Here is a 124,343-nt window from a genome sequence, read left to right on the forward strand (position 1 = left end):
ATTCTGCCACTCCTGCCGCTGACGCCTGTGCCAGTCAACAGCTCTGGGGTCAGATGGACGCCACCTGGAGCCCCGGCTCGGCCCTCACGAGCTGCTGTGATGCTGTCCCGCCAACGGACATGCCTCATGCCCGGAGCTCCGGCCCCCAGGGAGGCCACCGGTGGGCCAGAGCCGGCCCCCAAAGCCCCGGCCCTCAGGAGGAGCGCTGCCCGCACAGCAAGGACAGGGCCTGGCCTCCGCCCAGAGGGAGGTCCCTGGGGAGCCACTGTCCAGGAGGGGCCCTGGCGCCCCGGACGCCACTGCAGTGAGCACAGAACTCAGGGTCTGACGTGTGTCTCTGCGGGGTCAGCTTCCACAGGTTTGCACCGTGGAAGCAGCTCCACACAGAGGCAGCGCCCCAGGAGGGAAACCGAGTCAGAGCTGCGGCTATCCACAAAGAGCACGCAGGGCTCCGGCCACCCTGGCCCAGGCCTCTGGGCGGCTGCCCCACATGGGCACCAGCTCCAGGTGGGCACGGAGTCCACGCCTCTTGTGAGTACCCACACCCATGCCCCTGCACCCAGCACTGTGTGAGGTCTGGCCTTCCGCTGCCGTCCACTTTGATTTGGGGCACAGGCTGGGTAGTTGGAGGGGCAGGGGGCCCAGATGTACCTCCTGTGAGAAGCAGGGCCTGGGTGGAGGCCCCGGCCTCAGGCCCAGGAGTTTGGAGATGCCCTTGTGGCCATTTGCTCCCCAGCATAGGGAGGGCCGGCAGGAGGGAGGGCCAGCTGTGACCGCCCTGCGGGAGTGGGAAGACGGGGTGTGAGCTGAGGGCCCCGCCCACCTGCCCTGCCTGGATTCCAGGCGTTCCGAGGATTCCCCGGCCTCCTTATCACTGGCTGTGGGGCCTCCAGGCCTCCTCGGCTCCATGTGGAAGTCCGGTGGTCCCTGCCTTTCTCCCATGGGGAGGGCATCCCTGGGCCTCTGGTGATGGCCAGATAAGAGGGGACAGGGCTTAGGCTCTATGGCACCCCCTGCCCTCCCCTGCCCAGCCGGCCGGGTAAATGCAGACTCCCAGGTCCCGTGCGGGCGTGAACTATGTCTCCAGCACGAGGCAGACACTCGCCCCTCACAGCCAGTGCAGCCCCAGCGCGGCCTCCAGCCGGGCCTGAGCAGGGACCCCCAACATGCGCCCCTGCCTGAGGCCATGTCCCGAGGGTGCGTGGCAGGGGCACCCAGAGCCGAGCCCTCAGCCGGGCCGGCGTCACCGGGTGGCCCAGCTGAACCCCAGCCTGCGCGGCTGCCCCACGGGCTGTCGGCAAGGCAGCACCGCAGCGTTCCCAAAAGGTCACGTCAAACCGCATTTCTCGCTTCTCATTTAAGAAAACAAACAGCAGGTGGGGGTGCTCTGGCCAGGCCCCCCTTCCTGCCCTGGGGCCAGTGAGTCCAGCCCCAGAGCCCTCCCCACCCGCGGTTGCACCGTGGTGCCCAGGCCCCAGACCTCCTGGACTGTGGGGGTCCCCGCTGGGCCTCAGCAAAAAGCAGCAGCCGGAGTCCTGGGAGCGGCCCTTGCCTTCCCCGGGGGACCTGGCGCAGTCGCGAGAGTGGGCGGCTGAGCCCCAGAGGGGCTGAGCGGACTGGACGCCTCTCCCACTGCACAGCCCAGGGGCCCGGTGAGGGCGCCATTCCCGCCTGCAGGAGGAGGCCCGCGGCAGCAGCCGGACGCGCACCTGCACCTGCTCTGGGCACCTGCCCGGCGTCCCTCCGCCCTCGGGATGGAGCTGTCTCTAGGCAGCGGGTCCAGCGGGCAGCAGCAGCCAGAGGCGGCGGCGCAGGCCCAGCCCCGCCGAGAGCACAGCTGTGTCATGCCGCGTCCCGTCTGGAACATTTTAATGACGGGTTTCACGAGTCCGTGCGCTGCGGCTCTCCAGGGAAGAGCAGCCCTTTTAAGACAGCGTCCATGTGGGGGAAGGACGCCGCTGGCCACGCTCACCCCCACCCGCGGGGGCCCCCGCCCCCCAGCAGGCCCAAGGGCCCAGGAGAGGGGCTCGCCCACAGAGCCCTCCCCCACGGGCCGCACGAGGAGGTGGCCGTGGACACCGGGCCGCCCGCGGCGGGACAGCCAGGGTCCGGCTCGGGTGGGGAGGCTGCCATCCTCGGGGCTCTGGGGGGGGCGTGGCCTGGGCAGTGCCGCTCCCCACATGGCGCTCTATTGACGGGGCAGCTTGTGAATTTTTAAACAAAATAAATGATGCATTTGGAGCGGGGTCGGCCGCGTGTGCCAGCTGGTGGCTCACCGTGCCCCCCGCGGGGCTCTCTGGAGACATGCGTTTCAGGGGTTCAGTGAGTGCTGCGTGTGGGAGCTCTGGCTGTGACGATGGGTGTCACCACACGGCGTGGGGGTGCGCTGGGCATGGGGCCGCAGGGGGTGACAGGAGCACATGGGGCACTGGGGGGGGGCGTGCAGAGGGGAGGGGGCTGTGGGCTGCGAGGGGCGTGGCGGCACCAGAGTGTCTCACACTGAGCCCACTGCCCGCTGCTGTGGAGCACTTGTCCCAACCCGGGGTGCCCAGGGCCAGCTCTAGGGGCTCCAGCCTGGCTCTGAAGCTGGGGTTTCAATGGGAAGGGGATGCCCCAGGGACATCTGCCTCCCCTCTCCCTGCAGCATGGGGCCTGCTGGCCTTGAGTCCCAGCCCAGCTGCAGATCTGGGCCACACAGCGCCTGGGCTGCACCCCGCTTGCCTGCGCCCCCTGCAGCCTGGCCTGTGGAGCCGGAGCACAGCCGGCCTGGCCGACCCCCTGCACGCCGCAGGCCGGAGCAAGGCCCCTGGGCAGCCTGCACCCAGCAAGGGCAGCACTGCCTCCAGGTCTGAGCCCGTGGGGCCAGGCGGACACTGGGCAGCAGCACCAGCCGCACCCCAGCCTGTCCTCCCTCTCTCAGGTCAGAGGGGAGCACCCCACTCAGGTGAGGCCTGAGGCCAAGCTGGCGGCCCCAGGGCGGGTGAGGGAGGTGCAGGCAATGGGGGATCCAGGAGGATTTAGAGGCATCTGCAAACCCCTGAAACGCACAAGAAGTTCGTTTCCTATTTTGCAGTTTATGAGCAGTCGGGGCCTCCTGGGGGCGCAGGGTTAAGACGTAATCTATGAAGCTGTCCGCAGCCTCTGCAGCGCGAGTTTGATCCCTGTCTCCCCGCTGCTCCCCTCAGCAGTGGATTCCGTCTGCCTGTTCTGCTCCCCACTCTGTCTCTGGGGCGTCCTCTCACCCCCCACACCTCTGGCCTTACCCCAGTTGTTTTACGCAAAAATAAATCAGTCTTTAAAGAAAAAGTCTGTTGCCTACAGACTTGTCAGAGTTTGCTGTCCCGCGCGAGGCAGCGGCTGTGGGCGTTCCCGCGGGAGGGGGCGGGGCGGCGGGGGGAGCCCCATCTCAGTCTGAGCCATGGCAGCGTCTCCGTCTGGCTGTGGGCGCGACCTCCTGAGACCCGCGCCCGTCCCTGTCCTGGCTCCTGGTGTGGCCGCAGGGCGGGGCTCGGCGCCCAGGGTGGCCCAGCCCGGCACCAGCGAGGAGGCGACAGCCTGTCCTGCGCTCCACCGGGGCGCCCCTGGGTGCCGACCAGCCGGCTTTTCCGGAAATGCGCTGGCAGAAGCCGGGCAGTGGCCGGTCCTGGGTCTGCTCTCCTGGGCGGGGGCTGTCGAGTTAGTCACGGCAGAGGCAGCCTCAGCTTATCAGGCGCCAGGCAGGTCCACGCTGGGCGCACGGCCGCCATCTCCAAAGGAGGCGAGAGAGACGCCCTCGGAAGCCGGGCGTGTCCCCAGGGCGCGCGCAGCCGCAGCCACAGAGAGGCCCGCTTGGGACAGGACGCCCTCGCCCCAGCTCCTGGGTGGAGGTGGCGCAGCTGCCCTTGTCGCTCCCGCCTGCCCCTGGCCTGGCCGCCAGCCCCTCCACCAGGGGCTCAGGGGGCCCTGTGCTGCTAGGGGCCCCCCATGGGGGTGCGAACCAGAGCAGATCTGAACTGGCCTCTCTGCTCCTGCCCACTGGGCCGGGGCTGGGAGGGGCATCTGGCCACTGGGTCTTCCCAGGCCTCCTGTGCTCCCTGAGTTCTCGGCCTCGCTCCCTGGAGGGCCACCGATTTGCAGAAGTAGCCTGCAGTTTCCAGAGGCCTCTGAGGCTGGGCCTGTGATTCTAGATGCCCTCTCCGTGGATGGAGAGGTCAGGGCACAGCGGCCAGCAGCAGGCGGGCAGCGGACAGGGCCAGGGCCCTCTGACCCAGCTGATTGTCTTCAGCCTATGGGTCCCCAGGCCTGGCCTTATCTGCAAAAGGGCAGTGTCCACTCCAGGTGGGACCCTCCAGGGTGGCCCAGGGCGGGAGCCAGCCTGTGGCCGGCGGAGGCGTGGCTCGCAGGTGTGCTGGGCACGTTGCTGTGCTCAGCACACGTGGCGGGGCCAGCGGTCACAGCAGCAGCCAGGACACGCTCTGCCCAGCGAGAAGGGCACCACGTCCAGGAGCTGCCAGCTCCTCAAGCCTTGTGGGCGAAGCTCAGGCGTGAGGGCAGCACTGACCAGCACCCCGACAGCCAGGTGTGCCGGTGCTGAGGGCCTCTGAGGGAAGAGACCAGACAAGCTCCGTGCACCAACTTGACAGCCCCAGGCGCTCGCCCATGAGCAGCACGTGCAGACACACGCACATGCACACACACATATACACACGTCACACTTGCCTGCAGGTGCACACGGCCCAGTAGGGCCTGCGCCCCAGGACCAGTGCTCCGGCTTTTCTTCCTGGTTGGACTGTTCTTGCCATGGCGACGCCGGTGGCAGCGCCATCCAGGGCGCTCGCCCACCCCCCATGTCCTGCAGCCGCGACGGGGTCAGCCTCTGCCCCGCCCCCGAGCCCGAGCTCTAGGAGGGGATGCGCCAGTCACAGCAGCCTCTGCCCTGGGGGCGCGGCAGCCAGCCAGTGAGGCGACCTCCTGCTCAGCCTGTTCTGGCCTGGGAGGGACCTGCTCAGGCCACCGCCTGTCTGGCTCCGCCCAGGAGATGGCAAGAACCAGGTGGGTCCGGTGGGACTGGACGTCCAGGCCTGGCCGTGGGGAGCATCAGAGCCAGGGTCAGTGGGCCACCGGCCGGCATCAGGACACAGGCCATGGTTTCCTCACTGGCCTCCCCCACCTGGACAAGTCCGGGGGCTCCAGGGACACGAGTGTGGGCCTGTGTCTGGGGCAGAGAGCCGTCCCTTGGCACTCAGGAACATTCTGGAAGATGCAGCTATGTCCTTGGGCCTCCCTTTCCTGGCCCGACAGGTTGGGCCTGCTGCACCGGCCCTGTCCTCCCTCCCAGGCGTCCACCCTGATCACTACATTAAGCCGGGCGGCCCAGCAGTCCAGGAGGCCAGCCACAGACACTCCGTGACCCTCCGTGACCCTCTGGTGACCTCCGTGACCCAGGCTGACCTGGCCCCACCCAGGCGGGTCGCGCAGGCCCGTGTCGGCTCCAGGGCCCCACGAGCTCCTCTGCTGTACAAGCAGCCGTGTCCCCCTCAAGCAGCCGTTAGGGCAACCTAGGAACACGGCCAGCCCCGGTGTCCCGAGCAGCCCTGGTGTCCGGGGAAAGCCATGGCTGGCCAGTGCTCGGGCTGGGCCAGCCGCCAGAGGAGACCCGGACTTGGCAGGGACGCCCCGTCACCCCCAGCTTGGCGCCGGCACCCCAGTCACCAGCATGAGTCAGGAGGTGCTGGGAGAGCCCCGGGCAGGGCCTGGAATGCAGCTGGCCGAGTGTTGGGCGCCTCCTGAGTCTGTGATGGGTGGGCCTGGGTCCCCGGCCAGTGCCCCAGAAGAAGGCCAAGGCAGCAGGCCAGGCGGGGGGTGTCAGGGCGGCGGGGTGTGGGGACCCTGATGCGTGTCTCAGAGGAGGGCCCTGCCTGGCCAGGTGCGGGGTGCCCAGCCCGTGCTCGGGCCTGAGGCCAGCATCTCGCCTGTTTGACAGAGACTCTGGGGTCTTGGTCACTGCTGGCCTGTTCGCGGCTCAGGCAGCTCAGGCCGTGAAGGTGCCACCGTCGCGCCGGGTCTGACGGCGCATGGGCGGGAGCTGGGGCCCACCTGGGTGTGGCCCTCTGGTCCTGACCGAGCGGGGTGGCCCCGGGCCGCTGCACAGGCGCCGGCGCCCACACGCAGGATGCATCCGGCCCCGGAAGGGGTGTCACGGCCGCTCCTGAGCCACTCCGGTTTCCCGGGCCCTGCAGGGGACCCGGCGCTGGGCCACGGGCCTGTGCGCTCCCCCGGCCGCCCGGGAGGCTTCGGCACGCGCGGCCAGGAGAGATCCGCGCAGAGGCCAGGCGGCTCCCAGGGGACGGGCCCAGAGCGCAGGCGGCCGGGGCGGCCTCCTCCGCCCACAGGGCCCAGGCTCTGCGCAGTGACCTGGGCGCACCGGGGCCTGGCGAGGCGGCCCCGGAGCCGCTGAGGGTGCTCTGTCCCCCTCCAGGCCGGCCCAGACCCGGCCCTCCTCCGCGCCCGGCAAGACCCAGCGCGGACCCGGGGCCTGCGTCGCGCTGTCCTTCCTGCTGCTTACGCTCAGTCAGGAAAATTACATTTTTTAAGAATCTGGACGGAATCTCCAGAGTTTTGGGCCGTGGAGACACGTGGTGTAGACGGCAAGTGAGATGCGAAGGCCTTTGTCCTCGAGGGGACAGGAGCGTTTCCCGGGGACACTGCCCAAGGGCCTGGCCCCTCCCGGCCCCCACCTGCTCACAGTCGCACCAGGCGCGGGCGTGGCCCCGGGGCCCTCACACCACTCTCAGGCGGCAGGGGGTCCCGTCGCCCACTCAGGCACACTGAGGCCGGGAGGCGCGTCCCTCGCGGGGCGGCCTGCTCAGGGCCACCGCCAGGCTGTGACGCAGACGGAGCCGCGGGGGCGGGGGGCGGGGGCTGTGAGCTGCCCCGAGCCGAGGACACCAGCGGGGAGCGCGGAGGCACCGTGGGGTCTGCCCTGCCCCTCCCCCCAGCCCCGGTTGCCCCCGCTCTGCCCCCCGCTCTGCCCCCCCCGCTCTGCCCCCCGCTCTGCCCCCGCTCTGCCCCCCGCTCTGTCCCCCCGCTCTGTCCCCCGCTCTGCCCCCTGCTCTGCCCCTGCTCTGCCCCCGCTAGGCCCCCGCTCTGCCCCTGCTCTGCCCCCGCTCTGTCCCCGCTAGGCCCCCGCTCTGCCCCCGCTCTGTCCCCCTGCTCTGCCCCCCGCTCTGTCCCCGCTCTGCCCCCGCTCTGCCCCCCGCTCTGGCCCCGCTCTGCCCCCCGCTCTGGCCCCGCTAGGCCCCCGCTCTGCCCCCCGCTCTGCCCCCGCTCTGCCCCCCGCTCTGGCCCCGCTCTGCCCCCCGCTCTGGCCCCGCTCTGCCCCCGCTCTGCCCCCCGCTCTGCCCCCCGCTCTGCCCCCGCTCTGCCCCCGCTCTGCCCCCTGCTCTGCCCCCGCTCTGCCCCCGCTCTGCCCCCCGCTCTGGCCCCGCTCTGCCCCCTGCTCTGGCCCCGCTCTGCCCCTGCTCTGCCCCCCGCTCTGTCCCCACTCTGCCCCCGCTCTGTCCCCTGCTCTGCCCCCCGCTCTGCCCCCGCTCTGCCCCCGCTCTGCCCCCCGCTCTGCCCCCGCTCTGCCCCCGCTGGGGCGACCTCGAGGTCGGGGCGAGCGGGGCTTGTGGGCGTCACTGGGCCCCGCCCGCCCCACAGCCACCGCGACCACAGCAGAAGGGGCCTGGGCGGGCGCTGGAGCCACACCTCGCGCGCCCCTGTGCCCACGCGGCCTGCGCAGGGCAGCGCTCACGCCGGTCCCGAGCGTCCAGCGGCTGCTGCGTCATGCACGTCCTTGGCTCCTGCCTGTCCGAAGTTCTGGTTTTACTCCATGGCCGGTGTAGTAATAAATGATCTTGAAACTAGAATCCTGAATTCTTTACTTAATGACGCTCTGGGAAGTTAATGATGTAAAATGGCTCCTTGAGAAAAACCTCATCACGGAGGCAACGAGGCTGGTGCTCGGAGTTCCAGCGCAAACGGAAGCACACTCGGAGGGGCCCGAGCGCTGCAGACGCGCCTGCAGGGCACGGACGACGGCCGCACCGTCTCACGGCAGTCACAGCCCCAAAGCACTGAACCCACACGGTTCCTCGCACGTCTTTGCTGATGATGCGCTTCTAGCCGCACGGGCTCCGTGGCCGACGGGGGGCCTGGGCTCGGCGCGCAGTGCTTTGGGGTTAGGCCCAGGGAGCAAGTCTCCAAACCAGAAGCTGCTTTCGTCTAGCTTAAAAAATGTTATTCTGCCATGGAGGCATATTTGTGCATTTTGTCCTTGATACTTTCAAATAAATAAATCTATTTTAAAAACTGACCAAGGGCCTCCCTGGTGGCGCAGGGGTTAGGTGTCAGCTCTGTGAAGCTGTCCCCAGCCTCTGCAGCACGAGTTCGAGCCCCGGCCAGGGGGCTACCCACAGGGCGCAGCAGACCTCTCCTGACTCGCCCGCTGCTCCCCTCAGCAGTGGATTTCAGGGGATCCGCCTGTTCTGCTCCCCGCCCTGTCTCTGGGGAGTCCTCTCACCCCCCCGCGCCTCTGGCCTGCACCCCAGCTCTTACATGCATAAATAAATCTTTAAAAAATACTAACCAAACAAAACACTCTTAAATGCAAAAATTTTCATGTATTTCAAGAGTTAAGGTGCTCAAGCCAAGGGCAATTAGAGGTCACGCAAATCAAACCTATGATTTTCAACTTTTCTGGCAACTGGTTTTTAAATTGATTTTTTAAATAAAATTCAATCTAATATTTATTTTAAAAACCAAGGCTATTGCTATGCATAATTTAATCAAATCATATAGGTGTTTTTCCTTAACTGTATTTTATAATAATGTAACTTCTTACGAAGCTGTGTATTTTACCGGCCATGTAACAGTTACCACACAGTCACCATCATGTATAAAGTTGTATCACACTTACCGTCTTAACTATAGCGGTAAAGACATGTCTCGGACACATGTACTTCATGCGTGCACTAGGCAGTGCCCACGCCCTGCCCTGGCCCCTGGGGCACCCGCAGGCCACGCTGTGCGGAAGGGCCACGTGTCGCTCGGTTTCCCGGATCGCGGTCGCCGTCGGGAGAGCCAGGCCCGGCGCTGGCCGAGCCGTGGGGAAGGGGAGCGGCGGAGCGAGCGGCGGGAAACCACCAGGAGGAAAAATCACAAATGCAGCCGCCACCGGGCCCGGCCGGCTCTCCCGGGCCTGCCTTGCAGCACCGTTCCCGCGGACACGCGGCCCCGCCCCACAGCGGGAAGGGTCCTCCCTGAGCCCGGCTGGGCTGCTTCTCCGCCGAGGAGGGGGCACGGCGGCGCGGGCGCTCTGTCCCGTGCCCCCCTGGCCGGGGGTCCGGGTGCGACGTCTCCTGGCGTGGTCACTGGCCAGCTAAGGCCAGAGGACTCGGGACCAGGAGACCTCTTGCTTTGCATTTGCTTGTTAAAGCGAGTGACCTGTGTCCGCGCGGCGAGCGGCCACCCAGTTTCCAGGCCAGGCTGGCTTCCGGGCGAGGGAAGAGGGTTTTCCATGACCTCAAAGCTTCCACACCCCTCCGTGCCGAGGGGGCGCTGCTCTGAGACCGAGCGGAAACGCGTGCAGCTGCTTCTCCCCAGGCCGGCGAGGGCTGTCCCCACAGAGGGAAGGCCAGCGTCCTTTCCGCCCCGCAGTGTCCACGCACCAGTGTCCAGGGCACTGCCAAGACATCCTGGCGGGCGCCACTCCCTCCCCACTACTGTGGCAAGGGGTGGGCTCACGTGACGGGGCCTGGTCGCCGCCAGCCAGAGTGCTTGGCGCAGTCGGGCGTGTGGCTGAGCCGGCGGGGTGGGTGCAGCGTGGACACGAGCTGAGGGCAGGTGCCCTCCTGCTCCGCGGGGACAGCCCACCGGCGCAGAGGCCCTGGCCTGGCAGCTGCTGGCATCTGAGCCAAGAGAGTCTGCACTGCCCCTGGTGTCAGGCACCCCGCCCCCAGCAGTCCTCCAGGGGTCGCTGAGACCCAGGGGGTCTGGGGACCGATCGGACCTTCAGGGCTGCAGCGGAGAAGCGGCTGGGTCACCTTCCTCAGGCCCACCCAGAAGTGGCCTCCGCCTCATGCCGCGTCCCTGCCCAGCAGCCCTGCGCGGAGGGTCAGTCAGTCACTATGTGCGCAGAGGCGGGAACGGCAAGGGCAACTCCCAGCCTGTGCGGATCGGGGTGTCAGCGGCGGGTGAGGGGCCCGGGAGCAGGGAGAGGGGAGAGGCTGGGGGGCTGGGGCCGCGGGTGCGCAGAGAGGACTTGCCTGGGCTTCACGAACCTCTCACGTGGACTGTCGGAAGCCGGTGGGCGCAGGCGCGGGGCAGGGCAGGGAGGGCCGGCGGGGAGGCGGCGGGCGCGGGGCTGCGCCAGAGACCATCTCCAGGGCCAAGCCTGTGGGGCGGCGGGGAAGGGCCCGGGCTGGGCACACAGACGGCTCCGCGGGTCAAGAAGGGCGGGAGGCCGGCGGCCCCAGGAGGCCTGGCGCTGGGAACAGCCTTGGGATTGGGGCGCGGACAGGGAGCGCGCCCTTCCCCAGCGGGGCTGAGGACGTGACAGGAGCACGTGGCTGCCGAGGGGGGACGGCCACGTGGCCTGGAGGGCGCAGGCAGCCCGCTGCAGGCTGAGCCCACACGAGGGCTGGCGCAGAGCGTTTCAATAATAAAATACTCATAAAACCTTCAGATTCGGGGTTTCCTCTCCCGCCCGTGAGCCGCCCGGCCTTCGCGCCCTTTGTCTGTCCAGGGCCTCCTGCGCCCTGCGCCCACCGCGGCCCCTGGCATCTCGGGGAGTCCTACCCGGAGGCGCTGCTTGGCCTGAAGACCCCACGTTCAGATGTCCGGGGAGTTCAGCTCTGCCGCTCTGCTGGCCGCGGCCTCGGGCGGTCTCCCGCCCCACACGCTCTCCGGGGCTCGCTCTGCTGCTGTTTTGTTGTTGTTGTTTTTAAAGATTTATTTATTTTTATAAGCACTGGGTACAGTCAGGAGCGCGGGAGGGTGAGAGAATCCACCAGAGCCAGAGCGGGGAGCAAAGCAGGCAGAAGGACCGAAGGACACTGCTGAGGGGAGCAGCGGGCGGCAGGAGAGGTCTGCGCGCCATGCGGGACCCTCCGGCGCTGCAGAGGCTGCGGGCGGCTTCGCCACCCAGCGCTCACCCTCTGCGCCCCGGGGCGGCCCACTGCTGCTATTTTGGGCGTCAGCACTGACCACGTCTGGGGTTTCCAGCTCATTCTCTCAACGTTTTCTTGCTGTATTTCGTGTTGCGAAGGCTCCGCTGCAGCGATGAGGAGAGGAGCAGGCGTCGTGGGGCGGCCGCAGGAAGCGGGGTGCTCCAGGGCCAGATCCCGGCTCGGGGCTGGGAGAGGCAGGGGGCTCGCTGAACGGGGGGCTGGGCTGCAGGGAGCCGGTCCCCACCGCACCCCGCTCTCACCCTCCCAGCAGGCGCCACTGGCGAGTCCTGGCCGCAAGCGCATCCGTCCTGCCCAGGGCGGTCAGTGCCCCGCGGTGGGCACACCCACGATTCCTGCCCAGTCCCATTTCACGGCCTGTCGCCCCGCCGTGGGCGTCACTCTCGCGCGCGCCTCTAGGACTCTAAACATGTCCGCGGATTCTGTCCGGAACGTTCCAGGGCCCACCTTTCGTCCGGAGGGGTCCTCTGGCTGGTGTTCATGGTCTCGGCCCTCAGTGACCCCGCCCGGCCTCCCGCCCCCCAGTGAGGGCCGTGGCCAGTCCCAGGCTCTCGACGGCTACCCCGGCCTCGGTCCACGCCCAGCAGGAGCCGCTCCAACCGCACCACAGGCCCAGCCCCGCCCACGCCCAGCCCGGGGCGCCGGGACCCCCAGCGTGCTGAGAAGTGCTGGTGTCAGCAAGGCCTGTCGCTCCCGCTGCGAACACACACAACACCCCGCACCCCCCACGCACAGCCCCCCACACCGACAAACCACACACACAACACACCACACCCCCACACCAACAAACCACACACACAACACACCACCCCCCCCACAGGCACACCCCCCCACCTCACACACACCCCACACACCACACATACCACACACACCCCACACGCCACACCCACCCCACACCCTACACACAAACACACCCCCCACACGCATACCCACACCTCCACACCACACACACACACCACACACACACACCATAAACACACTGCACACACCCCACATACCACACACACCCACACGACACACACCCCACACCACACACACCACACCATACACCACACACACCACACACACCCCACACCACACACACCCCACACACACATACCCACACACCCCACACCACATACACCCCACCATACACCACACCACACCACATACCACACAACCACACACACCACACACACACACCACACCACACACCCACCCACACCACACAAACACACCCCACACACCACACACAGCCCACATACCACACACACCCACACAACACACACCCCACACCACACACACCATACACCACACACACACCACACGCACCCCACACACCCCACACCCCCACACACCCTACACACCACACACCCACACACCCTACACACCACACCCACACCACACAAACACACCCCACACACCACACACACCCACAACACACCATACACCACACACACACCACACACACCCCACACCCACCCACACCACACACACCCACCCCACACACACCCACCCCAAACACACCACACCATACACCACACACATACCCCATATACCCCACACACCCATACCACATATATATACCCCATATACCCCATATACCCCACACCCACCCCACACACCCACCCCCCACACACACCACACACACCACACCACATACCACACCCCCCACACACACCAACACACCACACCACACACACCACACATACTCCACACCACACACACACCACATACCACACACACCACACATGCATTACACATATATCACATACAGCCACACAGACCACCTACACACCACACACACGTTTACTGGAAATTCTACTCGTAGCCTAAAATTTCACTAAATATCAGGTACGTGGAAACACAGTTTTACCGCATTTAATAAATTCAATAAACGTATTTCCTCCTCACTCAGGGGCCGCGGCCTACTCCTGAGCGCTCCACCTGCCGGCACCCGCCTGCCGGGCACTGAATCAGCAAGCGGGCCGCCGGCCTCGGGCAAGGAGAGGGGCCCCTGGCCCTTCACTCTCTGCCCGGCCCCTCCCGCGCCCTGCCTGGCCTCGGGGCTGCCACCGGCTCCCAAGGCTCGTCCCAAGGGCGTCCTCTGAGTCTCCTCTCCGGTGCCGGTCCCGGCCTGGGGGTCCCGCGGTGCGGCGGGTCACCCCTCCCGGCGGCCTCCCCCTCGCCTTTTCTCTGGCGCTCCCAGTTCTCCAGTCTGAGAAAAGGCGCGGGAATAAGTTCATTACGTTGGCTCCTCTTGGAACCTGGTTTTCATATTTCAGAGAAACACGAGCGCTCGGAGCGTGGCCAGAAAGCGCAGAGCAGGGCAAGCCGGCCGAGCGGGCCCTCAGGCCTCCGGGGCGACTCGGGCGGCGGGAAGCGAGGAACCTGCGGAGGGTGCTGGCCTCAAGGGCGTCTGCTGTTCTTAACAGTGAAATAAAACAGGGTTTTAAAGGGAAACCCTCCAGTGAGTGTAAAGCAGGAAACACCTAAAAACCACTCGAAGATGAAAAAAACCTAAATTCACAGTCAGATAAACATGATCTGCAAAACCGGCCTCCGCAGGCACGTCCAGAGCCAGAGCTGGGGGGTGGGGGGAAGCACCCTGGGCTGCGGGCACGGGAGAGTGGGGTGGGGTGCACGGCGGCGCAGACCCATGGGGCACCCCGACATGACCTCAGCTGAAAATAAACAACTGAGTGAAACTCTTGGCACCTCCGCTCGGCACAGCCGCGTCCTCTGCGTCCCCGCGGGTCCCGCGTCTGCTCCCGCCCGTGAAGCGGGGTGCCCGGGAGCCCCGGGTCTATCTTATCCAGCACTTCTGGGGTAACAGATTATTTTTCAAATACAGCGAGCGCAGGAGCGGAGCGCAGCGGCTGCGCGTCCACTCACGCCCCGGAACGCGGTGGGGCCCGCGCGCGGCTCGGGGGCGCGGCTCGGCTCGGGGGCGCTCGCCCGCACACGCTGCTTGGCCCCGTCTGACGCGGGAGGACCCCAGGATTGTGGGGGCGTCGGGCTGCCGCTAAGCCTCCGTCAGTGAGAAGGCGGCCCGCCGCTCCGCCAGGGGAGGGGGCGCGGGGGGGGGCCGCAGGGCCGGCCGGCCTCCCCGGGGCGGCGGGGCGCGCGGGGGGGGGGGGGGGAGCTGTGGGGGGGCCGGCGGAGCCCCCTCCTCTGCGCCCCCAAGGAGTGGGGTGCGGGGCTGCGCGGGGACCGGCCTGCGGGCAGATTTGCCCGCCGCGGTCCCGGGAGGTGGGGGGCGGGACTCCGGGAGCCTCCCGAGACCCCAGACTTCGCAGGGGCGTCCCGGGCGCTGAGGCGGGCGGGGCGCGTGGGGCCGCGGGGCCGGGGCCGCGCCGGCGGGCCAGGGGCCCGGGGGGGCGCAGGGACGCCCCGACAAGGGCGCGCCCGGGCGCAGGGACTCGTCGCCCTCGAGCCGCGCGCGGGGCGGCCAGCGGCCGGCGCCCCTCCGGGTCCCGGGCGCGGGGGGCTCTCCCGGGCGGGCCGCCCCGGCGCCACCTGAGCTCACCCCCGCCCCCCCCACCTCGGCCGGCCGGGCCAGAAACCGGCACAACCGGTTCGCGCCGGGCCTCGCCCCGCCCTCGGGCCCGGCCCCGCGTCGACCCGGGGTCACCGGCCCGGAGCCGGCGCGCGTACCGACCCGGCCGCCCGTCCCCGGCCCGGCGAGCCCGGACCGCGCGGACCCGACCCCCGGCCCGGCCCCGCGCGCCCCGCCCGCGCGCGCCCCCGCCCCGCGCGCGCCCCCGCCCCGCGCCGGCCCGGCCCCGCACGGCGGCCGGGGGAGGGGCGCGCGCACGGCGGCGGCGGCGGCGGCGCGGGGGCGCGCACGGCGGCGCGGGCGCGCGCACGCGGGGCGGGCCGGCCGAGGCGCGGCGCGGCGGGCACCGGCGGGCACCGGCGGGCGCTCGGGCGGCGGCGGGGGGCCCGCGGCGGGGGCGCGAGGATGTCGGCGGGCGGCCGCGACGAGGAGCGGCGGAAGCTGGGCGACATCATCCGGCACTGGAACGCCAACCGGCTGGACCTGTTCGAGATCAGCCAGCCCACGGCGGTGCGCACCTGCGGGGGGCCGGGCGGGCGGGGGCGCGGGCGGGCGGGGGGCGCGGGGCGCGGGCGGGGGGCGGGCCGGGGGGCGGGGGGGCGGGGGCCGGGCCGGGGGGCGCGGGGCGGGGCGGGGCGGGGGGCCGGGCGGGCCGGGCGGGGGCGCGGACCTTTGTCGCGGGAGCACGTGACGCGGGGGGCGCGGGGGGGGCGGGGGGGCGCGGGGGACGCGGGGGGCGCGGGGGGCGCGGGCTCCGGCGGCTGGCGGCGCGCCGGGCCGGGCGCGCGGCCTGGGGGGGCGGGGCGGGGGCGGGGGCGGGCGCGCGGGGTCGGGGCGCGGGGTCGGGGCGCGGGGTCGGGGGGCGCGGGGCGCGGCGGCCGGGCGGGACGGGACGGGGCGGGGCGGGGGCGGGGAGGGGCGCCCGGCGCGGCGCGCGCTGCTCGGCCGGCGGCCTCCGTCCCGCGGTCACCTGCGGCCTCCGCGGCCTCCTGGCGGGCGCGCCCGGCGCTGCGGAAGTGGCGGCCCGGCCCGGCCCGGCCGTGGGGGGCAGCGCGTGTCCGGCAGCGCGTGTCCGGCCAGCCCCGTGGAGGGCAGCGCGTGTCCGGCCAGCCCCGTGGAGGGCAGCGCCGTGTCCGCCGGCAGAGCCAGCGCGGTGACGGCCTGTGCTCGCTGACCCGGCCGCGCTCTGGAGGAAGGGCAGGAAGGTCCCCGTGCCCAGCCAGGCGCTGACCGCCGCCCGCCCGGCCTGCCCCTCTGCCCGCCCGCCGGCTGCCGTCGGGCCGGGGGTCTGTGGCCCCCGCGGCCGGCTGTCCTTGTTTCTCCAGGGACCCGGCGTCTGGCTGGGAAGAGGCCCCCAGCGCGGCCATCGGGGTTCACTCTGGGTCAAGCGCGCTGGGCTGAGGACAAGGGCCGCGGCCGTCGCGGGGATGTCACCTCCCCAAGCGCCCCTGGAGCCCACGTTCCGCTCAGGACCCCCCACGCCGGCGGTCACCACAGGCCGAGCCTCGCTGCCGGGCCTCTCTGGAAACCGTGGGAGTGCGGGCGGCGTCCACTCCCAAGGGCCTGCTCGGAGAAGCGGCTGTCGGGGTCGTGGAGGAGACCGTGTCCCGCGTTGCTCGCGCGTTCGGCAGCCTGCACTCGCCCTTTCCTTTCCGGGGCGCCTTTGCGCTCGGTGGGCTGTCCCGGGCGCCCGCCCTGTCCCCCAGTGGGCTGGAGCTGGCCGGCAGGCCGGGCAGAGGCTTCAGGTGTTTTGGGCCCCACATGAGGCCTCCTGTGTGCCGCTGGGCTCCACTGCGCGGCTAGTCAGGCCTCCTGCTTCCCTCCAGGCCACAGCACCCTGGCCTGGCCGTGCGTGGTGACCATCCCCGATGCCCGCAGAGCTTGGGTTCAGGAATGAAATGTCCAGCCTGACGCGGGGCGTCTCTGCACAGGGGTGGGGGCGCTTTGGGGCACAGTTGTGGGGGAACCCCGGACATCGATGCCCCATAGTGCGGGCCCGTTGGGGAGACGACAGCCAGCCTGGCCTCCGGGCACCCTGCGTCGAGGTCAGGAAGGTCAGGCCTGTTGTAAAGTCAGGCGGCGCCGGGCGCACCTCAGCAGCTCCCCGTGTGCACCCCAGGGCGCGCCTGCACCCTCACCCCGCGCTCTGGGGCCTCGCTCGAGGACGCTGGAGGCCGCGTCCGGGTGGGGGCTGCTGTCTGGGCGCCGGATGCCGTGAGCGGCTCTTGCTGGTGGAAATTACAGGCCGCGATCAAAGCCCTGAGGACCTCGCCGTCCTGTCCGTCCCCGCTGCTAATGACAGGCCCGCTCCTGGGGCTCCGCCGTCGCGGGGGGCGCCCTTGCTGGTCGCGCCCTGTGCCTTTCCCGCGGGCTGGTCTCCCTCCCCGCGGCGTGGAGGCGCGGACGGGCCGTTCCGTGAGCGCTGCCCGCGCCCCTCTGCCCTGCGTGCGGGCGCCCGTGCTCGGCTGCTGCCCTCGAGCGCGTCGCCTTTTCTTCAACTCCTGGGGAGGACGTGGCGGGATGTGTGTGTGTGGACGCCCACGCGCCCTTTCTTTTCCGGGGGGCTTCCGCTATGTTCAGCGCTGGGGTCACCGGCCACGGCGGCGGGATGCTCGCGGCGGGGCCGAGCCGCACGCCTTGGGGGCCGCCCTCGGCCTGGCGTGCTGGTGTCCCCGGCGGGCGGGCGGCCGGGTTCGTCTGCGGCTGAGCCTCCCCCGCTGCCGGGGTCTGCGCGCCTGCGGTGGGAAGTCGTTCCACTTGGTGCCATTTACAGGCTTACCGGGATGTAAATGTTGCGACGATGGGCTTTTCTGGAAGCGTCACATCTTGATCGTGGCTAATTGTGGGATGCGGCGGAGGCGGGTCTTTCCTGTTCCTGAAAACCCGAGGCACGGGAGGTCAGGCCGTTGCACCAAGCTGGTGGAAGACCCAGGGAGGGGGGGGGCGCGCCTTCAGGGACCGGCCAGCGCTGGCCTTGCGGGAGCCGCCTTCCCTGGCCGCGCAGGGAGTGCCCCGCGGGCAACGCCCGCCCCAGCTGTGGCGTGGCATCAGGAGGCGCCAGTGGACAGCAGAGCAGTTACTTGACGGGGCCTGCTCTCGGGTGAACGCCGGGCGGCTGCGTGAGCTCGGGCTGGTCTCTCGGTGGACGCTGTGTCGGGGCTGGGGCGGCCCCTGTGTCTTGGCTGAGGGCGCGCCGTCTTCACGGCCCCCGGCGGCTGGCGTCGGGGCTGCTCGTTCGCCGTGATGCCCGGGGCAGGGACGAGAGCCGGCTCGACCTGCGTCTGCCGCCACGTCCCACGGGCTCCTGACCTGCGCTGGCCGCGGCCCACCTGTCAGCCGCTCACCCGCAGCCCAGCGGGGCCTGGAAGCCTGCAGGCGGGTCCCCAGGGGGACGGCGGAGGTGGCCGAGCGGTCGGGGGGCCCCGCTCAGCGGTTTTCCCTCCAGTCTGGTCCAGATGGGCTGCCCCGGCAGGCTGGGCCAGGGGCCGTCTCAGGCCACCTTGCAGGGTTGTCCTGCAGCAATAGCAGCGCAAACCGCACTCGCTGGCGCGGCACGTGTGGCTGACCGGGACCCCGATCTCGTTGCGCTGGTGAGCGCGCTGGGCTCTGGGGGGCGGAGGCAGGCCCGTCCCTGCGCCGGGCGCTCCGGGCAGGCTGCTTCCCCGCCCGGCCCATCTGAGGAGCCGGCCTTGCAGCCTCGCAGGGCGCGTCCCGGGCGGAAGGACTTGGAGCGGCTGAGACGGGTGGCGTCCTGACCGAAGCAGAGCCGGCACTTCCGTCTTCTTGCTCGGGGCAGCGAAGCGCCAGAGGCGGCGGGGCTGACGGGACGCCGACGGGCTCCCGGTGCTGCGCTGCGTGGTCCTCTCTTCCTCGGAGGAGACCGGGGCGCTCAGGGCGGTCAGGGTGGCCGTGGCGAGCCCTCGGTGTCGATGCAGGAGAGCGGGAGCCGGGCCCCGCTGGCCGTCCCTGCCCGGGGAGGTTCTCTGTGTGGCGGCAGCCGCAGGCCGGCAGACCTGCTCCCCGGCCTCGGCCTGTTTCTCCTGGTGGCCGGGCGGACACCCAGGAGGACGGGCCCCTCGCCCTGGTCGAGGGTCGTGCCGGGAAGAGCGCCCGGGCTGCGGTGCTTCTCGCCCGCGCCTCTGGCTCCCCGTGGCTGGAGTTCTGTTGGGGGCTGGACTCGTGCTCCCCGCGTGCCTCCCGGAGCGGACGCTTCCCGCCGGGGGTGGTGTTTCCCTGGCGTCCTCATCTGCTGACCTTCACGGGAGGGCGAGCAGCATTTCTGTCTGATAAAACCCCCTGCGCCGCTGTCGCCAGCCTCTGGCCCTGAGCCGCGACCCGCAGCTCCTCTTCTGGCCTCGGGGCTGGTTACACACGTTTCGCGGAGAACGTGAAACGGAGCGGCAGCGCGGGTGTGGTGGGGCGCCCCGAGGCCGTGAGCCCACCGTGTCCCGCTGCCCGCGCCCCTCCCCATGCCCAGGTCTTCGGGGCGGCCCCTGGGCAAACAAGCTCTTGCTGCGGATCCCAGAGCAGCGCGTGTCGGACACCCTGAAAGCTCGGGTTCCCCTTCGTATCAGTGGCCAGACTTTGGGGTGCTGGGTGGCTGCTCCCAGGAGACACCGGTGGTAAAAGCGAGACGCGCGCCCTCAGCTGCCCGATGGGGCCCCAGGTCCCGGCCTCCGGCTTGTGTCTCGGCGCCTTCTGAAGCGACCCCCCCGCCCCGGCCCGGCTTGCTCGGAGTGGGGCTCCTGGCGGGTGTCCCTGCCAGCACCTGCTGGAAGGTTCCGGCTCACCGAGGAAACGTGGACCTTTTGAATTTCGTTTAGAAACCCTAAAACATCTCGTTTATTCATTGCACCGCCGCTGGGAAGGCGTGAGGCTGGAAGCGTCACGCGCAGGTGCCCGCAGGGCCAGCGTCTTTCCCGCTGGCAGCACCTGCAGGCAGGCGCGTGTCACTCTGAGATCGCAGCCCCTGATCTGAGATCGGGCCCGCCTGCTGCCCCAGGCCCTGTGTCCGGCGTGGCGTTCCCTGGGGTGAAAACAGATCCCACGGCACCTGGCGTGTTCGGGCCCCCGGCGCAGGTGCGCAGGGCTCTTCTCCGGCTTGGGGCTGGGTGCGGCCGCGGGCATCGCGACATGCAGGGCGAGGGGCCGGGCGGGGCTCAGGCGCGTCACCGTGGGGCTCATCGGGCTTGTTCTGGAGTGTCGGGGTCTGTGTTCCGCGCACGAGTAGCTGCGGCGAGGCCGGCTGCCCCGGGCAGAGGGTCTGTGCCCTGCTGGCCTGCTCGTGTGACCCGGCCTTTCCGCTAGGCCGTCAGGGTCTCCCTCAGACGCTCCGTTTCCACCGTGAGCGCGGGCTGCGTCGGGACAGAGGGCAGATGCCGCATGTGGTGATCCCCACGTGCAGCACGTGGCTGCTGCCCTCTGCGTTCACAAGTGGCCCTTAGTGACCGGGTGCCAGGTCAAGTCCTGTCGGTGAGGACTCACTCGCCTGGCAGAGCACGCTGGGCGGTGGCCCCTCGTTCCCCGGGGCCTGGGCCTCCTGTTCGTGGGTCAGCGTCCCGCGCGGAGGGACGGGCCCACTTGGCCTCTCGCCGTTCCTTCCCCACATCGAGCCCCAGGTGGTGCCAGTGTCGCCCTGCGGGTGTCCTTTTCCTGCTGCTTCTGCTGTGCGCGCTCCTCGCTTCTGTTAGGTTCAGAGCCCAGGAGGAGGAACGTGAACACGGGGAGCCCTGAATTCCGCGTGTGCACCTGGGCGATTCTGACTGCAAAGTAGCACGAGCCCTGACCGCTCTTCAGCCGCGGGCGGCGCTGAGGGGCGCGGGAGATGGGACACGCAGGCCGCCTTGCCTGCGCGGGGAGGCCGCTTCCCGGCAGAGAGGTCGCCGGGCCACCCGCGACGGGCACGGGCACCTCCTGCCAAGGGCCGTCGCGGCGGGGGTCCGGGAGCACGGGCCACGGCGCCGCAAGCACGGAGTCCAGCAGAGGCTGCCACAGCGCGGGCGGGAGTCAGGGCGGCCAAGTACCGAGTCCGAGTCCGGAGGCGCAGCACGGCCGGGCCTGCGGTACCATGGACAGTGCCCCCTCCTCACGCCCGCCTGGGACACGTGTTTTCAATTCCGGCTTGGCACAGGCGGCCCGTGGCGCTCGTGGCACGGTGACTGTTTTTATGCCAAATGTGCTGATTTTGGCTTTTAGAATTTATTTTTTAGTTTCTCTCGTGAACCTGCTGCCTTGAGAATGTTGAAGACGCTCGGGTTAAGAACGTGAAATCCGGAAAGGCAGTGAGAAGCACTGGCGAGAGCGTGGGGTTTTGGGGGTGTTTTCGGCGTGCGTCCGTGAAGGGGCAGCTGGACACGAGAGCGGAGCGGCTTCCCGCGCGGCGTGGCGAGGCCACAGGGCAGCGTCGGGCTCTGTTTCGGAAACGTGCTTACCGTGGGGTGTCGGGAAGCCGGAGAAGTACAAGGGGCCGGACTCCCCGAGTTAACCTTTCCCTGCCTTCCAGGCTCTTCTCGCCTGTCCCAGCGCGACGCTCCTGGGCGCGCGTCTCATTGCCCCGGTCGTCACCGTGCTGTGGGGGTGCGGGTCACGCTCTCCCGCAGCCCCGGGGCCCCAGAGGCCCCCGGCGCTTGGACCGCGCCTCGGGGCGCTTCCCAGCGTGGCGGGCAGGGCTTTCCGCGCACCTCTCGGGTCTCAGCAGCTGTGCTGGCGACGCGCGTCCGTCAGCCTCATTTCTGGATGAGGAAACTGAGGCCGGGGGAGACGGAAGGGCTTGCTCCAGAGTCCGCAGACCATGAGGCGAGGGGCCATGATCCACACAGGGAGTCCCTAGAACCTTCCCACAGCCAGTGTGTTGTGGAATTTGAAAACTCAAGACAGTGGAGTAAAAACCATGTTTGGACGTTTACAGGAAGGTAACGACAAGTGGAGTCGCCCAGAGTGTAAAGTTCAGGGGCCCCGGGCAGGAGAGACGAAGCCCATGTCCCTGACGCGCGCCGGCTCGAGCGCGGGCCCTGCAGAGCCCGGGCCGCTCCTGTCTTCGGGATGGGGGTTGTGCTGTGGCCGCAGGGCGCCCTCCACTGCTGTTTGCCCTGTCCAGGCCTCTCGAGGGGCAGCCCACGCCTTCCAGGCCTCCTGCCGGTAGCCGCTGCCCTGCGGTGCCGCCCGCCACGCCCTTCCGCCCCTTCCCCCGCCCTCCTCTGCCCCGCAGGGCCGCCTCCTGGACTTTGCTCTGTGGGCCCGGCCCTCCCTGTGCACAGTGGCCGCAGCGCACAGGCCTCTGCGTCCGCGTCCCGCTTACACATTAACCAGCGCCTCTCCGGGCGGCTTGGGTTCCAGCAGCCTCTGGACCGCGGGCCTGGGGTCTCTGGGCGGCCTCTCCCGCCTCACGTCTGCACCTGGCCAGAGGGCTGTGGGCAGTGCAGGCTGAGGACGCCTCCCAGAGCCGCAGCGCCCCGCTGGCTGTGAGCCGACTCCCCGGAGAGACTGGGGAGCGGGAGGCGTCTCTGCAGGGCCGCGGGCCCACGCGTGGCCTGGCCTAGGCTCCGCACAGAGCCGGGCCGAGGTCTGCGCACGCCGCTGTCGGCGGGCGGCTGCTGCGGCCCATGTCCCTGCCGGTGCCAGCTCTGCGCGGGGCCTGCCGCCGTCACCCAGCTGCAGCGTTTCCCGTCGCGCCCCCTGGTGGCGCCCAGACGCCTGTGCTTGCTGTCGCGGCTTGACTGCCACACGCGCTGCCTGCAGTGACACTCTGGGAGTCTGTCTGGGGAGCCGCTCCCTGCGTGCCTGGCGTGTTTTAGGGCCTTGCCCTGTGGGGTGCGGGCGGTGAAGCAGCGCTGGGTTGCCGTGGCGGCTCGCGCTGGGCCAGGCGGGGCTGCTCGTCAGCGCTGCACATGTTGCGTCCCCTGTGGCCGGCATGGACTCCCGGGCCCTGGCCTGCAGGGGAGGGAGCAAGCAGGTTCCTTTCAGGCACTGGCCGCGGCGTCCCGAAGCCCAGCTGGGGGAGAGCGGGAGGCGGGGACCGCGCAGGAGCATGGTGGCGGGAGCACGGCACCAGCCCCACCTCTGCCCCAGCCTTCCAGGCGCTGGGCGTGCGCTGCGGCTTGTGCTCTTTGCTCTCAGGCCATTCTGTCCCGATGTCAGGTTCCCGCTCCTAGAGCCCCCCAGCCAGAGTCGCCTTGCGCGCTCTCCTCTTGGCTGCTGGCCCCGTCTGGGGGTCCTGGCGCCGTTCAGCTGTGTCCAGGCGCCCCGGCCCTCGCTGTCACCATCCAGTGTCTCCTGCTGTGTTACGAGTTCCTCGAGAACAGACTATGGAGTTCTTCATTCTTTTCCTGTAGCCTGGAGTTAGGGGTGTAACAGGGTGGTCTCAAGGCAGAGGGGGGGCACCAGGTCCCTACCCCCCCCCAGAGAAGCTGGAGACGGGGAGGCGGCGGCGGGACGGGGCGGGAGGAGCCGGGGAGGACCCGAGCAGAGACTCGGGCAGAAGCTGCGCTGGCGCCCCGGTGCTGGCGGGTGGGAGCAGACAGACGGGGGAGCCCCGGGGGAGGGAACGCGGAGCTTTGATCCTGAGTCTGACTTTGCTCTTCTCCCCCAGGCTTGTCCGGCTGTTGCTGACCCCGTCCTGTGGGTCCCCACCAGGAGGGGCCTCAGACGGGGGCAGCTCTCGGGCCTCAGGCCCTGCGTGGGCAGCCCTGCCTGTCCGGGCGCTGGCCGCGAGGGGACGGGCGGCTCCGGGAGTTTGATTTGGAAACTTGACGCTGTCCCGCCTCTGCCGCGCGCCTGCTGCACTGACGCCCCTTCCCGCGAAGGGCTGACGCGCTGGGGTGTGATCCGCACTGGCGCGGCCGGCGGCACAACTATTTAGAGTGAGCAGGTTTGGGGTTCTGGGGTGCCCCTCCCCCTGCCATGTAATGGGGGAAGTGGGAAGCTGGTGATGACTTAGCTAGAAGTAATTTGGCAGCTAAATTAGTTTTTATTTCTTTGCAAAACAGTTATCCCAGGTTGCTGTTCTCTGTCGCTGAAGCTCGGGATTCCACGTGAACAGCATCTGCACGGAGCTGGTCGCCGGCCTCTGTGCTTGAGAGGGCTTGGCCCCGGCTCCGTCTGCGTGGGCCTGCTGCCCAGGGTGGGGTGGCCCTGGGGGCATAGGCGTGGGGGGGGGCGCCTGCCTGTGATGGGACCGTGAGGACGGTTACCTGGGTCCGTTGACTGCTGTGTCCAGTCTCTTCTACCATTTAGTGCCGAGTGCATGAAGACACGTCGTTACCTGTTTGCCACGTCTGCCTGAGGCCCAGAAAGCTCACTGTGGTCACGGCCACAGACGTGGCCCGGGCTGTCGCCGTGGCTCGCAGCGTCCTGACCCGGGCGGGCAGCTTGGACTCGCCTGCTGGACACACGTGGATTCAGGACCCCCACGTCCGGGTCTGCGTCTGCTCCAAGGGTGTGTCCGCTGGGCCCTGGGCGCAGGGCGCTTTGACCTGCGGTCTCCTTGGTGGTCGGGAGCTCCTGGCACCTGGCACGCCCTCCTGCCTGGTGTGCACTGTCCCCCCGAGCCAGCGGGGTTCCCAGCGCAGCCGTGGGCGCCCTGCCTGCTGGTGCCACCCCTTCCCTCGTGTGCCGCAGGCTCGCAGTCCGCTCCTCTGTGGCTTCCCCGGGCGCCGCCTGCGGCACAGAGCGCACCAGCCTTCGGAATGCAGCCCTCCACCTGTCCCTCCGTGCATTTGCTTCTGGTTCGGTGGCTTTTTCCTGCTGTAACCCCAGAGCTTCGTGGTCTTTTCACACAGGTGGGCGTTGGTCCAGATGGCTCTGCGCCCGCCCCGTCAGGCCAGGCCCGCCCACCCGGTGCCCGAGGCCCGCATGCACCTGTTGCTTGGCCTTCCCTCTGGATGGCTTCTTTTTACGATTCGGCGGTGTCGAGAGCCTGTTTCGTGTTGCATCTGGTACAGTTGCGTGGCCTCTCCTGGCCCGTCCACCCAGTGTTGCCGGAGCTGCAGAGGCTGCGTCCGGCGCTGAGCATGGCCTCAGGCTCCAGGTAGCTGCTTCCCTGCTGCCAAGGCCATTGCGGGGCGGCCGCCGAGCTTTGTGCCGCGTCACCGTTGCCCCCGCGGGCTGGGTTTCCCGCCCTTTGCTTGCGCGGTGCACCCCCTCGGCGCACTGTGGCAGAAGCCCCACCCGGTGGCGCTACCCGGCCGAGCGCTTTCCGGGCCCGCGTGGCGCTTGCCGGTGGCGGTGGAGGCGGGCTCTGCGGGCCCGTGTGTGCGGGAGATGTTCCCGGTGGTGGCTGTTTGCTTTCGGGGTGATCACATCTTCAGAAGTGTCCTTTAGTGAGCTGCCCTGGCAGCGTGACTGCGTCTGTGAGGCCTGGATCAGAGACTGAGGTTTTCATTTGACGAGCCCCAACACTTTGTTCACCTTCGTCTGTCTGAGTCCCTGCCGGGGACAGGCGCCACTGACTGTCCAAAGAACTGATCGCAGGATCCCTTTGGGGGTCTGTGTGAAGGTGTTAACTTGGCCCGTCGCTCACCTGGAAGTCACAGGTGAGCCCCGCAGCGAGCAGTGGGCCCCGGGGCGTGGCTTCCGTGGCGTGTGAGTGGCCGTGCCTGCCCCCAGTGTGCTATTCAGGCCCGCCGGGGCGAGGGGCTCCCGCCCCCCTCTTTCCCTCCCTCTTGACTGGTGCGGCCCTTTCCAGGGGCCTGCTGTGAGTGGGCAGCGAGGGCCTGGCTGGCCCCGCGTGCGCAGGGCTGTGGCTGGGCCCCCCGGGAAGGGCAGGCGCGGGCCCCCTGCAGGCCGTGAGGAGGGCCTGTTCTGCCGTCTGTCCCGGAGTTACTTTATTCTGACTTGTTCTTTCCTCCTTTGTCCCAGTCTCTCTTGATCTCCTGGGGCGCATCAGAAAGGCTACATCAGGAGGCTGCTGGGGACGCAGGGGTGCAGCGGGGCTAGAGCAGGGCGCAGGCAGCCGGGGCCGCTGCTGGGGGCTGGGGTGGGCAGGGCAGGCCTTGCCGCGCCCCCTGAGGCTGAGGCCTGCCCTGGGGGCCCTGACTGCGGGACGCGCACTTGAGTCCGGCCGGGGTTCACGTTCTTGGGTGTGGATGCCCGGGAGTACCAGCCGGCCTCAGTCCCCGGCGTGTGCGGTCTGTGTGCCCCTGCGGCAGCGTCGTCGTGCCCAGAGGCTCCCCTGTCACGCCCGCCCCGAGGGAGAGTCGTGCGCGTCTCAGAGGCTGCCCTGCTCTCTCCCACATTCCGCCGGGGCCGCTGCAGGAGGCCGGCCTGAGAGTTACGGCCTTGGCACGGGGAGACGCGGCCGAACTTTGCAGGGGCTGGTTCGACTCAGCTCGTGGGAAATGCTGGGAACCTCCCCCGTGTCCGGGAAGTGGCTCACAGGGGTGTGGTGTCTGCAGGGCGCGTGTCTGGAGCCTCCTCCGGGGCATCTGGGCTGGGATGACTTTGAGTTCATTTCCAGTGGGGGTTGGGCCCTGGCCTGACAGGTGGAGGAGACGCCCCGTGGGGCCGGCTGGGGCAGAGCAGGTGGCATGCACGGCCACACCCTCCCGGAACCTTCTAGCCTCTCAGCCGAGGGTTCATCTAGGCTTCCCCCGAATCCCAGGTTGCAAGGTCACCGGGCGCCCCATTTTCTGACTGTCCTTTTGTTCCCGTGTGCAGACTGGAACTCTGGGCCTGGCGGGAAGGAGTATTCCTCCTCGAGGTGACGGAGGCAGCGGATTCCTTTGCCGGAGCTGCTGACCTCTGAGGCCGGGGGTGCCCTCCTGTGCGCGGGGCGGGTGCCTGTCCCCCAGCTTCCGCCCCTGCCCCAGTGGCAGCCCTCGGTCCAGCTGCCGGTGCCCGGATTGGCTGCGGGGCGCCTCTCGGGTGAGCGGGCCAGCTTGGAGCTCCGTGTGTTCTGGCGTCAGGAGCCGGCCCAGCCGCTCGTCCTGAGCGGCCCCTCCGGGAGCCTGGCCCGCGCCCTCCCTCCCCGGCCCGCCCGCGTCTGCCCTGCGGGAGGACGAGGAGGCGCTTCTTTCTGTGTGGGGAGATGGCCGGGGCTTCTGCTCATGTTCCCAGGTCCGCGCTGGTCTTGCACATTAGTTTCTTTGTTTAAAAAACCTTCCCCTTAAAAGGAGAGCGCCTTGTCGCGGCGTCCGGGTGGTGCCCAGGGGCCGTGCCGGGCTCCTCCCAGGGCTCCTGGGCTGCGTGGCCCAGCCTCTGCCTCGTCCAGTGAACCGTCGGGGCCGTGACGGCACCAGGGCGTGCTCCCCTGTGGCCCGCTCCGCCTGGAGAGCCCCGGGAGACGCGTCCGCCGCCGTCGCTGTCACTGCATGAAGGCGCTTTGTGATGGTGCCGGCCCCCGGGAGCTGTGTCGGGGTGGCCTCCTGCCACTTTACAGCGGGTCCCGATCCTTTTCTCTCACCTGCGGCCCCGATGGGGCGGCGTCTCCCCGGGCCCTGCGTCTGGGCCCTGCCGCCCGTGTGCTTTGTTCCCCAGCCGCGTGCGTGCGGGTTTCTGCGGAGTCACACGTGCCGCCGTTTCCTTAGCTGCTTCGCCGTGGCGCGTGGTGTGGGCTTTTCATGTGTTTTTGTGACCCGTGGCTCAAGCCAGGAGACTGTCACGGGGGTGCCCCTGGAGGGGTGCTGCCCCAGGAGAGGCTGAAGGGGGGTGGAGCGACGGGGGAGTGATAGACGCAGCGGGAGGGCTCGGATCGATTCTGTCTGCGGAATTCAGCGTGTCAGGATTTGGCAGTGGGCTTGGGCCCCCGCCCTGGCAGGGCTGGGCCGGCGTTGTGCGGCGTCCCTGGCTCGGTGTGTGGCCCTGTGGGCGGCCAGACTCTGTGCACGCGCGCCATGGGGCTCCTCAGACCTGGCTCCAGTTCTGGGTCCGCCTGAAGCTGCTCCCGCAGGGAGTGTGGTGTGGTCACTTCGCAGGGCCTAGTCTGGGAGGCGGCTTCGAGGCAGCGCTTGCGGGCCTGGAGGTTCCAGGGCAGTGGTGGGGTGGGGCGGGGGACCTGTGTCTGCCAAAGGCGCCGCTGTCACCGCCCCCGATGCCGTCCAGTTCGGGGCCCGCCCTGTTGGCACTGAGGCGTTGGTGACAACGAAGGGTGGCGAGAAGGCGGAGCGGCCTTTGGTCTGCCGCCGTGACGGCTGGGACGCTGCCGCCTGCGGGTGTTCGGAAACAGGCATCGTTTTGTTCTTTCAGGATTTGGAGTTCCACGGGGTGATGAGATTCTATTTCCAAGATAAAGCTGCCGGCAACTTCGCGACGAAGTGCATCCGGGTCTCCAGCACCGCCACCACCCAGGATGTGATCGAGACGCTGGCGGAGAAGTTCCGCCCGGACATGCGGATGCTGTCGTCGCCCAAGTACTCCCTCTACGAGGTGCACGTCAGCGGAGGTCAGTGCGCTGCCCGCTGGGCCTTCCCCGGGCGTGGCTGGCATGTGGGTGTGGGGAGGCCCTGGCGGCCCTGGCGGCCCTGGGCGGGGCGCTGGGACCAGGTACTGACCCCCCAGTGCTTCTCCCAAGATGTGCAGGCCTGGCGTGGGGTCAGCCGCCCCCGCAGGCTGCCTGTGGCTGGACGGCGCCCACGTGATCCTGCCTGTCCTCGGTCACCGGCCGGGTATCTCCAGACGTGCTCCTGGCAGCTAGGCCTCCCCGTCGCACGTGTGATGCTCTGGGGGCAGGCCGCACGTCCACAGCGAACGGCAATTTACGTTGGCTCGGTTAGAAACTTATAAAACTTTTCGAGTGCTTGGAAATGAGTCACCTGTCAGGAAAGAGTTGTGTTCGTCGAGCAGAGCGAGGGTCGCCCCGTGCAGGCCGGCGTGGATGCCTGCGAGTGCCCCTGCGGGTTCTCCGCGTGCGGGACTCACGAGGCTGTGGGCCCGCAGGGTCGTCGCCCGCAGCAGCAGCAGCAGCAGCAGCGGACGCGCCGGTAGCGGCGGCTCAGGCTGGGTGTATTTTCTGAGGCTGAGCTTCCCTTCACCTCAGAGTCATTGTGAATAGAGGAAGAAAACGCCCCCAGCCCTGTCCTGTCCGCACGCTTGTTCCTGTGACTCCCAAGCGAAGGCTCTGGAGTGGTGGGGTTTCAGGGCGGGCTGGATCTGGAAAGGCACTCCGCTGGCGTTGAGAAGAACTTCTTGCCTTTACAATTTTTTTTTAAAGATTTATTTATTTATGCACACAAGAGCTGGGGTACAGGCCAGAGGTGTGGGGGTGAGAGGACTCCCCAGAGACAGAGTGGGGAGCAGAACAGGTGGATTGACTGAAACACACACCTGAGGGGAGCAGCGGGAGACAGGCGGGGTCTGCCGCGCCCTGTGGGCAGCTCCCTGGCCGGGGATGGAGCTCGCGCTGCAGAGGCTGCGGACAGCCTCATAGGTTGCGTCTCATTCCCTTGCACCCCCAGGGAGGCCCTTACCTTTACATTTTTGACTAGATTTGTCTCTAAGTAAAAAGTATTACTTGTGAGGGGAGAACATAATCATGGCTCTGACGACAGAGCAAGCGGCTCCCCATCAGCCGGCAGCGGACCTGCCCCTGCCCCACGCCTGCAGCCCCCACGCCTGCCCCTGCCCCACGCCTGCCCGCACGTCTGGTCCCAGGGAGGCCTCCTGTTCGCAGGCCGCATCCTTGTTGGGACACGGCCCTTACGTGTTAAGCATCTCTGAGGGCGCCCTGTGCCAAAGGCGGATGTCGCGGGGCAGTCGGGTTCGGGCGGGCCGGCGCTCCCAGGGCACGTCTGCAGACAGCCCCATACGGGGAGGAAAACGGGAGTTTCACCCCATTCTCTGGTTTCTCTTTTCTTTCCTAACCCCAGCCCTTTCCCCGAGACCGTCCCGGCCTGGCCACTGGCCCGGGTGCTGCTCCGGGCCTGTCTGCACCGCCCCCTGCAGGCGCAGCCCTCCCTGCTGGCCTGCGCCCGCCGCCTCTGGGCTGTGCTGCCTCCGTGGCCCTGGCCATCTGGCTGCGCCGTGCGAGGGGCGCGGGGCTGCCGGTGCTGCTGGTTCCCTCGCGACGTCAAAGGACTCCTGGGGACGAGCCTAGAGTCGAGCGTGAGTGCCGCTCGGCGCCGAGAGGCCCCGCGACCCTCGTTACTGGCTGGCCCCGGGTCCAGTGGTCAGCGGCTGGGCGAGGTGATAAGAAATAGCGAGGGGTTGCCAGCTGCCCCTGCCGGACTGGCACCGAACCTGAGGACGGGGTCTAGCCGTCTGAGCGGATACTGACACGCAGGGGCATGGCAGAGACTGCGAAATTGTAAAAATGCCCGACAAAAAGCAACTCGGGGCCACCGGCGCCGGCCTCGTCACGGCTTAGCGTTTCCAGTGTGCAGTCCGCTGGGGAGAGGCAAAATACCCGGCTCGTTTTTTGCAGATATGAGAGTCCCACAGAGCCAGTGTCCCAAGCGCCTCCGTAGCGGGCCCGGTGCCGCTTGCGGCGGGGCTGACTGTGCTCTGGCGGCTCCCAGGATGCGCTGCGCCTTGACCCCCACGCGCTCCGCGTGGCCGAGACTTTGTGGTTTTGGTTTGTGGCGGGAATGCCACACTTCTTGGCCCAGTCCCTAATTTTCCCTCTTGATTTTCATCTCTCGTGTGTTCAGTTGATGATGTTCAGTTGGTAGCTGGGAGGTGGCTGCTCCTGTGTTCCGATGGCTAACGGTGCCGCTCACGCAGCTTTCGAACTCACCCTTAACAACCACTCACTTTGCCAAGTCACCCCAGGTTGCTCCCCCTGCTGCCCTCCTGGCTGTGGGCGCCCCTCCGGGCACAGCCAGGCGTGTGGCCCACCTTCTGGAGACTCGCTGCTGAGACGGAAGTCGTGCGCTAAACTTAGCCTTTGTCCAAGCGCAGGGAAGGGGAAGGGCAGCCCGGGCCGAGGACGGTGCCCTCGGAGGCTGGGTCAGAAGGGCAGGGACAGGCAGGGGGCAGTGGCCACTTCCAGGACACTCGAAGGCCCTGCTGTTGCCGGTGCTGTCCCTGGCACGTTACCCTGAGAAGGAGTCTCGGCGCCTGGGAAACCCCGTGTCATATTCACGCCTCCCCCTCATGCCAGCGGCCCGTGAGATCACTGGGTCCAGACATGGGCTTGTGGCCTCAGTCCCTCGGCCCCGCCGCCCGGGCTGGCCACCCCGTGTTCCCCGTGGCTGTGCACTGTGGGGGGCTGGGCACGGCCTCTCTAGAGTCCAGCTGCATTTCTGCCCAGCTGTGCTGTGGGTGGGGCCCGCGCGTCTGAGGGAAGCGTGGGTGGCGTGTGTCCGCTGACGGCGTTAAATGATCAGACTTAACTTCTGTCGTTTCATGTTTTGAAGAAGAAAGAAGACTGGAGATAGATGAGAAGCCCTTAGTGGTGCAGCTGAACTGGAATAAAGATGACCGGGAGGGCAGATTCGTTCTGAAGAACGAGAATGACGCCCTTCCTGCCAAGGTGGGTGGCCCGGCTGCTGCCCCTCCAGGCCTGTGGACCAGATGGGGCCCCGGGGCAGCCGCTGGCATGGGCGGGCAGCAGAACAGCCCAGCTGCCCATAGGGAGACCGTCACAGGCGAGGTTTTCCTCAGGACACTCTTCACCTTTGTGTTTGCCATCGTGTGTCCTGGGGCCGCGTGCTCGGGCATCCTCGCCTTGTCTGCCGCCCGGCCCAGTGGCCCGGCACACGTGCAGAGAGTGGTCGCTCACGTCTGCTCTGCACGGTCACGCCCCCATTTCCGCACCACAGTGGGGGGGTGGCCTCCCTGGGCCGTCTTCCTCACTCTCCCTGCGCTCAGGCGGAGTCCAGAAGCCGCTGACCGGGGGGGGGGGTGCTGCCCACGGAGCGCATGCGCATCCCAGGGGGTGCCCTTCGGTTGGGTTGGCTCTTGGCCCCTTGTGGAGGGGCACGTGGCGCTCCGTGGGTCACTGCCAGTAGGCCAGGGCGCGGCCCGGGTGAGGAGGCAGACACGGCCAGGAAGCCGTGGTCTGTGCGCACACGCTGGTCGCTCGGTGTCGAGTGTCTGCTGTGCCACCGGCTGCATCTTCTGAAGATCAAGGACACGCGCGTCATGGGGCCGTGGCCTGAGCGCTGTGGCCTGAGCGCCGTGGCGCATCTGCACACGTTCCTTTGACTCGAGTCACTTGACATAAACCTTGTGGGTTTTCACTTATGCCAGTTCAGATCCCGACCCCCCCTTTTCTTTCTCACGGGCTATTTCTCTGTTTTCCTGCTTGTTGGACTTGAGTCGGGGTGAACTCCACCCCCGTGGAGTGCACGGCTCCGGGTGGTGGCATCCCTTGAGTGTGGATGAGAACACGCATCCAGCCCGGTCAGGCCCCCCCGCCTCTCCCTGTCCAGCCCCCTGTGTCCGGCTGTAGCGTCCATGGGTCAGCTGGTCTGGCCACAGCGAGGGCGTCCGGGGCGGTGGCCAACATGCTGATGGCATCATTCTCATAGAAGGCTCAGAGTAACGGGCCCGACAAGCAGGAGAAAGAAGGCGTCATCCAGAACTTCCGGAGGACGCTCTCCAAGAAGGAGAGGAAGGACAAGAAGAAGAGAGACAAGGAGGCACTGAGGCAGGTGCCCAGCAAGGACGAGGGGCCTCGGCCCGGGGACGACAGGTAGGCCCACTTGCAGGTGTCCCTGCTTCTCTGGGCTCTCAGCCGTGGTCTCAGTAGGTAAGCTGCCACCACATGGGGACGAGAAGGCGGTCTGGGTGGGCTCGGCCTCCGCGGGGGCAGGATGCACCTGTCCTGCTGCTCCCGGCCGGCACGGCTTCTTCCCAGGCTGTGGGTGGCTGCTGCTTTACGGGGTGTCGCTTTGTGGGGTGGCAGGTAACACGTAAGGAAGGCGAGCGCCTTCAACTGACTTCTGAGGCCGAGTGGCTTCATGATCCGATGACTGGGACGGGTCTGCTGCACCTGAGCGTGTGCAGCTCCTTCCCTCACGCCAGGGCGTCGCCTCCTGACGCGGGCGTGACCGACACATGGTTTATGCGCTGTCCTTCCAGCGCTCGGGCGAACCAAGCCGCAGGCGCTCTCGGAGTCACAGCAGGTTTCTCCCCAGGCCAGCCGTGTGGCAGCGCTGAGCGGCCTCCCTCGCCGCGCGGCCAGGACAGGAGGGGCGGGCGACCCTGCTGGCGGGGGCCGCCGTCACGCCTCCCCCTGGCTCCCCACGGCCCGAGGCCGCTGTCTCTAACTCCACACGTAAGTGTCTCTCTGGCCCCGCCCCTTGCAGCGAGAACTCTCACCTGGCTGCCGAGGTCTACAAGGACATGCCCGAGACCAGCTTCACCCGGACCATCTCCAACCCTGAGGTGGTGATGAAGCGGCGGCGGCAGCAGAAGCTGGAGAAGCGGATGCAGGAGTTCCGGAGCTCCGACGGGCGGCCCGACTCAGGTGCGGCTGCCGGGAGGGAGGCAGGGGGCAGCGGGGTGGGCCTGTGGGCGGCCCCTCCACACCCCGTCGTCTGAGGCCTAAGTGACCTCCCACGCATGCCGGAAAGGGGAAAGGAAAAGGAGCAGGGAGGGAAAATTGGGGGACAGCGAGTCAGTGCTGTGAGGAGCGGGCAACGATTGGAGGATCGCAGGGGTCCCCCGGCGCCCGGGCCACGGCTGCACGGTGTCGCCGGCCGGCAGGGCTGCTGCTGCGCGCCCCGTCCCAGGAGGTGGCCCCGGGGGCGCCACCCGCATCCCACTGTGCTGCCCGCCCCGGGGCCCGGCCGCCCTCCCAGCGACGTGACCTGGGCTCAGCGGATGCAAATGTTCTTGCAGGAGGAACGTTGAGAATTTACGCTGACAGTTTAAAGCCCAACATTCCCTACAAGACGATCCTGCTGTCGACCACAGACACCGCGGACTTCGCCGTGGCCGAGGCGCTGGAGAAGTATGGGCTGGAGAGGGAGGACCCCAGGGACTACTGCGTCGCCCGGGTGAGTGGGGGCGCCCGGCGGGGCTGGGCGGGCTGGCAGCGCGGCGCCCGGGCCCAGCTGAGCGGCGGGGAAGGCAGGCGAGGCGGGCGGGCAGCCACGCGTGGGCGTCATGGCGAGCGGGTCACCGCGCTCCGACTCCTCGTGCGGGGGTGATGCGAGTCGAATCTGCGTCTTTACTGCTCTCCCGCGGAGTTACAGAGACGGAGCTACTCGGGCCATCTCAGCTTGCGGCCAGAGGGCGTCTTGTGGCCGGGCCTGGCGGTCGCCCCTCGGGGGCAAAGGCTCATCTTGGAGCCGCGGGGCACCTGGGAAACGGGCGGGAGCCCCTGCCCCTGCCCCAGCCTCGCCCACCCGCCCCGCGCGCCCGGAGCGCCCCGGCCTTCTCGACACAGCTGCCTTTTCCGGAGCTTCCCCGTAGGAGCGCTGCTTCCCGGCTGCCTGCTGCGCGGGTGTCCTGCTCCGGGCCCTCAGGCTGAGGTGGTTGTGTCTGGGCTGCGCCAGGCCTGCGGGTGGACGGCTGCGTGGGTGTGTGCGCAGCCCCTCCCTCCGGTGCCGCCTGCCCCAGGGCGCGCCGGCCTCACTGCGCACGGTGGGCCTCGCATCGGCACGGCTGTTCCGGGGCCACGTGCCGCCCTCACGCCCACCACAGCCTTTGGGGGCTCCAGGGCGCCTGCCTCGTGCCCCCGGGGCGTTGACTGGCTCGGCAGCGGCTCTGGCTGGGCGCAGGCGCGTGGCAGTCGGCCCGGCCTGCAGAGCAGCCACGTGGCCCCCTGCGCGCCGCTTGTCTCAGCAGCCTGTGCTTGCTGTGCTCCGCGAGGGGGTTTGTCGCTCCAGGGTGGCAAGTGCCTTCCTATGTTTTTCTTTTTCTAGAAATTCGGTGTCAGGATGTAGAGTTAGGCCTGCACCCTCTGTGTGAAGCTCCTCTTTGGGCTCACTATGAGATTAGGGTCCTGTTCATTTTCCCACATGTGCCCGCTGGCTGGGCAGCGTTCGTGTGACACAAAACCAACCCCCGTGCCTTGTCCCCTCCATGGCGCTGCAGCGCCGCGGCCCTTTCCGGGAAACGCCGCCCGCCCCCAGGTCCCGCGCCTCGGGCCAGCACCTGCGGTGTCGCCTCCAGGCGGGCGGCAGTTCTCAGCACGTGCAGTGGGCCTGCTTTCAGTTTTTGTTTTAAAAAGTTGTTTTGGTTGTTCTGGGTGGTTTACATTTCCGAGTACGTCCCGTACGTGCCAGGGTCTCATGACAGCTGCTGCGGCGCGACGGCGCGTGCCCTCCTCCGAGCGCCCGCCGGGCTGGCGGGCCGATGCACGTCCCCTGTTGGCTGGCGCCCGAGGCCTGGGTGGCGTGGCGTGGCGGCGAGCATCGAGCTCCTCCACATGCAGGTCAGTCCAAGGCTGCCTCGATTTTATGGCTCTCCTGTGTCTGCTGAGGAGCTTGAGTTGCACCCGCCCAGAAGCTGTCTGGTCGGTCTGTACCGTTCAGGCTCTGGCCCAATTTTCAGTTGAAAGTAGGTGAGAAAAGAGCTGTTTTTCTCCCATAAAAGTGACAGCAGGGGAACTAAAAACCCCTGCAGGTGCACAAAACAGTCCTGAGAGGTGGCAGAAGCAGCGATCCTGAGGGTGAGCGAGGCCCTCTGGCTCCTGGGTCACGGCACTCCTGTAGGGAGGCAGCAGGCCTGTGTCCTGTCCCTGCCCGTGCCCTGTCCTGGGGCCTGGCCGGGTGCACCCCAGAGCACCAGCCTTGGAGGCGCAGAGTCCTCCAGAAAGCACTTCCTGGCTGGACGAAGGGTCTGTGAACTGACCTTTGCAAGCTCTGGTCCAAGAGCCTGCTGCTGAGGCCAGCCCGCTGTGCTCCTGACCCACGTGGATGGCCTCCTGGCCCTCTGGAGGGAGGCCGGGGCCAGCAGTCACGGCCAGAGAGAGACGGGCCTGCAGAGACTTGTGAAGGACCCAGGGCCAGAGCCGGCAGCAGCCCAGAAGCCCAGCGAGGGGTTGGGTGGGGGCCGTGCGGGGACCTGCTGGTGCGGCACGGGCGCGAGGGAGGACGGGACGCTGCCGTGGTGTGGAGTAGCAGGCCCTCGGTGGAGGAGGAGGGCAGAAGCGACGGGAGGTGGCGATGGCCTTCAGCGAGGAGACAGCGCTCGGAACCCCCGTGCCAAGGAGCTGCGCCGGCCGGAAGACCCACCGGAGAACGTCCAGTTGCTGAAAAAGACCCACGACGAGGCCTCTTGTGTGGGGTTTGCAGAAAACTGCAGCAAAGAGAGGATGGTGACTGCGAAAGACAGGATTCAAGTCCCCAGAGCGGAGGCGGGGTCGGTCCCTGCAGCCGCACAGTGCCGCCGGGACCTGGGTGCGGGCTGGAGCGCCCGATGCAGAGGTGGGGCGCCCCTGCGGGCTGGCCCCAGCGCTGGGGTGGGGCGGAACCCGACCAGGCCGCCTTCTCAGAAAGGGAGGGCAGCCAGCGGAGGGCAGGGCGGCATCCCGGGTGGGAAGAGGACTGTGGGACGGGGAGCCTGGGGGCTCATCCTGGGTCGTCCGGGCAGCCCCACCCAGGGAAGGGTCCGGCGGGAGCTCCTTCAGGGCAGCGGTGAACGTCCTTACCACAGCTGAACGGCCAGTCCACCCTGAGTGTCTCTTGGGGGCGTCCTCGGTGCGTGCGCGAGGGCAGTGGTGTGCGCTGGCACCTCCCCGGGGGTTGCACCCGGCTGCCTCGGCACCGGAAGCCGTGGGAGCTCCCCCGCCACCTCCGGGCGATGCGCGCGTCTACCGAGAAGTCCAGATTTTGGAAAAACACACGACGAAACAGCCGCGCAGCAGCCTGCCGAGTCCCTGCGCTGAGAGGCAGGTGGCAGCCGGTGCAGCCGGGCAGGCGCCCCGGTGCCGTGTGAGGCCAGGCTCTCAGGTGGGACGCGTGCGGATGCGTGGCGCGCGCCTGCGCTCGGCCGTCTCCCCTGCGCCGCCAGCCCTCGGCCGGCCAGCAGGGGCCGGGAAGTGGCCGTCGTGAGCTTGAAGGGAAACGGAGAACACCTTCTCTTGGGCTCTGCACGCCGGGGGCAGGTCCTGGCGGCAGCCGCGCGGGGGCTGAGCTTGCAGGGGTGCGGGTGGCCACCCTTCTCTCTGCAGAAGAAACGCCCGGGGGGCGGGACATTCCAGCGCACCCCGCTCCGGGCGGGGTGTGCAGAGGAGGCCCGGCTGTCGTGCGACGCTGGGCCGCTGCTGCTCTGTCCGGGAGCCCCCGGGCCAGCCTCACCGAGTGCTTGGGAAGTGCGGTCGGGGCCGTGGGCCGCCGGGGCCGTGGGTGGCACTGGGTAACTGCTGTGGGCTTCCCTGGCACGCGGGAACATGCGTCTGCGCCACTGACAGGGCCACCCCACCGCTAGGCTGGCGCGTGAGGGACAGCGGGGCGTGGCGTGGCATGGCTGTGTGACGGCGACTGGGCGACTCTTTCCTTTCGTGACTTCTTTTACTTTTACTGGTAAAAGCCAGGAAGCGGGAGAAACTTCTTGACCAGGGTCTCGGTCAGAGCTTGACCGTGGCCGCCTCCGGGCTTTTGTCCCTTTTGCGGTCACTGTTGGCTTTCTTGAGGGTCTCCTCACTTCGGTTTCCTGTTTGTCACGTCCTTGCGCGTTTCCTCTTGCGCGTCGCGGGGTGCGGGGAGCGTTGCTCTTTTGCCTCGAATTAGAAGCTTTTCTGGGCTCGGTCTCTTCAGCCACGTAACACGAAGCTCTTTCGCTTCCTTCCCTCGTCTGCCGTTTCATCACTCGGTTAAGCATTCAGTACGTATCTCGCTTCCTCCTGCCTGTCGGGTGCAGAAGGAAGAGCTGCCCTCACGTGCGCGGAGTGCAGGGCGGGGGCAAGACCGGGGAGGGAACGGGCCCGAGGGCAGCTGGGGCAGGCGCCTGGGGAGCCCGGCTGGAGCTGGCGGCGGGGGTGCCCGAGCCCGAGGGCCGGCCGGCTGTCCAGGTCAGGCCAGGCCAGGGAGCCGCCTCGAGGGATGGGTGGCGGAGGGCAGGGCTGGCGCGTGACGAGGGGGGCAGGTCCCCGAGTGTCCGGAGCCGCTGCCTGTGGGCCGGGGGCCTGGGCACAGGAGCGCGTGGCGGTGACGTGTCTGCTGCAGACCACTGGCAGCCGGGGGGACCAGCCGTTCGGCCTAGAGGGGCGCTGGCGGGTGGGAGGCCGTGCTCAGGACCGGGCCTCTCCCGGCTCTGCCCCCTGCTGTAGGGGTTGTTTTGGGCGACTAAGAAGATGGTGTGGCCACGTGACAGTCCGGAATGAGAGCCGGTGCCGTTGGGGGTCCTCAGAGCATCTGGACGGTGCTTAAAGCCCAACTGACTGACTCGCCCGTCGCATTTCTGAGTCGCCCAATTAAAGTCCAGTCGTAAAACGTGTTCCCTGCAGCGGGAAGACGGCTGCTTGCTGCTGCCCACAGCAAACCTCGCGGGGCCGTTTGGCTGCCGCTGCCTCCGGACTGGCCGGTTCCAGAGACGGTGGGCCAGGCGCAGCTGTGGGGGTCAGCGGCCCTCCCCAGGGCCCCGGCGCGGTGTCCTTCCCAGCAAGTGCTTCTGGCAGCACTCAGACTCGCTCTCTTCAGGGCCGGAGAGGCGGGTGGATCAAGGTGGCCAGCATCTGACCCGGCGTCTCCCCGGGGGGCTCTTCCTGGCTCCCCGGCCGGCCTGGGCGAGGCGCTCCCGCGTGTGAGGGCCTGACGCTGCCGCGGCTTCCGCACGCTCCAGTCGGTCATCGCCCCACGCGCCCGCGGAGGGCTAGCTGCCGCCTCTCTGTCCTTCAGGTCACGCTGCCTCCCGGGGCCCAGCACTCCGACGAGAAGGGCGCGAAGGAGACGGTCCTGGACGACGATGAGTGTCCCCTGCAGATCTTCCGGGAGTGGCCGAGCGACAGAGGTGAGTCGCCCGACGCCCTGTGTCGTCCCTTCCCAGAGCACGTGGGCCGGGGCGTCCCGCGGTGTTTGGGGTGCTCCCTGCCGTGCAGCAGTGTGCGTCCTCCCTGGGCCCGGGGGCTCCCAGGAGGGTCCACCTGAAGCCGTCAGCGGGGTCCCACCTCCCCGCGCAGCAGCCACGGTGCTCTTGGGCAGGGCGGCGCCGTGGCCTCAGCGAGGGGTGGACGCCCCCCGACCCCAGGGCTGTGGGGCGGCGCCCTGCTTGCTAGCCCTGAATCAAGTTTCACTCGTTACAGTTTCCCGGTTCTCCTGCTCACCCGCCTGCGCCGGGAGAGGCCCCGCCCTCCGCACGGCATGGGGCGGGCGCCTGTGAGCGCTTCTCCTGGTCAGGCTGAAGTGAACCCGCTGCTCTGGTTCTGACTTCTTTTTTTTTTTTTTTTAAGATTTATTTATTTATTTATTTACACAAGCACTGGGTACAGTCAGAAGCGCGGGAGGGTGAGAGAATCCACCAGAGCCAGAGCGGGGAGCAGAGCAGGCAGAAGGACCGAAGGACACTGCTGAGGGGAGCAGCGGGCGGCAGGAGGGGTCTGCGCGCCATGCGGGACCCTCACCCTGTGGCCGGGGATCAAACGGGCGCTGGAGAGGCTGCGGGCAGCTCCGCAGCGCGGTGCTCAACCGCTGCGCCCCCGGGGAGGCCCTCACTCTGACTTGTTAAGTAGCTCAGTTGAACGCCATCAGAGCGCATCCTGCAGAAACTAAGTCTTGGTGCGCACCCGCTCCGCGCGCCGGCCTTGTGCGAGTCGCCGCGCCCGTGGGTCGCACCGGTGCACGCGCCCCCTCTCTCCGCTGCTGCGTCTTTCCCCACGTCGTGTGCTTGGGTGGTGATCGTGTAACCTGACCTTGGAGGTCGCCTGCCTGAGTTCTCAGGCCACACCGGGAGTCCGGGGAAGCCGGCGCGTCAAGGATGGAAGCTCCCGTTGGCTCTCCCGCGGCTGGCCGCGCGGCTCGGCTGCTGATCGTGCGCGCTGTTCCTGTTCCAGGGGTCTTGGTCTTCCAGCTGAAGAGGCGGCCTCCGGACTACGTCCCCAGGAAGGGCAAGAAACACCCCGACGGGCGGGCTTCGAAGGGGAAGGAGCGCGGCGAGGGGGCCGGCTACGGCGTGACGCTCCCGCCCGAGAAGCTGCCCTACCTCGTGGAGCTGAGCCCAGGTGAGCGCCCGGGCGCGTGAGCAGGGGCACCGCGGCCCTCCGGTCCTTGCTGCTGGCAGGCGGCATTTCTTCAGCCTTTTATTTAAAAGAAACGAGCTGACTTCCGCGAGCGGGACCCAGGACCTGGGGGGCGCAGCCGTGCGCGTGGCCGGAGTGGTGTCGGAGGCCCAGCTGCAGGAGCCCCGAGCAGAGCTGCGGGAGACTGCGGGACGCTCCGCGCACGGGTCTTCGCAGTCACCTCGCGAAGCGCTTGCCTTGCGGGGGCGGCTGACCGAGCCGGGGTCTGGGGTGGCGTCCCAGGGTTGATGGTGCTGCTGCTGCCCAGGGTGTGCCAGGGTTGGACAGCGCGCCTCTCGTGTCCACACACCCACGCCCTCTGTGGAGAAAGGGCCGCTTGGCGTCAGCCCTCTAATAGGCTGCGCTTGCTTCGACGTCCAGCCCCGCACGCTCTGCTTGTCAGACTGTGAACCTGGACTGCCGGGAGTCAGCCGTGGCGTGGCGGCCTCGTGCGCTCCGCGTCCTGTGGCGTGGCGTGGCGTGGCGTGGCATGTGTGAGTGCCTCCATCCGGCTCCCGCCACGTGTGCGTGTGTGAGAGGCAGTGGTGTTGGCCGAGCTAGGACGCCAGGGGAGCCGGGCTGCTTCCCCCAGCGGGCGGCTCCCAGCGGGGCTCGGCGGGGAAGGACACGGGTGCGGGGGAGCTGGCCGGGCCACAGAGCCTCGCGCTTCTGTGCACGGGACTCTCAGGTGTTCCTGTTTCGGACTGAGTTTTGTAGATGGGTACCCCGGGGGGGCTGGCTCCCATCCGCCGGCCCGGCCAGTGCAGGAAGGCAGCCTGGCAGTGGTGGCGGTCTGACTGGCCACGGGGTCGGAAGCCCGGCTCACCCCTGGGGGGGCGCAGCATGGCCTGGGCCTCTGCTGGGGTGGCTGGCGAGGTCAGTTCTCCTGCGGCCGGGGCCCCAGGCGGGGTGCGGGGCCGTCCCCGAGCAAGTGGGGGTGGCCGTCTGTGTCGGGCCTCGGCCTCTGCATTGTGTTTGCACGTGGGGCCTGCGTGTACGTGCTGGGAGTGAGCGATTGTTTCCCCACATCACCCTTTTCAAGAATGGAGGACGTGAGCCTGGAGAGAACTGGCTGTTGGTAGCAGCTGGCATGGCGGGTCTCTGGCCGGGCTGGGCATCTGGTTCAGCGCGACAGGACCCGGACTCTTCACCGTGGACTCTGGCAATCAGACCCCTGGCTGGCCTGGGGGCCCCCACAGGCTCCACCCTGGCCGGGGACTGCGGCTCGACCGCTGCCTTCGCCGGGTGTCCGGGTGAGGCGGGCAGCGCTCTGGCGCGGGGCTTCGGCACGGGACATGGGTCCTGCTTCCTCCCCCGGCCTGCCCGAGCTCTCCGGGCTCAGCCTGTGGGCGGCGGTGAGTAGGGGAGCCCCAGGGCTCGCCCAGAGCTGCTCGCGGCCCACACGCCCGCCCGGGACCTGCTTCCCCTCCCTGGGGGCTACCAGCAAGGCCCGGGGCCACTCCAGGTCTTCACGCAGGTGGCCGCGGGCTCGGGCTGGCTGGCGGTGTACAAACGTTGCCTTTTGCCAGGGCTCTGTGTCCTGCCCCCAGCCTGTCCCTCGGGGCCTGTCCGGGGGCGCTTGGGGGCTGTGGCTGTCCGGGGGGAGCCTGCTCTGTCGGAGGAGGGCGGGGCCGTCGCGGGGCGCTGACTGTCCTCTGCTGCCTCCGGCGACTCACCTGCCGTCTTGGTGTTTCCTCAGCCGGCCCGCTGCTCTCTCGGCGCACGGCCTCGCAGCCCGACAGCTGCTGGCTGGACGCCCTTCTCCTCCCCTGACCGTTGTCTCACTCGGCTCTCCCTCTCCTGTCTCTCCGGCTCCTTCTGCTTGGCCTCTGTCCTGCGGACGCCGCCTCACCTGGGTCCTGTGCGTGCGCTCGCCGCAGGGAGAAGGGGTCACGTGGCCTACCTCAGCGGCCACGCTCTCGAAGGTAATGCCCCGCCCGCGCCCGCCTCCCGCGGGGGAGCTCGCGCCTCGGTGGACGGTGAGGGCGGCCGGGCCCTCCGCGGCGGCGGCCGGGAGGTGCTGCTGTGCGCGCGCCCCTGCCCGTCGGCGTCACGCGAGTCGGCGGCCGATGGTGCCGCGCCAGCGCCCCTCCCTCCTCGGCCCGGGCTGCCGCGGACGTCTGGACGGGGGCGGGCGGCAGCTTTTCCCGCCTCCTCCTTCCCCTTCGCCCCAAAAGAACAGGTGGCGGCGGCGGAGCGAGGAGGACAGAGGTGCGGAGGGACGGGGGCTCCCGGGGCAGCCCAGGTGGCCACAGCGGGGCGTCCGGCCAAGAGGAAGGCCAGCCACACCCTGGGCCTTCACTGCCGCATCCACACAGTGCGGCCGCTCGTGGGTCTCGGGGAGATACGTTTCTTCAAGAGCCGGGGCGCGGGCCAGAGGTGGGGGTGAGAGGACCCCCAGAGACAGAGCAGGGAGCGGAACAGGCGGATCCACCGAAACCCCTGCCGCGGGGAGCAGCGGGAGACAGGAGGGGTCTGCTGCGCCTGTGGGCAGCTCCCTGGCCGGCCGGGGATGGGACGCGTGCTGCAGAGGCCGCGGGCGGCTTCCGAGCGCCGTGCTTCAGCCCTGAGCCGCCGGGGAGGGAAGCCCCTTCCTGTGTTGCACATGGTTTTCACGTGTCAGGCGTGACGACAGGCCTGCTGTGCCCCGCGAAGTCTAGTTGCCTCTCAGCGTTTCGCGTTGGTGCGGCTTTCTCTGCACTTGGGATTTTCGGGGGATTTTGGCCAAACTAGAGCTCTGGTCTTAAAACTATAAACACGTGACGCTGCTGTTCGCTCTGCCCTTTCTACCCGCAGAGCCCGAGGCGCGTGTGTGTTGTTGTTTTCCCGGGGGGACGCTCACGGTGCGCCCACGCGTTGGCTAATTGCGGGTGTGAGTGAGGGGGCAGGCGCGTCCGCTCCCCGGCCTGCAGAGACGGCCCCCGGCAGCCACCCGCTGCTGCCCATGTCCTCGGCCCCCGGGCAGCCGACGCCCCGTCCTTCCCGCGCCGCAGCGGCGACGCCGTGCAGATTGGCCTCCGTGAGCTCTGGGAACGTTGGCGAGTCGCCTTCACGGGGCTCCCTGGACGGGCGGCCTGGGGGTGCTCTGACCGCAAGCCTGCTCCCCCTCCTCAGGCGTGGGGCCAAAAGGGGCCCTGGGCACCACGGTCAGGCTGACCTCGGGGGCACCTGGGGGATGGCCCAGGGAGGGCACAGGCGGGCTTGGCCGCGCAGATGCCGGCAGAGGCCAGACGGGCCGGGAGTGTCTGCAGAGAGGAGGAGAACGCGCTTCACCCCAACCAGAGCAGGACGGCAGACAGGCGAGGTGCGCGTGCCAGGAGGTCGCGCTCTGTGCCCTGAGCGTGTGTGCGCTGGCCAACACGCACCTCACGGGCACGGGCATCCCCTCGGCACCAGGACGGCCCCCGACGCCGGTGTGGAGAGGAAGACGGTGTGGGCACAGCCGAGGGCTCGGCTCTGGGGGTGGCAGAGCCAGGCAGGCGCGAGGAACGGGCAGCTGCTGTGCCCACCTTGTGCCCGCCGAGTCTGCAACGCAAGAAGAGATCGTGTGTTTTTGAGGCAAAATGATAAAATCCAAGGATGAGCGAACCTGCTGGCTCCGTGTGCCCGTGCAGGCGGGTTCTGGAAGCTGCGCCCGCTGCCTGGGGCCGGCCCCGAGAGAGCGTGCGGGCCCTCGTGCAGCGCTGCCCTGGAGGGTGCCCGTCGGGCACGGGGGGAGAGTGGGGACGCTTCAGGGGCCAGTTGTGTCTGCCGTTGCTGCCCGCAAGGACCCTCAGCCGGTAGCGAGGCCCGGGGGTGGGCCTGGAGGGCTGGCGGCAGGTGGAGCGTCCCCGCACCGCCTCTGCCTCCCTCCAGCCCGAGGCGGCGCTCACCGCGGTCCTGCCGGCCCGTGCCGCCGCCGGCCCCGAGCCTGTCTCCCGCCGCCCTCGCGGTCGTGGACAGGACGGTCACGGTGCCACGTCCCCCGGAGAGCGCCTTCCGGAGCAGTCGCAGCGGAGCGCGCCGGTGTGGCTCCCCCGTCCCCATGATCGCGGCCTGTGCTCTCCCGGCCGCCGCGGGGACTCGTCCTGACCACCAGTCGCTGCTGCTGCTTCCTTGCGGCTCGCTCACGTGGCTGTTGTGGGTGCGTCCGTGTGGCCAGATGGCCCTTCATGCTGTTGCCTTGATTTTCCGCCGACAGTCGCTTCTGCCAACACGCGGCCTCTGTGGGCAGCAGCTGCGGGCCGGCGCCGCCTGAGGCCAGGGGGCTCTGAAAGCCTGGCCGCCGAGTGGCTCGAGCCGGGGGCCAGGAGTGGAAACGCTGCCGAGTGGCTCGTGGAGACGGGAGGCGCACGCCGAGCCGTGCGGGCCGCCTCAGGTCCACGCCCTCGCAGGCCTCCTCGAGGCTGGGCTCGTAGCCTGGAAAGCGGCTGCCCGTGTCCAGGGAAAGCCCAGGCCCTTCCGGCACTCATTTTAGGTCAGGCCGTGGCGTGGGCGCTCAGCAGGCTTCTGCTGCCACCGCACAGGGAGGGACGGTCCTGGCAGACGGGAGCAGCACAGGCAAGAGGACGTCCGCCTCCTCTTGCCTCCACCCGTGTGGAAATTCTCCAGGGCAGACCGAGGCGTGGCTCCGGCTGTCACTCCGAAGTCGGCTGCAGCGGCTCGGCGCGCGCCTGTCGCCGGGCCTCTCCTGAGGGAGGCGGAGGCAGCAGCCTCGCACCCTGCGCGCCAGACGCCAGCTTGGGCCCCGGCTTATGCTCCTGGTCCTGGGGACTGGAGCCTCCAACTGGCAGGCGCTGAAGCTTGTCATGGTGCCGGCGAGGTAGGTCAGGGCGTCCGCTGGACCCTGGGAAGAGGCTTTGGCCCAGGCCGGGCCAGCCTGGGGCGTCCTGCCGGGGAGGCCGTTCCTGTGTGCCCGCAGCGCTGGGGCCAGCGGGAGGCGCCGACCCCGCACGTCCCCACCTCGGAGCGTGCGCAGGGAAGCCGCGGTGTCCCCGTTCAGAGAGGCGTGGCCCGACCCCAAGGCAGCTTCCCCGCTGCCCTCGCCCCAGCTCCCTGCCCCAGCGGGGCCCTTGTGCCGGCGTCTCCGTCTCCCGGCGACAGCGGACACGAGGCTCACGTGGGCCTCAGCTGGTGTCTGGCCCAGGAGACGTGGGGTGAGCGGCAGGGCTGTGCGCCCCCCGTGCCAGGCTGTCCGCGGCCCTGCGTGCCCCGCGGTCTTTGCTGGCAGGACTGTGCCGCGGAGGGCGTCGGCGATGGGGGATGTCGGGAGGGAGGGTGGTCCCCGCCTCTGAGGGCATTAAGTGAAGGCCGGCGTGTTCGTTTCCCACTGAATTTTCTCTGCCCAGCGGAGTTGTGTGACGGAAACTCGGGAAGTTGTGCGGAAACGCGGAGAACGGGGAACGGCGCGTCCTTTCCGAGGCCGCTCCCTGTTCTGCGCGGCAGCCGCGTGACGGGGCCTGCGCTCTCCCCACAGACGGCTCCGACTCCAGGGACAGGCCGAAGCTGTACCGCCTGCAGCGCAGCGTCACCGAGGTGGGGACGGAGAAGCTGGACGACAGCTCCATCCAGGTGCGGCCCGCCTGCCCGGGAGCTCGCGGGGGCGGCTCCTCCGGGCCTGGGCTCCGGGGCCTGGGCCGCGCTCTCCCTGGGCGGGGGGTGTCTGTGCCTACCCCAGACGTGTGGGCTCTGGCGACGTCTTCCTGGGACCAGGCGCTTTCCCTGGAGGTGGGCACTGCCGGGGGCCTGGCCCAGGAGCAGGGCTGGCACGTCTCCGGGTGCAGATGGCCGGCGCGCCCCTCGTGCCCGTGGGCGCAGCGGCCCCTCCCTCTGCAGTGACGGGGCAGCTTCTGCGCGTCCTCCCCCTGCCTCCCTCCTCCCCCGCTGAGGCAGAGAGTGGGCGCCTGTCGGCACGGCTGGGCCACGCTGGGCGAGAGCCGCGTCCGGATCGCGGCGCTGGCTCGTCTGCAGGGTGTCAGGGGGCCCCTGGAGGGAGGCGCCCGGGGGCAGGCTTCCCCTCGTCACGGGGCTTGCAGGCTCCCTAAGTCTGCGTGGGTTGTGACGGAGGCTCCTTCTCAGCTGTTCGGAGCAGGGATTCAGCCCCATCACTGCGACCTCACCAACATGGACGGCGTCGTCACCGTCACGCCGCGCAGCGTGGAGGCGGAGACCTACGTGGCCGGGCAGCGCATCTCCGAGACCAGCATGCTGCAGAGCGGGGTCACCGTGCAGTTCGGGGCCACCCACGTGTTCAAGTTCGTGGACCCTGGCCAGGACCACGCGCTGGCCAAGCGGCCCGGGGAGACGGACCTGCCACCGAGGGGCTCCCGGCCCCAGCCTGGGTAGCTGCCCGCGCCGCGCTGGGGCCTGGCGGGGATGCCTAGTGTAGCCTGGTTTGGGGGGGCCGGGGCTGGGGGCTAAGTTTAGCTTTGTTTGAAGTTTTAAAATTTCAAAGTGGGGCTTGCGGTTCTGGTTCTTGTTGACTTGGGCGGGTCAGGGGGTCGAAGAGACAGAAGCTCTTGACGTCGGCCCAGTCCCCAGCTACCTCTACCCTGGCTTACGGCCGGCGCTTTCGTGGCTCCTGCGAAGGCCCACGCGCCGTGGGGCCAGTGAGGGGCCTGCTCGGGCGCCAGCCCCGCTGGAAAGCGCTGCCTCCCTGCTCCTCCCTTCTGTCCGTCCTCCCAAAGCCACGGGACCCTGAGGACGCGGCGTCTCCCCCAGCGGGAGAAGCTCATGAACTTACGAGCGTGTCAGCCTCCAGCGCGCACGCTGCGGAGACGCCGCCTGGGGACCTCCCGGGGTCCTCGCCCGCTGCCCGGGCCCGCTCACGCCTGTGCTCTCTGCCCCGCAGGGCCCTTCAGGAGACGACCTTCGCCTTGGGCGGGGACGCTCACGGTGGGACGTCGCTGCCGACCAGCAAGGTGGGTGGGGTTCGCGGTGTGGACGGGCGGCCTCCGCCGTGGCGCATGGGCAGCCAGTCTCCTGGGCGGGGCCTGGGCTTGGACGCGCACCCGCCCTCGCCCTCCTCCCGGGGCCCGTGCTGGCGGCAGGCCTTGTGGCTGCACGGCCCCGTCCTCTGTCAGGCCATGTGGGCGGTCAGGCTCCGGGCAGCTGACTGGCCGCCCCGATGGTGGTCACCGGGGCTGTGTCCCACGGCTCCCTCCCTCACCTCCCTGCCGCCACCCGCTGCCCCTCGGAGAGCCCGGGGGCCCCTCAGCAACCGTGGACTTGGCGGGCTCCTCGCCTTGAGCATGGAGCGGGCACCACACCCGCCCTCCCGCCTCGGAGGGGCAGCACGGACTCGGCCTCAGAGGGCTCTCCCCTCTGCCTCCAGCCTGGGGCCCTGGCCGCCCCTGCCCTGAGGTCGTGCGGGCCTGCCGGCAGCCTGTGTGCCCGGGGCGGGGGCCGCCTGCGTTGTGGGCCTCTCCCGCCTTCCCTCCCCCGCAGCCTCCCTGATGCGTGCAGGCGGCGCGCTCTGCTCCGCTGGGGCCCGGCCTCCCGGCGTCCCCATCGTCCGCCTGCTGCACGGCTCCCGCGCGGGTCCCTCTCAGCCTGCCCTGTGCGGCCTCACTGGCCGTGCCCGTCCACGGGCTTCTGGTGCCCACGTGCAGGCCGGCCCTGGTCGGGCTCCAGCTCGGCGTCTCCCTAGCGCGCTCATGCCTCGGCTGTGACCCTGTGCACTTGGCGGCCGGTGGGCACCCACAGCCCCGCTGCGCTCCTGCGTGAGCCCTCCCGGCACTGGGCCGTGTGTTGAGGGAGGAGGCAGGTGCCTGCTGCCTCGGGGGCCTCGGAAGGGCCCCCACAGCTAAACACCACTGAGTCAGAGAGTTTAGTTTCTTGAGAAAACAGGTCGTTGACCTGGAATGCTCAGTACGCTGAGGAGAGAACCAACACGCTGGTCCGCGGTCTGTGTTTGCTGTTCGGGACGCGGCGGTGGGCCCTTCTGAAGCCCCGTGGGTGTCGGTCCACTGGCTCGCTGAGGCCATGCGTGTGTGGCAGTCTCCGCAGCGAGGACGCAGCCGCTGCGTGTGACTAGCCGGCCGGCCTGGGGGCTGCGCCTTGGGTGGAGGTGATGCTCATGGGGGCTATGGCCGCGCGGGGTCGGTGCCCCTCAGCCCTCGCTGTCCTGGGCCGGCCATGCACAGACTGGCAGTTGTGGCCTCTGTGCCAACGGGCACTTTAGGGCACACGCTGGCCCGGTGAGACCGGCAATGCCACACAAATGTCCCGCATCTGTAACGGGAGGACGATGGTAGGATGTTTAAGACACACAAAAGGCTCATTTTACAAGGGTGGCTCAGATACATTCACAGAAAATGTAAAAATCTGGACAGGTTCATGCAGCCCAGCGTGGCCTCTGGGGGGACACGGGTACACTGACCACACTCGGTGCCCAGGTGGAGCGAGACGCTGCTCTTGGTGCCCTCCTGGAGGCCTTCGCGTGCATCGGCGGGCACCGTCCAGGCTACTGCCTGCGCGAGTTGGCGGAGTGGGCGCCGTCACCGCCGTGCGCATCTGCCCGTGTCGGTGGAGGACACAGAGTGCTCCCCAGGTGTCGCGACGCCCTCGGCCAGGCCGGAGGAGAGCCCTGTGAGCCGCCTCTGCCCGCCTGGGGCCAGCGTCCAGCTGAGGGCGGGCGGGGTGTCGAGGGGGTCTCGGGTCCTCGCTGCACTGTGCACCGTCGCCCTGTATCCTGCTCCTCCGTGCGCACCGCCCCGCCTCTGTCACCTGACCTGCCTTCTCTCCGGTCAGAGCACCACGCGGCTGGATGGCGACCGCGCATCCTCCGCCTGCAGCACGGCCGAGCGGGGGATGGTGAAGCCCATGGTCCGCGTGGAGCAGCAGGAGCGCCGGCGGCAGGAGAGCAGGTGGGCCGTGGCGCTGGGTGGGGCTGGCCGCGCGTCTGGGGCGGCTGATGCTGCGGAATCTGGCGGTGCTTACGCGCACGTCCTGGTCGTGTTGGGGTTCGGGAGAGAGCTGCCCCCGCAGCTGTGCCTTGGCCTCCCTGTGCTCCCGGCGGGCCCCTTGGCCACCCGCCGCTGCCGCCCTGTGCAGACTCGAGGCGGCTCCTGCTGGGCCGGCACAGGGTCATTTCTCTGCTCAGGTGGCACTGCCCCTCTACCCGCTCTGGCGCAAACTCAGGTGCTTCAGCACCCGTGGTGTGGGGCCGAGGCCCGGCCAGAGAAACAGGGTCCAGTCGCGTCTCTGCGGCCTCACTCCAGGCCCCACAGGCGGGCTCAGGCCTGCATCGCAGCTTAGGTCTGCTGAGCAGCGCGTCCTAAATACGCCATCTTGCCCCCTGCCTTGCTGCCGGTGACCGGTGACCACAGATGCCGTGTCTGGTGGACGGTGAGGCGCCCTCTGCTGCTGGCCCAGAGGGGCCGGCTTCTTCCGAGGCCTATTGCAGACTGTCCATGAGGCCCACCTCACTGCCCCCGTCCAGATCTGGCCACTGAGGCAGGTGGCCAGCCAGGACAGGCCTCTCGGGCAGGCCCGGGAGGAGGGCATCGCTGCTCGACGTCCCGCAGAGGGCGTTCCACGCCGCGGCGTTTAGTAGGAGCCTTTCCACGGAGGTAGTTAGATTCATGTGGGAATCCTGGGCCTTTTTTGGGGGGGGTTATTTATTTATTGTTTGTGTGGGGCTCTTGGTTACATTCCAGGATTTGTGTTTGCTGTGTGAGTTTCATTAGATGCGGTAAGTGACCTTTCTGTGGCAGGTAGATAACGCCTGATTTTGGCATGACTTGGACCCTGACTACCGGGCATAGGTCAGCACGGTGCTGCTGCTTAGGCGCCCCCGATGGCAGCTGCTCTGTGTCCAGGCTGTGGGTGGTCGCTTGTTGAGGTCGTGTCGGGCAGCATGCTGGAAGGTGCGGGCCCACGTGGCTTTCGGGAGCCCTGAGCGTGGACAGGTGGCAGGAAGGCGTCATGCTGCCGGCCGGAGGGGACCACCGCGGCCAGCTCTTCCTCTGGCGAGAAAGGCGGGGTCTGGCTCTTTGCCGTCTCTCCGCTGTGCAGGCTGACATGTCCTGGTCCTCCTTGCTTCACTGCAATGTCCTCGCTGCTGCCCGAGCCCCGCGATGGCAGGTGTGCTGCGTCCTGGTCCCTGACGAGGCGCGTCGTCAGGTCTGCTCTCGGGGGAGCAGATACCGTCCGCCACGCCGGGCCTGGTCGGGCTCGAGGCGCTCTCCTGGGGTGTCCTGGCTGCAGCAGCGGCCGGCAGACAGGGTCGGGAAACCGCCCAGGAAGAAACTTGGGCACGAGCTGCGGCGCATCAGTGATGACCGGCTCACCTGCTTTTACGAGCTGGTCGTCTTGCTTCTTGCAGGACTCAGGATGCCCCTGGGCCGGAGCTGATTCTGCCTGCAAGCATTGAATTCAGGGAGAGTTGTAAGTAATTTCACTTTCCATCGTTAGTAAGTTATCTCTCGTTCCATTTTCCTCCATTTGACTTTCGTGATTGTTTCTGTTCTTTTTTGAAATCCTTCACAGCTGAAGATTCGTTTCTGTCTGCCATCATCAACTACACCAACAGCTCCACGGTCCACTTCAAGCTGTCGCCCACGTACGTGCTGTACATGGCCTGCCGGCACGTGCTGTCGAGCCAGTACAGGCCGGACGCCAGCCCCCCGGAGCGCACCCACAAGGTGGTCGCCATCGTCAACAAGATGGTGAGCATGATGGAAGGCGTCATCCAGGTAATTCGCTACTGTGAAGGTCGTGCTAACAGCGCCGACAGCTGTAAAGTTCAAAAGCTGGAAAGAAACTCCACGCTTTCGGGTGTTTTTCCTGTAACTTACAGCGTAAGGGAACGGACTGCACAAGCTGATGCGCTGGTCAGGACAGAGCCCTTAACGTTGTAGTAGTTCCGAGAAGGTGGTGAGATGGTGTGAAAAATAATGTGTGGGAATGAAGTGTGCCCACCACGAGCCCCCGTTGTGAAGGTCCGTTCCAGGGCCACGTGCCCTCACACGGCTGCGCCCCGCACGGCTGCGCTGCTCCAGAGAGAAGCGCGCGCCTGCCAGGCAGCTCCTCCCCGGCACCCGCAGCAGGGGCGCCCCTTCCCAGGCCGTGACAGCTGCTGGAGCGCTGGCTGCCTTGCGCCCGGCCCACGCGGGCCTGGTGGTGAGTGGCGTGCCCCCTCCGGGGCGGCTCCAGGCGGGGTGTCCTCTGGCGGAGCGCCTTCCTCTGAGCACTTCTGTTACCGGGAGTGACGTAGCCTCTTCCCAGAGTGACAGACGCTGCACGGTGTCATCTTCTGGTCCTTAAAGTAAATGAGCAGATTTTTAAAAATTCTTCCCGTCGCTTGTCAGTGCTGTTTCCACAAAGGCGGCCGGGCTTGGGACGTTGGCTGACTGGGCCGAACACGCCGCGTCCTCCCCGTCGGGCCCGCCAGGCGGACGGGCTGGTGCTCAGCAAGCCTTGGCGGGCTGCCCTCCCAGGGGCTGCGGGGTGTTTGCTCTGTGCCGGGGCTGGCGCGGGTTCGGGGGGCCGGGCTGGCTTCGCCCAGCTGAGGAGCTGGAGAAGGAAGGTCGTTTCATTGAGACGCGTTTTGTTACATTGACTTCTTCACAGACGGACGTGGGTTTCTTCGCTCAGAACCTTTGTCTTGTCTTTGCGTGTGGATCTGTGGAGCCACTTTCTCGTGATGAACCTGCCTGTCCTCAGGCTGTTTTGATGGGCTCTTGCTCGCTGAGCGCAAGCGAGTCTGTGGCGTCCCTGTCAGCAGAGCTGTTCTTTCCGCCTCAGATGCGGGGTCAGCGTGTGGTTGGCGGGACCCCGCGCCCCACAGCAGAACTGTGGTGGAGGCCGCTGTGGGCGCCGCGCTGGTGAAGATCTGGTTTCCACCAAGCAGTGTCACGCTCAGGGCCAGGGGACGCTGTGACAGAAGCACATTTTGGAGTTTTCACTGGGTCTGATGGTCTTTCCTGAGTCCTTCACCCCCGTGAACGAGCCCGGGGAGGGGACGTGAGGAGACCGGACACGCTCTGGTCCAGGCGACAGAGGCCCCCCGCCGTCCCGCATGGTCTGGGTGTGCGGGTGTCCGTCCTCCCGCCTTTGTAGAGGAGCCTGGGCCACCGGTCGCCGCGGGGTTGGGAACGTAGATCCAGCCCTGGTGTCGCCTCCCAAGCTGCTCAGAGCCGCTGCGGAAGGGAGCCTGGGGGCCGCGTGACCCCGCGGCCTTACGTTGTGCGTGCATGTCAGTGTTGTGATTTTTTTTTCTGACTGTCATGATTGTTTACAAGTGTCTTTCTCTCGTTCTGCTTGATTCCCCTTCGTCTGTTTTTCTCCAGGAGCTAGACCAGGGTGACCAGGTAGGCGTGCTGCTGGGGCTGCCCCGGCTGCGCTGGCTTGGCCAAGTTTCTCATGCTGCTTCCATGTCCACACAGCACCCGGCCACTGACCGAGCAGCCATAACACTCATTCGGCACCTCGACATGCAGCACCTAACCTCTGACTGCAGCCTTCTCAGCATTTCATAACTCTGCTTAACGCACTTCAGTGTGGATATGAAATGACAAAAGTTCTGTTTCTTCTCTTGATTGTTTATCCTCGGCTCCCACTCTCTGGATCTCATCTGGGGTCGCCCTGCCTGACCCGTGGCTGGGCGACAGGGTGGGGGCAGATGAGCGCCCGATGCTGAGTTGTTAGGCGTCCGGCCAGCAACTGCCAGAATCGGGGCGGTGGCGGGTCCCACGGGCACATGCGTGCCCGTCACAGACTACCAGATAGCGCGTGCCCACGCGGCGGCGGTCTGCGCATGTCGCTTCCCACCGACTCCAGCCACGCTGGCAGTTAGAGCCGTGCGTCTCTGCCCACGGGCCCCAGTGGGCAGCGGTGACCTAATGGCCACCGCGACCGGGCTCCCAAACCCCTCTGCGAGTATCTGGTATCTGTGGTGGCCGCCTGGGGACGCGGGAAGGTGCTGGTCTGTCCTCAGCAGCTTTCCAGACGCGCCTTCTCACTTGCGTGGCATCCGTGTGTCCTGAGCTGCTCACGGCGGGGCGCTCTGTCTACAGAAACAGAAGAACATCGCGGGGGCACTGGCCTTCTGGATGGCGAACGCGTCGGAGCTCCTCAACTTCATCAAGCAGGACCGCGACCTGAGCCGCATCACTCTGGATGCCCAGGACGTCCTGGCGCACCTGGTGCAGGTGGCCTTCAAGTAAGGAGCCTGCTTCGGGGTGCCCTGGTCCGTGCAGGATGGAGTCGTGTTCTGATGGGGTCTGTAAAGCGAACTGTGAATGCTTTACGTGGCCTCGCTGAAGAGGAGCGTCCAGGAGCGTGCAAAATGCTGATTTAATCCATTGAGCTCGGTGACATGAGTCTATTTCAGGGATTCAGAGGTTGATGCAGTCACGTTTTTTAAAGATTTATTTATTCATTTATACAAGCACTGGGCACAGTCAGAAGCGCGGGAGGGTGAGAGGATCCACCAGAGCCAGAGCGGGGAACAAAACAGGCAGAAGGACCGAAGCACACTGCTGAGGGGAGCAGCGGGCGGCAGGAGAGGTCTGCGCGCCATGGGGGACCCTCGCCCGGAGGCTGGGGATGGAACCGGCGCTGCAGAGGCTGCGGGCAGCTTCGCAACCCGGAGCTCAACCGCTGCGCCCCCAGGGGAGGCCCGCCATCACGTTTCTTAAAAGGAGAATATTCCTAAACAGCCAGATTGTTTTACGTCATGTGGGGCCACATCTGGTCACAGCCCCGTCACGCTGAGATAATCTGTGTTGTCTCCATGTTCTCAGATTCCTGGTCCACTGTCTGCAGACGGAACTGAGCAACTACATGCCGGCCTTCCTGGACGACCCTGAAGAGAACAGCCTGCAGAGGCCAAAAATCGGTTAGGATGCCCGCGTCTCCCCTCCCGCCCCGCATCTGACTGTTGGGGGGGCACTTGACGCAATGCAGCCGTCCTGCTGGACTTTGTCTTCTCTCTGCGGTCAGTCTGTCTGAGCCCCGTGTCTCGTGCAGAAGAACAGTCTGAGACGAGCGCTTGGGCATGTCTCGCTGTGGCCTGGGTTCAGTGGGCTGCTGCCCGGGCTCCCCTGCGCGAGGCCGTGACAGTGCCCCCCCCGCTGAGCGCCTTGTGTCCCGCAGATGACGTCCTGCACACGCTCACGGGCGCCATGTCGCTGCTGCGGCGCTGCCGAGTCAACGCGGCACTGACCATCCAGCTGTTCTCCCAGCTCTTCCACTTCATCAACATGTGGCTGTTCAACCGGCTGGTCACCGAGCCCGAGTCGGGGCTGTGCTCCCACTACTGGGGGGCCATCATCCGCCAACAGCTGGGCCGCGTGGAGGCCTGGGCAGAGAAGCAGGGCCTGGAGCTGGCGGCCGACTGCCACCTCAGCCGCATCGTGCAGGTGGGTCACTGCCGGGCCTGCCGGAGTCCAGTGTGCTCGCGGGCGGGGCTCGGGGGTGAGCGTGAAGCAGGTCCCCGCTGGGGGCTGCGCCGAGCAGAAGAGGTGTGTTCTCTCCTGGGGCCGCCACGCTTGGGTGCCCTGTCCAGCTTGGGTGCTCTGCTGGCCCTCGCCAGCCTCCTGGGGCTCGGCACACAGCACCCCGATCTCTGCTCTGGCCTCACAGGGCACCCCACATGTCCACCTTCTCATGGAGCATCCCACTGGGCCTGCTGGCCTCTTTTTAGCCCCCACTTCTGTCAAGTAAGGCCACAATCTGCGGGGGCTAGGGCTTCAACGTAGGCACTGGGGGACACACTGCCCGTCACGGGTGATGGCGACCTGCAGAACCCACATTCCTTAGCAGCCCTGTTTCCTGAGTGCCGTTAGGCCCCTTTCAGACAGCTCCCTCTGGAAGCTCAAATCGCGGTTTGCGGATGGGTAATAACGCGCTCTTCAGACCGGCGCCATAAGATGCGATTGTAGGAGTGTCTGGATGTCAGTAAATAGCACGGGCAGTAAAACAACAACAGTGGGTTTTAAAATTGACAGATGCATTTGTTTTGTCGTTGTAAATGCTTCACAGTTAACACTCAGACACCATGGTACGTTTCTTCAATGTGTGTTAACGCATCACAGAGCCAGCAACCACAAAGCAGACGCTGCAGTGGATACAGAAAAGTTACCCCGAAAATGTAGAGACGAGAGAGAGAAAGAGAGAGAGAGACGGGGGCAAGCTAACCCAGAGGACTCGGGGCCAGGACAGAGGGCGAGGGCCAGGAGCCTGCTGGTCTGGCGTCCCGTGCTCAGGGGTGTCTGAGATGCTAAGAGGTCAGAGGTCCCGGAAGCTGGCCTCGGGGCGGTGTGCTGAGCCGCTGCTGCACTGCGTGGCTGCTGCCGTGGACGGGCCCTGCAGGGCGGCTCTGCCCAGACACCCCCCAGCCTTAAACGACTTCGTGACCACGAGTGGGAGGTTCTCACTCCACATGTGTGAGAGGCCTCCGGGCACTGGGCTGCGGGCAACATCGGCAGTTGGGGGAGCCGAGCCCTTGACAGTGCCTGGCTCCCGCGATTGAGCTGGCAGATTCCTGGCTCAGGGCACCCCACGGCAGGGACTGGTCACTAAGTCCCTCAGGCCACGAGGCTGCGTGTCGCTCGCTCTTGAACAGGCGACCACTCTGCTCACCATGGACAAGTACGCGCCGGGCGACGTCCCGAACATCAGCAGCACCTGCTTCAAGCTGAACTCGCTGCAGCTGCAGGCCTTGCTGCAGAACTACCACTGCGCCCCCGATGAGCCCTTCATCCCTGCGGTGAGTGGGTGCTGCCGCCCTCGGCCCGGCCCGAGGGCGCCATGGCTGCCTCAGGAGAGCACCTGATGCCAGGGCGGGGCAGAAGCCCCACATTCCGGGGCAGAGCATTCCACATTCACGGGGTTAGTCCAGGGCATGGGTGCTGGGGGTGTCCTTGGCGGGGGCTGCTGGGATGCTGCCCGGGAGCCCCGTGTGCGGTGCGGCCTGGGGCTGGGTGCAGGCGCACGGTGTCCATGGGCCTGGGGTGTGGCCCGAGGCCACTGCACCCTTGAGTGTGTGGCCATAGGTGCATAGCATGCCAAGGCATGGCCTTGATGCAGCCTTGGGGGGCAGGTCACGTCGGGGTGGGCTGGAGGGTCGGCCCCAGGGTGGCTTCGTGCCAGCGCAAGGCGAGAGCAAAGGCCCTGGCCCCTGGGGCCCACGTTGGCCATGTCTGTCCTTGGGGTGTGCTGCGCTGCCAGGGGTGGGAGGGCCACCGTCTGCAGTGTGCCCAGCCACGGGGCAGGAGCGGGACGCGGGTGGAGCCCATGGGAGGAGGGGGCGCCCGGGCCTGAGCAGTGCGGTGGGGAGCCGGCAGCTCATGGTGTGGCGTGGTGCGGTGAGGAAAGGGCTTTACGGCGGCGTCACCTGTGACTTGGAAGGAAAACCTGCGTGGCCTGGGAGCGTGGGCGCTTCCGTGCTGCCTTGGTCACCTTCAGTGTCCTGTCAGCTTCCCTCCGGGTGCTACAAACATGCAGTTCTTAGCCCCTGGGAGCTAAACAGCTGTGCAAGGGCAAAATCCTGCTATCGAAAGGGAGAGAAGCACTTTCTTGCGGCGGCCCCGGCACTGTGGCGAGGTGCATGCGGAGTGGGTGCGGGGCCTGGGTCGCGCGTGGAGGCGCCTCGTGCCCGACGTCCCGCGTCACAGCCACCTCGCCCCTCCACCGCCCGCTCACGTGGCCTCTGCCCCCAGGACCTGATCGAGAGCGTGGTGGGCGTGGCCGAGAACACGGCAGACGAACTGGCGCGCAGCGACGGCCGGGAGGTGCAGCTGGAGGAGGACCCCGACCTGCAGCTGCCCTTCCTGCTGCCGGAGGACGGCTACTCCTGTGACGTGGTCAGGAACGTCCCCAGCGGTCTGCACGAATTCCTAGATCCTCTGTGCCAGAGAGGTAAAGGCCTGTCGGGACTGCCGTCTGGACGGGCTGTGCGCTGGGCATGTTTTGGGACCCCAAGGGTGCGGGCAGGGGTGGTGGCTGGCCCGGCCAGTGGGGGCCCTTCTGCAACAGCGCGCAGTGTGGGCTGAGTGGTCAGCAGGACAGTGTAGCCCTGGGGGGACAGGCACCGCCCCGGCCCTCTCTGCACCAGGCTTGTGTGGGCTGCACAGGGGTGGCGGTCCCCTGACAGCGGTGACTCGTGTGATGGCCGCTGGCATGCTCAGCTGCCCTCGTCTCCTGACCTCCTTTGCCTTTCCCTGGGCATGTGTCGTGACAAAAGGCCTGAGTACTGGACAGCTCTGTGTCTTTCCCGCTTCTCGCTGGGGAACTTCAAGGGGTGCAGGACCCACTTTGGCAAGCGCCAGCACTGGAAAGGCAGGATTAAGCCCAGAGCCTTCGCGCGTCTCACTGACCACACTCCCTCCATCGCGATCCTCCAGCCCTTTGGCCCTTCGGCTCACGTTCCGAAGCAGCTCCTTACTCAGAAGGCAGGGGCTCTGCACCTGCCTCCGGCCTGGGCCTCGGGGGCAAGGTGGTGGGGCGGGGCCGGCTCTGCTGTGGCCCAGGACAGGACAGAGCCTGGGGCGGCCCCTGACCAGGCTCTGTCAGGAGCCCCCAACCCCAGAGTGGGCCCGGCTGCGCTGGCCTGGCACGCCTGGCGTGTGTCCACCATGCACACCAGCCCTCACACCCCCTAGATGTGCTGTCCACGTTTCCTGCAGACACCCCACCCACGCACAGGGCCGAGGGGAGAGCCCACCAGGAAGGACCTCTGCTCAGGCTGGGCTGGACCTTCCTGCCCTCTTGCCAGTGCACGCACCGTGGGCTCGGTGCCCTCCGGCTTCCGGGCTGGGCCTCCGCGCCCTGGGGCGACTCAGCTGGGCCTCCCCACCTTCACGGGGCTGCCGCCTGCTGGGCTCCTTCCAACGCGCGGGGTCAGCGCTGGGACGGACAGCCCTGCTCGGGTGTCCTTTGTCATGCGCACAGCTGCTGGCTCGGGGCGCGGGACCGGCCTCTGCCAGGCTGAGCACAGTAAGGTCTCCAGATGTAGTTTCTCCCAGACCTTGCAGGCTCCTGTTCAGGCGCATGATAGAAAAGTGACGCATGGCGCGAAGACAGCGAGGATGAGACGTCTTCTCGCGATAGGTGCACGGAAAGTGTTCCATAAGGTCCCGCACCCTTGATGGCGACGAGACCTCGAAACAGGGTGGGAGCAGCAGGGAGCCTGGCTCGGTGCAGTAAAGGTCATAGCCACGGAGCAGCGGCCAGTGCCACACCCAGCAGGAGAGTGGGGTGTTTTCCCCTGGGGATCGGGAACAAGACCAGGGTGCCCATGGTGACTTCCGTTTCACCTGGCGCTGGACGTCTCAGCCGGAACCTTCAGACAAACACAGGAAATAGGGGGGGTGGACGCCACACGGACGCGGGGCCATCGGTGTCTGCAGAGGGTCCTTCGACCCTGCTGACGCCGGTGGGGACGCAGCAGAGGGGTCGGGCACAGAGCCAGCACCCGAGACTGTGACCTTTTATACACAACAGCCCCCAAGAAGCGGAAGAAGTTAAGGAGAAAGCTCCATGGAGAGTTGCTCCAAAAGGGCTAAATACCTCAGCGTCAGCCTCCCAAAGGAGGACACACACCCCAGCGAAGGCCACACCAGCTCGGTGCTGGCAGCACTGCCCAGGCCCGTGGGGGCGCCTGAGTGGCGCGTTGCCCCTGCTCCCCGCCAGAGGCCAGCCGCGCTGCTACGGAAACGGAACAAAGTGCTGACGTTTATGAGGAGACACAAAAACTTCGAACTGAAAAGCAGCTCCAGAAGACCAGGAGAGGAGCGAAGGTGCCCGTTGCCTGACGCCAGGCTCGCCCGTGACGCGGGCTGTTGGCGCAGCAGCGGGTGCCCGGCCCAGTGGCCTGGAAGAGGATCAGCAGCCCAGAAATAACCCTGCATATACCCCCCTCGCGCCTGGGGTGCGACACCCCAGGCCATCAGATGGGCGAGAGCCACATGTGAGGAAAGAAACATGCGTTGCTCGCCGACACCACGCATGAGGACACTCCAGGGGGACGAGGGACGTAGAGGGGAGACCGAGGGCAGCAACACCACGGGCCACGGCGGCGCGCCGCATGGGGCCGCAGGGGCTGTCCTGGGCGACTCAGGCCCTGTGAGGGGAGCTGCATGTAAACCGTTCAGCGGCTGTGCGGTGGAGGCTCCTCTGCAGGGAAAGAAAAGACAGAATGATCCAGTGAACACCCCGTTGGACGGGAAGCACGTTCATGCGACATGCAGCTGATAAAGGGATCAATATTCAAGATCTATTTTAAAAACTCATGCAGGTCAGCAGTAAGAAAAGACTGCCCGGTTAGCAGATACGCAGCAGAAATGGACAGATCCTTCCCCAAGAGGAGACCCAGAGGCCGAGAGACGTGAATGCTCATCGCCCCTCCGGGAAGAGGCGCGGACCCCACCTCGCTCCGAGAGAACCAAGGCCCCCAGCAAGCCGTGCTGGGAAGGGTGTGGAGGAAGGGCGCCTGCCGCAGCGTGGCTGTGAACGGAACGGGAGAAATCGTTGTGGGAAATGACCCGGATTTACCTTAAAAAGCTAAAAATGGAAATACGGCACAACCGGCACCCCCGCCCCCGGGCGGAGAGCCAAAGACTATGGAACCATCAATTTACAAATCCCTCAGCCCCACAGTGGTCAGGGCAGCAGTGTGGACGACAGCCAGGACGGGCCAGCAGCATCAGTGGACACTTGGAGCAGGAGTGGGGTAGCTGCGTGCCGTGGCGCACCACGCAGCCAGGGAAGAGAATGCCGTGCGTGAGATGCAGCTGTTTTCAACACGAAGGAGGGGTCTGGGAGAGCCGTGCACGGCGCAGTAAGTCAGAGCAACAGGAGCAAACGCCGCCCAGCCAGCCACGCGAGGACGTAAGACACTTCAGAGACCACAGGACGTCCCGAGGCCCGGGTTGGGGGGCAGAAGGGGCAGGGATGGGGAGCAGTGGTGGGAAACATAAATGGCAAAATAAGGGGAACAAGAAAATGCTCCCTGGGACACGTTAGACGGGAAGCCGCTTCACCCTCTCGCCTGGTCTGGGAAGTCGCTGCACCACGATCAGGGACAGCACTGCATGTCCAGGGGGCTCTTCGGGGGCTGGAGAAGCTCGGGGTGTCAAAGCGCAAGCGCTCGAGCGCGTGTGCCCCTTGCTGGAGGCGGGGGGCCGGCAGGGACACTGACGGCGCCCTCTCTCCCCAGGCTTCTGCAGGCTGGTGCCCCACGCGCGCTCCCCGGGGACGTGGACCATCTATTTTGAAGGTGCCGACTACGAGAGCCACCTGTCGAGGGAGAGCTCGGAGCTGGCAAGTACCGCGGGGTGGGCGCCGGGGGGTCCGCAGCGCCGCCCACGGGCAGAGCGCCTTCCCGTCTCCTTTCAAGCCCAAGCTCATGTGAACGTCCTCACCCGTGATCTATGCCAGTTTTTAGCGGTGGCGTCTGAACCGAAGGTCCTTTTAAACATTGAGCTCGTGCGCGCTCGCTCGCAGCAGCCGTGACGCAGCCGGGTCTAGAAGCGAGTGCAAGTGGTCGGCTAATGCGTCTCACCAGAGTGTTTTTCTTTGGGAAAAGCATTTTCTTTCCGCGCTTCTGCCCTCTCGAAGCGCGTCGGGGCGCTGGCTGCCACCCAGTCTTTGAGAGGGGTCAGTCCCGGCACTGACAGCCGCTCGGTCATAAGGGACACTCCGCTTTGCTCCGCGGAGACTTTCCACCAAGTGAGGACACTCCGGCCTGGCAGAGCGGGAGCAGGCCCAGGGCCCGGCCCGCCCGCCTGGCGTGTCTGCTGTGTCCGTCCAGGGAGGTGCCGACACAGCGCCGCTGCCTTTTGAACTGCCTGGTACATTTTATTTACTTCAAATATTTTTCTGTAATTGCCATTCTCGGCTCCCAAGCCAGTCACGGGGCCAGCGAGGGCCGAGCAGAAGTGAGCACACGTCTGTCGAGGCCGCCGTGGGTGACCTCGCTGTGGGCGTGGCAGTCGGTCGCCTGTGCCCTCGGCGCCAGAGTGCAGTGTGCAGGCCGCTGCTGGTCCGGGAAGGAGGGGCGAGTCTCCTCAGCGGGTAGGCCCAGGCTGGCTGTCCGGAACCTCCACGTGGCCGGGCCAGGCCTCGCCTCGGACCCAGAGGAGAGAGGTGCAAGGCAGCGCCGCGGCCCTTGGGCTCCACAGCCTCCGTCCCGCGAGCGGCCCCTGACCTGAGCACGCCGTCAGCCGCGGTGTCTGCGCAGCGAGGGGCCGCCCACGGGGGTTGCGCCACCCCCAGCACTCCGAGTGGGTCCTCCAGAGGCGGCTCCTCCAGCCCCAGGTGACAGCAGCAGTTCCCCTGCCGGGCTTGGTAGGGAAACTGCCTTGGAGGGGAGACGCCGGCGCTCTGCGTGTGTGCAGGGCCCCTGGGAGCGCAGGCCTTGGCTTTAAGCAGTTTTGACGTCCTCTCGTCTTGCTTCCCTTGAAGTGTGCTCTCTCTGGCTCTGGCCCTGGGCGGGCGAGTCGTGTTAGGGCCCTTGGCCGTGCGCCCTTGTGCGCGCCCCAGCGTCCCCTCCGCGCCGCCGTGGCCACGGTGGCCGCCTCGCTCCCATTCCTTTGCGACCGAGAGCCCCCCCGACAGGCCTCACGCAGCCCCATCGGGGCCGCCCGGTGCCTGGCTTTGCTCCCTGCGTGGCCCTGCTGAGGCCGCCACTACCGAGAGCCAGAGGCGCGGGTCGCTTCTGTCGCTGCCCTCCCCATCGGGTGTAAAATGGGGCTCAGTTTCTTTGCAGAAGCCCGGGCACTTCTTCCTGGAGGTAACACAGGCAGATCTTTAGTTTCGCTCCCGATGATGCTGGGAGTGTGGTGGTGTAAGTTCGGCCCTGGGAGCGTCGTGTGGCCCGCACGGCGCTCAGGGTCACCTGTCAGGCTCCTGGCGCGTGTGTCACCCCTGCTCTCCCTGCTTCCTGGCAGCTTCCCCTCTCCACGGTGAAACAGCCTTTGATTCTGTCCTTAGACTCACCCGTTGAGGAAAGAGCCCGAAGTCATCACCGTGACCCTGAAGAAGCAGAACGGGATGGGCCTCAGCATCGTGGCGGCCAAGGTGGGTGCGACACTGCGGCCTGCGTGGGGCCGGCGCCTCGGGTGCAGCTGTGGGAGGAGCGTGTGCCTGAGGAGACCCGTGCCAGCCGGGTCATTCTCGCCTCTGGGAGGGCGGGGCCCCTGGCAGCAGGTGTGAGCGCCGTGGAGAGGGGCCAAGGGTGCCGCGCCTTGGGAAACTAAAGGCGCTGCCAGCCCCGTGCGTGGGCAGAGCCTGCCCATCCCGGCGGATCCTGTCCTCGGCAGGGCCTCCCCGCAGGCGCACGGCGATGTCCCAGGGTCGTGGACAGTGGCACCTGCCGCACAAGTGTGGACCCGCGTGGCCTGAGACGCGGGTCTCTGGCGCGGTGGCTGGCTGGGGTCCGCTTTCCTCCCACTCACCTGCAGTGTCTTGGGTCCGCGGGCAGCAGCATAAGGCCCAGAAAACCACTCACCCCGTGTCCCCAGTGCTGACCTCGCTGCTCATGCCAGGCAGCCAGCCCTGGTTGGCGGCCCCCCGAGTGCTGCAAGCTCGAGGCAGGGAGAAGGCTGGGGCTGCACCCCTGCCCCGAGAGCTGTCCCTCTCGCCCCCGCACGTCTGCCCCCGAGGCAGTGTAGGACATTGCCAAAGGCTTGGAGCCTAGCAGGGCAGGGCCTGCCTTTGCCACCCAAGAGCTGTGGGCCTGGGTGTGGAGCTCCCCTCTGCCTCTGAACCGTGGGGGGAGCAGGCCGGGGCGGCGGGGCGGGGCTGGCCCCTGCCTTGTACTGTGGGTCCGCTGGGGAGCACGTGCTGTCCTGCAGCCCAGCCCGAGGCCACTGATCCGGCGTCAGCCCGTAGCCCTGTGCTGGCCACGCGGTTTCCTGTCCTGCTGGCGCCGTGGTCTCTGTTGGCCCGTCCTGCGGCTCTCCCGATTGGCGTAGGGCTTGGCTGCGCACGCAGCCTGCGTCCCCTCTGCTGTGGCCGGCTGAGGGAGTCCAGGCGGCCTGGAAGGGTGGACCTGCAGTTTTCCTTTGCAGAAGTTGCTCTGGGAAAGTGTCTGTGCCGCTGCCTGCTCCTCTCGGACAGCCCAAGGCTTCCTGTTTAGTTTGGGTTTTAAGGTTCCAAACAACTGCCTCCTTTTTATTTTTCCAGTTCTTTTTAAAGTTTAATAAAGTACAAAGTGCAGGCAAATCGGAGCCGCCTGGTTACGTAAGAGTCGGAATGCTCCGTGGCTCTGGGTCGTGTTGATAGACGCCCTGCGGTCCCCGCGCCGGCGCCTGTGGGCCCGCGCAGGCCCCGTGTGCAGCGCCCGGGGCCGAGAGGCCTCGGGCCGCGGGTCAGGATGTGGTTCTCCGTTGTCGGGAGGACCGAGCTGGCGGTGAGTCGAGCGCGGCGTGGGGGGCGGGTGGCTGCGGTGAGTGGGAGGAAGCCTCTCCCGGGCCCGCTCGGGCCTGTCAGTGAACGGGGCGGGGGGGGGCAGCGGCCGGCAGCTGCGCCCTCGCTGGCTGCTCTGTGTGTCGGAGCTGCCGGTTCTCAGGGGCCAGGCGGGCGCAGGGAGCCGGCCGCTCTCTGAACGGAGAGACAGCCCTGCCGTGAGTCCTGGAGCTCCGGGGTGGTGGCCACCGCCCTCGGCCGCGTCGGGCAGGGGGCGGGTGTTCACACTCGGCCTTTTCTCAGAGTCACCGTGAGGACGGCAATTAGAACGTGCGGGGGTTGGTTCTTTTATTTTATTTGAAAATGGTTGCGGGAGGGAGGAGGTGCCGGCGAGGGGGCGGGAGAGGCCCCGGGCCGCGGGGAGGGGGGGCCCCGGGCCGCGGGGAGGGGCGCGGGGGAGCAGGGCCGCCAGTCTGAGTCTGAGCGGGGCCGCTGCTGGCCCTCCAGGCCCTCTCACAGCCACGTGGGAGAGACCAGCGAACAAACAAACGAGGTCAGGAAGCGCCGGGTTCCTGCCGCCGGGGCGCCTGCGGTGGGGGCTCTTCCTGGCCAGCGCTGAGGTCACCGTTCGGCCCAGCGGGGCCCTGGGCCCCGCTCATCAATGTGGAGCATCCCTTGTGTTCTTGTTACAAAGATAAAACCAGATTATAGAAAAGAGTAATATTTGCTGACTTAATAATGGCTCGAGAGCTGGAGCTCTGAGCGCTGAGTTCAGACAGTGCTGACGTGACGGGAGCCGGCAACGTCGGGGCGGCTGCTCCGGCTGCCTGTCCCCCCCGTGGGCGCGGCTCTGCTGGGCCGAGGCAGAGGGCGGCAAGGGTCACTCCCCTGGCCCAGCCTCTCCAGCTGCCCTCTGGGCAGTTGTCCCTTACTGCTGCCTGTCAGGTCACCGGGAGGCCCCAGGGCCACTCGCCAGCCGGTCACTGCCTGAGCCCCAGCGTCTGCGATCCAGCCCCTGGCTGGGCGCCGGGGAGCAGAGGCCGGCCCAGCCTGCCCAGCAGCCCAGACTTGTGCGGCCCCGCCGTCCTGCTCCCACGCGCTGGGGCCCCTTGTGGGAGCGAGTTGTGGAACTGGTTATTTCAGAGCTGAGGCAGTGAGAGCTCGCCAGAAAGAGGGTGCTTTACAGTGTTTCTGAAACCGGAGGCTAGCTTTTGCCGTTTTTGATTTAGAATGCACTTGGGGGACCAGGGAAGCGATTGCCCAGGCCGGTGGGCAGTTCTCCTGGGGCCTGATGGCTTTTCCTGGCCCGCTGAGGTCACCCCTATTGTCCCAGCGGCTCCCGGCACAAAGGCTGGCGGGCCCTCCTCCGCCCTGCCCCGCCCTTCTTGTTGACTGTGCTGGGGAGGCGCCCTGCTGCGGCCGACTGTCCGCGACTGTCCGCTCCCAGGCGCAGAGCCCCGCCTGAGGACTGCTCTCCCTCCCAGAGGCGAGAATGACAGTGAGGTACCAGCAGCCCCTCCCCCAGGCCCTGTCGCGTGCGCTTCCCCGGCCGCGTGCCCAGCGGCTTCTGCCTTTCGTCCTCCTCCTGGAGCCCTTTCTACCTGCTCTGACCCCTTCGCTCTCCTGCGGCGTCCCGGCTCTTTCCTCTCCTCTGGCTTCTTGGTCCTGCCTCCCCCAAGCACCCCCCTTCCACACCCACCTGCCCTTCCTCAGGAGGCGCTCCCCCTCCAGGTGAGGCCCGCCCAAGGCGGCAGCCCCTGCTGCTCTTAGGGACCTGGCTCCAGGCTTTCGTGGTCTCCCCCCACCACTTGCCACCGCCGGGCGGGCCTGTTCCTCGTGCGCAGTCCGGGGGGTCGAGGGCCAGCTGCCCGCGGCGCAGCACCGTGGACACTGCTTCCTGGGGGACAGTGTGCCTGGAGGTTCCAGAACTTACTTCTAGCATTGAAGCTTGTGGGACTGAATTCAGAGATAATGTAGTGAAATTCGTGATTCCGGATGCCTTGAAACATGTCACTGCTTTCCAGGGACCTTCTGAAGAGGCTTTTGTTGAATGAGAGAAGGGCAACTCTGAACCGCCGCGCTTCCCGCTCGTCTCCACAGACAGCAGGGAGACCACAGGCACAGTTCCAAACGCCAGCGTACGTGTCTGGAGGCTGCCTGGAAGGGGTGGAACAGAGAATCGGAGCTTACTTCTCCCGTCCGCAGGGAGGGACTGCTGTGGCGGCGGGGAGGTGAAAGGTGGGAGTGTCTGGAAGAGCTTTGGGGACCACCTTGAGGGCACCAGGTGGAGATGAGTCCTTGTCGATCGAAACAGTGACGGGACTGGTTTGCAGAGGGCAGCGAGCATCCGCAGGCTGGCACGAGGCCGCGTGCCATCCGCCCTGTCCCCGGTGGCATCCACCGAGCGGAGCCCAGAGTCTCGCAGACAAGCCTTAGGCCACAGGCTCCGAGTCCTGGGGTGCTCTGCCGGCTCTGCCGGGTGGGGCGTCGGCCTGGGCACTGTCGTGTTACAAGGTCTTGCTGTTCTCGGTTGCCTGCCTGATCACACACTTTCTCCCAGAATGGGCAGCGTGTCAGCCACGTCACCCGAAAGCTGCTGTTGGCTGCGTGTAAAACAGTTTAAAAGAAAAAGCAGTGAAATCAGCTTGTACAGCGTGTTGCTCCATCGCGCGTGGCGTGCCCAGGGCGCCGCGACGTGGCAAGAGCCGGCGCAGGTCCCCCCGAGCCGTGGCCCGGCCGCGCTCACGCCTGGCGGGGGCTCCGGGCCGCTCAGCTCCCGCATGTGGCCTGTGGCCCGGGCCAGGCCGCGCTCAGGGCCAGGCCGCGGTCGCAGAGCGGAGGGGCCTCCTTTCTCGGCCCGTTTCCCGGGTGGCAGGAGAGGAGCAGAGTTGCCGTGAGTCAGCCTCGTAGGGTCAGGTGGTTTTCTGCATCGCTGTTCAGAACGAAGGCCGCAGCTGAGTGTTTGTGACGTGAGTGAGTTTGTGGCCGCCCCGGGCGGCTGCCGGGCAGCCAGGGGCTGCAGGGCCCACACTGCGTCTCGTCCAGTCAGGATGATGTTTTAGGCGCGGCCGCGAGGCTGGGTGAAGACCAGGGGGTCCCCTTAGGGTGTCGAATTTAGGGGTGTTTGGGTGAAAAGCCAAAAGTCTTCAGAGCGAGGGGCGCCGCAGTGGCTGATCTCCGCGCCGCGCTGCTTTGCTGCGGCTGCTGCCGGGGTGTGGCTGGGCGTGTGTGCAGTGCGGGGGTCACACAGGCGCGCGGGGGCCGGGGCGTCTGCAGACAGGGGCGTCTGTGGGGGCTGAGACTGGCGAGATGGTGACGTGTGAGAAGGGAGACCAGTGATGGAGAGCAGGGGGCTGAGACCACGCCTCGGAGATTCAGCTGCCAGCCAAAGCCCGAGTACCCCCAAAATAGTCTAGATCAGAATTTTTTGCTTGTGCAGTCTGCCCTGCACCCCGAGTGTTTTTTAAAAACATTTAGTTCACGGTGCCCTGTTGGCGACGATGCATTGTCACGAGGCCCTAAACCAGCGCGGAGGTGACGGGGGGGGGGGGGGGGGGGGGGTGGGGTGGGGGCTGGGCGGGGGCGCGGCCCGTGGGGCGTCCTTGGGGCTGAAGGACGTGACTGCACCTTAGGCCTCAGGTCCGCACCCGCCGCGGGGAGCCGCTTCTCAGGGCCGTCGTGGGGGTGACAGTGGGGTGCAAGTGCTGCCCCCAGGCTGCGGGGGCCCGACTCAAGACCGGCACGCGGCCCGCTGAGGGCACAGGACACTTGCCTCCTTTTGCTGCATCTCTCCGGCTGGGGCTTTATGGAGGAACGGCTCTCCCGTTGCGCTTGTCTCTCCTGTTGCAGTGGGAGTTCTTGTCTGTATTGAAAAGTAATTACGAGCCCACCAGAAATGGGGGGGCCGGGCTTATTGTTTCAAAGTATCCGGTGTTTGCTGCGCTAACACCAGGAGACCGTGTCGCTGGCGTTGCTGCTGGACGCTGTCGGCGCCTCCTCGAAAGGCTGGTTTTCTCACCGGAGTCACAGGATCCTTCCAGAAGCCCCCGGGGGTGTGGGCGTGGCCACCTGCCCGGAGCTGAAGCTCAGCGGGAACCTCGCTCTGATGTCATTGAAAGCCCAAGTAAGAAGCAGCTGTGCTTCGAGGGCCTCCTTGGCCGGCCGTGCTGCCGGGGTCCCGGGAGGAGAAGTGGGGGTCTCCAGCCCCAGCCGGAACGGCCACTGGACAGGGCACGGCCCTGAGGGTGGGGCGGTCTGTCCTGTCTTGTTCAGTGACTTCGGCTGAACGTCCATCGAGGAAGACCAGGCGGCTGCCCCGCGTCTTCAGGGCCTCGGGGCTCCGAGCCCTCCAGTCTCTGGTGGGTTCTGTGTCTGAAGCCCCTGGCTTGCCCCGAGGCAGCTGTTCCAGGGTCTGCAGTCCCTTCTCAGGCCGCGGGGACGGACCCCAGGGAGGGAGCAGCCCTCTGCCTGCTGAGCTTGGCTGCCGGTGCGGGCCTGGTGTGCCCCAGAGCTCAGCCCCGGCCGGGCCACCAGTGTTTGCTGGGGCACAGCCGAGCCTCACAGCGGAGGGCAGGGCGGCGACGCCCGGCCCGTGAGGGCATCTGATTGGGGGCTGGCGCCCTGGAGTGAGTCCGTCGCGTGCCCAGGCTCCCGCAGGCCCAGCGCTGCCCAGGGAGCCAGGCCAGGGCACCCCTGCGGGTTGCTGCACGTTGGCTTTAATTTGAAATTCCAGCTTCACATGAAGATACCGGCTGATACGCCGACGCTGGTGGTGGTTTTCTGTCGAAGACCAGTTCCGGCAGAATGTCGGGTCAGGTGTCCCTGAAAGGATGAGACGGCCGAGGCCAAACCTGAGGGGGGGCGGGGTACGGCAGACGCCGACACTCTTATTTTGGTGCCAGCATCGGCTGCGGAGGGCCTCAGCGGGTCTTTATACGTTAAGGCCATGATGGGATGACATCATCGCATGCACAGAAGCAGAACAAAAACAATCAGTACGTTCCTTTCCCATGGACGTTTTGGCGCCTACGTGTTTTTGGGAAAAGAAACGACCTTAAAAGTTGATAGATAGTTAAAATTTAGACTCATTATTTCAGCCTAAACAACTCCCTGGGTCAGCGAGCAGTCCTCGGCCCCGCCTGTCGCCAAGGCTGCAGTGTCAGGAGACGGCGCTGTCCGCGTGGCCTGCAGCCAGAGACCAGTTGCTTCCTGGTTATCAGTTATTAGAACTTTTTCCTACCTAGACACTCCCGGCGTAATCAACTTGATGAATCATTTCAAGGCTCCTTTACGGAACGTCCATGTAAGGAAAACTGCGGCCAGCTCGGGGCTGCTTCGCAGGCACATGCCCGTGCACAGGGATTATTTCCCGTTGTCAAGCGGGCCAAATTATTCAGTGTTTAATGGTTAAGCAAGTAATTCTCTGTGCCACGTACTTACAAGGTTCTTATACGTATCTTTTATTGCCCAATGTATTTACCGAGAGGTTCTTTTCTTATTATGACCGAGGACAAAAAACAAAGGGATGTTCCGTCTTCAGCCCCACGGTGTGAGGCACGAGGACTCTTCAGCCCCACGGCGTGAGGCCCTTTCCTTAGCTGCTTGCCAGTGTCTGGCTGGCTGGGACAGCAAGGCCCCCGCAGCAGTTTTCTTTAATGGGAAAAGGAAGCGGCCAGGGCCAGGCTGCCCTGGTGCCCGGTGGGCGGGACCTGCGGCCCCCCACTCGCCACAGGCGCCTTGGCCCCTGGCTTTGAGGAGCGGGTTTTCTTACTTGGAGTCTGAGGCTTGTGGACGTCCTGCTGCTGTCTGTTTAGTGAAGAGGCTGAGCTCCCCGGCACAGTGTTCGTGCGCCCGCGTGCTTTCTCTCTGCGTGGAAAGAGCCGGGCCCCAGCCTCGCCCAGCGCCGCTCCATGCCCACTTCCACCTGTCTCTCCTCCCCCAGGGTGCTGGTCAAGATAAACTCGGAATCTACGTCAAGTCTGTCGTGAAGGGAGGCGCCGCCGACGTGGTCAGTATGCGGGCGCGGCTTGTGTGGCGCGGGCTGGCACAGGCCTGGGTGTCGTGGCGGCGCCTTGTCCCGAAGCCCTGGGCTCCCTGGGGAATGGCCCGAGGGGCACATTGCTGACGGCCCTATCCCTCCCTGCCCCTCGGCGCCTGCCTCCCGACACTGGCCCAGGATGGACGACTGGCCGCAGGCGACCAGCTCCTCAGCGTGGACGGCCGGAGTCTGGTGGGGCTCTCTCAGGAAAGGTACGCTTGTGTTTGCTCGGGGCCTCTGCGAGCGCAGGCTCTGGGCGCAGCTGACGTTTCCTTCACCCACAAATTGCCAGCTTCTAGCCTGGTCTGGAGCGGCTCCGGGCAGCCTGCAGAGCGCCCAGGCTCAGCGCTCCGATGTCTCACAGCATCGGCTCACCGGTTCTCGCGGGCGCGTGTCCTTGTGGGTGGTGGGCCTCGGTCGGTGCTGGTGCGGGCGGCAGGTGGCGTGCTCGCCCGCCCCCGCCGGACAGAGTAGGCCCTGAACTTCCTTTGCCTCCGGGGCGGCCCTCTCTCCCCAGGGCCGCAGAGCTCATGACCAGAACCAGTTCGGTGGTGACACTGGAAGTGGCAAAGCAAGGCGCCATCTACCACGGCCTGGCCACCCTGCTCAACCAGCCGTCCCCCATGATGCAGAGAGGTGAGGCCTGAGGCGGGCGAGTGCCCTGCGTGCCCGCCCCCCACGAGTGTTCCCAGGGACCACCTGCAGGGCGCTGGGCGCTTCACAGTCCTGGGTCCAGGGTCCAGGCGCGGCCAGCGCCCTAGCAGCCTGCTGTCACTCCCTAGGCCCCGTCTGGCCTCCCTCTGCGCAGGCTGGCGGGGCAGGCCACGCAGAGACCGCGGTCGGGTGGAGGCAGAGGAGGGCCAGTCAGCTGTGGGTCAAGTCCTCAGAGAACACGCGGATCTGCTCCCGGAGGGGCGGCGGTGGGCCGGCCTGCGCGCAGCACGCTGGCAGGGGCGCGTGTGCCGGGCCCGAGCTGGCCGACGCGCTCTCAGGTGGAAGCCCGTGTCCAGAGACACAGATCCCAGGTGTGGTCGCCGCCCTGCTGCGCGAGCACAGGAGCCCGGGCACCCGCGCCCGTGTCCGCTGAACCGTGCGGGAGCAGGACCTGCCTGGAGGCCGCACTGGAGCCCGGGCCCGGCTCAGCCTTTCGCCCTCCTGCTAGCGCTCAGCATGCCTGTCGGTCCCAGTCGGGGAGGGGCCGGGGGCTGCGGGAGGTCAGGGCTGGCGGGGCCCAGGGCCCTCCGCCCTGACAACCCAGAGCTGACCTGCTGTAAGAAGTGGGGGAAGTGCATTTATTTACCTTTGGCTTTAAAAAATGAGAACTTTTGCTACTTGAAATAGGAAAGTTCACGTGAAAGTCAACTTTGAAAAAGTGCTTTTTCCACCAGCTCCAGCAGAACGTGGCGTTAAGACTTGTGCGTCCTCAGGGAAGTCCTCCCTGACGTGGAGATGCTGTTCGTTCTGCTCGAAAGATCTCCCTTTGGGAACCTTCGGTGTTTGAAGACACGTCTTCTCAAACTGAGCGGGGTGCTCAGAGCGGCCCGCACCCCTGACGCGCCCCCGCGCCTTCCCTTGCAGTTTCAGACCGTCGTGGCCCAGGCAAACCCCGGCCGAAGAGCGAAGGCTTTGAGCTCTACAACAGCTCCGCGCAGAACGGGTCCCCCGAGAGCCCCCAGCTGCCCTGGGCCGAGTACAGCGAGCCCACGCGGCTGCCGGCCGACGACAGGCTCGTGAAGAACAGAGCCGACCACCGCTCCAGCCCCAACGTCGCCAGTAAGCGCCCGCCCCGTGCGGGGAGCACCGCCCGCCGCCGTGCAGGCCGGCGCACCCGCCGCCGTGGGGGGCGGGCAGGCTCCTGCGGGAAGGCCGCGCCATCCCACTCCCGAGGGCCGCGCGGGAAGGAGCGCGGGGTGTGGGCGGACACTCGTGCCCAGGCTGCCGTGTCGCTGTCCAGCCACCCTGGACACGCTTCAGCCTCTGGTCATGGGTCAGGCTGTTGGCCCTGGCGCTGCGATCCGGGCCCCAGAAAGCACCGGCTCGCCTGTGCCCCGGGACGCGCCGTGTGGGTGCCCCGCCCGTCGGGACCACGGGGGTCGTCCCGTCGGGACCGCGGGCTTAGCCGTCCTCTCTTCTCCCCGACTCCACAGATCAGCCTCCCAGCCCCAGTGGGAAGGGCCCACCCGCCCCCGGAGCAGCCAGGATCACGTCCGTGTCCACGGGGAACCTGTGTGCAGAGGTCGGCAGATGAGCCAGCTCGTCTCGCCCCAGGCCCGCGGCGCCCGTCTTCCAGCGGGTGGGGGGTGCGCGGCGCTCGGCCCGCTCACGCGCGATTCTCGGCGTCGCGTCTCCGTGTTCTAGCGCGACGGGCGCAGAGGCGGAGACGGTTGCGTCTGGGCAAAGCAAAGTGGTTTTCGCTACCCTCTGTGTGAGACAGACGCTTGTCGTTTCTGACCGTTTTTCAAGTATTTGCCGTATTTTAAAACAGCTCTTTGGGATTCTAATTCTCCCACTGTCCAAACTGAGGACTCTTCCTCCCGTGCGCAGGAGCAGACGCCCCCACCCAGACCCGAGGCCTACCCCATCCCCACGCAGACCTACACCAGGGACTACTTCACCTTCCCGGCCGCCAGGGCCCAGGACCGCTCGGCTCCGCCCGCCACCCAGTGGCCTAGTTATGAGGAAAAGGCCCTGGCGCATCCGGATGGCAGCCCCACCGCCGCCGCCCTGCAGGTGAGGCCGCAGCCTGGATCACCACCCCGGGGCGGCGGTGGGGGGCCGCCCGAGGCTTCTGGGCAACTCTGCTGTTGCTCTTTCTCTCTGGTGGCTTGGGCTGGAGTCTGGAGAGAGGGCGGCAGGGAGCGCACGACCGTGAGGAGCGCCTGTTCTCGCGCTGAGAAATGCCACCAGCCGGGCCGAGAGCTCCCCGCGGTGCCCGCAGAGCCTCTGGCTGCCGAGGGCTGAGGCTGTGGCCGCCCCCTCCCCGCGGCACCGAGGACCCCCATAGCCACTCCGGGATCTGCTGCCCCCGGGGAGGATGCGCGCGTGGGTCTGCAGCCCTGTCCGCGGGAGCGGTGACGTGCCGTGTCCTCTCCCCGGGCAGCGCGCGGCGCACTCGCAGGAGGAGCTCCGGGACGACCTCGCCTTCCCGCTGGGGCGCAGGGGCGACAGCGACGTGTGGGTGAACCCCAGCTCCTCCCTGGGCTCCAGCGCGTGCAGCCAGGAGCACCTGGCCCCCTCCTCCAAGACGGGCACCCCGGCCTCCACGCTGACCAAGAGCGGGCCGGGCCGCTGGAAGACCCCCGGGACCGGCGCCCCGCCCCCGCCCTCCGACCTGCCCCCGCCGCCCCCGCCGCCCCCCGTGCGCTGCCCGAGTGACTTTGACGGGGCCCCCCCGGATCTGCCTCTGCCCCCGCCGCCTGCTCCCGGCCCGCTGGGCCCCCCGGCGGCCCCCACCCAGGCCCAGGCCCAGGCCCAGGCCCAGGCCGCGGAGCGCAGGAAGCGCGAGGAGCAGCAGCGCTGGTACGAGAAGGAGAAGGCGCGGCTGGAGGAGGAGCGGGAGCGCAGGCGGCGGGAGCAGGAGCGGAAGCTGGGGCAGATGCGCGCGCCCCCCGCGCCCGGCCCCGCGCCCGGCCCCGCGCCCGCGCCCCTGCTGAAGCCCGAGAAGCCCCCGGAGACGGTGATCCGGGAGCTGCAGCCCCAGCAGCAGCCGCGCACCATCGAGCGCCGCGACCTGCAGTACATCACCGTGAGCAAGGAGGGGCTGGCCTCGGGGGACAGCCTGTCCCCCGACCCCTGGAAGCGGGACGCGCGGGAGAAGCTGGAGAAGCAGCAGCAGATGCACATCGTGGACATGCTGAGCGCCGAGATCCAGGAGCTGCAGGGCAAGCCGGAGCGCAGCGCCGAGGACAGCGACCGCCTGCGCAGGCTCATGCTGGAGTGGCAGTTCCAGAAGCGGCTGCAGGAGGCCAAGCAGAAGGACGAGGACGACGAGGACGACGAGGACGACGACGTGGACGCCTTGCTGCTCATGCAGCGCCTGGAGGCCGAGCGCAGGGCGCGGGTGAGGGCCGTGGGGGCGGAGGGGCCGGAGGACACGCGGTGGGCCAGCGCCGCTGGGGGCCAGTTAGAGCCGGAGCAGGTGGGCGGGTTTTCTTCCTAAGGGGCCAGAAAGTAAATTCCTCAGGCCTCCTGGGCCGCAGGGCCCTGTGCCCCACGCCCGGGCGCCCTGCAGGCCGGCACCCCCCGCCGGCCCTGGCCCGTCCCCAGCACGGCCAGGGGAGAAGGTGACCTCTGCTCGGGCCTCCCCGCTGCGCGGGCCGGGCGGGGCGGGCCGGGCGGGGCCGGCTCGCTCTGGAGACGCGGGGCCTGCGGGTGTTCTCGACGCCCCCCGTCACGACAGCGCTTGTTCCTGCCGTGCGGGACACGCGGAGAAAGGTAACGTGTGTAGCGGTTTAGCGCAGCCAGTGGCGAAAATGCCCAGTGAGAGGCGGAAGGAGGCTCTCGGCCGCCCTCCCGGGAGAGTCGCCGCGGAGCCTCGCGGTTTACTCGTTTTTCCTTTTTGATCGAATATTCTAAAGGCCTTTTCACGTCTTGGATTTTCTTTAAAATTCCACCTTCCGGCATGAAGCCTGGACGCCACACCAGCGACGGTGGTCGCGGCCACTCTCCCGCCCGGGCGGCCCGGCAGCGGGCGGCGGCCCAGAGCCTGGGGCCCTCAGGGCGGCCTCTTCCGCCCACGCCGGCCGCCCGCGTTCTGGGCCGGTGCTGAACCGACCCGCCCGCCCCTCAGGCGAGGGCCACGGCCGGCTGTTGCTGTCCCGCGGGGCGTCCGACTGCTCAGAGCAGGCCCCGCGGGAGGGACAGCCTCGCCGTCCCGACGGTTTTATCTGAAAGAGCCTGTTTTAAACGGCTGGTGCCGAGTCTCGTGCGGCACAGGAGCCCCCGAGAGGCCTCCGCTTTGCGGGCAGAGCCCAGCCCTGCGCCAGGCCGCGCCGCGCGGGAAGGACGGCCCCTGGAGTTAAGCCCTGACGCCAGAACCGGGGTCTGTGTGAAAAAGCAGGCGCCGTTCATGTTTTGGGGCGACCCTGTCAATGACAGAAGAGCCGGCGGCTCCGCGAGGACCCCCGCGCTGTCCTGCCGGGCGGCCCCGCGTTCGCGGGGAGCGCCCTGTCCAGACAGCCAGAGCCCCGCGGCCCGCGGCCTCTGCGCGAGAAGCAGCGTGTGCGCAGGGGATTCTGTGACGGCGCAGCTCCAGCCGCCGCGTGTCTCGACTCACGGTCGGGCTCACGTCTCAGTCCCCGAGGAAGAGTCGGGAGCTGATGTGCTCCGCGGACGTGTCCAACGCGGGGGCTCGCCTAACGCGGGGGCTCGCCTGCCCGACGCCGGCGGACACGTCCCCGTTCTGACACCTGGGAGTCAGCCCGGGGCCCCGGCTGCCCCTCGGGGAGCCCTCGGCGGCGGCGGCTGAGCTGGTGGAGGGGCAGGGCCAACCCGAACCCGTTTCACACCTCGCCTTTCTTTTCTCCCTCTCTGTCGCCTGCAGCAGACTGCTCTGCCAGCAATCTCTGTTCTAGATTTGGTATGTCCTCGTTTCTTGGCCTTCGGTCCTTCCTCCTGTCCTGACCTCCTTCCTCCGTCGTGCTGGTGTGTGTGCGAGGGCGTCCGGGCCGTGGCCCGGTGTGGTGGCCTCGCGCCCGCCTCTCCGTCCCTTCTCGTGTTCTGTTCGTTCGTGGTTTTGACCTTTTCTCTGTGTTAATCGTAAGTTGATTCTGCGCATCTCACGGGGGCATCAGCGCACGCGCACCTGAATTTTGCGACAAATGACCTATTTTGTTCTTGTCGCTGAATGGGCCTGCCCGTGCGGGGGCCCGGGGCTGGGGGGGCCCAGATCCCTGGGCTGTGCCTGCGGCCCCAGCGGAGGGGGCGCCGTCCTGCCTGAGCCCTGACCGGCGGCAGCCCTGGCGGCCCCTGTCTGGGCCAGCACTGAAGTGGCCGAGGCGCGCGTCAGAGGTCCCGGGGCCCCTGGTGCAGGCAGCTGGGACTTCCTGGGCCCGTTCCCCCAGTGACAGCCCCGTCTTTGGGGGGGGGACGTCACGGCGGCAGCGTCCCTCCAGAGCACCCTCTCCCGGACGAGTCCGCCCTCCGTGGGGACTGGAGGCATCTTCTCTGGGCTTGATGTCGTTCCGCTGCGGGTGAGATGCAGCAGCTGTGTCTCTCCTGCCTCCTGCTGCGTGCCGGGCGCGGCCCCGCCAGCTGGGCAGCTCTGGCGGAGGCTGTGTGCTGGCAAGAGCCCGTGAGTCCACACCAGGCTTTTCTTTCACAGAAATAGTTCATCCCTTTTTTTCTCTGAAAGATGGTGATTCCGGCATTCCCACGGATCTCGACTGCCACACCTCAGGCCCCCGCAGCAGCCTCCCCTGCCGGGGCGGAGCCAGGGCCTCCTGGCCTTGTGCGGTGTTGGAGCCCTGGGGCTCCTTGTGGGTGCGATGGGGGGGGGAGGCTGGCACCTTGCCAGGTCCCAGAAAGGAGGTCAGCCTGCAGCTCCCCCGGGAGCCCGGGGCCCAGCGCCACCTGCCGCCTGCTGTCTGCCGCCTCCCGGGCGTCTGCTGTCCCCACTGACACCCTCACTCAAGACCCCGTGCAAGCCTCCGGGCTGAAGACTCCCTGCCCGTCCTGCTGCTCACGGGTGCCGCCTCAGCCTGCCGCTGTGCTCTTCCAGGCCACCCTGTGGCCTCCCGTGCCAGTGCTGGTCCGCACCTCAGCTCTCCAGGAGCCCCGGGGGCCCGAGGCCCTTTCCTGCCCGCGCTCACCCTTCCTCATGGTGCCCAGCCCTCTAGAGAGCGCTCCCCCCACCATGTACCCGCCTGCCGGTGGGTCAGCAGGCGTCCAGAGGCAGCCGTGTGTGCTGGCGCGGGGGTGGGGGGGCGGGGAGCTGCCTGTGTGCCCACTCCTGGCGGCACGGGTTGTGCAGGGACATGTCCAGTGTGCAGGGGGTCAGCCAGCACCCCGAGACTCTGGGCTCCACAGGCTCCTCCTAGGGGCCCCTCCACTGGTGTCCCAGGCTGCGACCGTGTGGGCAGCCCGCGGGCAGGCTGCCAGTGCCTGCAGGGAGGCCCGTGCCGGGGAAGCAGCGGCCTTCGTACCGGCCCGGAAGGCCCAGGGCCTGCGGACAGACGGCCCCTGGGAGGGGAGCAGGCGGGCGTGTGTGGGGAGTCCGGCATCCTGCAATGCCGCCACCCCGCCCCTCCTGCCTCTGCCGCGCGGACTGGCAGCCCCCGGGCCGCGGGCCCAGCTTCGGAGGGGCCGCCGGTCGCCCTTAGCTGGGAAGTCGGGAGCAGGCCAGTGCCGCGCGGCCCAGGAGGACTTGTCCTGCTGCCGGGCATCCCGGCCAGCCCTGCGGCGGGCGACAGAGCGGTGTTCGCGGGCCTTGCGCTCACAGGCCCGGGTCCGCTCGGTGGGGAGGGCGAGGAACGGGGCCCGGCCCCGGGATTGTCACCGCGAGGACGTTCCCTTTCCCAGGAGAGAAACGCATCAGTACGTCGTCGTGGGGCCAAGTCACGGACACAGACCTCGGCGTCCGTCTCGGGGACGGGCCGTCCGTGGCCACCCCGGGGCTGCCCGCGCATGCCGCGGGGGTCCCCGCGCCTCCTGGGCTCCGCGGTCTCCGCTCGCCGTCGGCGCCGCGGGTCCCTGCTGAGCTCCTGCAGACGCGGCAGCTCAAGGCTTTCCTTTGACTTAAAACCAGGAACCGTTGCCTGCAGCCCTGCGGCTGCGGGAGTCTGCCGTCCGGCGCGGCGCCGCTGGGAGCTGGGGGGGGTGAGGAGGGTTCGTCTCTGCTTCCTGCTTTTTTGTGGGGGGCGGGGGAGAGCATCTCGCGGTCAGAGCTCAAAGCTGGAAAGGGAGGTGTGAAGCCGCCCCCAGGGGAGGGGGCTGACCCCGGGGCCGGGCCTGAACACGGCGGGGGCACGGGGGGGGGCTGACCGCCGCCCCGCCGGAGAGCAGGGTCTCCGGAGGACACGCCCGGTGCCGGGACGGCGGCTGTGACTGTCGCCTTCTGAAAATGGTGCTCCGCGTGCGGGAGGCGCCTCGCCGGCTCTTCAGGGCGAGCTGCCTCCCGCGCTCGGAGCTTGTTTTCCTGAGGCGGAGGGGCTCGCCCCGGCCGCGCCTGCCGTGCCGGGCGCCGGAGGGCCGCTTCGGTCTCCCCACGGTCCCTCTCTGCCCGTGGCGTTGTTCGTTGTGGCTTCACGGCGTCTTTCGTTCGGGGGCCGCTGCTCCTCGGCTGTCTGGCGGCTCCTGAGTTCTGGCGACGCGGCCGTGGGGCCCGCGGGGCCGGGGTGGGGGGGGCGCCCTGGCGTCCCCGCCTCGGCTGCTGCCGCTGCTGCCCCACGCCGCTCTCCCGCCCGCCCCGACTCCTTCTGCCTCAGGGAACGAAGGTGTCTTCTCTAGAAGCACTTTCTTTTCTAGAACGGCGTCACCGTGAGCCGGCAGCCGGTGCTCGTGTAGCACCCGCTAACCCGCTGCCTCCCCGCGAGGCCCGCTCTTGTTTCTTCAGAAGTCCGGCGAGCGCGAGAGCCTGGGTTTTGGGGGGTTTCGGTCCAGGCAGACACCGTTTGGACCAGAAGCCGGCGCTTCACGCGTGTGCTCTGAGCAGGTCCTGGACGAGGGCCGTCTGTCCGCCTGTCTGCCCTGCGGCGCGGGGGGTGTGGCCGGGCCCCGAGGCCGGGCCGGCGCGAGGGTGGCTGTGCTGGCCTGGTGGCAGAAAGGCGGGTCCTGGGGCCGGGAGAGGACGTGGGCGGGTCGTTCCCGGGCGTGTTCGGCCGAGGTGGGCAGGAGCGGGAGGGAGGCCCCGGCCGGGGGCGAGGGCCAGCGCTGCCCTCCCGGGGCCCGGCTCGCGTCGCCGGGGGGTTTGATGGGCGTTGAGCGTGTTTGTCAGCCGGGTTCTGTCTCTCCGCGCGTCTGTTTGTCCCTCTTCGCCTCGGGTCTGTCCGTGTGAGAGTCGTGCCTGTCCTGTGGCGTGTGAGGCCCTCGTGTCCTGGGCCGCGCAGGCGGTGCCGGCCCGGGCGGGCGCGTGTCCTGGCGTCTGCGCCCGTGTGTGCCGTGGCGCGCTGTGGCCGCGGCGCTGTGGCCGCACTGACGGGGCTGCTGTTAGTTACAGGACGAGGAGCGCCGGCGGCGGCAGCAGCTGGAGGAGCTGCGGAGGCGGGAGGCGGAGGACCGGGCCCGCCAGGAGGACGAGCGGCAGCGCCAGGACGACGAGCGGCGGCGCCAGGACGACGAGCGGGCCAAGCGCGACGCCGAAGAGAAGGTCCTGGTCCTCTAGGCCGTAGCTGGCTGGGCAGAGGGGCGGGCGCGTCCTGGGGCGCGAGGCCGGGGCCTGGGTCTGGCTCTGCTCTACCCACCTCTCCTGTCTGCTGGGCCCTGCGCGGAGCTCTCTCGGCCTGACCTCGGGCCCCGGCCCGGCCGGCTCCCCGGGTCTGTCTTTCCCGGCCCAGGCAGGCCTGCCGCGGCGCAGGTTCAGCCCTGCTCACACGGGGTGCAGCTGTGGGGCCGTGGGTGCAGCGGGGCCCGGGGTGACGCCTGCTCGTGCCCCGCCGATGCCCACTGAGGCTCCTCCCTGCTGGCCGTGGCCAGTGGAGGTTCGGGGCTGTCTGTTCCGTGTGTGGGTTTTCTCGTTCAGGTTGTCCTAGCTGCATCTTCAGACGCCAGCTGGCCTCACTGGTCCCGGGTGGACATGGCGGCGCCACCTGTGCGGCCCACGCCGCGGTGCCCCAGGCCCCGGCCGCCTGCCGCTGGCCGCCGCGTCCCTTCTGTGAAGGTGGAGGCGCCGCACGGCGGGCAGCTTTCGTTTTTATTGCTCCTCCTCTGCACTAACTCACGGTGCCCCGCCCGCCCAAGACTGCGTGGGGGCCTTTCGTGGCTTGTGGTCTGGCAGGGACAGGCCAGCGGCGACCTGAGGCGGCAGACGTGCACCCGCGTCTCTGCGCAAGAGCGAGCGGAGGAGGGGCGCTCGGGCGCGGAGACCGCGGCCTCCCTCGCACCGCCGCCCCTCCGCTCTCTTGCCACGCGGCTTGTGGGCAGGCTCAGCCGGGCCCCGCGTGCCAGCTGTGGGGTTGGGGCGCCTTGCCCGAGGGCGAGTCCCGACCTGGCCCTCCCTCAGCCTTCCTGGTGTCCACCGTGCTCCTGCTGCGTGCACAGCCCGGCCCTCCAGGCCAGGCCTGTGGTCAGATTGCCCGCCCTGCGCCCTCGGCCTGTGGGCGGCGTGGGGACGGCTGCTGCCCTCCAAGCCCTCGGCGGATCCGGTGTCCCGTGCGCTCCCAGCCCGTGCTGGCATCGCGTGCACTGTGGCCAGTCACTGCTTCCGTCCCTGAGCGGCCATGCCAGACAGGCCGAACATCCTGTTTTCAGGCAGTGTCCGTGGACGGGCTTGCTTGGCGCAGAAACGTGCTCGCTTGCGTGTCGGGTGGCGTCGTCGGGACTTGTGCCTCCGTGCCTGCTCCTAGCGTGCCCGCGTGCGCCCCAAGCACTGTCAGCAACTGCTGTTCCCGTAATTTCTAAGATTCCTGGTCACTCCACTGAAAAGCCACGCGGGTCATTCCAGATTCCACTTCCCGCCCCGAGCGAACTCTGGTTTTGTGTAGAAAGTGCGTCAGGACGTTTTCCTGCAGGACCTGGCGGACCCAGTAAGAACAGAGAGGCGGGTCCCGGGGCTGGGCCTGCCGCGTCCCCTCCAGGAGGAGGCGGTGACTGGCGCGAGGCCAGAGTCCCCGGAGGCGTGAGGAGGAGCAGGGGCCGCAACCTCCACCCTCACCCTGCGCCGGCCAGCGGGGCCCCCGGGTGGGCTCCGGGCTGCGGGCCTGAGGCCCCGTCTAACTCCCCCGTTTCCTGCTTCTCGCGTCCCAGCGCCTGTCCGTGTCGAACCAACTGTGCTGTTGCCTTTTTCCATGTTAAAATCCCTTGAACGCTGTTGCCTGTGGTCTGTGCACCTGTGTCGGGGCGGGGGGCTCCTGCCCCCGGGGGCCGTCCTGCCGCCTGGGGGCCGCCGAGGCCTGGGGGCGCTCGGGCAGGTGCGGCTCTGGGACGGTCGCGGCGGTGGTGGATGGTCGCGGGCGCTCCCCGAGGAGCTGGACGCAGGCGGGGCTCCCTGCGCCGCGAGGCCGCCAGCCCGGGAGCCACGGGGCCCGGCCGGGTGGGGTTTGGTGTTTGTCCTCAGCGGTACAGGTGAGTCACCTCCCTGCCGAGGCGGAGGCGGGTCGGGAGAGCCGGGAGGAGCAGAGCCCAGCGCGGCCAGGCGAGGGAGGGCGGGCGCCGCCTCAGGAGTGGGGTGTGGGGCTGCTCCCCCTGGGGCTTCAGTGTCTTGCGGGGCAGGTGCGGGGCTGGTGGGTGCGCGCGAGGCCCGCGACCTCCGACCTCACCTGTGCGTGTCCCCCGCAGAGGCGCCAGGAGGACGGATACTACAGCCGCCTGGAGGCCGCGCGGCGCCGGCAGCACGACGAGGCCGAGCGTGGGGAGCCGGGCCTGGGCCGCCCCCCGCTGCCCCGGGGCTACGGCCCCCCCAGCCCAGGCCCCCCGCCCCCCCCGCCGCAGCGCGGCGCCTCCTACCTGCAGGCGCAGGCCCTGTCCCCCGACTCGCTCTACACCGCCAAGCTCGTCGCCTACGAGGAGGAGGAGGAGGAGGCGGCCGGCAGCCCGGCAGGTCAGGACGCGCCCGCCCGCCGCAGACCGTCCCCCGGGCGCCCGCCCGCCGCCCCTAGGCCGCGCCCCGTCTCCGATGGCCTCGTCCTCGCCAGGTCTTCCCCGCCCCCCTCGGCCGGGGCCCGCGGCGCCGCTCACCCCGCAGGCGCACCCCTGCCCCCGCCAAAGCCGCCCGGCCTCCCGCAGCTCGGGGGGCCCCGAGGGAGAGGTAACCCCCCGCCCCGCCACGGCAGCCGCACCCCTGCGCTTTGGCCTTGGGTCTCACGCTCGCAGCCGGCGCGGAGCCTGCCCGCCTGGGTCTCCTCCGGGGACGATCGGCCCCCTGATTTCACGCCTGAGAATTAAGCCCCGCGTCTCGATCGCCGCCCGGCGGCCTCCCTCGGCCTCAATCAGCGGCGTCCGGGCGGCGGCCTCTCCGCCCTCCGCGCCCCAAAGATGATTCTCTGTCCGCTGGCGCATCACGGTGCGGGGCGCGTGTTCCTCGCTTGGCCAGCGCGGGGCCTCCTGTCGGCCGGGCGGGTGGCAGCGGCTCCCGGGACACCCCGGCCAGCGGCGCCCCCCACCCGGCCGGGCAGGCGGAGCCCAGCGCCATCCCGCTGGGCCTGTCGGTGTTCGGTCAGCAGCTGTGTCCGCTGGTCGCTGCTTCATCTGAAAGGTCTTGTTTTCACGGTCACGGTCATTATTCCGAAGGAAAGGTCAGCGCCTCTCCCGCAAGGGGGCGCCTCAGGCTTGGGATTTGTTCTTCGTCTTCGGGCCACATTTGCCCGCCACTTCAATGATTTTGTAAAAAAAAGTCTGTGGGCAGTGCCCGAGTGGCTATGCTGACCATTGAGGTCCATCCCCTGTGGACTCTTCTTCTGAGTTAATGATCGTGACCTTCTCGGGTGGCCTTTTAGCTGCGGCTCCTCGGACATCCCGCCCTCCCTGGGCCTGGCGGTCGTGGGCACTGCGATGGGCCTCGGCGGGAGGTGCGGCCAGCCCGGCCCCGCCTCGCCTCGCCACGCCCCTGCCCAGGAGGGCTCTGCAGGTAACGCACCTCAGCTTTGACTCTTTCTTTCATGGCAAAGGTCCAAACTCCTACATGGGATCCACGGGGATTCTTGCCGGTGCCCACGACGGTCATCGCGACTCGCGGGAGAAACTGTCTAAAAGGTACCTCCGCCGCGGGACGGGCAGACCCGGGGGACTCGCAGCAGGTTTGCGTCCGCAGCTGGACTGCGGGTCCGGGCCTCGGGCCGGCCCGGGTGGTGGTGTGACGCCGGCCGGCGCTCTCCTTCCGCGGCTGGTGCCCCTGCTGCTCCGCCGGGGTCCGGGCAGCTGCGGCGGGTGTGTCCGCCCAGCCCCCCGCTCGGCCTGAGAGCCCCGGGTGCGCCTGCTGGAGAGCCCCGGCGGCCTCTGTGTGGTGGCGCACCTGGGCTGGGGGGCGCGCCGCCACGTGCGCTCGGGTAGCGCTGCCGAGGGACCCCACCGTGGGCACGCCGGCCGCGGCGCGGCTCTCCGGGAGGCCTGCCGGCCGTGCATGAGCTGTTCCTCTGGCCCTGACCCCGCTTCCCCCACGCAGCCAGGAGGCGGGTCTGCCTGGAGCCCCCGAGAGCCTGACGTTCCGAGAGCGGCAGCGGCTCTTCTCACAAGGCCAAGACGTGTCCAACAAAGTGAAGGCCTCGCGGAAGCTGACGGAGCTGGAGAACGAGCTGAACACGAAGTGAACGGGTGGAGGGTGGCGGCACCCGGGAGCGGGGGAGGGGCGCCCTGTGCCGCCTCCAGCGCTGCTTTTCCCAAACACGGGGTTCAGTGGTGCCCCGATCCCAAGAGATTATATTTTGCCGAGATTGCCATTTATACGACCTAAAGAGTCTGATTCCTCGTTGCCTGACTTACACGAAGAAGCCTTGGCTAGCGGCTTAGGAGTCTGAAGCGGAAGGGGCAGGGCGAGGGGCTGGGCCGGGCACCTGGCGCGGCTGCCCACTCCCACGGAGCCCAGGGTCTTCGCCGAGACGGGCGCGCGGCCACGCGGCGGGACGGCGGGGCCCACGCCCCTGTAGCGCCTTCTCAGCGTGTCCAGGCCCCGTTCCTCAGAGGACACGCCCTCCCGATCGGCTCTGAACGTTTGGTTTTTAAGACTTCTGCCGGTGTAGACAGCTGCGAGGATTTCAGCTTAAGGAATTTTATTTTTATAAATACTGGACTGCAGTAGGCTAGTAAACCATTGTTGATTGTGAAGGTGGCACTTAAGTGGGAAACTACTGAGTGTTTTAGATGCCACCAGGGGGGTCTGTTAAGGGGACCCCGGGTGTCGGAGCTGCCCCGAGCGAGAACCGGGCGGGGGCGGGGGGCTGCGGGCGGCAGGGACCTGTCCGGACGCACAGGCCGCCCGCCCCAGGCCGGGACTCGCCGGGTCTCCTGCGTCCGCCGGGGTCGCTCCCTTCTCGCCCGCGGGGCTCTTGGTCACCCTGTCACTTCGTGGGCTGCGGGCCCGCGGCTGGCGCTGGGGAGACGGCCTCACCGCGCCGCCCCGGGGGGGGGGCAGGACGGCGGCGCCCCTGACTGCGAGCGCATCACCCCGACAGCCCGGGCGTGCGGGGGGAAGCCGCCTCTGCCGCCCGCGCCGCGCCGGGGACCGCGCGCACCTTCCACGCGGGGGGCGGCCCCGCCCGCGGCCGTCACTTTCGCGAGAGCCGCGTGATGAATCAGAAACGCGAGTGTAAATATTTTTTAATGTTTATCAGGGTTTTTACTTGAAAGCGTGTTTTCACCGCGTCCGTGGCTGGGAAGAGAGCACGGGGGCCGCGAGCGGGGCCGGGGCGCAGGGCAGCCCCGGGCTCTGCCCGTCCGCTCTGAAGCCGCGGGGGAACTACTGTGTGGGTGCCCAGGAGCGGGCAGCCGGCGGGAGCCTGGCCGCGCCCTCGGGAGTGTGAGCGCCTGCGGGGACCGGCCGCCCTGCTGCTCCGTGTCTGCTGTATCTCGGTCGCCGCCTGTTTTTAATAAACTTTGATGTATTTGGTGCGTCTGCCGTGACTCGTGCCGGGAGGGCGCGCGTCCCCAGCCTGCGCGCTGCGTGTCCCGGGGCGGGGGTCCTGCGCGCCGCCACCGCAGGGGGCGGACGTCCTGGGCACGGAGGGCCCCGGCTCCTGGGTCTGACCCCAGGGCCCGCCGGAGCCGCCCCCTGCCTGCCGCGGCTGCCGGGAGGGCGCCCAGGGTCCCGGCCCCAGACTCGGCCCCGCCCTGGTTGAGGGCGCCCTCGGGCCTTTCCCGCGGGGCCCCAGAGCAGGGCGCGGGCTGGGGCAGTGCCGGGAGGCCGGGCGGGCTGTGGGGAGGGCGGGCAGAGACCCCCTGGAGCTGCAGTCCAGCCAGTGGGGAACGCGCGGGAGGCTGGGGGACAAGCTCAGGGAGGGCGAGGTGCCTCTGTGGGCCGGGGCCCGTGGGGTCCCGCGTCTCCTGCCCGGACCCGGGCGGGCAGGGTCTGCCCAGGGCCTCGACGGGAAAGAGGATTTGCCAGGCGCTGCCGTCGGGCCGGGGCGCCCCGCGCAGGGGGTCAGGCGCCGCCCGGGGGGGGGGGGGGGGGGGGGGGGGGGCGGGGGGGGGGGCAGCGTCCAGACCGGCGCTGCCCGGCCGGCCCCTCGGCAGGCCCCGGGGTCCCCTGCGCCGTCGTGTCCCCGCGGCGGCCCCCGCGCCCTCCCTGAGGGCGCCCGCCCCGCCCCGCCCCATCCGCGCGCCCCCCGCGCCCCAGACGCCCCACCTCCGCCAAGGCGGGGAGCCACGCGGGGAGCCATGCGGGGGGCCGCGGCGGCGCGGGGGGCGCGGGGGGGCGGCTTCTGGGAGCGGCGCGCCGGGCAGCTGCGGCGGCAGGTGCAGGTGAGGCGGTTGGGCCGCCCCGGGGGCGGGGGGCCCTGGGAGCCGGCGGGGGGCGGGGCCGGGAAGCGGGGGGCGGGCGGGGGCGGGGTTGGTCCTGGAAAAGGCGGGGGCGCGGGCTCCCCAAAGCCGCAGGGTCGGGCCTGCGGGAAGTGAGATCCCGACCGGGGGCCGCAGTGAAGCCCCGGCCTGGGGGGGCCGGAGCCCAGGCCCCCAGGGGTGCCGAGCTGGACCGCACCCCCACGCGTCACAGGGCCGGCCCGGGCCGCCCCGGATTGTCTCAGCAGATACCCGAGCCGGCCAGCCCGGCGAGGGCCCCGGCGGCAGCCCGGGGGTGCTGTGGGTTCTCCTGGGGAGACGAGCACCGCGCGGGGCTGGGGGGGGCTGGGGGAGGTGACGCGCCTCTGAGCGCACCCAGGCCCCGACTTGCCCCTTCAGGGACGCCGAGGGGCGCCTGAGCTCAGTCTCGGAGCCCTGGGATGTGGCCTGAGGGTCAGTCCAGCTGGAGGGGCCCTGGACGTGGGGGCTCCTGTGGGAAGCTGAGCATCTGAGGTGCCTGACCAAGCGTGCCGGGGGCTCTTGCTGGCCCAGATGCTGCTGCGGGGACCAGAACCACGATGGTGCCCCGAAACGTGACTCTCGCTAGGCTGCCCTGGCTGGGGCCCGGCTCTCCCCAGCCGCCAGCCCCTCTCTGCTCCCCCAGGGGGCTGGCACAGCCACCAGCGTCCCGCTCGCCCCTTGCGCCTGTCTTCCCACCAGGGTGCCCACTCAGGCCTGGCCTGCCCACTGCTGCCCAGGGCACCTGCCCAGCACCAGCAGCAGCACAGGTTTCTAACCAGCCCCTTTGACTGGGCCCCTGGCAGGAGGGAGCGGGGTCCGCCAGGGCCCCAGCGCTGGCCCACGGGCACCCTGCTCGCTGCCACCACGCTGGTTGTCTGCACTTCTTCACAGGCCAAGGAAGAAAGGATAGTTGAGCTGGAAACGGAAAATGCCATTCTCCACGGGAAGCTGGCAGAGGTAACCAGGCCCTGTCTGAGCGCAGGCGGGGGCCGTGGCTGGGGCGCAGCCCCCCTCCCCAGGCTGTGTGCTCTGGGCACCCGAAGCTGCCCATGTGCCGGGGAGTGGGACTTGCAGTCATGGTGGGTTGATTTTCAACTGTTCTGCCTCCTCCTATCATTTGTGGGGCTGTCCTCACCCCCAAAGATCCCTGAGCTCCTTGTCCTCAACTCCCGCCTTTCTGGACGCTGACCAGTGTGGCCACTGGGGCTGCACCCTGAGGCTTGCTGCTGTCTGCCTCACACACTCAGCGCCCCTCAGAGACAGCCCCCCATCTTGCTGTGGCCAGTTCTCGATGCGTGCGGGAGACGGATCTGAGGGGAGACAGCAGGTGGGACCACCCCTCCTGTGGGTCAGCCGCCGCTGCCGCTGTAGCCGAAAGGGAGCCCAGAAGAATCTGGGGCGTGACCCTGCTTGTTAGCTCTGCGGGTGGGGCGGGCAGCCGGCGGGTGGGGCTTGGCCGTGCCCACCCAGGGTCGTGGGAAGGAGGCGGGAGCAAGCCCGCAAGCTGTCCTCTTACGTTGCCTGCCCAGAAACTGGCAGTAGCCCGTGCCAGCACCTCACTGGCCAGCACCGGGTCACGTGGCCGCCCCATTTTCAGGGAGCTGGGAGATGGGTCTCAGCAAGATCTACACCCCAACTGAAAGGGGCTCTAATACGGAGAGGTGAAGGTGGGACGGTGTGGTTGAGGGGGGCAGGCGGAATCGGGTGGGCCCCGGGGGCCTCCACCCCCAGTTGGCTTTTGCCCAGAAATCTTTCCCAGCCTGGAATTTGCACCCCTACACAGGCAGCAGGTGGGGTCCTCCGTGAGAAGGGCACATTCAGTCTCGGGGTGGGGGACACTCGGGCGGTTCACCATGGGGGTTTAAGCGTGCGGGGTTCAGGCTCGGAGGGTTCACACGCAGAGAGGCTCAGGTGCAGAGGGGGTTCGCATATGGGGGCTTCAGGTGCGGGGCGCTCAGGCACTGGGGGGCTCACTTTCAGGGGTCCTCGCACAGCAGGGCAGCCTCCCCCATCTGGTTTGCTCTCAGGAACAGACCCCGGGAGCGCACACACGTCCCATTTTGGAGCTGCTTTCCAGGATACTCTGGATTCTGGGCTTTTCCATCTTTCTAGAGAAGGGGTCGCTGCCCTTCGTGCCCCCGTTTCCTTCTGGCAAGCGGGCAGGGCCGGGGTCTCCTCCTGCCGTGGCCCGGAGCCTCCGCCCTCTGGCCAGCCCTCACGGCCCTGCCGCCTGGCCCCGCAGCTACTACCTGCTTGGGTGGCGCCATCGGGCAGCCTCGTCCCTGGACATGGTCAGGGCGGCCAGCGCCCACCCCAGGACGCCGCCTCCCGCCAGGGCCTCAGACTCAACTGCCTGTTTCTCCGCACAGCGCCGCCGCGAAGCCGCCTGGAGGGGCCGTGGGGGCGCTGCAGGGCCGGGGCGTCTGCAGCAGGACACGCGGGTGGCCTGGGGCCAGCTCCGCCGCCAGGCCCAGGTGAGGGGGTCTGCAGTGGCCTCAGGCTCCCGCGGCCACCCAGGGGGCGGGGGCTGCCCGCAGAAGCCAAGAAGAGGCTGAGGCCAGGAGGCCGCGGCGGCTTCCTGGGAAGCTGGTCCCAGCCGCGATCATGCCAGGTGCCCCCACAGGCGCGCGGAGCCGCCCCCCAGGAGCCCCGCTCGGCCCTGGCTAGGAGCTTGGGCCTCAGGCCCAGCCGGCTGCCCGGCCATGCGGCAGTGACCCCTGAGCCCACGCTGCCGTGTCCGGCCTCTAGGAGCTCGGAGCCGAGACGCGGGAGCTGCGGGCCGCGGCGCTGGGGCTGCTGCGCGGCTGTGGGGACCAGCTCCAGGCCTGCGCGGCGGACATAGCAGCGGCCGTCCAGCGGGCCCAGCCCCACATGGAGGCTCTCCGGGGTGAGCCTGCCCTCGCCCGCCCCCAGGGAGGCCCAGCTGGGTTCCTCCGCCTTCTGTTTGCTCCCCAGGGGCTCCCGCCCCGCCCCCTTCTCCGTCGCGCAGCCGAGCCCTGCCCGCTGCCCTCCCAGGGCTGCCCACCCCGTCCCGTCGCGGAGCTCAGCGGCCGCGGGGCCCAGGGACTCTGGCTGGCGGCCTGGTGCTCGGGTCCGGCCACAGCCCACCGCCGGGAGGGCCGCTGCTGAGACCCCACCGGCCGGGCCCGCAGCGCAGCGCCTGCAGGAGCTGGAGGAGCGGCGTGGGCCGGAGAGGAGGCGGCGCAGGCCTCCGCGCGGTCGCTGGGTGGTGAGCCGGGGGTCAGCACCCTGTGGGGGCGGGGGCGGGGCAGCCCCGACCCCCCCCACGCCGCCCCTCGGCTGCAGGCTGGGAGGCCCCGCGCGGCCGGCCAGGCGAGCCCACACCCGGGACCGGGGCGCGAGGAGTAGGGTGCAGGCCGTGGGGGCCAGCCAGGACCAGGTGCCCCGAGTGAGAGCGCTGTCCCTGTCCGTGTCCCGCACGTCCTGGCCTCGGCTCGCCCCGTCCGCTGTGGAGCCCGCGAGGCTGGCTGGGCTGCGGGTGCGGCCGTGGGGCGGGCATGGCCTGAGCGGCCCAGGCCGGCCACAGCAGCAGCAGCCTCCGCTGACGGGCTTCTGGGCAGCTCCCCGGACTGAGGGACGCTGCTGCCCCTGAGGCTGCGACGCGTCTCCCAGATGGGAGACATGGGTGTCGTGTGACCCCCAGCTGGACGGCACCCTGGCTCACGGCTGCCCCCTCACAGGAACCGAGGGGGGACATCCGGGTGCACTGCCGCGTGCGCCCCCTGCTGGCTTTCGATAGGGACGTGGCTGGCCCCCATGCACAGAGCAGGTGATTTGCTTCTGCTGGGGTGTGCGTGTGTGCAGGTGTGTGTGCATGTGCAGGTGTGCAGATGCGTGTGCATGTGTAGATGTGCAGATGTGTGTGCAGGTGTGTACAGGTGTTTGTGCAAATGTGTGTGCAGGTGTGTGGGGGCATGTAAGTGCATGTGCAGGAGTGTGTGCAAGTGTGAGGGTGCAGGTGTGTGCAGGTGTGCGTGTGCATGTGTGTGGGTGTGCAGGTGTGTGTGTTTCAGAGTGAAACGCCCAGGAGGGGGGCCCCCCCCTGCTGCCCTGCCCCTCCCCAGGAAGGGTCTCCTCGGAGCTGCACTGTCTCCTGGGGTGGGGCCCCCTGCTTCTCCAGGGGCCGGTGGGCAGTGGGGCACTGACGTGGGCCACTGACGAGCGGTGCTCAGGCGCCTCTGAGTGCCGCGGGGCCGGGCCACTGGCCTCCCGGCTCTGTCCCTCCTACGGCGGCCTCTGGCCCACAAGGGGTCCCCTCTTGCCTTCCACCTTCATTGAAGGTGTTGCCCTCCAGCCCCCGCCGTGGTGGCCCTGTGAGCCCTCCTGGCATGCCGGGGCCACGGACAGACACAGAGGGACGGAGGAAGGCGGAGGGGAAGCGGGAGGCTGGCGGGCTGAGCGAGGCTGCACAGCAGGGGCAGGGCCTGGAGGCGCACGCGGGAGGCTGAGCAGGAAGCCCCGGCTGCCCGTGCGGGGTCGGGCGGGTGGGCACGAGCCAACAGGCACGTCCCCTCTGTCTTCCAGCTCTGCCTCCGGAGAAGTGACCTTCGCAGTGGACGATGTGAGTGGCCTTCCTGTTCGAGGCCAGGCGCTGCCCAGCGCGGCAGGGCCTGCAGAGTGGCCGGCCCTCCCCTTTTCCAGCTGTCTCTGCTCCAGCCCGAGGCGGTGAAAGCACAAGCGAACCATCCTGTGGTCTGGGCCTGGGCAAGGCCAGGGGAGCCGGGCGCCCAGCCGCGGCCATCCCCGTAGGCGGGACCCGGCAGCTCCTGGCCGGCAGCCACCCCCCCAGTCCTCACGAGTGCTTGGGTGGCTCGGCCTGTGCTGGGTGCAGGGGGCACTGCAGCCTCCAGGGTGGCCTCTCAGGACACGCGACCCCGGGCAGCTGGCGGCGGCGAGGGAGTTTCCTCCAGGACAAGTCCGGGGACGCCCGGCGTGAGCGCAGCCAGATACCCCGCCGCACCCGAGACGCGGGGGGGTGTGGGGGGCTCAGGGCCCCAGCACGTGGTGCCGGGAGCATGCTGGGCGCGGGCCCCACGGAGGAGGCTGTCGGCCACCAGGTCTGGTGGACCTGCGTCCACCAGGTCTCAGGGCTGGACCCGGCTCTGATGGGGCGCCTCGGGCAGCATCTGGGCCTCCCTGGGTCCGGTGGCTGCTCAGCTCCCAGGCCCAGGGACGGTCCCGCTGTGGGACGCCGTGCCCGGCGGGGACCGAGTGTGCTTGGGCAGCGGCTGTGGATCCATCAGTGAGGCCGACGGGGCGGTGGGTGGAGGTACCACCCCTGCTGGGCCGAGTGTCCTCCCCGCCCCTGCCGGCTCGGTCCACGGCCGCTGGAGCCCGGCACTGACAGCCGCCTTGGGGCCTCGTGCTGCTCGGAGGGGCCACCGGCTCCCCGCGCTGCAGTAGGTCCGGGCTGCGCCCAGCCAGGCGCCCGCCCCGTGCGCTCCGGCTGGCTTGCTGGCCCAGGCACTTCTGTGCAGAGTGGCGGCAGCAGCGAGCTGGACACTGGGCCGGGGCGTCCCATAGGCAGGGGATCGCTGGCGCAGTCTCCGCTGCCAGCATCGCCGAGCTGCTGGGGACCAGGCTGCTGGGGACCGGGCGTCCCTGACGGCCGATGCTGGACCTCCCCTTCGCTGGACTCTTCTTGTCCTCCCACCCCCACGAGGGGGGTGAGCAGAAGCACAGGGTCAGCCCCAGCCTTGCCTCTGAATCCTGCGTCCCTCCTGCGCAGTCTGCCTGAGGCTGATGACGCGCGGCTCGGCCACCCGTGTCCAGCCCGCCACCTTGACCTCGGCCGTGGCCCGGCCTCCTCTGCTTAAGGCACCTCCCAGAGTCCAGGAGGGTCGGGGGACACTGGCAGGCCTGGCCCAGCGCTGCCTCCCCCATTTCCGCCCCCAGCCCCGGCCCCCAGAGACGCAGAGGCCCGACCTGCGCAGAGGGCGGCCCGGGCTGCCGGGTGCCAGCTAAGTCCCGGCCTGGGCCGCCGTCAGCGCGCAGGGGCGGCCTCTGGCTTCCTGCTCTGCACGGAGGGCCTGGGCTTCGGGGAGCCCCGGGCCGCGGTGGCTCCGGGGGTCTGTCTCGGGGTCAAACTCTGCATCTGCTGACACCGGCGACTCTGGGCCGTGTCCCTGTGCTCCCGCCGGCGGGGCCGCGGGCCGCGGGCAGGGCGCGGGTGCGGGCCGGAGCCGGCTGGTTAGTGCCCACACGTGCAGGCGCCAGCCCGGCCTGAGCCGCCGTCCCAGCATCGCGCGACCCGCAGGGGCTGCTGCTGTTTCTTGTAACGGCCGCAGCGTCCCCTCTGCAGAGCCAGAGCGATGGCCAAGGCGTCCCAGCCCCTCACGGTCTCCGGGAGTGCCGGGGGAGCGTGGGCGGCCCAGGCCTGAGGCCGGCCCCCAGCAGGCCAGTCACGGGCCAGCGGCTGCCCTCCCACCTGCTCCCGCTCACCCTCGGTGTCCCCTGTCAGGAGACGCTCCTGGTGCGATGCAGCCGGCCCGGCCACCCCCTGGTGGACAAGACCTACAGCTTTGAGCGGTGAGCGCTTTCCCCGATGCCCAGCTCGGGGGGACGCGCCTGGGCTCTGTGTCAGATTTGCTGACAACGCAGAGCGTGTCGAAAGGCTGACACGTCCAGGCCAGCTGCCCACCGTGTGGGCCACCGGGCACCTGACGCGTCTGGAAACTGAAAGAAGAGAAAAGTCTGACTCGGTGGGCGAGGCCTGCGTCTGACCCGCGCCGGCCCGCGGCGCCCTGGCCGCCTCTCCCGCCGTGTGGGCAGCCCTGTCCCAAGCCGGCTGTCTGTCTCGCCAAGGGGACCCCTCGCCCTCCCAGGGATGGACTGAGGGAGGCTGAGCCCGGTGACCGCCTCTGGGGGGCGGTGGGGCGTCCAGGCGCGGTGCCCCCCAAGCCACGCCCTGAAACTCCCCCTCGGCCTCAGGGTCTACGGCCCCGCGGAGCCCCAGGAGGCCGTGTTCGCCGGCGTGAGTCCGCTGCTCGCGGCTCTGCTGGACGGGTGAGTCGCTGGACGCTTGCAGGAACCAGGGGGCTTGGGCCCAGGGCACATCCCCTCTGCTCGACCTGCCCAGGGGACATGGGGACCCCTGTGCCCGCTGAGCCTCAGGAGGGACAGTCGGGGCCACCCAGGCTGGAGCTGGACGGCAGGAGAGGGTCCTGTGGTGGGCCCAGGGTGGCGGCACAGGGGCGCCGGGCCTCGGGGTGGACGGCCGTGGCCCACGTCGGCGCATTCCAGGCACGACGTGTGCGTCATGGCGTACGGGCAGACGGGCAGCGGGAAGAGCCACACCATGCTGGGCCCGCCCTCCGCCGAGGACCCCGGCGGCATGGGCATCGTCCCCAGAGCGGCCCGCGAGCTCTTCAGGTAAGACGGGCCGGAGGGGGGTCCTGTGCAGTGGGGGGGCCGGGCGCGGGCGAGGGGCCCAGCAGGACACCAGGTCACGCACGTCCCCACAGGACCCTAATGGGGCGGGGAGAGGGATGGGGGTCAGGGCCCAGCAGGGACGCCAGGCCGTGCTTTCCCGCACCTCCCCACGGGACCCCGCGAAGGTGGGGGCTCCTAGTGTGGCAAGGGGCGGCGCATCTACTGGGGGGCCCGAGCTCCCCAGCCCCAGGCTCCCCGCTGGCTCCCAGAGGCTCTGGGCCCGGAAGCTGTGGCCTGCCCGGCCTGTCCCCGCGTCGGCGAGTGCGGCCGGGCGCCTGCGTGTCAGCGCGTCTGTGCGCGGGCGTCTGCCGGACGCCTCTGAAGCCAGCGCGGCCGCGCTTTCCCGCAGCTCCCTGAGCTGCCCATTTCCTTGGTGGCTTTTGAGTCCACCCGTTTCCCAGACCCCCTGTCCGGCCGGGCACCGACTCGGGGAGCAGGCCCCGGAGTCCAGGCCAGGCCGGGCGGGCTCTGCTGGGCACACACCGGTGTGTGCATGTCTGCGTGGGTGCCGGGCGGGTGTCAGTGCCCTCGAGGATGCAGCAGCTCTGCCCACACGCCAGGCGGCGTTCAGCCTCAGCGTTTCGGGGGGCTGAGACTTGGTGTGGCCCCAGTGACCCCGGCGTGCACCCTGGGGGTCAGGCCTTTGCTTCCGGCTTCGCGTTGTGGTGGACCCGAGGTGCCGGCCTCTGCATCAGGCCTGGCCACACCCCACCTGTTTGTGGGGGGGAGGAAGTTGGGGGCGCGTGGGGTGGGGCGGGGGTGCGGACAGTGCTGGGATGAGACACTTGGCTCCAAGCTGCCCGCTGCCGAGTGCTGCCCGCGGCTCCCCAGCCCCTGCCGGGGGGTCCCCACAGCCGGTCTCCCGTGCCCCAGGCTCCTCTCAGGAGACCCGGCCGGGAGCCTGGAGGCCGACCTCTCCGTCCTGGAAGTTTATAACAACGGCCTTTTTGACCTTCTGGCCAAAGACGGCGGCGCAGCCACGCCGGGGGTCAGGCCAGCCGTGACGACCCGGGCGGGCAGGACGGAGGTCTCCCCGCTGACCCGCGAGTGAGTCCAGCACGCCCCGGACCCCCAGCGGGAGCCTCCCCCTTCGGGCCGTGGGGCGGGGCCCTTCGGCTCCCCGGAAACGGTCCTTCTGCCCCTGAAAACAGCCGCACTCGCGGATGAGACCCTCGCCCGGGCGCAGTGGGGCCGGTCGGGGGGCAGCAGGGGCTGGGGGCTGCCCCGACTCTGTGTCGCCCCCAGGGCCGTCCGTAGCGCCGCCGAGCTCATGAGCCACGTGGGGGGCGCCCTGCAGCGCCGGGCAAGGCTGGCCACCGGGGTGCACGCCCACTCCTCCCGGTCGCACCTGGTCGTCACGGTGACGCTCAGCACCCGGGCTGCCCGGGGAGGCGCAGGTGAGGCCGGGGGCGGGGCCTCCGGGAGCTCAGAGCGGCACCTGGGGGGCCGGCCCACCTGGGGTCCCGCCTGGGGTCCCGCGGCTCCCCGCGGAGCCACGCCCCCCCCACTGCCCGCCCTGGCAGGAAGGCGGCTTCCCAGGCCCCCCGGCGCGTCCGCGTGGCCCCGAGCCAGGCTCAGGCGGGAGCAGCAGGGCCTCGGCCGCGGCGCCGCACTGGCCGGACCAGCGGGCCACGGCGGCTGCGTCGCGGGGATGGGCCGGGTGGCGTCGGCACAGGGGAGTGCTGGCCGCGGGGTGGCCCCGGTGAGCGCGGGCTTGGGAGGCCGTTGCTGGACGTGGCCCCCCAGGGGGCTGGCAGGCGAGCCACGTCTCCAGCCGAGACCCGACCGGCGCCGCCTGGTCTTTCTGAGAACGTGTCCTGTTTCCGGGCGCCTCCGGGCGCCTCCGGGCGGGCCCACCCCACAGCTGACCCACAGCTGACCCCACAGCTGACCCCACAGCTGACCCCACAGCTGCGGTGCTTTCTCTTCCCACCGCCTCACGCGGCGGGGCCGCCCGCGCCCCTGACCTTCCGGGAGTGGCCGTGAAGCAGCCGCCCCTCCCGGGCTGTGGGTGCTTTGGGGTGCAGCCGCAGACCCCAGCAGCAGCGTCACGGGAGGTGTTTTCTGCTCACAGGGGGCCCTCAGCCAGGCTGCGGTCTGCCCGGGGAGCAGGGGGATCCCCCTGCGCAGCCCGTTGGGGGCAGGAGGTGGAGCCGGGTGGGCCGCACCTCCCCGGGCCCCCCAGGGTGCCTGCCCAAGTCCCCGCCGGGCCCCGCGGAGCAGGAGCAGGTGTGGGCCAAGATGCAGCTGGTGGACCTGGCGGGCAGCGAGTGCGCAGGTGAGCGGCCGCCGTGGGCAGGGACCGAGGCGGGACCCGCGGGGGTGTCGGGCCCAGCCCTCGGTGGGCAGCCGGCAAGCCCGCGTCGGGCCAGGGGGGCTTCGCCCTCGTCCCCGGGCGCGGCGGCCGGTGCGTGGTGCCTGGACAAAGCGGCCACCAGAGGCCCCGGGCGGCGCGCTTACCCCCGCCTCCGAGGGCCGCGGCGCGTCTCCTTCCCGGCGTGCCCGAGAGCCGGGGCGGACCCGCAGCGGGGCTCCCCACAGGTGTGTCCGCCGTGGCGGGCGCGGCCCTCAGGGAGGCCGCCTGCATCAACCGGAGCCTGGCGGCGCTGGCCGACGTCCTGGGCGCCCTGGCTGCGCGCCGCGGCCACGTGCCCTACCGGAACAGCAGACTCACCCACCTGCTGCAGGACGCGCTGGGTACCCGCCCGCCGCCCCTCCCTGCCCCCGGCTGACTCCCGGGTCTCCCCGCCCCCTCCCCCCGCCCGTCCCCCGACTCCCAGAGCCAGTGCCCCTGAGACAAGGACAGCCCCGGGGGCGCCCCGGGCGAGCCTCCCCGGAATCCCTCACGCTGCTCCCGTCCCCCGTCCCCGCAGGCGGCGACGCCGAGCTGCTGCTGGTGCTGTGCGTGTCCCCCTGCGCGCAGCACGTGGCGGAGACGCTGCAGAGCCTGGGGTTCGGGGCGCGGGCCCGGCAGGCCCAGCGAGGGGCGGCCAGGGCGGGGGCAGCCGCCCCCAGGCGGCCCGGGAGGCGCGGGGGAGAGGCGAGGCGGCCTGCGGGTCCTGCCGCCACCCCGCCCTGTGCCCAGTAAAGCCGCTTGTGTGGAGTCTGCCGGCTGGTGTCCTCTGCGGCGGGGGTGGCCATGCGGCTCGGGGCCTGCCCGGAGGGCCCCTGCGGAGCCACCTGCCCCTGGCGGCCTGAGGCCCCTGCGGGAGTGGCGTGGGGGCGGGGTGTGGGCACGAGGCCCGCCGCCCCCCCCCCCCCCCCGCGCCCTCTCCCGCTCCCGGGAAGCGGCTCCCGAAACGTCGCTCTGCTTGAAGCACTCCGGGCCCCTCCCGCTGCCCGGCTGTCCCGGGTTGGGGTGGGCGGGGTGGGTGTGCCCTGGAGAGGGGGTTACAGACACACCCCGGCCCTGGGAGAAGACCAGCGCCCCCCGCTCACCCGACGGCCAGAGGAGGGCGTGTCTGTCCACCAGGCCCAGGGAGGCCGGAAATAGGACTGCCGGGCCCAGTGGGGTCTCAGGGTGAGCCAGAGCTCCGGCTGGCCGCCGGCAGTCCAAGGACAGGGGTGCTGGGGCGGCCTGCACTGGAACTGGCCACCCTCCTGCTAGGACGGGCTGGGTTGGGGCCGCAGTGGGCAGCCCGGATTTGAGGCCCCACCTGCCCCAGGCCAGTCAGAAGCCGGCGCCCGGCCCTTTGTCCAGGCGGAGCACAGCCAGGCGGCGACCCGTGCGGGGCGCAGCCACCAGTGCCCTCTGGTGGCCGCCGGGGGTTGAACGGCCAGGCGAAGCCTTCGCGTCCAGGGCTGCTCAGGGCCGGTCACCCGCCGGCCACCAGGGCTCTCCAGGTCCCCATGAGGCGCCGTGTGGGGCCCGGGAGGCCCCTTGCCCAGAGCACTGACCCACGGTGCCTGCCCGCGTGGGCTCAGGCCCTGCCCCATCCGAGGGCCCAGCAGGCTCACGGGCCTGAGACCAGGTGGCCCAGGCGGGCTCAGCACAACTCAGAAGTCACGGGGAAGCAGAGGCTCAGCCCGGTCAGCAGTGCTGGCCTCCACCCGTCCAGCCCGTGGGGACATGGGCCCAGCTCCCCAGGACCTGCCCCCCGCCCGGCTCGCCTGCTGGCGCCCCCTCGCCATGACCACACAGCCCCCCCGCCCCGGGATTTGACCGCGCCCCACGTGGCCCCTGGGGACAGCCGCTCTGCCCTGCCCCAGCCATGCAGAGTCCGGCCCGGCGGTGGCTCCGGACGCGGGTCTGCGGCGGGCGCCTGCTCCGTGGCAGAGTGCTGGGCGGGCCTCCCGGGGCAACTGTCCTGCCGGCGAGGAGCCCGGGAGACCCCAGGGAGGCCCCCGGGGGGACGGCCAGCGGGGCCCTCCCAGTCCAGCTCCAGCTGGCGGCCACAGGGGCGGCCGTGCACGCCATCCGGGCTATGGCTGTGCGGGCCGAGGCCCCCAGCTGGGCGCCTCCGGCCTCCGCAGGGCCAGACCGCGCGCTGGCTGCAGCTGGGCCCTGACGGCCGCTCGGCCGCGCCCCCCGCCCCGGCTCGCCCCTCTCCCTGGCAGTCCTCTCCTGGACTGGGCTCGGATGTCCCGTGGGCGGCTTGGGGCACCTCAGAGGCGGCGCTGCGGTCCCCTCCTGGCCCCCATGGACACGCTTGCCCTCCTGGAGTCAAGTCACACCCGACTCCTCCTCGTTCCCAGCGGTGCCACCCTCCTGCCAGAGCTCACCAGGCAGCCCCCCGGCCGCAGGCCCACCCTGCCCGCTAACTGGACGTCCCAGAACCACTGGCCTTGGCGCCTCCTCCCGCCCCGGGTACAGAGGAGCAGCCCCCAGCGCCCACAGCGTGAGACCCTTGCTGCCCACTGCCCCGGCTGGGGTGGTGGAGGGGGCGCGGCCACCCCAGAAGCATGCGGCCAGGGCTACACCTGACCCCTGACCCCCATCTGGTCACCTCGAGGCCTGCCTGTGCCCCAAGCTTGGAAGCGGTTCTTGGGCTCCCGGTCAGGGCCCCTGTGTGGGTCTGGGAGGCTGGTGGACCCTGGACAGGTCAGAGTGGAGCGGGGGTGCGGGTGTGGGCAGGGACTGGCTAGCTTGGGGCCTTGGCACTCTGGCCCCTGGTCCTCAGAAGGGCGACTGGCCGCGCCGCCCTCAGTGGGGGACGTCAGCACGGGGGCCGGGGCCGGGGCCCAGGGTGGGCACAGCTCAGCTAACCTGAGCAACCTACTGCCGCCTGGGTCCAGCACGCCCACTCTTCGGGCCTCCCTCACACCGGGCGGCCACGCCTAAGCTACCGGGAGGCCCACCTGGGGCCGGGGCTCCAGCGCTGGTCAGCAGGGATCACCGCCCACTGCCCTAGGAGGCCCTGGCCGCCCTGCAGGTGCCGTCCTCTGTGGCCCGCGGACAGAGGCACCTGGACCCTATGCCCAGGTCTCCACTGACCTTGTAGGGCCTGAAGAAGTGGATGTCATGTCCTCCGGCCGGAGGCCCAGGCCCTGCTGCTGCAGGAGTGGATGCTGCCCCCTGGCCACACTGGGGAGAGGCCTGCATCAGGCCCCTGCCAGCCTCCCCCACCCCAGAGCAGGGCCACGGCCGAGCGCGCCCAAGTTGCTGACACCCGGGCCTGTGCTCTGGGAGTGACCAACTTGTCCCTGCAGGCCGGGAGCCACGCCCGGAGAGGCCACACGTGGCCAGCAGCGTGGAGGAACGGGCGTCCCGGGGAAGGAGAGGGCTAGGGAGGAGGGGAGCCCCGGGACGGGGGCTGGGCAGGGCGGACGTCACTGTGCTTGCCACCAACCCCCCACCTTCAGCGCTGGGGACAGAGCAGGAAGCCCAGCGGCCTTTCCGCTTTCGCCCGCTCTGGACCGTCCAGGCCCCGCTCACCCGCGCGGAGAGAGGCTACAGCTCCGTGCAGCGGCCGGTGGTGATGGGCCGGCCACAGCCCACAGCGGCCAGCAGGAGGAGGGCCTCTTCCGTGGGGGCGCTCGGCGCAGCACCGCCCTCAGGTGCGCAGGTCACGGCTCCGGGCCCGGCCTCGGCTGGGCGGCTGGGCCCTCCCGAGGTGCTCATGGTCTCGCGGCTGCCCAGGCTTCGTTCGCTCCAGGCCGCTGCAGTCCCCAGACGGATCGGGCACCTCTCGTCCTCTCGGAGGCCGGTGGTGGGCCTCAGCCCTCTGCAGCCAGCGCGGCCTTCGGAGGACCCTGAGGCCGCAGCCCCACGCTCGGCCTGCGGCGCGGACACCCCGGGCAGCTCCGGCTGGGCCCTGCCCCTGCCCCCGCCACAGTCGTCCTGGTCACGCTCAGCATCCCTGGCTGCTGCTGTGGACGCAGCCCCGAGATGGGGGTACGTGTCACCCCAAGATGGGGACTCGTGTCACCCAAAGACGGGGGCACGTGTCACTTGCATTGACGACGGGCACAGAGATCCAGAGGCAAGAGAACTGCCCAGAGCAGAGCTGTGCCCAGGGCCGGGGTCCCCGGCTCAGCCCAGTGCCACGGGGGGCACCCGCATCACCGGAAGCAGAGGCCCCCCCAGGCCCCTGCAGCGCAGACAGCACCCCCTTGCCCAGGGAGGGCCCCTCTGGATGGAGCCTTGTGGCTTCTCCCTGGGCGGCCCGGGAGAGGCCCCGGGAGAGGCCAGGGGGTGCCACGGTCCTTCCTGCCCGCTGGGCCCAGAGCCACGCCAGCAGCGTGCCGACCCGCCGGCTGCGCCCTTAGCTGCAGGAGCCTGCGGAAAGCGGGGTGCTCGTGGGGGCCTGGGGCGCCGGACCTCCCTCCACCGCCTCCTGCCAGGTTTGGGCAATTGCCACCACAGTCACACCCGGTACAGGTGCGCTACAGCCAATGCCCCCAACACCACCCCTACCCACCCCCCCCACACACGGACACCCCCACACCCCCCCACACACCACCCCCCCACACACCACACATACCCCCCCACCCCCCCCACACACCCCCACACACCCCCACACGCACACACCCCAGCTTAGGACAGCGGCATGGCCAGGCCTGGGGGAGCAGCCGGGTCCGGCGGGCCGGGGCTGCCGAGGGCCGGGCTGGGGACGGGCGGGCCGGACCCGGGGCCGCTGCGCGGGAGCCCGAGGACGGGCCTGGGGTCGCGCGCTCGGAGCCCCCCGGACCTCAGCCCGCCCTGCCGCCCGCCCTGCCGCCCGCGGCCGGCGCGTGGGTGCCCCTGTCCGTGGCGGGGGCCGGAAATCTGCGGCCACTCGGGCTCGGGCGTGGGTGTCCGCGGGGCCGGACGCGTCCCTCCCCGGCCTCCGCGCCAGGGCGGGGCCCCAAGCCCGCGCCAGAGCCCCGGGCCTCGTCCTCGCGGCTCGCGGGCAGGAGAGGCCCCCAGGGGCGCCCGCGCTGGGCCCTGCCCCTGCCCGCGTCCGCGCTGCCGCCTCCTGCTGCGGGCGGGGCTCCCCACCCGCAGACCCCAGAAGGGAGCCCCGGAGCCATGGGCAGTCTGCTGCGGGGCGGGAAGAGGGGTGCGAGGCCGGCCGCGGGGCGGGGAGCGCGTCCTGGCCACGAAAACAATTTTGAAAAGGAGTCGCTCCCCTTACCTTTCAGCCATGAAGGAAAAGCTCGGCGGGCCACGCCCCGCGTCACAGCCCCCCGAAGAGACAGGGCCGGCGTGTCGGCAGCCCCCCGGGTGTGGCCGGGCTCCGGGGGTGGCCAGGCCCCCGAGCGTCCACGCGCCCCAGCAGGCAGCCTCATCACGCCCACGGACTCTCCGGAGCAGTGGGGCGGGCGCCAGTCTTGAGGGGCTGGTTTCTGGGGTGCTCCTGGCAAACCACTGAGACCAAATCTTCACGCCCACGGGCCTCGGTCCCCAGGCTGCTCTCTAGGCCAGACGCCGGGGGACGGCCAGCTGGTGAGCAGCACGGACGGGCCTGCGCTTGCCATCCATCCCCCGCACCTGCCACCCCGCCGGACCCGCCACCCCAGCTGGGCCCTGCGCACCGGCCCGCCCGGCTCTGCCACGGCCTCACGCCTGCTGCTCCCGCCAGAAGCTGGCGGCTGGCGACTGGCTTCCAGCTGTCTTCTTGCTTGATTTGCAGCATTAGGGCTGCAGAGACCAGGATGCCACCTGCGGGACGTGTGGGCCCTGAGCTGCCCCGGGAGCTCCTCCCGCCCCACCCGCCCAGGAAGGGCTGCGCCCTCTGTCAGGGCGGGTCTGCGCTGCCCAAGAGGCTGGGCGGGCGCCACCGAGGCAGAGACTAAGGCGGCTCTCGGCCCTGGAGGCTGGCAGGGTCCTGGGCATCAAGCCGGTGCTCCCGCAGGGACAGAGGGTCCTGCTTTGTGGGGCTCTCGTGTGTGGCGAGGGGCGCCCCCTGCTGTGCTCTTGGGGTGCTGCGGGGTGCTGGGTGCTCCCGGGTGCTGGGTGCTCCCGGAGCAGCTGCTGGGAAAGCAAGGGCCTCCAACCGCCTGCCCCGCCTCTGGGGACGTCCTGTCCCCTCCCCCCACAGCCAAAGCAGGACCTTGTGGCTGGGCAGTTCAGGGCCTGTGCCCCAGACCTGGCTGGGGGTCCGGGGGTCCTCCGCTCCGCACGTGGAGGAGGTCGCCTGCGGGAGACCCCGCCCCCAGCCCTGGGACGGCCCGTGGCGGGGGGTGGGAGGGGGGATAAGTTTCACAAGGACCCCCGTGTTCAGCTCTGCTGTCACTTTGAGGTCGGTTGGCAGCGGGGGCGGTGGGCAGTGGCCTCGGGCGCCCCAGCCTGGGAGCAGGTGCGCGCCGGGCGGAGGGACGGCCGCCAACGCCCTCCAGGGCCCGGGTATGGAGGGGCCCCCCAGCACCGCCTGCCTGCTGTCCCCGCCCAGGAGCCGCTGCCGGGCCGTCGCTGCGGTGACGGCTGGACTTCACTGGCTGCCGTCCTGGCGCGGCTGCTGGCCCACAACCAGAGCAGCCGGCAGCCTCCCGCAGGGCCAGGCAGGGCCCGGACAGTCTGCTGGGGGGAAGCTGCAGGGGGTGCGGGCTCCTGGGAAGACCCAGGCACCCAGGCAGGGTCCACGCGGCTGCAGCTGTGATGGACCCGGGTGAGCCTGGGAGTGGCCCTGGGGTAGAGCCTGGGGTGGAGCCTGGGGTAGAGCCTGGGGTGGAGCCTGAGCCTGGTAGAGCCTGGGGTAGAGCCTGGGGTGGAGCCTGGGGTGGAGCCTGGGGTGGAGCCTGGGGGTGGGTCTGGGGTGGAGCCTGGGGGTGGAGCCTGGGCTGGGGTGGAGCCTGGGGGTGGGTCTGGGGTGGAGCCTGGGGGTGGGTCTGGGGTGGAGCCTGGGGTGGGTCTGGGGTGGAGCCTGGGGGTGGGTCTGGGGTGGAGCCTGGGGTGGGTCTGGGGTGGAGCCTGGGGGTGGGTCTGGGGTGGAGCCTGGGGTGGGTCTGGGGTGGAGCCTGGGGGTGGGTCTGGGGTGGAGCCTGGGGGTGGGTCTGGGGTGGAGCCTGGGGGTGGGTCTGGGGTGGAGCCTGGGGGTGGGTCTGGGGTGGAGCCTGGGGGTGGGTCTGGGGTGGAGCCTGGGGGTGGGTCAGGGGTGGAGCCTGGGGGTGTCTGGGGTGGAGCCTGGGGGGGTGGGGTCAGGGTGGGTCTGGGGTGGAGCCTGGGGGTGGGTCTGGGGTGGAGCCTGGGGGTGGGTCTGGGGTGGAGCCTGGGGGTGGGTCTGGGGTGGAGCCTGGGGGTGGGTCTGGGGTGGAGCCTGGGGGTGGGTCTGGGGTGGAGCCTGGGGGTGGGTCAGGGGTGGAGCCTGGGGGTGGGTCAGGGGTGGAGCCTGGGGGTGGGTCTGGGGTGGAGCCTGGGGGTGGGTCTGGGGGAGTGGAGCCTGGGGGTGGGTCTGGGGTGGAGCCTGGGGGTGGGTCAGGGGTGGAGCCTGGGGTGGGTCTGGGGTGGAGCCTGGGGTGGGTCAGGGGTGGAGCCTGGGGGTGGGTCTGGGGTGGAGCCTGGGGGTGGGTCTGGGGTGGAGCCTGGGGGTGGGTCTGGGGTGGAGCCTGGGGGTGGGTCTGGGGTGGAGCCTGGGGGTGGGTCTGGGGTGGAGCCTGGGGGTGGGTCTGGGGTGGAGCCTGGGGGTGGGTCTGGGGTGGAGCCTGGGGGTGGGTCTGGGGTGGAGCCTGGGGTGGGTCTGGGGTGGAGCCTGGGGGTGGGTCAGGGGTGGAGCCTGGGGGTGGGTCTGGGGTGGAGCCTGGGGGTGGGTCTGGGGTGGAGCCTGGGGGTGGGTCTGGGGTGGAGCCTGGGGGTGGGTCTGGGGTGGAGCCTGGGGGTGGGTCTGGGGTGGAGCCTGGGGGTGGGTCTGGGGTGGAGCCTGGGGGTCTGGGGTGGAGCCTGGGGGTGGGTCTGGGGTGGAGCCTGGGGGTGGGTCTGGGGTGGAGCCTTGGGGTGGGTCTGGGGTGGAGCCTGAGGGTGGGTCTGGGGTGGAGCCTGAGGGTGGGTCTGGGGTGGAGCCTGAGGGTGGGTCTGGGGTGGAGCCTTGGGGTGGGTCTGGGGTGGAGCCTGAGGGTGGGTCTGGGGTGGAGCCTGGGGGTGGGTCTGGGGTGGAGCCTGGGGGTGGGTCTGGGGGTGGAGTCTGGAAGTGGGTCTGGGGTGGAGCCTGAGGGTGGGTCTGGGGGGTGGAGCCTGGGGGTGGGTCTGGGGGTGGAGCTTGGGGGTGGGTCAGGGGTGGAGTCTGGGAGTGGGTTTGGGGGTGGAGCCTGGGGCTGGAGCCTGGGGTGGACCCGAGGGCTGGGCCTCATCTGCTGGCGGGTGTCCCCATGTGGGTCACGAAAGCTGTTCCGTCATCACCCTCTTAGGAGAGAGGTTCGCTGGAGCTCCCCGCCGAGTAGACCCCGGAGGCCCAGCGAGGGCTGCTCTGTGGGAGACACCCTTGGGGTCAGGGAGGCGCCCAGCGTGTCCTCCTCGCCTGGCCGGCTGCTGCCGCGGGCCCCGAGCAGGCTCCGGATGCGGGAGGGGGTCCTGATGCGGGTCCCCTGGCCCACGGGGCTGTGCGACCTGCACCCCTCTAATCGTGCGGCGGTGGGGATGCGGGCCAGCCCTCCAGTGCCGGCTGCGGAGCCTGAGCAGGCTGGCCGCTGGCCCACACCCCAGGGCCCAGGGGGTCCCCCACAGACGACAAGAGGCGTGGGGGTTGAGCGGGCGAGGCGCAAGGACGGGGTCCTGGCTGTAGGGCGGCCCCCCTGCTGCTGCTCCAGTGAATCACCGCGCGCCCGGGGGAGCCATCCCAGAGGGGACAGGGGTGGCCCGGGCCGAGACCGTCCGGCTCCCCGCGGCCGGAGCCCCCCGCGCAGCAGGAGCCCTCACGCGGGCTTAGGGCCAACCCGCCCTGTGCCGGCCTTGCAGACTTGCTGGCTCGGCGGGATTCTGAGGACTTTGAAGAGTTCTGGCAGCTGTGAGGCCCGTGGGGGCCGGTGACGCGCGTTTTGCAAGCGGGACTCGGCCGCGGGGTGCGGGGAGCTCGGTCCCTCCAGCCCCCTCCTTGGGGGGAGGGAGCTGCCTTCGCGGGCCTGTCCTGCCTGCTGGGGCTGCGGGCGCTCGGAACGGCGTCCTCGGGCCTCCTCTCCTGGCCGGGCCCTCCAGGCCCAGGATCCTCCCTCGGGCAGGAATGCGTGCGGTTCTGGGGGGACGCGGGGCGCTGCCGCAGGGTCTCCGACCTGCTGCCTGAGCCCAGGGTTCCAGGGCAGCGGGTCCTTCCCCCTGACCCCGGGCTCTGAAGGGCGGCCGCCGGCTCCTCGACAGCTGCGATGGCCCTGCTGCCGCCCAGCACCCGCCCCTGCTCCCGGGAGCCAGAGGGCGGCCCGCAGGGCACAGACCGCGGACCCGCGGACCCGCAGGCTGAGCCTGGCCCCTCTGGGCCTGGAGGGAGCCCCAGCCCAGGGGGGCCCCCCCGCACCCCAGGACCACCCCGCGCCCCCAGCGTGGCCCCTGCTCACAGAACAGTCGCCCTGGGCAGTATCACCTCCGGGCCAGACCCCGTTTTCCTGCAACACGAGTGACCTCAGCCTGGTCGCGCCTGCGTGGACGCGGCGTGGCCGTGGGGCGGCGCCGTCTGCGGGGACATGGCGGGGGCATGGTCAGCGGACAGGGGAGTGATCGTGTGGCGGCTGCTTCCTTGTGTTGGGCCCCCACGCCCTGCACCGCGGGGCTCATGAGCGCAGGCCCGCCTGGCCTGTGACCCTGGGGCTGGAGCCGGGAGTGACCCGGGCGGGGCCTCCGCGTGCAGCGCCGCCACCGGCCGCCAGGGGGCAGGAGCGGCCCGCGCTGGGCCCGGTCAGGCGGCGGGGAGTCAGGCCGGGGCTGGGGCGCGCTGGACACTGCCCTGAGGCTGGCAGCCTGGGCGCGGCCGGTGTCCGGCGGGGCTGGGCCCTCTGGCCCCTGCTCTCTCACGGGCCGCGAGGCCGGGGGCGGCGGGGTGCTGGTCTAGAAAATAGCCCAAGCTTGGCGCCCCTTTTGCCCCCCGGCGTGTGGGAGCGCGTGGGCAGAAACGGCGGCCCGGCCTCCCCCGGCACCCCACGGGGAAGAGGCAGAGGACACAGCCCTGGTCCGCAGACGGGCCCAGCGGGGTGTGGGCCAAGGGGCGGTGGGGCCCTCGCGGGCAGGAGCGCCCAGCGGCTCGGGCCCCGCACCTCTGCCCCCCTCACGGAGCGCCGGCTGGACCCCCAGGCCCTTCAGTCAAAGCGCCCGAGGCCGGAGCAGCAAAGGCATGGGCAGGCGCATTCCTGCCTCGGGGCGCAACCCGGAGCCCCTGCCTGGCACGGCCGGCATCGCGGGCACTGCCCGTGGACGCTGAGTGAGGTGTCCCCTGCCTCGGGCTGGTCAGGGAGGCCGGGGGGCCTGGCGCCCACACGCCCTGCAGGCTGTCCAACCGCCCAGCCCCGCTGGGGCCTCCGGCCCGGTTAGAGGCTGCCCCAGGCCAGGCCCCCCTTCTCCGCCCGAAGCCATGGGGCCCACCCGGGGCACCGGCCCACGGGCCTTTCGGCCCCTCTTGCCGCTGCCCCAGCGCCCCGGCCTCCCAGGCGTGCCCACGCGCCCCGCACAGCAGCGTCTGGGAGACGCCAGGGGCCAGGACGCGCGTCTGTCTCCCCCCGCCCAGGCTGCCTCCCGCGGGCTGGGCCTCCCATCCTGGGTGCCGCCCCGACGCCCGCGTCTTGACGGGCCGACTCTGGCGCCGGTTCTCGCCCGGCCCCGGCCCCGCAGGGCACCAAAGCCCACTCGGCTGCGGCGTCTCCCCAGGCCGGGCTCGGGCACGCAGCCTCCCGAGACGCCCGCGCGTCCCTCTCTTCCGGCAGGACGCCACCCTGCCCGCCGCACCGGGCGCCCTGGAGCGGGCCTGGACGTGTCTTGCTGGCCGGGTGAGGTCCGGTGCGGGGACGCAGGCGCTGGGGTCCCCCACAGGGCGCTAGGCCAGGCTTGGGCCCGCGACCCCGGGCGGCCGAGCTGCCGCCAGGTGGCGCTGGTGCCCCGGCGCGTGCTGGGCCTTCCTGGCACCCGCCGCGGACAGGCCGAGCCGCCTCCAGTCTGAGTCCGCGTTTGCTCGTCCAGGCCCGAGGGGCCGCAGCGCCCCACTCTCCACGCCGCTCCAGGCGGGGGTGGGGTGGGGCGCCTGCTGGGCTTGGCACTGAGCCTGTGGGCTGGGAGCGGGGACTTCAGGCCCCCGGGCAGAGCTGGGGACCACGGGGGCCCTAAAGACACCAGCCAAGGGGCCAGCAGCCCGGGAAGCCCCCACCTGGGCACAGCGGGCGTCAGGGCTGGGGGCGCCCACGGCGGGGCTCCCGGGACCCCACCCCACGGCGGGCTCCCGGGCAGGGCACCCACAGGGAGGCCGTCCTGGCCCACGGCACCCACACTGAGTGTGTCTGGTCACATCCCGTGGGGTCCCCCTGGGTCTGGCTGTCCAGCTTCGGGGCCACGTGGCCTCGGGGCGCGGCGGGGACGGGCCTCCCGGGGCACAGAGCCCCATTCAGCGGCTGCCTTTGTGGCCGGTGTTTGGTTTCCTGGAAGAGCAGCCCCTTTGAAGTGACCGCGGCGGGGCCGCGCGAGGGTCCGGGGAGGGGGTGCCAGCAGACGTTGCCGTCCAGGTGTGCGGCTGGGGAGGCCGTTACTGATAAGGGGACGGGGCCCTCGGGCCAGGTGGCCCCACCGCCACCCGCTGGGTGCGGGGACAAAGGGGGCGATTGTGCAGGGGAGGAAAACGCGGGCTCACCTGCTCTCACCTGCTCAGACGCACACCTGTGTTGACTCGGCAGGACGAGAGGCCATTTCTCAGCCAACAGGCCGGGGGTGCCGGGGCCCCGCGCGCAGGGGCAGCGCCTCCCTCAGAGCCCAGGCCCAGGCCAGGTCATTCTCTGGGGGCGGCTGAGCTGCCGGCCGGCCGTGGAGCCAGGGACATTTGACCCTGTCACCGCCTGTGCCTGCCTGGGCAGGGTCCTAGGGAGGCCACCCTGAGGGGCACTGCTGGACACGTGGCCACGGCCCTTCGGCTCCTCCTGGCAGATCCCGGCCCACCGGCCCCCATGGATGCCACTGGGGGCGCCGCGGCTCCCTCATGGTCACGTCCAGCGTGGTCCCGGGGGCGGGCCCTTGCCACCCCTGTCCAGCTTCCCTGGGTCCCAGCCCAGGCCAACACATGTCCACACCCTTCTCTGGTGCCCGCGGCCTGGCCCTGTCGGGAGCCCCAGCCAGCCCACGCACCAGGGCCCAGGACGCCCCACCACCACCCCCCGCGCCGGCGAGCGCAGCCGTGGGCCCTGGGCGTTCAGGAGAGGGGTCAGCCAGGAGAGCCGGGCGCACGTCCTGCTGCAGGGTGCCCGCTGGCCCTGGACCACAGAGGCTGGTGGGTCCTGGCCCTAGCACCGCGAGGGGCTGTCCTGTCCAGGCGGGGCCTGGGCCTCCTGGCCGTGCGGCTGAGGGCAGCCCCCAGGAGTCTCCTGGCGCCAGCGCCGGCTGTCTCTCCGCACGCAGGGGACGCGTGGCGAGGTGAGGAAGGGCGGCTTCCCCGTGTCCTGAGGCTCCCTCGCCAGGTCTGCATGGACACCCTCCACTGGCCGGGGACAGCGCCCTGGCTGGGCTGTGAGGCCAGAACAACCTCGCAGCGGCTCGGGGAGCGCGGAGTGGCCAGCTCCTGGCACCAGAGACGTCTGCGGGGGCAGCTGGCCCAGGCCATGCGGCTTTGCCCCACGAGAGGGTCAGCGTCCGCCTGTCCAGTCAGTGGCTCTCCAAGGGCCAGAATCAAGGAGGTGGCGCTGGACAGAGGACACAGCCTCTCGGGGTCCCTGGCGGCCCTCGAGCGCCTGCTGGCCGAGGAGCATGGCCTTTCTCTAAGTGGGCACAGCCTGGAATGCCCAGCTCTGGGGGTGTGGGGACGTGAACCCCTCGCCCTGCACCCTCCACGCAGTCCCTCCAGCACCTTCAGCTGCAGTCAGGAGGCAGACCTGGCCAGCAGCCTGGCCCCGCTCGGCTCGTGCGGCCACGGGGTGGGGACGCGTGGACGCCATGCGGTCAGCCGCCCCGGACAGCCAAGCCTCCGCGGGCCAGCCCCACTCAAAGGACCATTGTCGTGTCCCAGTGACTCCACCGTGGGAGTCCTGTGGGGTCCGGCCAGCAGTAGCCGGTCCCTACAGGCCTCGCCCCGGGCTCCGCCCAGCCCGGCAGGACCATGCTCATCCCCTGCAGACCTCTCAGGTTTCCGCTTGTCCTGAGCTGAGCTGAGCTGAGCTGGCCGCCCGAGCAGACTGGCCAGTCATCAGGATGCCTGAGGGGCGGCTGTGCGAGGCAGTCCTGTCGCTCGCACACCCCAGGGGCCCCAGCACCCCGAGGACGGCCTCGCTCTGTCCTGCAGCTGAGCACCCGTCCCGCCCGCTCGCCCCGTGGCCCAGCCCCTTGCTGACCGCTGCTCTCCCGCCGGGGCCGCGGGGCCTGTCAGGTGCTTGCCGCAGCCTTGGCTGCCTCCCCACCTCTGGCCACCGCCAACGTCCCCGCCTGGGTGGACCCGCAGAGGCCCCGACTTAAAGGCCGCCATGCCCGCGCCCCGCAGAGACTGGCCTGCAGTCGCACGGGCCCGGGCAGCGGTGCTTGGGGACCCCACCCAGGGCTTCCGTGGGGGGTTTGCTCTTTAAAAAACATGCAGAGATTTCCCCTCCGCACTGAAGCTCAGGTTCCGCGGGCTGGGCCGGCCTCCAGGATGCTCCCGGGAGGCGCTGGCGGGGGTGGAGGCCCCCTGGGGCCTACTGCGTGGGTGCCGCTCTCCCCGCGGACGCTCTGGGCGTCTGAGGGGCCACACCGGCTCCTGCTGCGCCAAATGCCCTCGCCTGGCCTCCTCGGTGCCCTCCTGGACGCCCCCGGATGCTCCCCTGGGGGCCCTTGGCTGACCCCGTGGGCAAACCTGCTGGCACTCTGGGTGGCCCCAGGCCCAGGGCTGCGGTGTGGGCAGCTCTGGGGCCGCCACCTGCCTGCCTGTGGGGCCCAAGACCCCTCTCCGGGTGAAGTGGAGCTGAGGTGCAGCCAAGAGCACCTTCCATGCCCACGTCCTCCTTCCACACCCTGGGCGCCCAGTGGCACCCACGGGACCGATAAGTGGGCGGGCGGCTGCCCCGGGCGCCCCAGCAGGGAGCCAGCTCGGCCTGTTGCTCTTCCGCCCCCGGCGGGCTGGGCAGCCCAGCGCAGTAGCCATGAGCCCGCGCGGCAACGAGGTCTCCAGGCAGAGCTGGGGTGCTTGCCGGGTGGTCCCCAAGGGTAGCTGGTGGGTTGGAAATGGGGGCCTGCCCGGGGTGGCGGTCAGCTCCAGCTCTTTCTCGGGTGGCCATTCTGGCCTGGAAAGGCCCCTGCTCCTGCGCTCCGGGGGACAGCCATGGTCTGGCTCGGGGCACAGGCCCCAGGTCACCATGGTGGTGCGTGTGCCCCGGACAGCGGGCTACCCAGCAGGCCACGCCCCAGCCCAGGCTGAGCTCCCGCAGGGGCCCCTGGCGCCCTGCACCCCTTCCCTGCCCATCACAGTGGCCTCTCGCCCTCCAAGGGGCTGAGGCCCCACGGCCTCAGCAGCTCCTGGTGGGGAGAATGTCCCGCTGGCCCTGAGCCCTGGGCTGGGCACTGGGGGCCTCGGTGGGTGCCCTGGCACTGGCTGCAGCTGGGAGCTGCTCTCACCAGGCCCGGGGCGCATATCCCCGCAGCGCACACTGGCACTGGGGTGCACAAGGGCTGGTGCGGGTGCGCACTGTGGGCCACGGCATGCACACACATGCGCACCTGTGCACGTGGGCCTCCGTGTGAGCCCGCCCGCTCCCGGGACAGGCTCGCATTAGCACACGTCAGCTTTGCTCCAACAAGTGCTGGCGTGGGACCGACGAGGGGCCAGTGCCTGCATCGAAGGCCGTCGGGAGTCGACCCCCAAAGCCACCTGGTGGCCGAATCCACGGTGCCGGATGCCCAGCAGCTAGACGCAGAACATGCCAGGGAGGGCGCCACCCTGGAGAGGGGCTCCCTGCGCAGACCCCGCCAGGGCCCGCAGACCCCACGGGCAGGTGCGCAGAAGCAGCAGCCTCCACCTCCCGGCCACTGTCTCCTCCCCAGTCTCCCCCGCATGGATGCCACACTGGCCAGGCCCCTCGGAGCCGTGCCAGGCCAGGCCGCAGCGCCCAAGCCCTCCTCGCCCCATGGTCACTCCGGGCAGCTGCTCTGAAGCAGCCTCGGGCCGTGTCTGGCGGCGTCAGGGAGGGCCGGGAGCGCCTGGTGGGCTCCTGGGATGCACGGAGGGTTCTCACTGGCGGAACCGAGATTCGCCCTCAGGAAGGCGGCCGTGCGGTGGCCTCGGGCACGGGGCACTGTGCCAATGGTCAGGGCGCCTGTGCCAGCTCGTGGCCGGCCTGCCCGTGGTGGCCGGTGGGGTCCTGCAGGGAGCGCCGGGCCAGCAGGGTCGGGGTCGGGGACGGAGCCCAGAGGGCTGGCAGCGGGAGAGCAGGCTGTGCCCAGGGGCCCGGGGGGAGGACCCCGGAGCCCGGGGGTCTCCGCGGGGACGCACCATGCCCCAGGCCCAGCCACCCTCGCGGGGATGTGTGTGAGGCCCGTGGTGGCCCCAGGGCTGCGTCCACCCCCAACACTACGGACTTCCCTGGCTGGGCCACCCTGCGTGGGGAGCGCCAGCCGCGGTGGACGAGAGGCTACGCGGGGGCCGTCCCCCTGCCGGGGCCGCAGGGCTGGTCAGTGCCGGCCACCCTGGCCCGGCAGACCCAGAGGGGGCAGGACACACCCGGGCCTTGCAGTGACGTCGTTGCCCGGAACCTGGACTCGCAGGGAGAGGCGCCTGGGCGGGCGGGGACACTCTCCTGCCCAGCGCTGCCAGTGAGAGCGTCCTGCCCTTTCCTCTGCGGCCACAGCTCTCCTCAGGGCCGCGGGCGCTGGCCCGGGAGAAGGCAGGGCCATGGGTACAGGCCGGCGCCCGCAGCTCTCCCTCCCTCGCGCGGGCGGGGCTCCTGCTCAGCGCTGCAGGGCGCCGCGGCCGTGGCCAGGCTGGGGGCTCCCTGGCCCTCGGGCAGGCCGGGCCCTGCCGCTTTAAAGGGCTCGGGTCGGGGCTCAGGAGCCCACGCGCCGCTGGGCAGGAGCCCAGAGTGAGTCAGAAGTGCTCGGCTTATATTTCCCTTAAAATAAATACATGCTAAAGAATTAGAGGGAGCGCGGTCGGCCAAATGCTCTTGGGGTTTTAATCAAACCGGCGTTACGTGAGCAACAGCCGAGAAGCTCGGAGCAGAGGACACGCGGCCGGGCCGTGCAGAGCGGACGGGCGTGGGGCGTGTCCGCTCCAGCAGCCGGGGGAGCGCACAGACCCGGGCCTGGGACACACGGACCCGTGACCGAGGGTTTCCCCAATGTTCGCTCTTCGGGGAGACCACAGGGCCCATTCGGCCACATCGTAGAGACACAGGAGCTGGGCGCAGCGGGGCAGGTCCAGTGGGCAGCGCCCAGCAGGCAGCAGAGGGACGTGCTGGTCTCAGGCTCACCCTGGAGCCACAGGGGTCGTCCCGCCTTCCTGTGCTGGGCGGCTGGGCACGGCCTTCCGGGGTCAGGGCCTCGGGCCATCCCCGGGTGCGCCGCTGCCAGCCCAGGCGGGCTGGGCCGTGTCCCTGGCGGCCGCAGGGAGGGCCTGAGGGCCGGATTCACGTTCTGAGCCAGAAGCGCCCACGCTGGGGAGGCGGGCAGTGTCCTCTCGGCCAGCAGGGGGCGCCGCTCCACACCACCAGACCCCAGGGGTCGGGCGCGAGGCCTGGGGTGCGGGGCAGGCTGCCGCAGGGGTGCCGGGCCAGGGGTGCCGTGGGGGTGCCGGGCCAGGGCTGTGGCACGTCTCACACCAGAGCTTCCGCCAGCCGGAAGCCGACAGGGCAGACGGCCCCGGCCAGAACTGTGACCCGGGGCCAAGCATGTGTGCGAGGCGGGGGCTGTTGCACACATGTGTGTGGCGGGGCACGTGTGTCCCGTGAGGCACCGGGGACTCACACCCTCTCGGTAGCCGGCAGAATTCCTGCTTTCAGGATACGAGAGCCCCCAAAGTTGGCTGGAGGCGGTGGGGTGTCTGCCAACGCTTGGCCGGCTTTGCTGGCAGATTCCTCGGCCTGATCAGAGCATCCTGGGCGCTGTCCCGGGTGAGCCGCCCGCCTGGCAGCCGGCCCGGCCCGCGGGCGCACACCTGGCTGGCGACGGCTCTGGCTGGGGCAGCCCGGCCCGCGCCCCCGGGCCCCTGGGGAGAGGCGGGCGGGAGCTCAGCCCAGGTGAAGGCCTGCGTCTCAGCCCGAGCCCGCGCTCTGCGATGCCAGGACAACCCGCACGGGGCTGAGCCAGCACAGAGCAGGGCCGCGGGCGCCTCTCCCTGGCGGGGCAGGGCTGCCGCTGGCCGCAGCGTCTGTTCCGACTTGTCGACCTGTTTAGTAAACCAGGAAGAAGCTGCGGCGGGTTCTGGCCCACGGCGGCTGCGCCCACATGGGAGTCGGGGCAGAGCCGCCCACCCTCCCGCTGCAGCTCCGCGCCCCAGGGAGGGCCCCACACACCCGGCACCTAGATGCAGACCCCGGCCACCGGTGTGCTGTGGACAGGGAGGGCAGCGGGCAGGCGCCGAGCTCTGGCCCTCGGAGGCTGGCAGGCAGCCCCAGGATGGACCTGCTCTGGCCACCAGTGGAAAGACCTGAGGGACTCGGCTGGGCCCCGGGCATGGGGCATAGAGGACACCCAGCAGGCGCAGGGCGGGCAGCTCCGGGTGAGTGGCCGGCACAAGGCTTCCCGCGCGCTCCCAGATGGGCCAGACCCCTGTGGGGGGCCTGAGGTCCTGGGAGCAAGGGGTGAGCCCTGCCAGCCCCCCATCCCCTGGCGGACAGTTCTGGTTCCTCGGAAGCAAGAAGGCCGCTGTGCGCTCACCGTGCCAACGTCCAGCTCACACGCCAGTGCTGACTGCCAGTGCCGACAGCAGCTGACCTTGTGGACACTTGACGTGGGCGGCATGGCCTGGCCACTGCGGGGGGTGGGGGGCCGCGAGGGGCCACTGGAGCGTCAGGTGGCTTCTGTCGAGACACCCCAAACACGGAAGACAGGACAACCCAGAATACTACCACGGAAAAGGCACCGACGGCCCGAGAGATAAGCCAGCGCCGGGCCCGCTGGACGCTGTTTGTCAGCGGCAGACTGGCCCTCTTGGGACAAGAAGCCGCGCGGGGCCTGCCCTCGGCTCTCGTCCGTGGCCTCTGTCCTCCCTGAGGCCTGTGCTCCGCCATCACCCCACACCCTGGTCCGGCGGCCTGCCTGGAGGGGCGGCGAGGTCCTCCCTGGACCCCCGAGCCCCAGGACCACGGGCTTGCCATGGCCTGCCCACTGGGGGGCTCCGCGCCTCCGGGGGTTTCCCAGGTGGACTCTCAAGGCCCTGCCTTCCCCCAGAACCTTCTTTCTGGGAAACCGAGACAAAGGCCTGGGCGGGAGACGGATGGGCCCGGCCAGTGACCGAGCACAGCGCCGCGGCAGAGGGAACCTCGCACAGGCCACGCCAGGCCTGGCCCCGGCCCTGCGGAGGGTCTGGCCCGGGGCAGCCCTGGAGGCGGTGGGTGCGGGTCCCGGGGCAGCGCGAGCACGCAGCGGTGGGCAGTGCTGGCGCGCACGGGCAGGGCCGGGGAGGCCGGGCGCCAGGGGAGCTGAGCCTGAGGCCGTGTGACCACGCCCCACTCTCTGTGTGGGGTCAGCGGCGGGCCCCAGCACGGTCCTTCCCGCAGAGCCCGACCCCTGCATCTGCGCCGGCCGGGCCTGCGTCCGCCTCGTGGTCAGGCCGTGCGGCTCCGTCTCCACCGCTCAAGGCGAAGGCCCGAGGGAAGGCCAAGGGCCCTTGGGAGCTGGACGCCTGTAGCTGCAGCCCCGTGACACCCCGTTCCCGGGAGGCAGCAATGGGGGGGCTCACGGGTAACCCTGAGATTCACGTCTCAGAGGAGAGTGGGCGGGGGCTTGGCCTGGTGGGTGGGGCGGCCCCGTGCGGCCGAGGGCTCAGGGAGCACCGGAGGGTGAGGCAGCGGGGACGTGCGGACACCCCCAGCCCCGCCTGTGTCCCAGCAAGCCCCGCCGGCCACACAGCAGGCAGCCTCGGCCCCGCGGACCCCCCCATGACCCCACAGTGCCCCCGCATGACCTCACGGGGACTCCCTATGAACCCCCCAGGCCCCCTGCATGACCCCACAGGGACCCCCGTGGCCTCCCGCCCTGGCCAGCCCCTGGCTCTGGCGGCTCTGACTCTGGTGGGTGAGGCTCCAGCGCCGGCCCTGTGGACACTGCCCCCTCAGGACCGTGGCCGCGACCCCAGGCTGCGTCCCTGACCTCTTAGCACATGAGGGCCCCGAGGGGAGGAATGGCAACACCCCGCCTGGCCGCGAGGGACGCGGGCTCTGTCCCTGTGGTTGAGGAAGGGGATCCATGTGATGTGAGCACGGGTGTGAGCCGGTGTGTGCACCGTGCGTGTGGCGGGCCAGGGGCAAGCGCCACAGTGTCCGGGCCAGCGCGGGCAACTCCTCCTCGTGTCCTCGGTCACCCGTTCCCGAAGTGGAGGCCAGCAGCCTCCGGGCCTGACCTTGGAGGTGGCCGGGCTGGCATCTGCTCTGCTGCCGGGAGCACACGCATGGCCCCGGGAGGCCTCCCAGGAAGCAGATCCCGCCCCGGTCTGCCCTGGGCCAGCTGACCGCCTGGAGGTCCGCTTGGGCCGCCCACGGGGAGCTGGCTGCCCAGGCCTGCCCGCTCACCCACAGGCTGGGCGCCGGCCCCTCAGCGCCTGGCTTGCCTGCCCGCTGCCCCCACTGCTCACACCACCTCATCTCGGGGCGCTATTAAAACACCTCCTCTTTGTCATGGGGGAAGCCCCAACTGACCTGCAGGGCACCGGCTGACGGCTCCAGGGCACTGGAGGTTCCAGCCCCTGGCAGCCCTGGGCTGCAGCCCCACTGGCCTCTGCTCTGCCCTGGCGCGTCCCTCGTGCCCTTGCTGGTCAGATGCAAGCAAGTGGCGGCCCCGATCCCCAGCGTGCTCCCCGGCCCGGGCCCCTACCTGGCGGGAGAGCAGGCCGGGCTCCAGCTGGACGCTCGCGTCTCAAGGGTGCGGACCGAGCCACCTGGCTGGCCACAGCGAGGGCTGCATCTGCTGGTGAGAATGGCAGGGGCAGACTCACGTGCGGGTCATGAGTGGATCCTGGGGCAGACGGGCCTGCCACGTGAGGGCCACAGTGGGGCTTTGTGCAGACTGCCCTCGTCCTCAGGCTAAGCGCTGGGATCCTGCCTGGAGGCGGCCTCCCTGGGCAGATTCTGGGCCACTTTGCCTCCAAGACGCTGCAATTGCGGGAAGGGAGGCCCAGAAGGTCTAGCCCCTGAGCCCATGGTGTCCGAGGGCGAGACAGTGACCGGTTGTGTGGCTGATGTCCTTAGTCTCCCCTCGAGTCTTCTGTAGGAAAGAGCCTGGGCAGCCGGTCCAGCAGAGCCGCAGGCTTGCTCAGCTTCCTCTGCAGCCCGTCCAGTCACAGGACGACACCCCAGCGGTCAGCGGTCAGGCGCAAGCAAGGAGTACTGCAGGGGTCCAGGACGCCTTCCCAGCAGGCATGAAAGGCCTGTCCCGGCTCCTCTTACATCATGCCTGAAGTGCAGGTGTGATGGCTGGAGCCCAGCAGCCACCCTGGGCCACGAGGCCTGTGAGGATGGACACCAGCCGTGGGGAGGGAGACGGCAGGGAGCAGTCAAGCCAATCCTGACTGTGTGCTTCAGGCCGCAGGCTTGGGGGGGGGGGCGTGGGGTGTGCGTGTGAGAGAAACACGGAGAGACACGGGCGGGAGAGACGAGACAGAGGAGGCGCGCACTCCTGGACTGGGCCTCCTTGGTGTGGGGCGGGAAAGCCCTTCTAGGACCGGCCATCCTCCCACGGGGCGTCCACGAGGCGAGGCCAGCCCGTGATCCAAAAACACGGCTGGGTTTGGGACTTGGGCAGGCAGGTGAGGCTGGGGTCCGGGAGGCAGGGGCAGTGTGGGGATAGGTCGGCCTCTGGCCATTTGCAAGGAAGGTGACGGGGCCTCCACAGGTTACTGCCTCGGTCACCCCCCACCCCCTGCTTGGCTTTGAGGAGACAGCAGCCTTCCTGGCTGGTTCCCCGGTGGTCACGTGAGGATGTGTCCACTGTTGCCAAGACCCTGGCTCCTCTCAGACCCCATAGCCTGGCCCTCCCGCACCCCAAAAAGAGCATAGCAGCTGTGAGGCCTAGAGCCTCCCAGGTACCCCAGGCCCACCCACATCCACCCAGACCCTCTAGACCCTCCAGACCCTCCAGACCTTCCCAGACCCTCCCAGACCCTCCAGACCCTCCCAGACCCTCCAGACCCACCAGGCCCTCCCAGACCCACCCACATCCACCCAGACCCTCCAGACCCTCCAGACCCTCCAGACCTTCCCATGCCCTCCCAGACCCTCCAGACCCTCCTAGACCCTCCCAGACCCTCCAGACCCTCCAGACCTTCCCAGACCCTCTAGACCCTCCCAGACCCTCCAGACCCACCAGGCCCTCCCAGACCCACCCACATCCACCCAGACCCTCCAGACCCTCCAGACCTTCCCATGCCCTCCCAGACCCTCCAGACCCTCCAGACCTTCCCAGACCCTCTAGACCCTCCCAGACCCTCCAGACCCTCCAGGCCCTCCCAGACCTACCCACATCCACCCAGACCCTCCAGACCTTCCCAGGCCCTCCAGACCCTCCAGACCCTCCCAGGCCTTCCCACACCTTCCAGAACCTCCCATGCCCTCCCAGACCCTCCAGACATTCTGCACCCTCTCAGCTTCCCCATCCGATCTGTGGGTGTTCTTCCTCACTGGGTAGGGAGCAAGAGGCTCCCTTTGCTGTGCTAGAGGGGAGCAGTCAGGGAGGACCCTGAGGCTGCCCCTCAGTAACCACCTGCCCTGCATGAGGCAGGGGGCCTGGACAGCACAGCCAGCCGCAGGGCAGTCGGCGCAGCGGATGGGGCTCCTGACTCCTGAGAAGCCCCTGTGGCTGGGCAGGTGCTGACTAGGCCTGAGCCAAGGCGCAGAGTGACCCGCTGTTTGTGGTGGGCTGGGGCCCGGCAGCTCCCTCACCGGTGCTGGGCAGACAGCCGAGGGGGACGGTGGTGGCTGGACAGCGGGGTGGGGGGGCGGTGCTGGGTGGACAGCTGAGGGGGACAGAGCTAGGTGGACAGCCGAGGGGGATTGTGGTGGCTGGACAGCGGGGTGGGGGGGCGGTGCTGGGTGGACAGCTGAGGGGGACAGAGCTAGGTGGACAGCCGAGGGGGATTGTGGTGGCTGGACAGCGGGGTGGGGGGGCGGTGCTGGGTGGACAGCTGAGGGGGACAGAGCTAGGTGGACAGCCGAGGGGGATTGTGGTGGCTGGACAGCAGTGGGGGGCGGTGCTGGGTGGACAGCTGAAGGAGGGACAGTGCTGGCCGGACAGCCAAAGGGGACGATGCTGGCTGGACAGCGACGGGGGCAGGACCCCAGCACTGTCGCCGGGTGAGGCCTGTCGTTCGGCCACAGTACTCAACCTGGGCGCGGGGAGCCCAGGGGGCCCCCATACCAGGTCAGGCCTGGCCCTGTGACCCAGGGCCCTGCCAGGTGGCCTCGCCATGGTCAGCGCTTTTGCTCCCCGCCTCCCGTCTCTCCCCACACCACTGCAGCAGAGCCGCCCCGCGAGGCCGGGCTGGGCCAGGCGCCCTCAAACCGCCCACCTTCGGGCACTGGCGGCCTTGGACACGGGCGAGGGTCCCCTAACTCACCCGACAGACTGACCCCACCTCTCAGGACACGGCTGGTCTGAACGAGGACTCTGTGCTGTGCGGGGTGGTCCTCACCCATGGGGGCCATGGCGGGGCCTCACTGACCCCTGGGCTGCCAGGCAAGTGCGGCACTAAGGCCCGGGTGGGCGCGGGCTGGACCTGCCACCCTCCGTCTGCCCCCATCCTGCCGCCTCCCGCGCCAGCCCCAAGGCCCGGACACGTGTGCTCAGCCGCACGGGCCTCCGCGGGGAGCAGCCGCCCGGGTAGGGCCAGGCTGTGTGGGCCTGAGATGCCCCCCGCCGACCCCCAGGGCGCCCCCTGGGCCCAGGATCTGAGTCCTTCTCAGGGACCCGACCTGACGGCTGGTTCTGATCCGTGTCTCTCCCTCCTCCGCACGCTGAGTCCTGGGACAGCGCCAGGCCCCCCAGCCCATGGGAGGTGAGTGCAGCCGGGCCTGACCCGGGCTGGGGCACTGTCTGCGGGGCGCCAGGGTTCGGTGGGGGCGCCAGGGGGGCAGCGGGGCGGAGGGCCGGCCCGTGTTCTCCACGGAGGCGCGGCTGTGGGCGCAGGGGTCATCTGGCCACGCCCGACCCCGCGCGGCGTCTCCAGGGTGCCCGGCAGCGTGACGCGGCGCGGCGGACGCGCAAGTGCAGGCCAGAGGCCCAGCGGGCCCTGAGCAAACAGGCCGGGCGGGAGCAGGTGACGTTCGTTCCCAGGTGACACATCGGAAGCTTCTTCAAACGGCGCCCGTGAGTGTCCACCTGGGATGATTCCCAGCACCTGCAGCCATGAGTCGGGCCCGGAGCTGCCTGCTCACCGGAAGCCCTGCCTGAGCGGCCTGTCTGGTCAGCGCAAACAAAAGCCGGGGGCTGATAACCACCCTGCCCAGCCCCTCGGGGCGGCCAGGACCAGCCCAGATGGCCGAGGGGCGGGGCGGGGGCGTCAGGGCTAGCCCAGGTGACCCAGGGGCTGGGCCGGAGGGTGGGAGCAGAGGGGCCTATTGTGCCTCTTGCTGTCCTCCCCCACCTGCTCCCTCCCCCGGCCATCTCTGCCGGCCCTGGACGTAGGCCCCACCGGGAGGCAGGAGCCCAGAGCTGTGAGCCCCGAGTGCGGCCCCTGGTCAGAGCCTGCGGCCCCTTAGGGAAGGTGTGAGGGAGGACAGGGCACCCCTGGGCAGTGTGGGGGTGCTTCCTCAGGGTCTCCCCATCACGCCAAGGACCAGGTTTGAGGACAGGTCCAGTGTGGGCTGACCGAGGCCATGACCATTACCGCTGCCAGCTTAGGGTTTTGCACTTGATCCCGAACTTCTCTGTCTGTCTGTCTGAGTCAGGTAAGGAGGGAGGAGGCCCAGGACCACCAGGCTTGCTGCCAGGGGTGGCCTGAGGCCCTGGTCACTCTGGGCCTGTGTCCACTGGGGAGCCCGTCCACCTGGCCGTGGGCAGCTGGGCCCGGTGGCCTCCGCACCAGCACCCAGTTCCCACCTCGTCGACTCCCAGGTGGGTGCCGGGTGACCCAGAGAAGAAGTGTCCCTGGTCTCGGGGGCCCCCCCCGTGCAGGTCTCACCCCGAGGCGAGAGGGGTCCGGCCAACCCCAGGTGAGCAGGCCGGAGCCGGCCCAGCCGCCGCCCCTGCCCTTGTCGAGTCTTCTCAGTCCACGTCCACTGTCGCTCCCAAAAGTGAGAAAGTGCAGCTGTGAAGACCAGCGCGGTGGCGGCCCCCGCGGAGCCGGCCCAAAGCACGACAGCGTGGGGGGCGGGACCCTGGGCTCGGGGCATCTGGGGCTGCGCTGGGCTTCTGGGGCCGGGGTGGGGGACACAGCTGAAGCCAGACCCACGCGCGGGGACCCGGGGTGACCGGCGTCAAGGCCGCCTCGGCGCAGCGGGTCCTGCGGGGCCCGGGAGGTGAGGTCAGCTGGGGGGAGGCCGCCCTGGGGGTGGCGCGTGGGGCAGGTGGGGCTGGCGCGTGGGGGCGGCGGCCGCGGGGGCGCTGCCCGCCTGAGTCAGCTGCGGGTAAGTGCTCCGTGTTTGCTTTTCTGCAATAGGAAAACTGCTCCCTCTCCCTCCACAGGAGACAAGCCTCGGCCGCCCACTTAGGGAGCGGCCCGGCCCGACCGGCCGTCAGGTCCGTCCCTGCGGTGTTTACACTTGGGAGGCCGCCCTGGCCTCCCTGCCCGCTGGCCTCCGCGCGAGGCCACCTAGACGTGTCCTCGGATGTGGGGCTCCAGAGCCAGCGGGGAGCCTGTTCATGGGGCCCGAGCGCGAGACACCCCCCGGAGCACCGGCCCCCACGGCCCCCCACGGAGGGCACCGGCCCGGCGTCCAGCACCCGAGACGCTGCCGGCAGAGGCCCACTCAGTGGCCGGGCCGGGCCTGGCCCCTTGCCCCGCGCGGCCCCTCCTGCCCCGGCCCCAGCCCCGCCGGCCTTGGCCCGCTTTCCCCTCGCGCCTGAGCAGAGGCCACTCAGCCGGGCGGGCGGCCGCGAGGGCCCAGGCTGGACCTCAGCTGAGGGTCAGGCCGGCGTCTGCCCACGCGGGCAAACGTGTCCTCATCCACAGACGACACGTCCCGTTTGCCTCACGGGGAGGGCTTGGGGGTGAAGTGAAACGGCGGCCAGGCCCACGGAGGGGGTGTGGCCGGCAGGAGCTGGGGGCCGGCAGGGGCGCCCCGGGTCCCCGGCGCGCGGGGCTGGGGCACCCGGGGGCGACAAAGTGGAGCCCTGGGCTCAGGCTGCGACACGTGGGCAGCCAGGGCCACGCGAGCTTTCTTGTTCGGGACGGCCGTGAAGCGGACGGCGGGTCCTCGTCCTGCAGAAAGCCGCTCACCCTCCCCTGCCGGGCTGCTTCCGGGGGCCCAGGGAGAGCAGGGCGGGGCAGGCCAGGGAGCCGGCAGGACGGGGCTCGGACGGCACCCGCGGGGACGGGAGGGTGACCCGGCCGGGGTCTCCACCGGACACCTGAGCATCCTGTCAGAGGCGGAGACCGTCGCGCGCGGACGGCTCCGTGCCCGTAATTGGGAATGAGTCATGTGAAGTTTAATAAAGATTCGACTCAAATATTTGTAAGAGAAGCTAAAAATAAGCGTGCCCTGCAGTGTGGTTCTGGATCCGGCCAGGAGGGCACAGACCGGCCCCGCCCTGCCCCATCCGGCTCCAGGGCAGACGCTGCCACCCGCCCTGGGCAGGGCCACGGGCCTCACGTCCAGGGGAGGCGGCCAGCCTGGGGGTGTGTGCCTGGGCATGACCGGAGACCCCCCGGCGGGAAGGGCCGGCTCTGAGATGCCCCAGCAGGCCCTGCTTGGAGCCGGCGGCCCGTGGTGCCCGCTGGGCCCGGCCGGGCTCAGCCGAGGCTGCGGTCAGGGTGCCCTGTGGGGGCTGCAGGAGAGGCCCTCCTGGTCTCCTCTTCCGTCGGGTGCCCACGCCAAGGCCAGCTCTCCCTTGCGGGCGCCGCGGCTGTAACTCTCCTGCCCCACCTGCAGGCGCGGTCACCTCTGAGGTGTGCTCGGCGCCTGGGGGCTCTGGGCCCAGCGCTGTGCACCCACGGGGCCCAGCACTCTCCACCTGCAGGCCCTCTGTTCCGAGGGGAACCTCCTTACCTGCTGACCCACCGCGCAGGGTCTCGCTGTGTCCCCCTCGGCTGGCCAGCGTCCAGCGAAGTGTCCCCTCAACCCTGGAAGCTGAGCTGGGAGGAGGCCCGTCTGGGACCTAGTTCTACCTCCGTGGGCAGGTCAGCTGGACTCGCCCTCCCCATGGGCACATGCGGGGCCCAGGGCTCAGGCCCGTCCACCTCCCCCCATTTCCAGAGCCGTCCGGCACCTTGACCTTCCACACGCTCTATAAGCCAATCAGACGGGCCCTCTGGCTCCCACGCCGGCTGCATGGACAGGCGACCGTGTGGCAGCCCTGCCCCTCCTCACCCACCCCCCATGGGGCCCGAGCATGCGTCCCTGCCCAGACATCCAGGGGCGCCGCTCAGCCCCGTGCCCCCTGTGCCCCTGCAGGGGTCCTGTCCACTCCTGTCCACCCGCGTCTTTCCCTACCCCACGGCTGCCTCCTGGGGGGTGAGGCTGAAGGACGCTCCACTCTGGACGCGCCCCCACGCCCCACGGCGCTGGCAGGATGCCCCGCGACGGCAGCTCCTGGGCGTCCTCCTGACCCTGGCAGGTAGGTCCAGCCCGCTCTCCTGTCACGAGTCACCTCACCCTGCCCACGGCCCGGCCTGCGAATGCTCCCCGTGTCTGGGGAGAGGCGCGACGGGCCTGCGGCCCCAGCAGCCACACGCGCCGCGCTCCAGGGGCGGGCGGGACCCACAGCTCGGCTCCGCCGCTCGGACGCGATGCGGGGAGCAAAGGAGACTGTTTTTAAAATACTCTCTCCCATGACTCAAAAGCAAAACAGTTTTGTTCAGCCTTAAGCATTCACACAAAATCGCCTCTGCGGGAAAAGCAACAACAACAAACCTAAATAGTTGTAGCCCGAGGTCGTGAGTCAGCGAGCCGGCACCCCAGGAGGTCTGCGGGGAGCTGGCCGTGGCCGGGCTGCCGCTGGGGAGCAGCCCACACAGGGCCGGGACTCGCGCCTCGTGGGCACACACAGGGCACACACAGCTCCCCCTGGCCGCCCGCGCGCCAGCCGCGCCAGCCGGCCCGCCCCGGCCAGCCCCCCGCCAGGGGCCGGCGCGAAGCCAGCCCTCGCGGCCTTGCCAGAACAGCCCCGCGGCTCCTCCCCGCGCCCCGCGCCGCGCCCCAGGCGGCTCTGCCGTGGCTGACGTCGTGTGCAGACATTTCCTCGCGTGGCTGTCTCGAAAGCCTCCGCGCCTCCCCACGGTGCGGGGACACGGCCCAGCCTCGGCGCGGCGGGCCCGGCGGGCAGGAGCAGGTGCGCTGCCCGCCCCAGCAGAGCGAGCTCCGGCCGCTGGGCGCTGGCGGCAGAGAGGGCATGGACGTCCCCAGACACTCCCCGGACCCGAGGGCGCCTCCCTGGGGGTGCTGAGAGCACGCGCAGCGCCGAGGACGGCTCGTGCTGAGGGGCCGCCCCAGGGGGTCTCGCGGGGATGAGGGTGTCCGGACCCGAGGGGAGATATGGGTGCCCCGGGACCTGAGCCCAGCGCCACGCAGCTGATGGGGGGCCATGGGTGGCCCCGACAACTCCCGCTGGGGGGTGGGGCCGCACCTCCAGGGGCCTCCTCCCCTGCCTCCTGCGGGCAGCCTGACCCGGGTGCGCTCGCTCACCGCTGGACCTGCCCTGGGACCCCGGTGGTTCCCACGCAGCCTCCGATGTGGCGCCCCACGCAGTCAGAGTCCTGGTCCGGAGTGACCTTGGAACGGAGAGGAAACGCTTCTTGCACAGACTCAAGTAGCACAGGCGCTGGCCGCTGGACGCTGACCAGCATGTGAACAGCGGACCCCACGCCACACACTCCCAGGCGGAGCCCCTCGGGCGGGCGAGGACAGGAGCCAGGGACGGCTGCCCCACCCGCAGGCCAGGGCTCAGCGGCCCCGCCGGGCAGCACCGTCCACGCAGCAGCTGCGGTCCCCAGGAGGACACCCCGCGCTGTCGGCGTGGAGACACTGGTCCAGAGACCCGCTGACCTCGCAGCCCAGGGTGGACGGTGCATCCCGCCTCGTGGACCAGGCGTGGGGGTGGGAGTGTGGCAGCCGAGATCCAGTACGACCGGTGGGCAGGACACCCTTGCAGTGGCTGCTCTCTGAAGTGCTTGTGCCCCCAAGGGCCACGGCCTGGCCTGCTGACCAGGCGGTACAGCAGAGGGACAGAGGCGGGACCAGTCTTGGAACTCAGAGCCTGTTCCTCAAAGCCATGCCCCCAACTTGTGGCTGCTCAGGGGCCCACCAGGAGCTGCCACCGGCCACATCCCCCTCGCTAGATGTCTCGGGAGAGAGTCACGCTCCCAAGTCCAGGGACAGACGGAACGGTGGACGTGGAGTGAGCGGGCACCAGGACCCCAGGCGTGTCACAGCACGCGGCTCTGCTCTGGACCCGCTGGCAGGAGCACTTGGGGACAGGCCTGGCGCTGGGGCTGGACACGGAGCGGGGCAAGGCTTCGGGCACCGAGCTGGCACTGGAGGGGCTGAAACGCGGAGGCAGAGCCTGAGCAGGCCGCTGTGCCCAGGAAGCGCGGGGAGCCAGTCGCCATGACACACGCGGCGGGACACGCGGCCCTCCTGGCTCCACCCTGCCGCACACCCGGCCTTCATGTGGCAGATCCTGCCCAGCCGGGCACCCGAGAACCCCACGCGGCCTCCCAGCCCCTTGTCGGCCAGGGCGTCCCAGAGCCGGCAGGCCGAGGGTGGAGATGGGGGTGCGTGGGGTGCTGGAGGGCACATGCACGCGTGCACAAGCATCATGCAGGCACACACGTGTGTGCACATGGGTGTGTCTGTGTGTCTGGCAAGCGTCCACCTGCTCCCGAGTCTGTCAGGCGCTGCGCAGCTCCTGCGGGTGAGCATCTTCCCGCCAGACGTTCCTCCCCCCAACCCCACCCGTCACCCTCATCTGCTGTCCGCGCCTTTCTGTGTCTGTGGGCGCTTGTCTGTGCCGGGGGGCCTCTCGCGGGCTTGGCGACCGTTCACAGTGAGGTCCCGCAGGCAGCGCCGTACACCCCACGGTGCTCCCCACCACCGTGCTCCCCCTCCGTGCTCCCATTGTGCTCCCCTGCCATGCTCCACGCCCCGCCGTGCTCTCTGTGCTCCCTGGCCATGCTCCCTGCCTGCTCCCCTCCCGTGCTCCCCACTGCGCTACCAGCAGCGGCTGCGGCCTGGCGCCAGCAGCTCTGAGAGGGGGAGTGCTCCCTCCCCGCCCAGCCAGTCACCCGCGCCTGGCGGCTCTCCCTAGAGCCAGTGGTGATCTGGCCGGTCCTCCCAGGGCTGAGTGGG

The 124,343-nt window shown here is 69.5% G+C and overlaps 2 protein-coding genes across 7 annotated transcripts; both read left to right on the top strand.

Moving 5' to 3' along the window:
- The first annotated feature begins 15,149 nt into the window (after nt 1–15,149).
- Nucleotides 15,150–83,319, top strand: AFDN (afadin, adherens junction formation factor). Of its 6 annotated transcripts, XM_037520711.2 has the most exons (34): nt 15,150–15,255; nt 27,925–28,120; nt 31,035–31,147; nt 32,148–32,311; nt 32,928–33,088; nt 33,463–33,620; nt 38,409–38,520; nt 39,560–39,727; nt 41,665–41,709; nt 45,240–45,334; nt 45,842–46,104; nt 46,614–46,683; nt 48,515–48,630; nt 50,091–50,152; nt 50,255–50,460; nt 52,057–52,077; nt 52,783–52,928; nt 53,512–53,606; nt 53,864–54,129; nt 55,335–55,478; nt 56,431–56,629; nt 59,928–60,031; nt 61,703–61,789; nt 69,060–69,125; nt 69,294–69,367; nt 69,673–69,791; nt 70,734–70,928; nt 71,303–71,391; nt 71,700–71,885; nt 72,256–73,215; nt 78,304–78,459; nt 80,586–80,847; nt 81,914–81,998; nt 82,408–83,319. In XM_037520711.2, the coding sequence occupies exons 1-34, from the start codon at nt 15,151–15,153 to the stop codon at nt 82,550–82,552; spliced, it is 5,433 nt and encodes a 1,810-aa protein (XP_037376608.1). In that variant the 5' UTR covers nt 15,150; the 3' UTR covers nt 82,553–83,319. The 6 variants fall into 6 exon arrangements, with proteins under 6 accessions (XP_037376608.1, XP_037376610.1, XP_037376612.1 ...); XM_037520713.2 differs by lacking the exon at nt 52,057–52,077 and having other exon boundaries at nt 31,032–31,147; nt 78,310–78,459; nt 82,408–83,318; XM_037520715.2 differs by lacking the exon at nt 41,665–41,709 and having other exon boundaries at nt 31,032–31,147; nt 82,408–83,318.
- Nucleotides 83,320–90,387: 7,068 nt separating this feature from the next.
- On the top strand, nt 90,388–96,715 carry KIF25 (kinesin family member 25). The gene is made up of 12 exons (XM_054698165.1): nt 90,388–90,442; nt 90,672–90,844; nt 91,078–91,304; nt 91,707–91,781; nt 92,019–92,147; nt 93,081–93,254; nt 93,453–93,604; nt 93,954–94,005; nt 94,196–94,485; nt 94,749–94,904; nt 95,081–95,202; nt 96,425–96,715. The coding sequence occupies exons 1-12, from the start codon at nt 90,388–90,390 to the stop codon at nt 96,713–96,715; spliced, it is 1,896 nt and encodes a 631-aa protein (XP_054554140.1).
- Nucleotides 96,716–124,343: the final 27,628 nt, after the last annotated feature.

This window comes from Talpa occidentalis, unplaced genomic scaffold, assembly GCF_014898055.3.
Source record: "Talpa occidentalis isolate TD23 unplaced genomic scaffold, MPIMG_talOcc4v2.1 talOcc4.2, whole genome shotgun sequence".
Classification (NCBI taxonomy): domain Eukaryota; kingdom Metazoa; phylum Chordata; class Mammalia; order Eulipotyphla; family Talpidae; genus Talpa; species Talpa occidentalis.

Excerpts from the sequence above, each read along its gene's own strand:
- AFDN (XM_037520711.2), top strand. The coding sequence starts at position 15,151 with ATGTCGGCGGGCGGCCGCGACGAGGAGCGGCGGAAGCTGGGCGACATC. Across the intron at positions 60,032-61,702 it reads CGAGGGAGAGCTCGGAGCTG|ACTCACCCGTTGAGGAAAGA; the intron begins GCAAGTACCGCG and ends TTCTGTCCTTAG. Across the intron at positions 61,790-69,059 it reads TCAGCATCGTGGCGGCCAAG|GGTGCTGGTCAAGATAAACT; the intron begins GTGGGTGCGACA and ends CTCCTCCCCCAG.
- KIF25 (XM_054698165.1), top strand. The coding sequence starts at position 90,388 with ATGCTGGACCTCCCCTTCGCTGGACTCTTCTTGTCCTCCCACCCCCAC. Across the intron at positions 91,782-92,018 it reads CTCGCGGCTCTGCTGGACGG|GCACGACGTGTGCGTCATGG; the intron begins GTGAGTCGCTGG and ends GGCGCATTCCAG. Across the intron at positions 93,605-93,953 it reads GGCTGCCCGGGGAGGCGCAG|GGGGCTGGCAGGCGAGCCAC; the intron begins GTGAGGCCGGGG and ends GTGGCCCCCCAG.